Raw genomic sequence first — 144179 nt, 5'->3', positions numbered from 1 at the left:
GGCTTGTATCTCTTTTGTGAACGACATTCCCATTCATACGCATTGGAAAGTTATTTCCTATCTGTTCATAAAAAGTATCTTGTTTTCCCAGCAACTTTTATTAACCTTGGCCTTAGTAACCAAACACCTTTCCCAGCTGCCTGTTTTTTGCTACAGTTCAAGTCCCAGCAGGCTTTGTACCAGTCTGACCCTGCACTGGATATTCTCACTGTCTTGTTTGAATCAATACAGAAAACCAGTAACACCTTAAGTGCTGCTAAGCTCACAGTAATGTCATCTTCCAGGATTCAAAACTTTTTAGAGAGACAGGTCTCTCCCTTGGGCAGCAAGAACAAAAAGCAGCTATGGCACAAGGAGCTTATGTAGTCGTTTCCCTGCCAGCAGTATCACCTTGCCTTCCATTTTGCACATACACACCACTGTCACTTCCTTCTGAACATATGTGCCTTTGGAGGACCACCAGTTGAGCTCCACATTCACTTCCTCCAAGCAGTGTGGATGCTCTCCATAACAGGCTTAGCGAGTCAGCTTAATAGCTAAATTCTAACCGGTATTTCTGCTTTGTGGCTTGTGAAATGGCCACTGGAATGAGTGAGGCGCTTCCTTTAGAAAAAGAGTTTGTCAGGAAATTCAGGTTAAAAGAATTTATCTATAAGCAGCACATGAGCAGACTCACAACTGAACTATAGTTAAGTTTTGGTTATTCTAGCAACCTCATCTTGCTTTTCTTTCAAAAAAGTGTTTATGAAATGCAAGCTTAGACTTATCTCCAACAAGGAAATCCAGCTTCTGTAACTTCTAGTCAAAGTGTTCCCTTGCATGTATGGCTATCAGACTCAGAAAGATACTGTGCATAAAAACTTATGTGTCTATAAACTCTGAGCTGGTGCTAGTTCAGCTGCAAAACCACCTTCCTATCCCTCCAGCCCAAATGCAAGGGTGGGGGGTAAGGGGGTGAGTAAAGTACAGTCAGCCATCGAGTATCCAGGGCTTAACAGACTGACCCAACTTGACTTTCCATAGGAAGAGCATTCCTTTATTTCTCCAGCAAAAGCTAGTATAGGAGGAAAACATTAAGTGGGCTATGCTGAGTAGAGATCAGATGCTGCATGTAGCACATGAAAACACTGAAGATCTTTGTTATGGAGGACAAAGCAGCAGAGAGGGTATTGCCCCTGGGTCACAGGACTAAGCCAAAAATTCACTTACAGACACATTCTGGGGAGCAAGTAGCTTTAAAGAATGAAGGTCAGATTTTCAGTCACTTCTACTTCAGCCAATAAACACATCTTTACACTTCTCATTTTAAATTAGTTGTGTCACAAACACTACATTTCATTTTGTAACAGATCTTAGCCATTCCCAGGTAGAGTTGCATTTTAGCAACTAATGGCAAGAGGCATACATATTAAGCTTCAGTTAGTAATATAATTTAGGATGCCTATTTGATAAAAGTTTCAAGTGGAAAAAACAGACCAAAAAGCCAAGTCATCTATACACGCTAAAATTTAGGTGTTTATTTAAAAAGTAAACCTTTGGGCACATTGCAATTAAAAAAAAGGAAAAAATACAAAGAAGAATCTATTAGATTAAGCAGTCATAATGTAGCAATATTACAAGCTGTTTACATACCAACATTTACATTAATTTAAAGCAAGTGGCATGTCACCAACATGTAAAACATACTTCAGAAGTTAAAAAAAAAAAATCAAGTTGGCTTTTAAAGGATATAAGTCTACCACATGTGTGAACATCGGTTTGGTCATTCAGTTTAAATCCCCATCTTGTACTGAAATGTTCAGTCTTCAAATTATACGAGTGGATAGCTAGCAGCTGTTGCTATTCCACAGTGGTTCTTCCTGTCCTTGGCCATGTAGATATATCCTTTGTCACCCCACTTCTCGCCCCAGCTGAAAACAGAGGTAAAGGGCTTGTTTCCATATTCAGAAGAGACTTATTTACCCCCTGAAAGAACTGTTTGCATTGAAAACTGTTGCCTTCCACATTTGTGGAGAGAAACCAAGATAGCTGCAGCCAAACTGAAGTGCTTTCCAGTAATTAAATGCATGTTACAGAAAAGGCACCCCAAGCCTACAGAAATAAAGGGTGCAGCCATCCTCTCACTCTGTGAGGATCTTGATGTGCAACCCTGGATTATAGGTGCCTGAAGCTCAGACACTGCTCCCAGCCAACTTTAAGGGAGGACCAAAACTTCAAAGCATTTAAGGGTGGTTCCCCAGTAATGCGGAGAACATGAGACAAACTCATGTGATGTGCCCTTTGGCATTAATTTATTATTTTCCCTCAAGCATAGGAGGCAATACCATGTTTAAAACTCTAGTGTTACCCTATTTCACACAAGTGAACAGCACTCTGCTTAAAAAAAAAAAAAAAAAAAACAAACCAAAAAAACCCATTATGCTCCCACAACCTGGCTTCCCTGGTTTCCTTTCCCCTCTGCTCCACCACTAACATCTACTATCTTCATGGGCTACTCCAGTACAAAGATCCCTTGAATTAACTAAAAAAAAAAAAAAAAGCATCATCTAGTGTTCACTGCTCTGGGCCTAGTCTATTAGGCTGCCAGCAGTATGAGTTGGGTTTAACTTTTGTCATACCATACAATCGGAGAACAGTCTCCATATTTTCCATCAAAAGACTTCAATTACTCTTGTCTCCCCACCCCCCACTACAGGCGACAAACTACCTTCCTTTCTCCCTGCCCTCAAAAGCTACAAGGCAAAGAGAAATCTTACCTGTTCTTAACAATCCAGTATTTCTTCCCATCTACATCTTCCCCCTCAAAGCCATAACCCACAACCAGAACACCATGGTCCAGGTCTTCGCTGCTGCAGTCTGGCTCATAGTAGATACCTACAGAAGCAAAAGTTCATACGTGAACACGCTTATCTGCAGGAAACCATCCTCTCCTACCAGAAACTTTATGTCAAATTAAATTTTGCACAGCTTCCTGAGAGTCAGAGAAAGGAATCATAAGTGAGGTGTAACATGGCAGAAACTGAAGAACAAATACACACCTATGCAAAAGTACTAAATGTGAAGAACCTGGAGTAAAATTAAAAGGACTCCTGATTATGTTCTATATCACACAGTTTTTTGGGTTTTTTTTTGTTTTTTTTTTTTGTGTGTGTTTTTGTTTTGTGTTCATTTGTTGTGGGTTTTTTTCCACCTATTAAACTGAAGGGTAATGAATACTGAGTATTAAAAAAAAAAGAAAAAGAAGGTTATCAATCCCCACCTGACTGATAGAACTGAAACGAAGAGTGACCTGCATCAATAGCAACTGACACAGGACCCACAGCTGCCACTGCTTTCATGAGTGCTCTTTCATGTCCTTGAGGGATGTCAACAAAGCCAGTGTCATTAGCAGCATTGTACTCTGCCTTGTAGCGACAGTCTTCATCATCCTAGGCAAAGAAAACTGCAGTTATTACACAGTTTTCCACTAAACACACAGGTGAGCACAGGAACTACCAGGCATTGTCACTTTGCTGCCTTAAAAACAAGGGTCTGAAGAGGATCCAATTGCTTCAGCTGTGCTTTGAAAGGAAAAGAGCTGAGGGAGATCACAGAACCTGCTTTTGAGTTTCTTAAAGGTACAGAAAAAGCAACGGAGAGTGGGGCCCAAAAGGAAAGCTTTACTGGGATGCAAAGGACTACCACATCCTGGGACCCTGCCTTCTTTGGTGAGCAGGACAAATCTCTTTTCAGGGAGGAAAGAAGCCCAGAATGCATTAACAGGCAATGGAAGAGAGCCAAGTATTCATTAATTACAAAGCAATCCAGAAACTTCTCAGTGAGTAAGCACTTGAAATCTAGAATTTTAGCCTCGCATAGTTTGAAAAACTGTACAGAATGACTTGGAAGTTAGTATTTTGTATTATATGACTTTACATATCGCATTAATGTATTTTGTGCTTCTTCACATTATACTTTTATTTTGTGCCACAGGCATTAACCTCAGGAGAGAGGCCTAGTTTGAAAGTCAGGACATGTCAAACTGAAACAGACCTAAGTAAGCTCATCCTTCCCTTACCTCTGTAGATAAGTGCAGTACTGAAGTTGCCTCCCCCCAACTAAAAGAGCACAGAGCATACCTCAGCTGCTTACTTTGTGTACTCAACAAGTCTGGCACTTCCTATAACCAACCTAGATCTTCCAAAGAGCCAAGATTTGAAAAAAAATGAATTTACAGGGATGCAGGTGAACAGGAACCCCAAACCAAAGGCTTCTACATTGCTCACAACAAATGGCATTGCTATTGCACATTCCATCAACACAAAATAAGCTGCAAGGAAAGATACTCTATAGCCAACAGAACTTCAAGTGGTGAAAAACACAAACCATAGGCTCTCAAATGATATCACAGTAATCACTGCTGTTTTGTCCTCTTATGTCTGTTAACTTCTTATAGATTATTAGAGGTATTTTAGAAAGCTGCCCATTATCTGCATTTATGCACATTTAGTCAAGAAATAGAACTCAGAAGCACTGCTGACAACTACCATAAAAAAAAAAATCACACTAGCTGCAAGAATTAGCTGGTCTATGGGTAGCAAGTCCATAACAGCTCAGTTACGGGAAGCTGAATGGCACCCCTATAACTAAGTAGCACTGTTGACAAGGGCTGGGTCCTCATTTGCTGAGTCAAGCAAGGTGAGGCATGACATATGACAGGAGGGCAGCAGTGACATGGAGGAATAAAAATATTTGCTCAAGTTTTTCCAACTGGTCCGGTAAGATTTTGACCTCAAACACCAGTGCAGTATGCAACTTCTACTGGGCCTAGCAGTCATTCCAGTTTTCTTAAGAAAGATGCAACAGGAAGAACAGACTTACTGATCACTATTTATACGTTTTCCTTTCTAGGTATCTGTTTCCAAACACATAGGTTAGTCCACACAGAAGACATGACACCTGCAATACAAGTTCAGTACCTTTGCAGTGTATGGGTAGGATTCCTCTGAGTCAATTCCCCCATTATCCTGCACATACTGGAACGCCTGGTCCATGAGACCACCATTGCAGCCTTGATTCCCTTCAGGGCGAGAGCAGTCCACCAAATTCTGTTCACTCAACGAAACAAGTTTGCCAGTTTTTCTGAAGTGCTGCCCTTCAAGAGCTCCCGTTGTGCTGAAAGCCCAGCATGAGCCACACTGACCCTGAAGAAACAAAACCACAAGTTACAAATCCAGACGGATGAGGCAATTATAGCTCCCTTACCACCGATCTAAACAAGCAAAACACAAAAGCCACAAGACCAACTTCAGTTCCACACTCGAAGCATGTACAAGTGAAGGTACTACAGTATTTTGAGTTCTTAGGATTTCTGTACTAAATGTCTAAAAAATCCTAAAGTGGTACAGGTATTTTATCAAACTAGCACTAGGCTTTACTAAACAAATCCACAGTGTTTCTCCTCTGTGGAACTGCAGGTAGCCTTCAAGAAACTGGACAAAAATCCACTATCAGAGAATACCTGGTCTTTAACTGGAGTTACATATCCCTTCTCTCTCCAGTCTACTGATCGCGGTGCTTCCAGGAAGCTGGGCTCAAGAAACTGAGATCCTCTGTATTTCCTTTCTGACTTCTTGTGCGCATAGCCATTCATCAGCTGTCTGAACTCCTCAGTCGTCTGAAAAAAAAAATTAAAGACATGCAGTCACCATCTATTACACACCGCTGTTTAGAGCAGCATGTTTCAGGTCTCTTTACATACCATGTCACCAAACTGATTCATTCCCAACTTGTAGCTGTGTTTTCCTAATGTGTGGTCCAGATTATGAAGTTCAATCATTTTCAGATTTTTTTCCCACACCACTCTCCTCCAGCTTTCCTCTCTCTGAAGAACCAGAAAAAAGCATACTTCAAGGAGGCAGATCAAACAAACTACACTTGCAGGATAATGCGCTTTGTTAAGACTTGTATAGTCAGGAAAACGTAGGCTACTCAAATGGGAAGTATGAACACTGTTCAAGAGATGGTCTTTCTGCCGCCCTTTTAACAAAACCAAGGAGTACAGTACAGCCCAGTCGATGCAAAAGGGCAGGAAAGGGACCATGGGAGAGGGGGTGATCATCCCTTCCAAGTGCAGACCATAGCCAGCATTAAAACAAGCAGACATGACTCAGCTGGCAGGGCCCAGCCGAGTGCGCTCAGCGCTTGCTGAGCCCAGCACGTATCGCGGGCAGCTCACCTCATGGTAGTCCTTGTTGTGCCACGACTTCCACAGCTGCCAGTGCCCGTCCAGCTCGGGATCCACCCTGGGAGCGCCCCAGGCCAGCCCCAGGCACAGGCACAGCGCGGTCAGACGCAGGTTCATGCTGGCGGATCTGCCGGGAGCGGAGGAGCGGGGTCAGGCCGGCCCGTGCCCTGACAGACTCGAAACGAGCTCGTCTGCCGAGATACGGCTCGTATCCCCGCTCCTCCACAAGCCGAGCGCAAGAGAGAAAGCCAAGCCGCACACCCCTAACCCCCCGGGCGACTGAGCGCCCCCAGTCCCGCAGAGCCCTTCCCGGCGGGCCCCATGGACCGGACCGGCCCCTGCCCGTTCCCCTCCGCGGAGCGGGGCCTCCAGCCGCCAATGTAAACAAGCTCGAGTGGCGGCCAGCAGCCTCCCGGGAAAGCGGCTGGAATGGCGGCGCCTTCCCGGCGGGAGCGGCTCCGCCACACGGCAAGAACGGAGCCGAGGCCCGCCCGCCCCCGCGCTCTCCCGCCTCGCAGCCCCCGCCGTGCCGTGCTCACCTCGGTAAGAGCCCTCGGAACCTCCTCCGTCGCCCTGACCCGACGGCGTTCGGTCCCCGCGGCCCGTCTTATAGCCGCCGCCGCGGCCGTGCCCGCCTCGCCGCCGCGATTGGCCGCCGTGGTTGGCGGCCGCGCACCCCGGGCCGCGCCTCCCGCCAGCGCCCGGGCCGCGGCGGAGGGCGGGGTTCTGGCTGGGCCGCTCCGCGCCCTGGGGCTGCTAGCGCCCACTGGGGGGGCGTCGGGTTCGCCGCCCCACGGTCCAGCCCCCGCAGCGCCGGCGGCCGCAGCTCCCGAAGACGATGTGGGGCCGCCCTGGGGGCATCCCGCACCGGCGGAGCCGCTATGTTGGGCAATGTTTGTCTAAATGTTTATTGTGAGTGCAGGCAGGTTGGAGATAGTGGCAGCGCGCTAAGCCGGCTGGAATTTAACCTAGGGAGAACTTAAAGCTGGCAACTGGCAGACTAAAGGAAAACAAAATCTGGAGCAAAAAGAGGGCTCTCGCTCAGGCCATGTCGGGGCCAAGGGAGCATCTCCCACTGGGCAGGGTCATGATGCTTACACTGGGACAAGAAACATTTCCACGACGGTCTCTCTTATTCCCCTGTAATTTAATATCTGAAAACTGCTTTTTCCTGCCTTTGGACCTGAACCTGGTAAGAGTAGCAGATTTTACCACCAGTGTGGCTAGTGTCTTTATGCATAGCATCTGTAGTATCTACTGGAAAACACTGTTTGTGACACCAAGAGCTGCAGCACAGGTGAAATATTAAAAGATTTACACACAGACTTGGTCTGCACCTGACCAGGAGTAGACAGACTTTAATTTTTAACAGAGAACTTGCCTCCAGTAGTAGGATAACTTTAAGACCTAGGTGAGGTTCCCCTTAAACTCTTTAACTCCTCTTAACTCTAAAGCCAGCATCGGTAATGGCTTTAGCTTGCAAACGTGAAAGCACATATTTAGAGTAAAAAACAGGGTTTGTAGACTGTTGCACAACAGTAAAAGGGATGAAATCATATGATACGTGCTTCTCCCTTTTTTGATGTCTTAAGACACACAGTGTGTCGTTAAAACAAGCAAGACATGTTTGCTTACCCAGATTATCCCAGGGGCAGTCTTTGGCCTGAGGAAGCCCCACAGAGCCAAATACATAAAGAGAAGTCAGATGGGTTGTCTTGTCTTTTCGAAGTACCTGTGCAAATCTCCTGCCACTGAACTAGTGTACTACTTCCAGAAAAACTCTGTAAATACACACAACAATGGTGCTCCTTGGTTAGTCAATAATCGTAAGCAAGCTTTGTAAACCTCTGAGAAAATAAGGCATTTTAAAGCTAAACTACTTTAGTAAAAGCTTGCATATGAACACCTAGGACTGATCTATCAGGATAGTTGATACATGTGCAGCCTTGCCAGTTTGCGCAGGAATGTAAAACATGTAAAGGACTTCTTCAAAACAGGACTGCAGCAAAAGCACACTGGATGCATTACAAATTTTAGGAATTACTTGCTCAACATTTTAATATTTAGTTGCGTTTGTGTGTGTGTGTGTGTGTGTGTGTGTGTGGTGGTGGTGGTGTTTTTTTTTTACTGGTGGTGTTTGTGGCTGAAGTTTCTGGAAGTTCTTCTTTTGCCTTAAGTTGTTATATGGCTAGTGGCTGACCGACCATACAAACACCATCATGGAAACACCTTCTGAAAGGAAGAAGAGTGTCAAAGAGTGTGACATGCACTGCAACAATCAATACTACGTGTGTGTGTGTACATTTGAAAAACTAAGCTAGATAGCCTTGTACTTTCTGTTCAGTCGTTTATACTTCCAGTTGTCAAACAACAGTTCCAAACCCAGCCTTTTCCAAGGGAAAGAAGCCATTTCCTTATTTGTAAATGAAAATGAAAATGCATGCACTGAGTAAGCCTACACATTTGTATCCTTCCACCATGAAACTTTTCACTACCTAAACAACTCACATAGAAATACCTCATGAGAGTTAGATGAACTTCATGTAGTTTGACGATAGTCTCATAGTTGGTTTTGTTTGGTTGGTTTTGTGTTTTTTTGAGGTGGGTGGGTGTGTTTTTTTTGAGTTCTGTGGGATTCGGAAAGTTTTTACTTAGCAGCTTTTTGCTGATACTTTCTGTGCAATGGGACATCTCAGTACTATTTATGTTAGTTTTGTTTCTGTAACTGTATCTGGTATCAGCTGAGCATTGAGAGGCTACAATTAAGTTCTCAATGAATTATGGATGAGAACTTCTATATTAAAAGGGCAAGATGCTAAGCTGGCTTGACAGGAGTTAAGGTCAAAATTACAGAAGATCTTGCACCATAAATCACATCTGCTGCTCCGTAATGCACCCTGAGATGCACCAAGACAAACCAATGCTTTTCTAAATGGTCTGAGGTCCTGTCTCTTTGGGGAAGTCACCATGTAGTCAGCTAGCATGTGCTACCACTGTGTTACTTCTGCTCGTGAATAGTCTTGGTGGATGTACACACACAGAAACACCAGGTGCCATTTTTACTAAGAGGATCAGTTCACCCTACAAGTTTATTTAATTACTGTACATAGGGAAATGTTAACTGAGAATTTGTTGAAATTCTTGAAGGAGACCAGAATACTTTCACCTTCAGCACATTGACTTTTTGCTTGCACTGAGTCATGACTGTTATGTGGACATTATCAGCTTCCCAGTATTTTGGGAAGGAAGTCTAGGAGCCCAGGTGCAGAAACAAACATGTGCAAGAGAAATCAACTATGGTCAAAACCTGGTCATCACGAGAGTGCCATTTAGAAACCTGTGATAGGAGACTGGCCTAGGACTACCTCCAACTCCTGGATGAAAATTTCCTTTTCAAGAGCTGTATTATATTGACGTCACTGTGAAGACTGCCGGTTGTGCTGCAGAGACTATTAGTGACTTTGGTCAAGGTAAAAATGCCATACTGCACAGCCACGAGACACCCCTCTGTCCCAGGACTGTTCCTACTGCTCCTGTGTTCACACCATGATGTATTCACATGCCAAACTGCGAGCCCAACACGGTGGTGGCGTGCTGAAGTGAAGAGGTTTAGTGGCAGCAGTTAGCAATAATGCCTGGGCAGATACTGCTAGAAATAATTTTCCATCAAACTGTACAACCTTGTGATGACCTGCTGCAGCCACACCAGTCTTTGCTCTGTTGAAGACATCTCTGTGGGGACTAGAAACTGTGTGGGGGTCTTATGTGCAGAGAATTCCTTCAAGGTTAGCAGAGAGAAAAGGTGAAATCAAGAGCTCCTTCAGTTCCTTCCTCTGCTTAAAAGCTCAACTGAAGCCATGCCATTCAGTCCAGAAGAGATCTAGATAGCCATGCTAACCTAAGTAACCTAAAGATCAGAACTTTGAAGGAAGAAAACCCTTGTCCATTAATACCTCATTTTTGGAGGGTAACTTCCCAAATTGCTTTGGAAAAAACAGCTTTTGAGGAACTCTATATATGCAAAACTCCAACTGTTTTGCCAAAGGCATACCACTCTTCTAAGACATGGGAACAACAACTTTTAATAACTGGTCATGTTTCCATTGCAACAGCCAAAAGTTTGCCAACCACCCTGTAGCTATCTGGCCCTACAAGTTTCCAGGTGACAGAGGCCAAGCATTTCTCAATAGTCCCAAGAACTTGCATAGCAGTATGTTGCCTCTGCAGTTGGAGGAGTGAACTCAGCATTGATCTCCAGAGAAGCATCTCATCAATATGAAAATCACCTGCCGCTGCACAGCCCAGGAGATACGCAGCACAATCCTGCCCCTCCGGAACCACTCTACTTAATTGAATCCTGAATTTCTGAAACGTGTTTTGTACTTTTAAATCCTTTTTCTCCTTTGATCTCCTGGTAAAAATGCACAGAGGAAAGGGCCAACCTGTATCTGCCAGACAAAAAGACACAGAAATCAGAAAAGCAAAGCTCCTTTTTAATTGTAGTTGACTTGCAAAGCTACAGCAAGCTGGCAATGTATCAGAAACATCTGTGCAATGTAAACAGAATAAGCTATGTCAACTTTAACTGTGACAAGGGTGTGGCACAAGCAGATCAGCTGTCTCAGGGTAACCCACATGCTGTGATGCTTCCTGAAGTAAAACCAAGCAATTTGTTTGGGTGCCATTTCTCAAAACAGCAAAGGAAGGACATTTTATTTAGCCAGACATTGATTTTTGCATAACTGTGAAGACTAAATTCAGAATCTTTGTTCCTGGAATAGAAAGAGCTGAGCTGGCTTCCTTAAAAGGGCCTGGCTGTGAACATGTTTATGCTGTGTTGAAGTCCTCTGGCTTAAATCTGTTTTTTATGTTACTACACCATGGCTTAAGACTGGGCTTCTATAGCCGCATGGTCTTAGTCAAGGAGTATCTTAAAGTGTCATCTATCCTCGAATGCAAATTACTGCATTTCATAGCAGATTTTCACTGACCAACTTTTATTAAACGGTACAAAAAAAAAAGTCACATATGAATTTCTGTTCAGCCAAACATTGATCCAGTTTAGAAAAGCACATGTGTATTTCAGAGAGCACTATGCTGATTTTACATGCCAGAGTCTGATTTATGCGTCAGAAATGCCAGAGCCATTTGCATGTAGGAAAAGGAAACTTCAAAAAAAACTAGGTCAACTTTCTTTTTGTTTTGTTTTTCAGAAAAATAATCATGTTGTTCTAGTTTGCGGTAAAGATTCTCCTTACAGAAAAAAAGCACGCTAAATTTCCGACACCGGAGTGACTGTGTCAGAAAGCTACAAGGTTGTGAAAAGACAATTATAGAATGGATATCCCTATTTCATCTTAAGAAATGCTACTCACTTCAATGCTAAGTTGATTGTCAGTTTCAGAAAAGTTTTAGGAACTGCAGATATTTTTAACCTAACTTGATTTGAATGTGGCTGGTAAAAAGGCTACCAAAAATCCATGAGCCATTTCTCTTCTTCCTTGCAGCTCCATGAAAAGTAACCAGACTTGCTCCACAACCTGGCTATTCTTCACCAAGGACCTGAGGTGGCTCTGGAGTTCATGATGTCCTTCTGAAATTAACGACATTTGTAAGTACCCACTTAAGAATCTTTGTTTTGGATTCTCCCTAGTAAAATATCAGATTCAAACCGTGCTTCAGCTGGAGCACCCACACTGAAGTTAGTTGCCTTATTATTAGTTTAGAAAAGGAAGCAGCATCTGCTTCAAGGGAACACAGACAGGATTCTGTGAGTTTTCTGAAGACTTGGGAAATGGCTGGGGAGCAGTGATACAAGCTTTCTGAAACATCTCTTTGTTTTCAGCAGTCTTGTGATCTCCCAGAAACATCATTTCCTCACCCAAATGTCTGATAAGAAACTGCGTTCCAGCTTCTCTGCCCACCCACAAAGCAAAGGCAACTTCGTTTGCATCTCAATGTCTCACCTGGTCACAGGAGCTGGGGATGATGCAAGGGGTTGCTTGCTTTGCAAGAAAGACATGGGTGGGGGTCCTCCTATCACTGCTACTTCAGGGTTAGGTTTTCCCAAAAGCAATATTATTTTCCTGTGAGGTTTTCTGATGAGGTGGTGGTTTTTTTTTGTTTTTTTTTTGTTTTGTTTTTTTTTTTTGTTTTTTTTGTTTTTTTTGTTTGGTTTGGTTTGGTTTTATTTGTACGCATGGAAAAAATGAGTTGTTTTGATTTCTTTTTTTCTTTTACCTTAACTTGTATTTTTTTTTTTTTAGAGAGGCTAAGTACTGAGTCATACTTGAAGTCAGCTTTGAAGCTTTGATCATGGTCTAACTCACGTCCTTAACATTTCAAACCTCAATTTGATAGATTCCTCATTCTTTACTCAGTGTTTCCTCCTGATTTCTGGTGGATAGTAATTTCTGAGTTTTGGGAGATTTGTGATTTTAAAAGCTAACTTGGGGAAATGTGGGTGGACATGAGGAAGTATCATGTTAAATTGCTGATGCAGATGTTCATGAATATAGAATAATTTCCACATTATATTGATGTTTCTCTAAAATTTAAATGACATTGGTGGTGTTTTTCCTCATACTAAAAAGGACTTTTTTTTTTTCATTTTTTACACAAAAGTAGTTACTATTTCCTGAATCTCTTAATTTAACATTCTGTAAGCTGGAAGTTGCAAATCCTGCCTGTATTGTGACGTTCCTCTGACCAAGGCCAATTTTTTCACTGCCCATCTCTACCCCAGAGATCACTGTGAAGGTATTTTAACAGAACTAAAAAAAGGCTTTGGGGAGTATTCAATATATTATTTGATATTTGAAATCACATTTTGATTTTAAAAAACAATGACCCAACATTTCTGTTTTGAAACGGAAACTGTGACAAAGTTCAGAGAAGTACATATCTCAAAGTGCTTGAGTGCAATGTTGGTGCTTGTTCAAGCTGTTGTAAACAGTTGCAGAGCATGAAAGAAAAACCTGTTTGTCTGTCTCCTGTTGTTCTTGGAGCAGTGGTGTCTAAAGGGCAAGCTGACATGCTGGAAAGCATTTCCTATGATAAAGTTAGAGTCTGAGAGTGATATGAGGAATTATTTTTAAACCTTAAAGTCACAGGCTGGGCTTCATTAACAGATCATGTGAGGGAAGGTTAAACAAAAGCTGCTTGCAGAAGAGGAGAGAGGCAATTGAAACAATCACATACTGGTTTAAAGTTTGTTTTCCTGGAAATCAGGTAAGAGTAAAAAGAGACGAGTGCATGTGCTTTTTGGATAAGAACAGTGGTGGCTCACAACTGCTGTTATTCCTGCTTTACCAGTGAGAAGACTGAAGCAAAAAGAGGCAGTACTATGCTGTTGTGGCCACTGAAATCAAATTAATCACCTGTGGATATATCACTCTAGGCTCTTCCAAAACAGAGGCTAGTCATGGTAAATCATAATGCATCTTTATTCTTCTGCTGCTAATCAAAATAAATGCAAAGATTAGCTCATTTTGGGAATAAGAACAGATGTGGCATAAATAAGGGCAATATGCATTGCCTGGCCTGTCTCTGAGAGCCAGTTGGAGCACACTCACCCATTGAACACGAGGATGCTGGTAATTGCTGTCAGATTTACATAATGATTTCAAATGTTTTAATAACTCTTTAATCACTGTGGCAGACACACACTACAGCAGGTCTTTTGTAGGACCTTTCTGGCCACCAAGGAGCTGCTTGTTTGGAATCTTCTCACCATCAGTAGAGCAGAATTTCCTTTGATCTTTTCCTCTTTGATCACCCTCAACCCATGGAGCACCCTAATTGTGCACACTGAAGCTTCAGGACAGCACAGCAGAAGGAAAAGGGCTTCTGTGCTGGTTCCTCATGGGGCACGGACAGTGAGCGTGCACAAGGGGACAGTTGTCTGGATGTGAGAAGAAGCTGGTTCAGTCAGTGGCCAGCATCAAACAAGATATTTTAGGAAACTGTTTCACATTGCAGCAGTGTCTTGGACTCCACAACAAGGCCAGACATAGCACAGCAGCTGCAGAGCTGAGAACCAAGTGCTGCTTCTCAGACTTGTCCCATGAGCAGCTATAAGCTTATGCAAGTTCCTCTTGCACCATATAGGAACATCCACAGGGATTTTGCTAGGCCTTACCCTTAGACATCCAGAAGTGCACAGTGTGTGACTGACACAATGTTCATACAATCATTTATCATCCCTATCACCTGCATCTCTGTCTGCTTTTACAGTGGGTGATCTGCTGGTTTGTGGTCACGCAGTGCTAGCAAAGCAGGTTGGTGTGGGGTGATCGCTGTGGTGCTTACGGTAGCATGCAGCTGTGCTGGACTGTGGCCAGGCTGCATAAGATTCGGACCTGCTCAAGTTCAAGTCTCACCATTCACATGCCAGTGTCCTTTACTTGCAGATTCCTCTTTCCCTGAGCAGTATTGCTGCAAATCAGAGACTCAGGCGTCAGCCAAGTAAGCTATACCTTGCACACACTTGCAAACAACTGATTTCCTACAATAACCCATGATTTAATGCAAAAATATGACCTTTTCCCACTTCTGGAAAGTTGGTGTTGAAACCCCATTGCCCTGTGTGCCTGGGTTGGCTTCTGCCCCCTGACACCGATCCCAAATGCCTGCCATGAGCAGGAGGAGCAGACAGCTGAGCACATGCTGGAATCCACACACAGCACTGGCTCTTTCCTCTCCAACAGTTAACATTTTTTTTTTTTTTAAATGATTTTGTATTTGACTAAGCAAATACCTGTTCAAAACATAGTTTTGGCTCTTTTTGGCTTGCTTTAGTTGGCAATGGCTGGGGCAGACATGCTGGAGAGGCACAGGAGCTGCTGGCTGAAGTGTCCCCCCTCTGTTCCGTGGGAACTGGTTTGCCTGGGTGAATGCAGGTGGCTCCAGCTGCCATCTCTGCTGACAGAGGCTTTCCTGGCTGCAGGTTTCAGTGCAAATGTACACAGGTCCTCAGTCCTACCACTCAGATCTACAACTAGCTACATTCACAGCCTGGCTGCGAAAGGTTAATTCCCAAATAGTGTGATGGAGACAGACAGAAGGGAAGAAAGGGAGAAAGAAAGGAAGAAACATATGGAAGATTGAACACACTAGCAGTCTAGAGTATCAAACCTTATTTTGTGACTATTTTGACTGTATGTACAGTGGCAAATGTCAACATATTAATAAATGTTAAAATATTTTTCTAATTACTCTTCTTTTCCTATCAAGAAGAGTATTTTTAGTTTTTTTATTACCAATAATTGTTTCATGAAATAACATATCTGTAACAAATATAACATCACACAGTTTTGTGTATTGTATACAATGTTCTGCATTTAGTATACTACAATCATTTCCATTAAAATGCTCCTTAAAATACTAGATTAGAATTAGTTGGGCTGGCTAGAAAGATTTCTCATTCCACCTAGAAAGCTGGTTTCCCCTCCTCTTCTTTGCTTCTCACTGAAAGGAAAGCCAAGCAGAACTGACAAAGTCAAGCTGAGACTGGACCAAACCTCTTTCAGTGTTTGGCCACATTTAAAAACTACATAAAACACTGCTCATTGCCCAGTATTCAAGTCTTCAGTTGCCTGGTTTGTCTGAAGGAGACTGAAAACATTAAATCAACTTCTCAAGACCTATCAAAAAAAGGCTGGTAGATTCAGATTTTCTTTAAAAACTAGTTTAGAAACTTCAGACTCAGATAACTGGCTGGCTTTCCGTGCTTGCTTTTCAACAGGAATTGGTATGCACATGTTTTGAAATGATACCAGAATGGCTAGAACAACATGGATGTGTTAGCTCTGGCCAGAACATGCCCTTTTCACTCGGGCTTGGGGAGGATTTTGTGGCTGGCAGATGATCCCATACATCCCCAGCGCCGCCAAGGTTGTTTGCTCCTTCTGTGGTAACCTTGACTAGGCAGAAGTCCTCTTCCTCAGCCAGAGGCCCTTCTGCCACCAGTTGTCTGTCCCTTAACCTTTCCTCATGTGACAAGTTGTGTGCTGAGGGCTCCTCTTGCAGAGTGAAAATGAAGACAAACAAAGGACAGAGTTGCCAGAAGTGACTGGTAGTTGGCTTAAGTAGAATCCGTGAGAGTTCTCAACATTTTCCCTGGCTTTTTCTCTTCCACCCATCAGGTCAATTGGTAGTCCTTTATAGTGGTCTTTTATGCCTCAACTTCCTCAAAATAAAAAAGAGCAAAAATAAGTTCTTTCTCCCTCCTGCACCCAACCTTTATCAGCAAGACCACTCACTCTGTAAAACTCAGTTTCATTAAGTGTCAGCCTTACCTTATCGCTACTGTTTGAGAGAAGCAGAGGGCAGCAACCACCCTAGATACTGTGTTAATGCACATTGTATGTTTTTGGCTAAATCTTGATTGAAGATAAACAGAACAAAGAAAAAGGAGATAATAAAATACCTCACTGTAGTAATGTCACTACTAAATATAATGCCTTGCATTGATTGAATTATAGAATCATAGAATCACAGAATCATTGAATTACAGAATCATAGAATTTTTTGGGTTGGAATGGACCTGATCTAGTCCAACCCCCCTGCCATGGTCAGGGAAATGTTCCACTAGACCAGGTTGCTCAAAGCCCCATCCAGCCTGGTCTTGAACACTTACAGTGATGGGGCATCCACAGCTTCTCTGGGCAGCCTGTTCCAGTGCCTCACCACCCTCATGGTGAAGAATTTATTCCTAATATCTAATCTCAATCTACTGTCTTTCAGTTTAAAGCCATTACCCCTTGTCCTATCACTACATGCCATTGTAAAAAGTCCTTCTCCATCTTTCTTGTAGGTCCCCTTTAGGTACTTTATGGCTGTTATAAGGTCTCCCTGGTGTGTTCTCTTCTCCAGCCTGAACAAGCCCAACTGTCTTGACCTGTCTTCACAGGAGAGGTGCTCCAGCCCCTGATCATCTTTGTGGCCCTTCTATGGATCCTCTCCAACAGGTGAATGTCTTTTTCTGCACTGAGGACTCCAGAGCTGGATGCAGTACTCCAGGTGGACTCTCATGGAAGCAGAGCAGAGGAGGAGAGTCACTTCCCTCGACCTGCTGATCCTGCTTCTTTTGATGCAGCCCAGGATTGGGTTGGCTTTCTGGGCTGCAAGCGCACACTGACAGGTCATGTTGAGCTTCTCATCAACCAACACCCCTGAGTCCTTCTCCTCAGAGCTGCTCTCAATCCATTCTCTGCCCAGCTTGTATTTGTGCTTGGGATTGCCCTGACTCTTATGCAGGACCTTGCACTTGGCCTTGTTGAACTTGATGAGGGTTGCATAGGCCAACTTATCAAATCTGCCAAGGTCCCTCTGGATGGCACCCAGTGTGGCGACTGCACCACACAGCTTGGTGTCATTGGCACACTTGCTGAGGGTGCACCTGATCCCAGTGTCCATGTCACTGAGAAAGATGTTAAAACAGTGCTGGTGCCAATACCGACCCCTGAGGAATGCCACTCATCACTGATCTCTGCTTGGACATCAAGCCATTGACAAGTCTTTGAGTGCAACCATCCAGGCAATTCCTTATCCACAGAGTGGTTCATCAAGCAAATCCATGTCTCTCTAATATAGAGACAAGGATGTTGTGCAGTACAGTGTGAAATGCTTTGCACAAGTCCACGTAAAATGCCTTCCTCTTCCATGAACATTAACTAACAGTGCTTTGTTAATTAAGTTCTGTGAAGGATTAGGGGATCAATCGTGAAAATAATTTGGGACTTGTGTCTCTATAAAATCTCCACACAGCTTTCCTATCTATTGTCCTAGCTAAAGCCTGGATGCAGAGACAAATACCTTGTGCTGCCAAGTCGGCTTATGTGTTACTGCAAGGTTGCCTAAACTTTAGGGGCAGAAGAGGAAAGCCAATTAAGCTGATTTTTCTTTTTTTTTTTCTTTTTCTTTTTTTAAGGTAAAATGTTAACATGTTATCTGAAAAAGTCCCAGAACCATTTGTTTCATGCAAAACATTGGAAAGACTACAAGAAATCATCAACAGGATTTGTAATTCATTAGCTCAGATGGAATTCTGCATCCTGAATTCACTACAGGCCAGGAGGAGGAAACAACAGAATGGAAATATCACAGTCCAGTGAGGTCTTGGCTGTGCCATTGCTGTTCTCCTCCTCAAGCAGAGGAAGTCAGAAGGATGCTCGTTACCTCTTCTCACATTCAACAGCAAAGGTACATTCCTAGAAACCCAGCTGCAGTGTTCAGTGTTTTTTTCTTCTGATAAGACTGCAGATAGTGGGGCTGTGGCTGGCTCTTTTTGAATGCTGAGTAGGTGAGACATATCATAGGAGAACAGTTTATCCTCAAGTTCCTGGACAACCTTCTCCTCACCTTCGGTTTTGTACTTGCAATCGTGAACCTGCATCATTCACCTGCCTGTTGCCCGTTGTTTTTCCCCCAAGTTTCCATTTTGTTCCTCCCTCCCACTGGTTCTGGGAACAGCCAGGGTTACCTCATTTCTCCAACAGCTTTTTGAAGTTACAAACCCCAGTGTTTTTCTTACTAAATTGCTGAGTGCGACACAAAGCAGGATCTTCTTATGAACAGAGGGTGCAAACAGAAATTCAACACAACTAGTTTTTTCCATTTTCCTGTTTCAGAAAGACAAGAAAATAAGCAGTTTTGTGTCAACCACAGCAAAGTGCACAGTGCCTTATTCTACATCCTTACGTAGGCTGAACTCAAAGAGCATCTGTAAGAATTTTACTAGGTAGGCAATGCAGACATTCTCCCTTAGTCAGACCATTGGTACCTTTCGTGCTTTTTCCCCCTAAGAGTATGAGACCTAGGGCATCACATCATCCGTGTGTGTGTTTCCCTCCTCCTGTATCTTTTGAGCATACTGGTCATTGCAAGTGAGGTGTGAAAGGGAAGAGAAATCTCTAACCTGCCTAGAAAGCGGCAGTTTGGTAGGAGAGAGGAAAAGCAAAGCAAGCCTCCACTGGGGGAAAGCCAGGCAGACCACAGCTACCAGAAAATAGTGCTCGGCAGCTGCTGGTGCTCCCCCATCCGAGCTGGCACAGCTCCAGACTGTCTGTGGCACACCTCTCTCTTCCTCATTGGGGATGGGAAGAGTTATGAAGAAGAAAGGAGGAAAAGGAGACAAAAGAGAGATCCAGGGATAATGAGAATCTATGTTGCCCAGCTGTCTCCACAGCTAGTTCTCTCATTTACTTGCAGAAGATCCTAGTGCTGCCTCTGTGTCATTACTGAAGACAGACAGATTATAGAAATGATGAATTGTAGCTATGAAGAACCAGAGGCAACACATTTCTACCTGTGCTTATTTTGTAAAGAAACTGAAGCATCTTGAAGGAAAAGGGCAGTGCAGTTTTATTGGCTAGGAAGACCAAGCCTTGGCATGGCAAGCAGGCAGATTGCAGACAAAGGGGGAGGCAAAGGCAGGATGAGTTTTGGGTTTCCATTTGACTGGTTTTGATTATGTGAAGTCTTGGGGTAAGTGAAATCACTGTAAAGGTTGAACACCCTCTGAGTGCCAAGGGTGATTTGACAATGTAGCAGAAACCAACAATGAGAACAATGAGAATAAACATCAATAATTTTTCTAACCAAACATCTTAGAAAAGCAGTTACACTGGAAGGATTAGCACTAAAGTTCAACATATTACCTTAATAATCCATTATTTAATATGAATTTTAAAAACAGAACACTGCCACTTCTAAAACACTTGACAGGAACATCCAGCCATCCCAGTTCCTAAGATAGTGAAAAAACATGCCCTGTAATATTATCCACAAAGGTGATTTCATAAACTTCTGTGAATTCACTCACATGAATAAACTACACACACATTTAAATGTTTGCACGGTTGAGCCCTAAATACCTAACTGTCTGCTTCTGTGGGATGGCGAAATGAATTCTTTTTGCTCACGGAATAGCTGACAACACTAAGTCTTTTGTCCACTACTAATGCAGTGCCTCTGTTTTTTTTTTTCAGCACTGTAGTACTAAATTTTATGAAGACTGCAAAGTAAAAACTAATTACAGGGCACACATCCTCAGTCTTACTGAAGAATGAGTGTTTTGAACAGCATGTAATTTAAGATGGTATTTTTCAGACGACTAGATGGAGAGTAACCTGACTTTTTTTTTTTTTTCTGTGGAAACACCTAACTTGAGAAATTAGCAACTTCCTACCAGTTGTGTAAGCATATTGTATGCTATGGAGACCAAGTGGAACTAGTGAGAAGAAATTTTCTCCCTGCCCCAAAGCCGCTGTTGAGTTTGTGCAGCAGTTTTTGCAGGTGTTACTCTCTGCAATACAGAGTATAAGAATCACTAGTGTTTTTTTTCCAACCTGTACAAGTGTTACAACAATATTTAATAGTTACAAACATCCAAAGAGTCCAAAGTGAGGGCTTGAATGTGGTGAATCAATGTTGGTGGCGTTGCTGTTTGTGGACAACGCGTTTTATGCTGGAAGGATGCTCCTCACTCTGTGTTCCAAACCCTCCTGGTTTTCTTCCCTCAGAACTTATTTGCAGGGAGGAGAAGGCTCTGAGCATTATGAACTGAGCATTTTCTTTAGGTAGAATTGATGAAGCAATGCCACTCACAGAACAGGTTAGTGCTCGCTCACATTACATGGAGGTAGGCAAGGTGAGAACAGAAAATCAGAGCTGCTGTTTTACATGGACCTTGTTACAGCCTTTTTTCACTTGTCTTTGAGCCTTACTTTATGTGCTATCTTCTTCTATAGCCTCCGTAGAGTTTTCTTTTGTCAGTTGAAGGACTTGTTTTCTTCTGAGCTTCCTCAGGCTGGAATTGATGTGTTTCATTTTTTTTTATTTTTCCCTATTTGACTAAATAAGTCATCTGCTGTGCTGCAAACATCCTTGCAAACTCTTGTTTTCTTACATTTCAAGTTGTTTCCCCTGTCAGAAAAGCCCAGCTGTCTATCGACATGGAGAGAGTAACTGAAAGGACAGCATGAGGCAACAAATAGTGTGGAGGACAAGACTTCTCTATAGGGCTGCCTTCAGCATGGACCCTGAGCAGAACAGGGTAAATTCACACCCACTAGCACGAGTGGATGGAGTACTCAGAGTGCTGGAGAAAGTAAGGCATTATGCTTTCCCTTTGAAAGACGAAACAACTCCCAGACTCTTTGTTGCTGCAGGAGTACCATGTGCCTAAATACAGTCCCGTCAAGCCAGGCATTTTACAGACGTATACAGAGTGTGTTGAGTAGGGCCCTACTAACTTGGTGACTTCAAACTCCAGTGTCCACACATGACTTATTTGGCTAGCAGCTATAGCAATTAAACAAGTTCTGGCAGTAGCTTGGGTTGACATGGTCTTTTTCCCATTAAATAGGTCACAACGTACATAATTTTTTGATTTGAGCTCCTGTTTACCAGATTCTTACCCTGGCCGACATAGGCTGAAGACATCATGTTGCAAAGGGACAGTGAGATGACTGTAGGTCCTCTGATGAGAGACACGTCCCTCCTGCTCAGGCACAGAACTCCTGCAGCAATGCCCTTCGTACTTCTACAGGAGCCCCTGCACAGACAGACGGAGGTCAGTGAGAGGAGGACAAGGGGTCTGGGCACATTGTGGTCTGTGTTTTGATGGTTGTGCAATGCAATGTCCCCAGGCAGAGACTTAGGTCAATGCAGCGGTGCATTCGAGTGTCTCCCTGCACCTGACACCTCCCCTTATTTTACCACAATGCATCACATACAGGCTGTGCAGGAAAATTGGATGTAATAGATATGTGGTTATGTTGCGAAAAAACCTGACCATGTGAAATCACCACAGTTGTTTATCTTGCAGAATGGTCACATGAGAGACCCCTCACCTTCTTTTACAGGTGAATTGAACAGATTGTGCCTCCAAGGGTGACCAGGGGTGAGATGAGACCCTCTCTCTCACCTCCCAGAGACAAGTGTGCTGACAGGAGTTGAGGAAGGATTGTAAAACAACCAAACAAAGCAGGAATGTTGCAACAGTCATTTTGAAATAAACCTGCTTGTGGTGAGCAGTGACTGTGGTGATATTTATGCTATGATTCACACCGAAGTGCAGCACCTGCAGTTTTAGTCTGTGTGACTTTTAGGATAAAAGCAATGCCAAATACTATTCTAAGAATGAGAAAACAAGCACCCCCGCTCCTGGCTCTGGGACTGCATTAACTTAGAGTAGGGTTTGTGTAAGAGGTGGCTGGAGCATCTTACCTCTGCAAGGTGCAGCTTGCTTATAATTGAATCACGACCAACAGGGGTTTGCATAGTTGTACTCTTGCAGCCTTTCTTCTCTTTAATGTGGTAATGACAATTACATTGCACTCTTACCTGGTGTGTATCATGTCACATGAGACCTCTTTGAGGATGCCCTCAGAAAGTCCCTTACACCACCTCCTGCTCCTTCTTGTTGACAAGTCTGAACTTTCTTAGCTGTGTCTGTGCTAGATTGCTGGCCACAGCGCCTGCCTCTGTGTCTGTAGGCTGCAGGCACCTCCTGGCAGGCTCCTTACAGCAGTCCTTGCTGAGAGACATGCCTGTTATTCTCTCAGCGCTACTGATAAGCAAACTCTTACAGCTGGGAAAAGGCCAGAGGTGGTCACTGCTTTGTTGTTGATGGTCACTGCCTGGTTGTTGATGCTGTCAGAAGGCAGCTTGGGTATCTGCTTTTAGAAACTCATGATATTCCTGTGAGCACCTTAAAGACCTGCATGTGATAACACTGGAAAAACAGCTCTTCTCAGGGAACCAAAAAAATCAGGGTCCCATTTCTCTACAGAAACACAGCATGGAGGCTTCAGAGTATGGGACTGCACTCCCACTCCTTCATTCAGACCCCTGCTAAATATCACGTTAGTGAAAATGCCTGTCTCACTGCCTATATTACCAACAGAAAATGAGATTGGGAAGGGAAGTGTCCAAAGATTATTTCCTCTAAGAAGATCTTTGCTTCCAACAAAATTCCCAATGCACAGACTTCTCAGATCAGTCCTCAAGGGTATTCAGTGTTTTTTTTTTTCTACAAGTGCTTAAAATACTTGAAAGTGCAGTGAAAAATCTTTATACAGGTTGAGTGGATGACTCCTCTGTTTACCACTACACGTGTTCTCTTGTTGGTTTTTTCCTTGTACTCAAGTACCAGAGCTAGTTTTGAACAGCTTAAACAAAACAACCTTAAACACTTAGGGGAAAAAAAAAAAAAAAAGGAAAAAATAATAAAAACCCACCAGTTTGTTCAAATACTAAAGCCTGGAAGAACTACTTCCTGTGGGTAAACTTCTTGCTGACATTTTGCCCTTCTCACCTGATTTTTTCACTTGAAGGAGTTTTTGTTTCTTTTCATTTCCACTTCAGACAAGGTAGATGAATTTCAGTCTCCTAAGGCAAGGAAGATGTATCTCAGATCCTAGCCAGTGTATTTATTTTTTTTTTCCTGCTGAAAAGGTGAGGTTTGTACCTCTGCACTTTGGAACCAAGTGTGTGAAAGCCAGTGTTATCCACACCTGAAGGAATGACAGATTCATTGCTTGTCCTAAACTAAACTCTGTAGCACAGCCCAGTCCTTCCTACTTACTTATTTTCATGGGTTCTTACATTTGCTTTGTAAGTGAAGAGGAAAATAATTTACAAATACAGATTCCCAAAGCCCTGCTAAATTAATTACTTCTTCCACACCTGATAAACAAAAGACAAAACCTACAGGTAAATAGAACCAGAAACAGCTTTCTGTACTCCCTTTTATTACATATACAGGCTACTTAGAGACAGGTAGACTCTGGAAGTTGCACAAAGGGACATCCTCTCCCGTTCACAGGCAGTGCGACCTTCCCAATCTGCAAACCTTTACAATCATTGAGAGCCAATGCAGAAAACACCACAGGTCAAGGAGAGCCGAGAGGAAGCTGCATGATTGGTGTATCTTCAGCTGATGCTGTAACACAAGGAAAACTCTCTTCCCTACAAGCAGGATTGGGGGGCGAGAGGAGAGACACTGTAACTTCTTTACTGAGAAAACATGGACCACTTGGGGAAAACTCACCCAAATCTATGGAATGGTTTAGCTGTGATGCTGTCCAGAGTCTGGTATCCAACTGCAATACCTGGGGAACTCACTGTCCAAAAGCAATACCCTAATCCTTGGTCACAGCTGACCTGGCACTGGGGACCAAGTTATCCTCTGCTCTAGCCCTTGGGGTGGTGCCATCCTAGGAAAGCTGGTCCGGGACTGTGGCCCCTGCGCACAACCTGTGCCGTGTCTCAGGCACAGCGCAGCAGTCTCTGCTGCTTTGAGGGTGCAGAATGGATTAAATGAATGCTGATCTTCAGAAGCAGGATCATAGACCATCCTGTAAATTTGTCAGTGCTTGTTGAAATATTAGGCAAAGTGCTTCACAATTAATTTACAGAATCAGCATTGTTTGTTGGTTTGTTTTTTTAATGCTTTCCCAGGCAGAGTGATCTAGACTCAGGTCCTGAACTCAATGGTAATATTTGGTGTGCAAGAAACAGAACATTGAGCCTTGCTTTGTAACAGTGTTTTGATTTTTAATTCCATTTGCTCATTATGTTGTTTATGAAGCAGCATTTACAGCAGCTGCTGCATATCTGTAAAACCAGGTTTTTTTTATCTCTTCTGACTGAAAGGAAAACAACACATCAAAATTCCAGTAGACTAAAAATGTCTGCTGGGTATAATGCAAGAAATGAAAGGGGTCAGATGACACACAAATGGGTTTTACTCATAAATGTTTAATGGCAAGTAGTGCTGTATTTTTTCTTCATGTCCTATGTTTTACCATCCACATCTCCAGCTAGCCTCTCTCCTCCTAGCATTTGTTTAGTTATGGCATGTAACGCCCAGGTCCCACTGAGCCAGGGTGGTACGGCCCACGTCTGCATCTCTGTGACAGTGCTGTGGGACTGCAGTATGCCCTGCACAACTCTAAGGAGTTTAGCAAAAGCAATGGCCATCTGCAGGCATGCAGCTCCTGCAGCACCAAGACTTCAGCCGCTTTCAGGAACATGCCCTGTGCTGAGCCTCAGCCCAGCACTCGCAGGCAGGGCAGTGCTATGATCTGCTTGCACACCGCAGAGGGCTGAGTCAAGGATAAACTCTGTGACTTCAGCAATGCCACAGGAATCCCTTTTGCATGCTTCAGTACTAACCTTGCCTTCATCGCCAGATGCATTAGAATTAGTTGAACTCAAAGGGAAGCCGAGGAGAGAAGGAAAGGGCTACGGGTAGCATTCTTCATTCACTCACAGGAGTAAAACAAATGGCAATTGTCAGTACTTCAGGGATGGCCATTGGTGAGGAGTGCTCACTCCATCCCACAGCATTGCATTTGCAGTACTGGCCTCCCCTCCACAGAAGAGCAGCTGTAGTCATTCCTCAGGGCTGGCTTTCCTGGTTAAACACCCCCCAGGGCAGAGGCTCTGACATCTCCTGTTTGCTGGTGTTTTGGCCTTTGAGATCCTTGCTTATTCTGTAGAAGCGGGTAAACTACTATTTTAGCTTAGTGCAATCTTTTAAAAGCATCTTTTCTGCCAAGGGCCACTGACATCTGTCCAGAGTTTTATCAGAGCTTGTGAAAATGCTTTTAACTAAAACAAATAATGAAGTCAAATCTTTACAGTGTTTGATACTACTTATGGGTGTGGTTTCTCAAGTAGCTGAGGTAGATTTGAACAAGCATTACTGGTGAAAAAAGGCAGCCTGGCCCTTCCCCTCACCTGTGACTTCTCATTCCTGCTCTAAGCCACAGCAGCAAGCTCCTAAGGCTGCAGACAAAGCCTACAACACAAAGTGATAGCTTCCTGCTGGATGAGTGAGCTGAAATGTCTGAGCGAGCTGAACTGTTTGAGCATACAACCACATGGGTACCAGTGCAAGCCCAGAAGGCTGCAGTGCAAGGGTGGAGAGGGCAGGACTTCCCCTTTCAGAGGAACACAGCTTTAGATTAGCTTGTAATACTTAGGAAAATGCATCATCAAATCTTGCATTGTCAAGACCAGAGTGCTGATTTGAGACATAGCAGAACTTGGTTACCACGTCGCTTCTGTGTCCAACTGAGCAGGGGTGCAGACCAGCCACCATCAAGGTACATCATTTGTGTACCTTATGTACACAAATTCTTTGTTTATATCTCTCTCCATTGTTGCAAAATATTCTAGATTAAAGATAAAAAGAAGACAAAGCAAAGCACGGAAGTTGTTGCAGCAGCTCATCTAACCCCCATCAGCTGTCCTGGGTGCAGTTACAAACACATATGCACCACCTGCATGCACCAGCTACCCATAAATAAGAGATGTCAGCCTTGGACAGATTTGGTTAGCAGTTGCCAGCAGCCTCCTGACCAAAATACTTGGATTAAGGCTTTGAGCTGTGGCCATCAGCCAGGAGAGCACCTGCTCGTCTCTCTCTGCCCCAAACACGTAGTTACATTAGCTGCTGCACATGAAGTTTGTTTACTGTTTCCCACTAACCTCTACTGTGTTTCTTTTCCAATACAGATTAGATAAAGCTGAACACGGCACTTACGAAGCTGGCAGAATTGGACTCCCTCTCGCAATTGATGCAAATGGGCTCTGCCAGAACTGGACGTACAGGGCTCTCCAGGAACACGTGCCAGAACATGGACTGGCTTTTGAAAGTGTTTAATCTTATTTCTGAGGTGCACTCTTGTTTACTATGACTACGGATGAACCAGGACCTCTCTCTCCTATGACCCTGTTTATGTCACGGGAGGAATGCAGAGGATTTGTCACTGTCTCCTGCTGCTGTTTTAAAAAACTGTTTCTACTCCCTACAGCAAGCAGTGTAGATGTTTTGCAAAGGTGAATGCCATCAATAGACTTTCTAATCTGTCTTTTTCAACACTTACTTATTACATTCCCATTCCCTCTAATATTTAATTTACTTGGCTCCTCAGAGCTGGCAGTGACAGATAGGCTCAAGGTAGCAGAGGTTAGGAGGACCACATCTGGCTTGTCATACCTGAAGTAGTCCCTGAAGTTTGTTGCCTCAGTGGACTAAGAAAGGACTATAGCTATTCGTGATACCGCAAAGCCAGATAGCTTGTAAAACTTGTTCCTTGTGCAAGAACACCAACCTTTTTTTGACTCTAGCCTCTATTTTCAGTCCCTGGCTTTTGAACAGTGCATCATAAATCAACAGCTGTACTTAACATCCACAACCATAGGGCAAGGTCAAGAAGCCACTGATTTCACAGATGTCATTATTTTTTACATTTCTATTCTACTCTCATCACCAGTCCCCTTTCATATAATTAACAGAAATAGCCCAAGGTGCCAACACTCAGTAAAGTCTCTCTCACTTATGGCTTACACTGCAGGCCTCATCTCTTCAGAGGGGAGTCCAGGACAGTCCCTAGGCCACAACAACTACCACATCTCTTCCCATCAGGAAAAAGATGGTGCCACCTCTGGCTAATGCTGGGAAACATGAGGAGACAACGTGTCAAGAATCTGAACCTGGCTCTACCATAACACTATGGCTGTAAATAACTTTTACTGTAACATAATTCGGACAACATCCTTCATCAACAGTAGGACTGATTCAAAGGCCAAGAGGAAGGACATCCTCACAATTAAGCATGTGTCAGATGAAAACTAAGTGGCAGAGGCAGTTTAATGACCTACCACCACACCCTGCCTGATGGCAACATCAAGAAGTTGCTATTGTTGGTAGTACTAATGGAGGCCTTGTCTGAATGACAAAAATGTGCACCTGCACAGTATGTCTCCAGCTGAGATTTTTAAGTGTTGGGGAGCACCCTCAAGCATTGATAGTGACCCAGAGCCACATGTGATAATAATGTTTGTGAAGAGATGAACATATCTGCTGGTTATGCTGTTGACCAACAGTTGTCCAATGTAGAGACCCTTCTGCTGGGCAAAGACAAGAAACATTTCTACCAAGCAGAGGAGAGAGACATCAGACTCCTGCTTCGAGAGAGACAGTGCTCTTGGATGTTTCCAGTGAGCAATTTCAGGTCAATTTATTAATATTCATATTTCAGAATATAGCCCATATCTCTTACACTACAAACTTTCTAGAGTTTGCAACATTCCCTATATTAAAAAAAGACCAATTATTTTACTTGGCAGTTGCAAAAAGAGAATTAAACCATCTTGGATTTGCAACTGAAATGACTTTACTGGTCTTATAGCTGATCTTAAAGCTTCTCAAAATCATTGCTTGTGCTGTTTGCACACCTTATGTTTTGAGGCTTACCTCAGATGGATAAACATGTAGAGTTGCAGGCAGATAACAGGAGTAAAAGGATAAGCAGAGACATGCAAGCCCTTGAGTAAGACTGAGACCAGGTCTGCAGGTCAGTTCCTCCAAGCTATAAAGGAAAATCTTGATTTCAGTTTAGACAAAATGTGGCTCTAGGCCTGATGGATATTAACAATAAGGTTGCAATGGTGTAAGTGGTGCTTGTAGGTCTGACCACCAATAGAAAGAACCACAAGTTTCACATCTACTGAGCATGCGTGGATCTATTAGGCAGGTGCAAAAGCAATTGCAGTTTTGGATCATGAATTTTAAATCATTATAACTAGGCTCAAACAGATCTTTATTAGTCAAAATAGGAACCATTACAATCAACACATTTTTGTCAATGAGAAATAGGTTTGTTTATTCCTGTAGCATAAAAATCTGTGCTCTGGGATATGGAAAACTCTTGGGAAGCATTTTCTGCATCCTGCTGATTGTGGAAGTGTTTTCCCTGCAAAAAGTTGTTGAGACACTTGAAGAAGTGGTAGTCAGTTGGTGAGAGGTCAGGTGCATATGATGGATGAGGCAAAACTTTGTAGCCAAATTCATTCAACTTTGGAAGCACTGGTTGTGTGAGGTACGGTCAGGCATTGTCGTGGAGAAGAACTGGGCCTTTTCTGTTGACAGGTGCTGCCTGCAGGCATTTCAGGTTTTGGTGCATCTCATTGATTTGCTGAGTGTCCGTCTCAGATGTAATGGTTTCGCTGGGATTCAGAAAGCTATAGTGGATCAGGCCAGCAGCAGATGACCAAACAGTGATCATTATGTTTTTTTGGTACAAATTTGGCTTTGGGAAGTGCTTTGGGGTTTCTTCTCGATCCAACCGCTGAACTGGTCATCACCAGTTGTCATATAAAATGTACTTTTCATCACATGTCACAATGTGATTGAGAAATGGTTCACTGTTGCTCCTTAGAAGAAGATGACACTTCAAAACTATATATATATATATATATTTTTTTTTTTTTAATTTCAGGCAGCTCATGGGGCAAACCCTTATGGAGCTTTTTCACCTTTCCAATTTGCTTCAAATGCTGCATGACCATAGAATGGTTGACATTGAGTTCTTTGGCAACTTCTCGTGCAGTTGTAAGAGGATCAGCTTCGATGATTGCTCTCCATTGGTCATTGTCAGCTTCCACCTGCTGGCTACTACACTCTTCTTCAAGGCTCTCATCTCCTTTGCAAAACTTCTTGAACCACCACTGCGCTGTATGTTTGTTAGCAGTTCCTGGGCCAAATGTGTTGTTGATGTTGCCAGTTGTCTCCGCTGCTTTATGACCCATTTTGAACTCAAATAAGAAAATCGCTTGAATTTGCTTTTCGTCTAACATAATTTCTGTAGTCTAAAATAAATACAAAATAACAGCATGTAATAAGTCAGTAGCAAAAAAACATAAAGCAAGAAAAGCGCATTAAAATGATGTATAAGATAAGCACATTTATTTAAGAATGTGTCCAATATCAAATGGCAAATTTCAACAATGCAAAAACCCCAATTCTTTTTGCACCAAGTCTCTAAACACCTGTTAGGGAGGACAGCCATCAGTCATTTCTATTATGCTGAGGTGTACAGAAGTCATGACTCTGCTGTGGTAGTTACTGTGTAGATGCATAACAAGGATTTTTGGCTCCAGACTGATAGTGGATTAAAGAAGGTTCTTCCATCAGGTTTTGAGACTAGTTCTTCTAATGGCAGAAACAATTTGCATGTTACTTCACTTACCAGTCAAATAACAGCGGCAGTCTCTATTAGTAGCTTCAATGAATAGAAAATTGCTGCCAAAGGGTTTGTTTCTCCATCAAGGAAATTTTTTCTTTTAGAAGTTTAATTGAAACCATATCCTAGAAACAATGTGGACCAGACATGGAGATGATAAATGCTTGCTGAAAACAAATGTTTTCCAGCACTTGTATAGAAACCAGCTTCACTTCTGAGAATAAAAATGTGGAGCTGAACAAACAGGGCACGAGGCAAGAATGTCCTTACCGCTTAATGCAGTGGTGCAGTGCTTTGTACAAACACACACAAATGTCAAACCTCAGTTTGAGGTGCCCACAATGCCTCTTCCTGAGATCGCAGGTGGAATATGAATGATGCTTCAAGTCAGTCACACCATAAAGAAAAGAGTAAGACAGTCTCCCCACTGTTCTTCTTAATACATGTGTTTGCTGCTAATGCCACAAGAAATTCAGAGAGATCACCATCCACACTGCACAGCTGAGTTGTGGTGTAGTCAGGAACACGGTGTTACTGACAGTAGAGAGATGCCCTGTGACTATAACAAAAATACAGATCTATCTGGCCAGTGAGAGGAGCCACCACATCCACTGGCTTTGACCTGTGCTCTTCCTCCACAAACACCCGGCTTGCCTGGCGCTGCAGACAGCATTTCAGGTCAGGGATGCAGGACTTTGTCCTGATATGAGTGATTTAAAGCAGAAAGGTGCGTCTGGTAGGGGAGTTATGAAGCTACCACACTACTATGGAAGACTGGACTATTTAAATTACTGAATATCCTTAGTGGAGTAAAATATACAAAGCAAGCCAGAATTTCTCCTTGTGACTTACACCTTTCTTTGGTGGCTACTGCAGTTCCTGCAGAGCTTTCCTAGCCATGATAGTAAGAAATAAGATAACTGTGTAGCACGAAGTCACAGCTGGGGAAGTGGTTCATCCTGCAACACACCCTGACCTTCTACCACTCTTGGGAAGATGCTCTCCCTATTTCATTGAGTACAAACAAACATTGGTCCTTAGAGAATGAATGGCAAATGGGGAGGTCACTTGGTGGCTTTGTGCTCATTCTTTACACCCATTCTGTACATCCAAACTGACACCGGTGGATTAGGTTCCTGCTTGTAGTTTACTGAGAAGGCAGCAAAGCATTTCTCACAAAGCATTTCTCAGCCAGCTAATAGTACCTGGGACAAAAAGGTTAGAAAGTCTCCTCGGTAGAACTTTCAAGCTCTGGGCCTCGATTCACTTCCTGAAGCACACATGGAAACTGTATTAATCCATCAGCTTAAACACTCTATAAGCAGACAGGTACTGCAGGTGTGCTGCAGGCTTCCTCCAAGACCTTAGCTGGCCCTTGACTGCCAGGTCTGACAGCTGCAAGCAATACTTCCTTCTGACTGTGAGCAACCCAGGAATTTTAGCCCATCCTATCTGTTGCTGATTTGGTCACGGTGACTCACCACCTTCCATGATTTCCAGGCTCATTGCTACAACATTCTCCAGCTGTCAACACAATCCCCAGGGGTCTGCAGAAAGTTTTGATTCGAAGTGTTCTGATTGTAGAGGATGGTGGTTTAACTCCTCATATATAACCAAATCAACAAATCTAACCCTAACTAGGAAAGCCTGTAGTGGGTGGGAACACCTCCAAAGTAATCTCTTTCCTGCTTCTTCTGCCAATATGTACTTTAGGAATGACGAAATAATACACACTATACGCTCAAGAAAGTAGGACCTGGTTCTGTCCTGCAACTCATCTGGGTTTGGCTCTGGCTTTCATGTGCACTGACACATTGCCTTCAGCACAAAATTCAAGACCTTCTGTTTTCCATAGTACTAAGAGCTTTGGCTTAGCAGCGCTTGGTTGCACTCAGCACTCTGCAGATATTTTTTTTTCCACATTTGCAACCAACAGAAAGAACTGAAAAAATATGTCAATGCTACAGAGTTGTAGTGCTTTGTAAGTAAATTTAGTGATAGCAGGATTTGCTGTTGTTATCCCAATGTTCCCAGCAGATAACTCTTTTCTCTGCACACCCTTTGCTTAGCTGATTCACACTTGGCTTATAAGCAGTCCTGTGTAGGGGTGTGCGAATGAGTCTACTTAATTTCTAGGAAAAAACAGAATCTAATGATAAAAGTATGCTTATTTGTGGCCAGGCTGAAGTTGCAGATTTTACAACGCAATGGCCAGCTCAAAAAGTGAAGCCCACAGTGACTCAAAAGAGTCACACACATGTGATCTTTTAACAGCACATCAGCAGTCTAACCCCCCTGTTGCAAGGGCCCTGCCTTCTCTCCCATGTTCCTCTGAGAACAGTTTTGCAAAGCACAACTTTACTCTCCCCTCTCCATGCACCACGTGCTGATGTTTCTCCCACCCAGCCCTTACGCACTCATGCCCATGTGTAGGTGACCTCCACTTAGTGACAGCAGGACCCAGAGTTTTGGCAAGACAGGCTGGGTTTGCCGTGTCTCAGGGCAGGGCTGTGAATTTTGAGGCACATCCAACTGACTCAGCAGCCTAGTTGAATCCTGAAGAACGATCTTTAAATATGCACATTTTGGATCTGGGCCTCACCCAGGGTATTCTGGCTAGTGCAGATATGCTAAATCAATGCGGTTAATGCAAACCTGAAGTAGGTCCACTGAGATCCTCACCTGGCTTTGAGGCAGCATCATCTGCTCGCCCTACTGTTCCTGTAAAGCTTGTTATGATAAACAGCATAGCTACACAGAGGAATACCATCAGTCCTCTTCTATCGACAGCTCATTGGACTTTTGGAGACCCAAACACTTCTACCTGCAAAGTCCCAGTGGCTTGACTGTAACCAAGTACCTCGGGCATTGTTAAAACTGATTTTCTTCCTCTTTTCTACCCACTTCCTTGTTTTGCAAGTCAGACAAAGACTGAGAGGATGGGAGTGAATCTGTGGTTCTGTTTAATGCTGTGACCCACTGGACAGAATTTAACAAACAAAAAGACAAATAGAAATAAATTTTAATATTCTACACAGTGCTTTAAGGCCACCTTCAAAGAAGATGCTGCACTGCTCCATCTCTTCTGGCCTAAAGAGAGGTTTCAGCCAACAGCACGCTTTATTTATTTGGAGTTACGACTTGGGTATTACTCCTCTGTTTCATTAGCAAAGCTGGAACAGTGATGTGATTGAAATCGAGGTGACTGTTTTAAACAGTGGAATGGAATACAAAGGTTGCAATGCACTAACAGGTGACTTCTCCTTGGAGTGGGCCACACACCCAGCACAGGTTTAGGCCCCGGGGCTGGCTCCAGCACAGCCAGCTCTGGCAGCTTCACCGCTGCTCTCTCTAGAAACCTGACCATTTAGGAAATGGTGCTCTGGCTCCTTTTTAAGCCTCTTTGCACTGTCAGTCTTTTGACACTTGGGAGTTGCTAAACCCCTGTAGTTTCATAACTGTTTCTCAATCTCCTGAATAACAAGGATCCCAAAACCTGTGGCTGTCTCCAGTTTACATCCTCTTAAGGCAAGAAGAACCACATAGATCCACCTCCACCTAAGGTCACCTCTGGATGCCCTTCTTGTACCATCCTCAAAATCATTTGCACGTAGCCACTGATCTCTTGTGCCTTTCCAAACTCACCAGTCAGGTCAGAAGCAAAACTTCCACAGAGAGTAAAACCAGTAAACCCTCGTACAAAGAGCATATGAAGCACTTTCCCATCCTATGGATGCTGCTGCATGCCAGAGAGAAAAGACTTGGAAAAATGTTTTGCACCAAATTGTTTGCTTCCTCCTTATCTTCTTCAGAAAATTTCTCCAGAATTTGAGTCCAGGTGTCTGTAATGTAACATTTTTAAACTCATCATCTGTAATGCACCTTGGCCTTGAGCAACTGTGCTGCAAGCTTCAGTTTGTCTGCATTATGGATTTTGAGGACAAAATGAACGCTAGGGCTAATCTGAGTTATCCTCAAAATGATGTTTCAGAAGGTCTGCTCTGAAGCTACAAGAAGCACAATGAAGAGTGTCCTAATGGTTAGTATCCAGCTCCACTTATTTCAATGGCAGGAGCTGAGCTTAGCATGTTCCTTGCACAAACTGTACATAATTTACATTTATGGCTAAACTTCTTTGATCTTGCAAAGACTTGGCATTTCCTCAGTTTCTGGAGTGAGTCAGGCAGGATCAGTGCATTTTAAACACAGTTCTAAAAAAGTGGAATAAAGCTCTGCTCCTAGTTACCTTCACAAAACAAAACAGGAAATCAATAGAAGTGAAGCAACTGAAGTGATGCCCGCTTGTATCACTTTGCTAACCATTTTGGGGTCAAAATTGTCATTTAGGACAACCTTTTGGTTTGCTTTGTTTTTCAGTGGCATATGATTTATAGGAAAGCAATCCAAGACTATCCTATGACTGTGATTCACTTTCCTGAACCTATTGCCATGAAAACTGTAAACGATGCAATAGGCTGTGACTGCCAAAGATCTGTCATAGTATCTGCTAAGTAATTTGTATGCCCAGGGCTGCATTTTACAGTAAATGGAAGTAGAGAATTGTCAGGAACATGCTGTTGGGAGTAAAAAAGAAAAAAAAGAAGAAAAAAAAGAGGAAGAAACAAGAGAACCACCCCCCCCCCCGCCCCCCAACCCTCAAACCAAAACCAAGCCAAACCAAAACAAACACAAAAAAAGCCAAAGAAAAATACTGTTACATCAATGTTGGTTAAGTGAATCATGCATCTTGAGCACACATAAAGCATTTGAGGAGGCAGGCCCGGGAGGAGCTACCTGGTATCTCAAAATCTTGCCACTCCACCACAAGCAGCACCCTGGTGAATTAAATCCCAGGCAGACACCACTGACAGCCCTGCATGGGAAAAGCACCTCACAGGAGCCCCTGCTCTCACAGGACCTGTGATAGCAAGTCCCTCTCCACTGCAATTTGCACAAACTGAGTGAAGGGGACTCCAAGTTTGATGCCTGAGGAACAGGCCTGAAGAAACCAGCTAGAAAACCAGAAAGTTTCACCTCCATGGCTTAGAGGGTGAAGTGTGGTGGTGGCCATGAAATAACACAGGCAAATCTGGGCTCCTCGCTGAGCAACTTCAAGCAGCAGTGGGAGACACAGAACTTGCATCATCAGAGGCAGAATATCAGAGCAGAGACACGTCAGGGTAGGACCGCTCATCAACTACGCTTCTCACTAAGGACTAGACTTCTAAAAAATATTTAACAAAGGAGCCCAGCGATGCCCAGGGAAAGATTTAATAAAACAAGGGTAAAATATGCAAAGAAAGAGAGTGGGAAGAGGCAACTGGCATTTTAGAGAAAAGTCTGCTTAATTCCTTTGCAGCACACACACACAGAGGAGGCACTGAGCAGCGCTGCCTGCATGGAGTGCTGTGCAGAGACTGTGCAGCCATCTGTGAGGGACACTGGGGGTTCAAACAAGCAGCAGCACAGTCCTCGTCTGACGAGGGGAGGGGATTGTCAACGCAAAGGACCATTACCCAGCATGGACTCTAAGGCAGCGTTCTCCCCTCTGCAGCACAGCATCGTCTGGAGGATTCCCCATGGCAGTCTTGCATCTGCTGTGGAAAAAACTATGTAGAAAACTGCTTTGGCTTGCCAGTTGTGAATGAATGCAAATCTCTCTGCTGCAGGGGGGCCACCTCTGCAGTAAACAGATAAATATTCTTGCAGCATACTGAGAAATCCTCCTGAAGTGAAACAGGAGGTTCCCAGAACTTCAGAAGCCAGGCACTGCCTCTCCATGATTGCAACCATACGGAAAAGTGGAAGTTTTGGTGTTTTTCAGGTATAGAATATTAATGACAAGGATGCAACAAGCAACAGTTTATTTGTAGAAAAATTGTTTAAAATTTTACTACATTGTAAGATTAAGGAAAAAAATAGTATTAATATATGTACATACAATATATATAAACAAACACACATCGCACCATTAAAATTACATGCTTTTTTTTTTTTTAAACAGAGAAAGGGTCATATTCCCTCATATCAATTTTAAAATTATCACTGCAAGAAACCTTGCTTCCTTTTTGTTTTTATCCCCATCAAAGTTTTCAAGTACAGGAAGTAAGTAATGCAGGATCTAATAGTAGAAAACCTTTGTTATACACAAATTACAACTGACAGCTATACAATATTATTCTGCAGTATTCAACACTTTTGTTTTTTGAACTCTATAATGATATGAACTTTTACCTGAGGTGCATGGAAATAATGAAGCATGATAATTGGCAAGTTTAAGAGATTTTTCACATTATGATTTGACTGTAATTGAAGCTGATTAGGTATCACATGTCTATACCCATATTACTGGCACAAGAATGCTTTGCGTGAGTCATCACCAATGTCTTAGAAGTGCAGGAAAAATTAAAAGGCAAGCACCACTTGCAATAAGCATGCAGACAATTTAAGTGAAACAGAGGTAGCATGTTCTTGTAACTCCAGCAGGGTCATTCAAATCAGCTGCACCCTCCCTTCTGCAAAAGGCACTCGCTTTTTCAGCTATAAACTGGGTTTAAATTCAGTCAGATTGACCACAAATGGTGGGTTTCTCTCCTTACAAATATATTTAAAAAAAAATTAACCAGAGGACACAATGCAAAGAAAAAAAAAATAGGTGTAAGAAACACACATTTCAGGTAATATGTGCTACTCCTCTCCCCCTACCTTTTATAGGGAGAATCTAAATATTTTATAAAACAGCTGCAGTACGTAATCCAAAAGTTAAGACTTTCCAGTTAAAATGGCATTATTAAGCAGCACATTATGTATCAGGAATAATTTTAAAACACTAGAAGTACACCAGCCTTTTTAATAGATAAAGAACAACAATTCACAGTTAGAAGTAGAAAGTTTATGCACAAAAAGGTGGTGCTGGAGAAGGATAAAGATCCCTTGGTGTAAAACCCCATATGTGAAAACGCACAGAAACTCCTGTATGGTATCGTTTTATCGTTTCTGCAGTTTGAAAAGATGTCCATGCAAAACACCTGCTCTTACCGTGACACTACAGAGCTAATCGAGTTGTAAGATGTGCCACTGTTGCAACTGGAAGCATATGCCTCTTGACCATTAGCATCTAAATTTATTTTGAATACAGAAGATGCTTTCAGTAAAAAGTCTGCTGCATCTCTGCGACCCAATTCCCTCAGCTTAGACATTAGTATACCTACAGTGCTCTCAGGAGCATTACTCCACTCCTGCAGAAGAGCATGGACTGGGCTTGAGATAAAGTCATTTTGTGTTCCATTATTTGTGTTGTACTTTGCAACAAGATCAGGGAGGCCCAGGTTCATGGCCAGAAGGCACCAATCTTTGCCCATAGGATCAGGTGGATCCAGAAGTCGACTTAGTTTTCTTCTGGTAAGCAGATTCAGATCAGAAACATGAATATCCATCCCTAGGCTTCCCTGGGAGTAGACATCAAGACACCCAAAACACAGTATACTGCTAAAGCTCTCTTTATATCCCCCCATAGTGTTGGTCAGTGATGTCTCCTTTTGACTCTGTGCACGGAAAAAGTCTCTGGGCTGGTAGACCATCACCGGTTCATGATGTTCCCTCAGCTGCTGAGGACTAAGGTAGTATTTCCCAGTCAGAAGGCCTGGTAAGGTTGTGGCCATTAAATTATCGATAGTGCTGCATACAGAATCCAGGAGTAAGCAGCACTTGATCCTCTCTGTTTCCAGTCCTCTAACTTGAACCTCTATACCCTGACCATGGTTGACCAGCAGCACTAAAAGCTCAGTTCCACGATTCATAATCTTTGATCCATTTACCCACAGACGTATATCAGCATCTCCCTCTGTGCTTTGCTGATGAATCCACCTGCAGAGATTCACCTGAACTTTATGAAAAATTCCACAAGGAAATGGGGTAAGATGTTCCACAGGAACGATTCTAACGCCACCATAAATCATCACCTCATCCTCCTCATCTGTCCAAGACCTGTGGAGATTGTCAGTCTTTATGAGAGCAGGAATATCCACCATTGCTCCACTGCTAAGGTCCCTTGCACAAATATCCATGGCATCCAAAATTTGTATCAGTTCTTCCACATCACTATCTGTCACCAGACGCTGGATGTCGTCTATGGTGTACCGACCTCTATAGTGATGCAGGGCTTTTGGGTTCTCTACAGACAGGATTTTTCCAAGGACATTTGAACAGAGCCAGCGAGGATCCAGAAGCACAACATCTTGGACAGTTTCACTCTGCATAATGTTAATCTGTTTATAAATAAGGAAGTTACTATTTACATCTCATGAAGTACACAATGACATCCCATGTTCTCTCCTTCCTAACTTACCAACACAATCATTTAATTAACACTGCTGACAGGAGAAAAAACAAACAGTGCATTTTAATTTCTTGCAAGTATTCAGAACAAAGAGCAGATCTTGTTCTTGATTTCCACTACTAACGAAGCCATTAAAGCCCAACAGCTGTAAAGCCCAGCCATGGCCTGCAAGCTATTTAGCAAGCTATTTATGCAAAGGTGTTATTCTATGATTCCATTTCTGATGAACACACACAAATTTCTGTGTGAATACACACGAATTTCTCATATGAAGATGATAGCATACTTATCCTTTCTGGGTATCTTATATTTCTACAAGTATAGCAATAAACTAATTCTTCCTGTCTCAAAGAAATAATCTTGAATGAAATAGGAGCCACAAGATAATAAAAATAACAAAAAACTTTATTAATCAGTCCCTTCTTCTTATGATAAAACTACGAGGGAGGAGAAAAAAAAGTAACTGCAGGCACTTGCTTAAATCCCTAATTAAGCAATACTCTATGAAAGCAGTGCCTTGGTAATAAAGGTATGCAAATTCAGATAGAAACACTTACTTCTCCTATGCTATGCAACTGCTGTGCAATATGCCGTAGATCATCTTCACTTGCTAGGGGATTAAGCTGTTCCTGTACATCGTACACAAACTGCTGCAGGGACATCAGCTGGTTGGGTCCATTCATTTTTCTCCATGCAGGCAGTGTGGAGATTATTTTTTCACACAGGTGAGTCATAGCTGGGCAAGTCTTAAAAAAAAACACAGAAAACATTCATTTGTAATTCTGCTCTGCTGAGAATAATAGCACTGTTGCGTTTTTTGGTTGGTTTGTTTGAATGGAGATTACAAGGTCTAATGCGTTCATGATGTACATTCACATGTAAAGAGTTTCACATGTGACAGACCCTTACTCTTCCATCTAGCATTAACTCGCTGTAAGATCTAACTTTTCTTCATGAAGTGAATTCCAGAAACAACTTTTTCACTGAAATAAGCAGATTTTCCAAAGATCGACGTGATTAGCAAGGGAATCCTGACATGTGGAACAAATCTGGGTTTATATAATCCTGCCTTGTCAAATGTGTTGATCACCTGAAACAGTGACTGCAACACGTATCAATTGACTTAATGCATCTAGAAATTAAACTTTATTTCAGATATTATCAACATTTAATTAAAATCTGTACTCATCAATATCTGTACAGGACCAATTTACTTCAACAAGTGGGACAGCAGAGTACCAGAGAAGAGGTAAAGATGGTACTTTCATCTGTTGATTGTCTTGGACATCACTGATGTCTTCATCCTAAACTCTCAAGCCACAGCACACAATTCTTATGCAGCAAGGCCCTCTAAATTTTGAGCTGGTGACCACGGCTATGACAGTTTTGACAGAGAAGAAAAGCTTATTCAATCAGGAGACCACTTGGAATGTAAAATAGGCTGAATTTTGTATAAAACCAAAACATTTTCCTCATCCTACAGAATGAACTCACTTTTAATTCATTAAAGAAAGTCTTGCTGGTATGCCACACAAGTAAGAGGGCCTTTGGTATGAAGAAATGTAAATCTATTTCGCACAGGCTACAAAACAACCTGACTTGGGTCACCCCCAGTATGGAAGTCTTGTAGATTGATGCTGATGACATCAAACCATGCCTGTTTTACCTTTACTCTCATATACATATACCTACACACATAAATGCAACTCCAAGCATATATTTCTCAGTAAAAAACTGCAATAAAAAGTGAACAGATATTCAGTTCACAGATCTATATCGGGAATTATCTTTCTAACAGTTGAGGGAACTGTTCTACTCCGGTGTTCTTTCAACGAAAAACTTATTTGCCTGAAATTTATTCTGTTTCTCTATAATAATATATTAATAAAAAAGGATTAAAATAAAAAAAACAAAGGGTAAACACGGGAATCCAATTACTGTAAATTCAAAATACAAAACTGTACCTTTGAACTGAAATTCTCAAACTGTTTCCTTTCAAGAGAAATAATTTTGGTGGCCTGTGTAAAATACTTAAAATTTTGAAAATGCTGACTGAATCTTTGATGTCAGGAGTTTGTTTATCACCAGGTCTGTCATGCATGCTCCCAAAAAATTGATATACCACTTGCTTCTTTAGGTTTCACAATATAAGTGCTAAATTTACAGTAAATTACTACACACAATTTTCACATTTTTGCTGGCCCAAACCAGACCATTGGACATTACTTACAGAAATTATCTGGCTTCTTATTTCTTGCAAGTGATTTCGGAGAAGCTTCATGTCTTTAGACCCAGATGCTCCAGCATCTAAGACAAATAACTTGTCTGAAATCTGCAGATCATTTCCAAATCTAAAAGAGAAAAGGTAAGAAATTATTTACTTGGTCCCAAATCTGGTTTTATTTCTTCAGTCTTCAGTCTTAAATAACACAAGAGGTATTTTTCTTCAAGGAATAATGAACAAGTTTAACTACTGATTATGCTATGATGTTTTACTATGACAGACAGTACAGAATCACAGAATCACAGAATAGTTTGGGTTGGAAGGGACCTTCAAAGTTCATCTCATCCAACCCCGGTGCCATGAGCAGGGACATCTTCAACTAGATCAGGTTGCTCAGAGCTCCATCCAGCCTGGCTTTGGATGTTTCCAGGAATGGGGCACCTACCAGCTCTCTGGGCAACCTGGGCCAGTGTTTCATCACCCTTATAGTAAAAAATTTCTTCCTCATGTCTAGCCTGAATCTCCCCTCCTTTAGTTTAAAACCATCACCCCTTGTCCTGTCATAACAGGCACTACTAAAAAGTCTGTCCCCATCTTTCTCATAGGCACCTTTTAAGTACTGAAAGGCCACAACAAGGTCTCCCTGGAGCCTTTTCTTCTGCAGGCTGCACAACCACAACTCTCTCAGCCTGTCCTCATAGGAGGGAGGCAGAATCACCTCCCTTGACCTGCTGGTCACACTACTTTTGATGCAGCCCGGGATACAACTGGCCTTCTGGGCTGCAAGTGCACATTGCTGGCTCACATTCAATTTTTCATCTACTAGTGCCCCCCAAGTCCTTCTCTGCAGGGCTGCTCTCAATCCCTTCATCCCCCAGCCTGTATTGATACTGGGGGTTCCCCCAACCCAGGTACAGGACCTTGCACTTGGCCTTGTTGAACCTCATGAGGTTCCATGGGCCCACTTCTTGAGCTTGTCCAGGTCCCTCTGGACGGCACCCTGTTTCTCGGGCACGTCAACTACACCACTCAGCTTGGTGTCATCCACAAACTTGCTGAGGGTTCACTTGATCCCACTGTCTGTGTCATTGATCAAGATATTAAATAGTACTCATCCCAGTATGGAGTCCTGAGGGACACCACTTGTCACTGGTGTCCATTCAGACATTTTGCCATTGACTGCTACTCTCTGGGTGTGACGAATCAGCCAGTTCCTCAACCACTAAACATTCCACGCATCAAATCCATACCTCTCCAATTTAGAGAGAAGGATGTTGTGGGGGACCATGTCAAAGGCTTTACAGAAGTCCAGACAGACATCATCCATAGCTCTTCCTTCGTCCACTGATGTAGTTACTCCATTGTAGAAGGCCACTAGGTTGGTCAGGCAGGACTTGCCCCTGGTGAAGCCATCATGGCTGTCTCAAATCACCTCCCTGTCCTCCATGTGCCTTAGCATAGCTTCTAGGAGGATCTGTTCCATGATCTTCCCAGGCACAGAGTGGGGTGGACAGGTCAGTAGATCCCAGTGTCCTCCTTTCTACCCTTTTTAAAAATGGTTGCTATGTTTCCCTCTTTCCAGTCACCAGGGACTTCACCTGACTGCCCTGATTTCTCAAATATCATGGAGAGTGGCTTGGCAACTACATCAGCCAATTGCCTCAGGACTCTGGGACGTGTATGATCAGGTCCCATAGACTTATACGTGTTCAGGTTCCTCAGCTGGTCACAAACCTGATCTTCTCTTACACTGGGAGGGACTTTGCTCCCCCAGTCCCTGTCTTGTAGTTCATCCACTGGAGAGGTGTGGGAAGAGAGCTTGCCGGTGAAGACTGAGGCAAAAATACTACCAAGTACCTCAGCCTTCTCACCGTCTGTTTTTACCAGTTTTCTAGTCTTGCTCATCTCAGGGGGTTACGTTTCCTTTGACCTTTTCTGGTTGACACACCTGTAGGAGCCCTTCTTGTTATTCTTGTTCAGCTCCAGCTGCACCTTGGCCTTCCCGACCCCATCTCTGCACAACCGGGCAGTGTCTCTATGTTCTTCCCAGGACATCTGTCCCTGCTTCCACCGCCTGTGCATTTCCTTCTTGCTCTTTAGTTTGACCAGCAGGTCTCCACTCAGCCACGTTGGCCTCTTGCCCTCCTTACCCCATTCCTTACACCTGGGGATCGAGAGCTCTTGTGCTGGATGGAAAACATCTTTTTAGATCTGCCAGATCTGCTCCTTTGTCCCTTTCCTAGGGGGTCGTACTGACTAACTCCTTGAAGAGATGGAAGTTTGTTTTCTTAAAATTCAGGGTCTTGACTTTACTCTTTGCCTGTCCCATATCCCTCAGTGTAGCTGCTCTCAAATTTAGCTTGCTTAAGGCAGCTTGCTAACTGTAATATTTGTAATTTTTTGCAATTCTTCCATAATATAAGCTTGCTGAACATACTCAGTGTATCACAATATCATAAAACTTAAGCCACATAAAAACCTTTTACTTGTTTCTATGTCTTTTAGCACTTCCTCTTTCCAACTGACATGTTTAAACACTACGTATAAATAAACTCCCCACTCACCTGTTCCTGATTTCTTTCAACAAGGACATGTCTTTGTCATACCAAAACTCTCCAACAGGGCGAGGAAGATTCACTATGTCAGCATGTGTGGCGACCAAAACGACACGCAGGGGACTTTTCAGCTTTCCACCAAATGCTAGAAGAGAAACAAGAGCACTCCATCACTAAGAGACAAGCCTGCGGAGATGGCTGCCTTACCGAGCCAGGAAAGCAGCAGTGCATTTTACATTCTTCATACCAATTCCTTTTGCAGTGCATTTACCAATTCTAAGCATAGCCATACTGTGCTTATACACCTGGTGGTTTGGCTGTTATCTGCCTATAGCCTTATCTATATCATGTCCAATTTGAACAGCTAAATTCTTTGATTATTATCAGATATGTCGATATTCTATCACTTCATTGTTTTAACAAAAAATTAATCAAGAACACTAATGATATATCTATTAACTACAAACTATAATAGTGTGAGAAAAAACAGTTGCAAATAACAGCATCTTAAAAGGGTTTCTCATTATCTTTGGATGGTCCTTAATACTACAGGTGCAAAGCAGAGGATTATAAGGGGAACACAAAATGTCTACAACATTCATATGTTGGTATGAATGCTATTTTGCAGTACTTACACAAACAATGACCTCTCACTTAGGTGAGAGTTAAGTAGGAAAGCCTGGCAGACACCATGAAAAAGAATGAGAAAAAAAGATACAAATGGCATGAATGAGGTGACAGGACGGAACACACACTTTTCAATCTTTTCTCAAACTGATCTTCCAGAAAAGAGGAGACATTGTCAGACTGTTTTTTAAGAAGACAGTACATATAATCTTGCTGCTTTTGCCTGACGAAACGTCACATGGGAGAAATATGCTTACGTCACTGAAGTTATCAACAATTAAGAGCTAAAGAATCTTGATTCATTCATAAAATGCCACATCTTCCCAAATCTCTGCATAGCACTTCAAGGTCAATATTTCAAGGTAGTAAGATTTTTTTTTTTTGGCAGCTGAAGGACTTAAAACAAAATGACTGGAAATGCCAAAAGTTTAAGTTTTCTGCTAAATAAGTTACTACGTATTACTTGAGATATTTGTAATAATACAAAACTGAGCTGAGCAGTATATACACTAATTTAAGCAAATCATTTAAATAATGCTGATAATTAGATCAGCAAGAACAATTAACTCAAATTCTAACTTGGTCAAATCAAGAACTAAGTTTCCTTGCTTGACTTATGAAAGCCATGAAATGCTTTCAGCAATTGCAAATCAGCCTGATTTTCAGCCTTGATACTTTAATGCAAATTTCTGTGCTTTTACTTCCAGAAGAAATTTCATGTTGGTTAGATCGAAATGCTCAGATTGTTAACCTTGTGATTTGACCTAAAATGGAAAATGTAAGACATGCAGATGCCTTAAGTGCAAACTGAAGGCCTTGGCTCATCATTATCTGGCTGAGATAAGGCATATAGAATCGAGCAGACAAAAAGAGAGGGAAAATACTCCATGCACTATGTAAGTATTTGATATACTCGTCTGGTGAGTCCCTAGCAGCATTATAAATGTCCATGAATGCTGAGTTAGATCCACTGGCTGGAATAACATTTCGGTTGACAGCACCAAGATGTGTCAGAGCGTGGTTCACCCATGAAAGGGCCACTGTCTGCAGACCAAGGCTCAGCTACAAACACGAACAAGTTACATGGTATCTACACCTAGATCTACACACCTTTTAATGAAAAAAAAGGTATGTAAATTGTTTGCCTGCCAGTAACTTTCAGTTAGAAAGCTTGAATATAAAACAAGCAAACTTACTTAAAACCTGTGCAAAATCTGAGAATATACAAAGTGAAATTTACTATTTTTTTTGTGCACCTTGATGCACCAAAGGTTAATATGTCTGAAGTTCAAATACAGCTCTGGTTACACATACTGAAGTGGCATGCACTGAGAGGTAATGTCACTGCACAAAATCATTCTGTCCTGTTCTTACTGACAAGACTAATTTGTGCTGGCAAACTGTTAATTGGGGTTAGACATAAGCACAATTTAAGCAGTGTGTCTAAACCTGTTTTTAAATGCATCCAACCCTCTGAAACACTTTTCCACACAGCTTATCTGACAAAAACCCTTCATCTGCCATTTACAGATGTAAATCCCAGTGCCACAAGAGGATGCACTGTACATCATGACCATTTCCAGTTGGACTAAGTGGTGTGTACAGCTCTTCAGACTTGTTCCACAGATAAAATTCCCTTTCTCTAAGAAACCCTGTGTAGTTTGTTTGAATGCATGAGGATGAAGACACATAACAGCACTCAACACAGGGGCTGTACAAAGTTGAGAGAGAAACACAAGAACATTAATAGGCAGAAGAACATACCTATTGGATCCTCAGCTGGCACTAATGATTTCAGGAAACTAAGCCAAAAGGTCACTTGGTTTAACTGGATTTCATAAGGCTCCTCAAGACTAAAAAGTACTATGTGAATTGCAGTGGGATCATTTGCAGCAAAATAATCATAACAGCAGAAATATACAGGATTCCCAGAGAATTCCCAGATGCTGAAATCACCAACTCCTGAAAAACAGACAAACAGATGAAGAGATCACACTTTGTCAGTAAGCACAAAGCATCTTTCCACCACGGAAAGACAAACAAAGAAGTTAATTTGATTTAAACTTCACAAAAATAACCTTTATGCATAGGAGAAAACAAGACTGAAAATGCAATCATGAATAAAGAGAAGTTGGGTCCTCAGAATCTGTTGTTCCTCTCTCACATTCACTTCTCTAGGACATCCAGGTGGATGCCACAAGGAAGCACCTGTGTGTCAAATGCGTGCAGTTTTACACATTAAATTGCCCTTTGCCTTGCACAAGAGCAACAGATCTTCTAATTTCCTTGAAAAACAACAATAACGTCCCCCATTCTTTTCCTGCTTACCCGTAAGACCTCAACATTTTTATTAATTTTTCTCCTTAACTTGCCACCACTGGTATTAAAAACAGCTGAAGGGTGTTCTCAAAGAAGCCACTTTGCTTTACAGAATTGTAGCATTCACATCACATTGTTAAATCAGGACTGAAGAATCAGCACATTAATGATCCCAACAGCACCATGCTGCTTTTTGCCATCTCCTTTAGCTTCAGGTAAGAAGAGTATGAGTGTGTTGCACTGTATGGCACTTCCCAGCCTCACCATCTGATTAGGCCAAGTCTGATGCACTTGTACTACCTCTATTTAAATGAATGCTGATTAAGATGCACCTCAGACTTCTAGAAGAAAAGAAGCCAGAAACCTCAAATCTGCTCTTATGAGTACAGCTATTTAGAGTACACCCATATGCACACTTTCCTTCTATATCAAGACAGGACAGAAAAAGAAAAGAAACCTCTTCTGACAGTCTGTTGCACAACTCTGTTTCACTGCAGAATCCGACTTGGTTTCAAATTACACTAAAAGAGGAAATAAGCCTGGGGAAACAAGCAGCTTTAGCTACATGCCAAACTCTTCAGCATCTAGGACAAATGGTTGTCACTGCATGTGCTAGTGTGCATATACTGTATTCATAAACAGGTTTTTCTCTATAAAGTAAAATCTTGATTAATCCTAACTTAGCCTCAAAATTGCAGCGAAGGCATGCACAACATTTTCAGTATTAAGAAGGGACCCCACTGGGAGAGACCTTAAAATCTGTGTAACTATTAGGATGCCTGGTCGTGTATATACACCATTTTATGTGGTCTTCATAGTCAAACACCACATATGTACTTGTGACACTTCTCCTGACTGACCCTTCTCACTGCTAACTTGTTTCAAATGCAAAGCAGTTAGCTTCCTTACAAAAAGAAAAAACTAAGTCAGAAGTTCCACTCATGATGTTTGGTGAGCTCCAGGACTCACCAAACATGCTCCAGCCATGTCATGGGGTGAGAATGGTAGGTCCTTCATACAGCTGGGAACCACTTATATGGTGCAGACACTTGGGTATAGGAGACTAGATCAAATCTGATAAGATTCCCATACAACATACGGTATAGGTGAAGGAGCCTTCATGCTAGCAGCCAGTCTGCCAACTCACTCCTATTATACCAAATCCCTCTTTCCTCCTGTCCCACTTATTCATCACAAGAGCATTTATATGTGATATTGTAAGGATCTGACACATGTGATTCCTATGTGTATTACAGGTACAGAACCTCATGCAGATTTACTTTCTGCTCAAACAAACCAAACCCCACCCGTGCTGGATTCTCAACCACAGTCACTACTATATTAAGTCAGATTTTAAAAAAATTATTTTTAGAAACAAGCAACATGGCGTTAACTGTCCCGCAGCATTAAGGCATGCAGTCCCAGGGCTCTGCTTACCGTGCAAGTAGGCATTTTGAATGTCAATGGCCTTGGTGGACTGGTCATCAGCAGAGAAGTGAGAGTGATGAGCAGGTGAAACGAAAGCTTCTAACACCCCTTTGGTCAGGCCTGGCTCAAACATCATACTACGGCTTCTCACGCTGACATTCTCACAACCAGGATAAAGATTCGTAATGCTCACTGAAACTGGGTCAGGGAAAGGAAAATGAGATTACAAACCATATGAAAATCACAACCCGGTCACTTCAAAATAAGTATGCAAGGCGTAAAAGCTGATTAAGAAAACCAAGTTGCTCTTCAAAGAAAGGAGATGACTACCAAGCTGTGAACATACACAACTACATCCTTATTCTGAATGATGAAAACGAAAATTAATTAGAGTGACCCCATCTAGCACTTCTTGCCTTTTAGCAGATATATCTCGGGGTCGGAAGCAGAGAAGATAAATGCATTATTTGGGAATGAAAGCTTTCATTAGTTAAAGTTCTTCAATGTGGCAAAGATATACTGCTTTTTTAGCTAAGAGCTGTGTTTTTATAGCATGGTTATTTTTATTGGCATGGAAATACTACATTTTCATAAAATTGATTCTTGTATGTAAGGATAAAAATATCACTGTGTAACAACTGTTTCTCGTGAGGTGGGGGAGAAGAGCAGGCCCATAATCAAAATTATTTTTCTAATAAGCAATCTGTTTAGTTCATGTGTGATTCAGATTCCCTAGAAGAGAAATGAAAGGGTTTTTAATGCACTTGCACCATCTAGTGGAGAAAGCAAACACTTCTTTCCTCCACTAGAAGCTGAAGTCCAATATTTGGGTTCTAATACAGAAAGAAACTACCTGTCAGCTGTAAAACTATCATGTTTGATCTTCTAGTGCAACATTTAAATTTTTAGGCTCTTGTAAATAAATACATGGTAACTTGACACACTTGTTTTTACAGAATTTAAACAATCCTCAGCACATAATCAAGTTTGGACCAAAGTGTACTGGTTTAATGTTTATCTGATTATGTCATTCAACTCACAACAGTATTTACATGTTATATGCTGATTTTCATCCAAAAAGAACAGATACTGAAACAAAAAAAACCCCCAAAAATTCAAACATTAAAACAATGCCATACTGGCTTTGTTTGCATAGAACTGCACAAGTTTCTGGCTTTATATCTAGGTAAGCTGCATGCTTCAAAATCACCATGATTTCTATAATTATTTGCCAATATGACTGGCAGTCCTGTCTGATTTTATGATGGTATGAACACATAACACCTATCCTCTGGTTATAGTACCAACCAATATATATTAAAAAAACCCCAAACCTGTCTTTAGTCAAAACTTTCTTGCACCTGCCTCCAGGAAGTGCCTTGAGTGACTTATCTCCCCTTGTGTGGCACAGTAATGTAAGATAAATAAATCAATGGCTCATGTAGTAAATTTCTTTATTCTTTTGTCACAGATGTGAGCCCCTTGTTCTAGGTGAAGAGCAACTGCAAAAACAATCCCTGTGCCAGGTATCTCTTGTCAAGTCACTCCCCAAGTATCTTGTACCTTTGTAAGGTGACTAGAGAGAAAGTAGACATTAATTCTACTACTAGACATGTTCTGACATTACTAAAAAACGAAGGACATCTAAACCTGCAAGTACTATCCAAATGTTTCTAAATAACAAGGTAATCCTGACCCCACCTAAAACTTAAGTAGTAAGGCTACTTCTGAACATCAGTTTAAAGTTGAGCTTCTGAAAGTGATGAGTTAGCTTGTGTGACAAAACAATCCCCAAAATCGTGATAGTAGAATCTGACAACGACAGTGGCATTTCTAGCCTAGGACTTCTTGTGAAAAATAAACAACACTGTTCAGAAGTCCTGTCCTCCACTGTCCAAGTTCACTTATGCAGCATATGAGTAAACAAAACCTTAACTACTCCTACACCCTTCCACACCCATGTTTTTCTTCGCTCTTATTTTAGGTACGAGCCTGCACACAGAGAAGTCAATACCCTCTCTGCTTTGCTTCAGTTTCTTACAAACTAAGCCTGTTCTGCCTTTTGTAGTGTACCCAACAGCTCTTCCTTAGGAGCTACACAGATTAAGAGGAAAATGTTTTCTCATTCAAATGTTACATCTTTGAAGACATACCTGAAGGTTTGGAAGACAAAGGAGATGGGGGAAATCTGGTTGAGTTTGTTGAGGAAAGTCTAGGCCTACGTCTTCGGAAAAAGCTTCGTATCAAGCCACACTTGAGAGACTCCACAAGGGTTGTCTTCCCAGCACCAGAGTATCCGAACAGCTTCAGTTTGATCCGAGGCTGTGGATTCTGCGTGTGCCGCAGCTGCTGGATGAAAAGCCCCCGGTGCGTATCCTAAAATTCAAAGCGAAGAAGAAATTAACATGTGGCAGGGAACTTCTGCCTCACAGCACACTCAAAACCTAAGGTTTAGGTAACTCTTTCTTGCCAGGTTGGTGTTCATCTGGATTAGTTCCTTCATCTGCCTCATCATTCAAGTTATCAGCTACTGGCAGAAGGGAATGGACAGGCAGACAAGGCACAGCTGACAGCTTGCTCTCTAGAGCCACCTTGAGTCTCATGGAAGTCACATGTGACTTCAGGCTCAATATCAGCGAATGGGATCATTTTGACCTCGGATGGAGAGAGCAAAGGTGGAAAAGCTAGCCTTTTTCAGTAGCAATTCTCCTTACCTGTCAGTCACAGCAGCATAAGCAATATCCAGAATTCTATATAATATACATGCAGCATTTAAGAATTTTGCAGTGATGGCTACCACCTGAGCAATCTGAAAAGTCAATGTGCATTTCCCTCCTTCATGTTAACTTTTCTGTAATTCTTGTATTTAGGAGAATTGTACTCTTCCCATTCCCTCCACCAAGTTCTCTTTATTTCCACTTCAGTTCTTTGCAAGATAAATACTGCTTTTCCCAAATCACTCTTGCCTCTCCTTTCCCCATACAATTACTCTTTTTTACCTTAAAATACTTCTCGCGTACTATCCACTTTCCATTTTTCTACCCCTCTACTACAAGTGTACACCCTCCAGGCTGGTTTCCCTCTTTACTCTCAGGCCTAAATAGATCTGCCTCCCTACTTATTTTTCCTCTCACATTTCGCCCTGTGTGCATTCACTGTCTCTTCCACAGCTGCAGTCTCACCCTCCTACACGGGCTTTCCTCAAACCCAATCACATCTCCTACAGAAAAGCTTTCCACTTTGGGCTCCCACATTACCCCTCTGTATCTTGTCTTGTGGTATCTGAAGGATACTCCTTCTCTTCCAGCCAGAAACAGAATTGAAAATGAACAAATAAAATCTGTCTTTACTCTTTGCCCAATAAGAGGCAATCAGACATGGATGCTCTTATTTCCCACACAAGCTGAGTTTGGAAGATCAGCTCAACAAAGGGATGCAGTGCTGGACAGAAAACTATCAAGTGTCTCTCACCACAGAAAGACCTGTTTTAAGGAAACATGAAGATAGCAGAAAGGTGGAAGGGCAAAGGCATCATCCTTCATTCCCTCATTTGGAGATGAGAGAGTAGATGTGTTCTACATTTGTATTGAGTTTAAACTGTAGGATGAGTCATTGAACGAGCACCTACAGCTCCCCCAAATTATAAGCATGCAGCAATTAAGCTGAGAAATTTGACACAAATAGTAGCTCATATAATTCAGTTCCTTCCTCACTAACAGGCATTTATTAAATAAGTTAGTCACAATGTAAATACTGCACACCCTCATAGCTCATACTGAATCCTTTCCAAGAGTCACTATGACAGGACATTCTTCATGTGTGTCCTGTAAGGGACAAAACCCTCCACAGATACTGAAAATAAAACAAGCGTCAGGTACGTTCTCTACTAGATGATATTGACTATTTTGAGGAGTACTACAATATTTGCAATGGTTCGATGTAGTTTATTAATTCCAAGTCATCAGATTCTCAGTTGCAAACTATACTCTGATGAAGTATATAACTGTCATACAGTTTCCCCACATATATAGGCAGGTCTTCAATAATTAAGTAGACTCTGCTATCAAGAAGACAGCTACATCTACTGACGTCTCTTTCAGAAGAGATTTATCTGATCTCCTCCCTTTTGTTCTAGGTCAACTCATATTAATTCCGTATTTATATAATGACTAAAACACAAATTTATCCACCTGCGTGCAGGAACAGGCAACGGTTTGGTATAGGGATATAATTGTGCAAACAGAACCTGTTACAACAAACATTTATAAAAGATACCATTGCAAAGGAAATCAGAACTCTGGCACTTTCTGACATCTTCACCAATACATTTCACAATCTTACAATTATAGATTTACTGAATGACTAAAGGACATGATTCTACTTTACCTTGGAAACGTCTGGTACACACCATATTCTATTGCAGCTCCTAAGTGGTCATTTATTTCAGTTTTCCACAGACCCATTAGCATAGTTAAAACAAGACTGTTTTATCTGCTTGCTACCTGGATTCTCCAGGCAAGTGGTTCCTGAACCTTCGTGGCAGGAGTGATGCTGCCTATCCAGAATAATCAATGCATATCAGATGTGTCAGATTTTCTGCCTTACAACAAGGCCAGATCAGCTTTGTGTTCTGGTTGTAAGGGGATTTGGAGATACTGAAATAGCAGAATTAGAAAAAGACACTGGAAACTTAGGTAACTATGCCACGTGGTATTACAGTTTCCAGAAGAGGCGCAAATCCCTCTTACTTCATAACCCCAGTCTAAATAAAATGGTGATGGTGAGGAAATAAGTCCTCTTGTGGGATACACTAATTCTTAATAGTTTACTTTCCAGTTTCTCCTAAATACTTTGCTAGGCATTGTCAGAGACAGGATAAAATAAATCAATGGTGCAGCCAGGATTAGCCATTTTTCCTAATATGTACATAATAGTTTTAACTGAGGGCATTATTTCATCCTAAAAATGAAGAGGAGGGGACAGGGATGGGGAAAGACATCATTCCAGCATTCCACTACTTTTGCTACAGCTATTTAGAATGGCTTTGATGAATATCTTATTGTACGATTTTCCATGGTCAAACTTTTCTTGGCACCTTAAAAACACAAACACCTCAGTTAAAATTAATGTATTCCCAACCTTTTTAAGTCTTGCAAGCAGACTGGCTACATGTTCATGCTGCTCTGCTCTGGCGAGATCTTCTGCTGTTTTCCCATCCTGTTAAAACACAAATTTTTAGCAGCAGTTTGTTCCTTTTGCCCACAATAAAGAAAATCATGTGCAACACAGCTCGGCTGCTCAAGGCAGTAACAGAATTGCCGTCAGATGCAAGTAATTTCTAGCTATTACATGCTGAACAGATCTAGAAGTTTAAACAGTTCACAAAAAGGGGACACATCAGCATATTCACTCACATGAATAGCAGGTAACTGTTGTTTATTAATGGATAAAGAATGACAGTGGCGTGTGAGCCACTGGAGGTTTCCAGAAAGCAAGAACATTGTAAGGGATGTGGTTTAAATTGCATCAGCAAATATAAAAGAAGCAAAGCTGCCTTCAGCATTCTGGTCTTGCCATTCAATTACCTATGTTTCACAGGTCAGCAGTTTACTATTAAACAGTCTGAAAGAAAAATTGCTCACTACTTTCACTCCTACAACATTAATGCTATTGTTTTATATTTTGGTAACAGGCAACTAATTTATGAACACTTTGCTTCTTTTGCTCCCTCAGTAAGAGCTTTCTCTTATTAAGAAGTAGCACTGGAAAACTAATATATTTTTCTTGAGTTTCTATCTTTGATTTTACTAGTTTTTAATGTGAAACCTGCATTGTCTTAAGTAGTCCCTGAGGTTTCTGTAATTATTATCCCTACATATGAAATAAATATCTTTGACAATGGAGTGTCCACCTACAGAAGCCAAGAAGCACTAGAAGTATTCCAGCAGTTCTCCTGATGGCAGGCTAGCTGCCCAGCCAGGAGACCACTCTTCTCATACAGAAGGAACTTCGGATTAACTGGGATTGGGAGGTTAGGGCCAGCACACGTACTTTGTCTTTGGTCCTCACCTGAGCAATATTGCAGCTACATGCCTCCATGTGGCCATGTATCCCACTGAACAGGTCCCTGACTTCCTTGAATCTGTTTCTTCACTATGGACTTGCCTCACTATCACTATACCCTTGGCTGATCATGGTCAGCGAGCCCAATTCCTGACTTTGACTTAACCTCAGACCTGCTTAATTCTTATGGAGTTGTCTGGTGACCCAAACTCTTGGCTGAAGCTGGTGGCCATCACTGGATCTGCCCTGCTTGCCTTGCTTGGGTACTGTGGGACCAGGCCCTTGTTGGTGAGGACAATGTCACTGCTTGTCTTCTTGTCTGCTCCCCGGTCCGAGCTCACCTTCCCTGATGGAGCAAAACCACAGCAAGGGTGTTGCCTGACAAGCATCATTGTTGAAGTCCATGGTCGTCAGACCACACAGTAAACATGACAGGCAGAAAGGCCTGTGAGTAGGTGAAGGATACGCCAGAGCATTAGCAACAAGCACCAAGTACAGCAGAAAGAACTCTAGGTCAATCTACCCCCAAAAAAACATTTTAAAATGTTGACAATTGACACATGCTAGCATTTCAGCTCACATGTCTGTTGAAAATTAGGCTGGAAGATCAATTTATTGATTGAGAGAACAAGTAGAAAAAGCATTTGCTTCCACGAAAAAGATATTAACAGAACAAAGTTCCCTTTTTTGTCCAAAACTGTGAAGAAGATGAGGCTTTTTAATTCTCTGGATGTCCACTGCAGAACTGTAGAGCACAAGTAATATAATTTGTATACACAAGCAATATAGAAAATGGGTTTCAGTAAGTTATTTTCCTATTCAAGCCTTCTTGAAAAGTACAGGGTATCTATACACTGGAATGGCAATGTGTAAGCATAGCTGGTATTTGAAAAGGGCTTGGTTATAGGATCCATGAAAGCCTATTTCACACTTGGTGGTAATATTTTGTTGCAATTGCTGACTGGATCCTTTGTTGCAAATCAGACAGCTGTGCCTGCAAGAGCTGGTCATGAGTTTAAGTGGCCATTTGCAAGCATTCAACATTTCTAAGCAATCTGACAATTTTGAACTTGGTACAATTTTAGAAACTTCTGTGAGGAGAAGCCAAGAATGTGATGCCAGGTAGCATGTGAGCACAACATAATTTTTAGGGAATATTCAAACACTGGAAATGATTGTATATGCCCAGAACACAAGGCTTGCTAAGGTCACTTCATAACATTCGTCCAATCAAATTAAAAATGCAACTAGTCATAAAATGTGCTTTAGCCTGGGCAGGAGGCAGGGAAATCATACTGCAGCCCAGTTACTGAACAGTGCTGAAAAAGTTAGCTCCCAAGAAATTGCATTCAGAGAGAAGAAAAAGGTAATTAATTAACTCTACTGCAGTGGCTCAGAAAGAGCTGTTAATAAGACTTCTCAGAACAGCTTAAAATGGACCTAGCAAACTAATGCAAAACTGAAATGCTTTTAAAATCACCACATACACTTCCTCTCTTCCTCCTTTTCCCTTTTCTCTGCCACAACACAACCAGAGTAATGGATAGTTATGTATATTCAGTTTGCCAGATTTAGTATCAGCATAATTTACTTCAGTATCTCCTTCAAACTCATCTAAACTAAAGGGAGAAAAAGTACTTTTATCTTGGAAGGACAGTGTCCACGGAGGTAATTATACCAACAAAGCCATCATAGTGTAAATGAAGAGACACAGCTCCACAACTGTCCCATCACCTATTTGTTCTATCTTATCTCTAGAGTACGTAGTACTGAAAATATGGATACACAATGGGACATAGAGGAAAAAAAAAAAGGAAAAAAAAAAAAGAAAAAAGGGACTAAAGACTAAACCAGGTGACAAACAAAAATCTCTAAAACTCCCCACAAAGTCCACTGCATGCGTATTTCCTTATTACCAACAGGGGACACAGCAATCTGCAATCCAGTAGTTATCAAAAAGTCATTTTTAGATGCTAAGCTTGTTCAGGCCTCCTGTTGCATGAGATTCACAGTGGAAAAAACCACAGTGCTAAATGTACAGAAAAACAACAAAAATGTTCATATTTTCTATCAAATGGGTAAAGAAAATGAAACAGAAGTTTTCTCCTACTTCCCTCCATTTCAGCCACCTCAGGGATACCTTGTAAGGAAGAGCTTTGAAAAACTTGGACTCAACTAAAATCTAATAAGAACATAATTTCAATAGAGAAATAGTTACTTCTGAGCAAAATGCATCTGTTGTGGTGATAGCAATGTAAACTGATTCAATGCGTCTTAAAATAAAACACAGGTAATGGTGTGTATGATGCCTATAATGTATGTATGAGGTGTGCATAACAAAAACCACTTCATTCCTGCTGTGGATATGCCAGCTGGGAGAAGGACATTTCTCACCTTAGTGAGAAGGAAAAATACCTTCAGTGGTGCTAACTGGAGGCAGTGGTGCTGACTGATCTGTCATAAATTATTTGTTTTACAAGGGCAGTTGCATGCTAGTTCACTCATCCATGCACCCACAGATCTCCCACAATGAAAACAAAGATTTAATTCCCTGAAAGCAAGAAAAATATTTAAGATATATATGATACATTTGTATGGTAACTTTATGTGATGTGAAATGATGTACATCTTAATGACAGTGGTGCACTGCGTCTACAGAAAGCACAGCGCTACCAGTAGTTCTTGGGTGAAGAAATTCTTAATTGTAGGTTAAGTGGTAGCTGTACTGTGCTTTAATCAGTTTCAAATGCAGTTGTAAGAAGGAACAAGTGGACAACAGGGAACGTTTTTCATGCTATGGACATACAACAGCCTAACATTTTTTTTTTCTTAAATTTCAAAATGTAATTATATTAAACAATTCTCCTTTTTTCCTTCTCCTCTTAGAGATGAATTAGTTTCCTACTATCATACATCAAAGAAGCAAGAAGCGTAACAGTGTCTCTCAATACTTACACAGGTTAAAGCTTCTACATTGGCACCAGTAAGACACAGGAACCGGACAACATCAAGAATGCCATTGTTTGCTGCCAGATGTAAAGGTGTTCTTCCATACTAGCATGGGGAAAAAAGTGTCATCACGTTAGCCAAAGAACTTCACTCCAAATTTCATGACTAATAATCAAACTTATTGTACAACTACATATAAGCAAAGGTCTTGCAAAAGCTGTAAGAAAAAATACTTTTGATTACAGCTTAAGCACAAGTGCTTAAACCTCATTTAAAAACAAAGGCTAGATCAACTACTTAAAAAACGGGAAAATATTTTATAGGAAAAGCCCCAACAACTGCGGAGGAATCCTTTAAAGTTTTTTGGCTATATTTGAGAATGTCTTTCTAGTTACCAATACATTTAATTGCATTTTGCTTAATTAAATATGAACCAGTTAAGCAACACTAAGTCCTTAACCTTTAAAGCTCTGGATTCTATTTCAATCTAAGTATTGCTGAAGATTATGCATCTGCAGTCTCCTCCCTTCCACCAAAGGAATGAAAGGGACGAATGCAGTAAGTCAGCCTGAAAGAATCTGTGCTTTCAGTGACACAGGGAAAGTGCTGTAAGTATTGCTTCCCAATTTTTGCTTTTCCCCCTGAGTATTTCCACTGACAACAGGTCCTCATGGCATCCACTTCTTGTCTTCCATGATCAGAGCTACTGTTGTAAATAGCACTACTATGTATTCTCTGTTGACAACTTCCCTTACTCTTACTTCACATATTTTCATGCTTTCAGTACCGCTCCCCCCATTTCAATCCTACGTTCAGAAGCAAACTCTCAAAATTATTTAATGAAAGAGTATTTGAAAGCAAAGCTAACTTTCAGACAGCTGGAAACTGAAAAGATGTCCCAGCACCTCAAAACTCTACACCTCAATGTAAATAGAATTCTGTTGTGTATCAGGGATAGTGCGGCCAGCAGGATCAGGGCAGTGATCGTCCCCCAGGAAAGACACTGAGGTGCTGGAGAGAGTTCAGAGAGAAGCAATGAAGCTGGTGAAGTGTCTGGAGCACAAGTTTGATGAGGAGCGGCTGAGGGAGCTGGGGCTGTTTAGCCTGGAGAAAAGGAGGCTGAGGGGAGACCTTATCACTGTCTGCAACTACCTGACAGGAGGTTGTAGCATGGAGGGTGTTGGTCTCTTCTCCCAAGTAGCAAGTGATAGGACAAGAGGAAATGGCCTCAAGTTGCGCCAGGGGAGGTTTATGTTGGATATGAGGAAAAATTTGTTCATGGAAAGGGTTGTCAGGCATTGGAACAGGCTGCCCAGGGAAGTGGTGGAGTCATCATCCCAGGAGGTATTTAAAAGGTGTGCAGATGTGGCACTTAGGGACATGGTTTAGTGGTGGACTTGGCAGTGTTAGGTTTACACTTGGACTTCATGATCATGAGGGTCTTTTCCAACCTAAATGATTCTGTGATTCTATGATTCTAAATAAATGTGTATAATCTTCTACTGCAGTCTGTGGAAGAAATAAATGGTGCCTCCAATTTGTATTATGTATATGTGGGACAACGCCAGATGTGAGTACCAAGGATAAGCTGTTGTGTTAAAGCACTTCCATTACGGGGCTGAAGAGGACCACCAGAAATAGAGATTCTTTATTTTATTAGACCCTTTCAGATAAAGAACATTCTAAAAATCACTTTAGTATAAATGACTCCTAAAAAAATAATGGGACACAGACTTTAACCACAGCTTCTGTGGCCACAGCACTCTCCATTATGAAGAGAGATGCTAACCCAAACTTGTGCTGCTTTAACTCACCTTCCTCAAAATGCATTCTTATCTGTGGATCTGGATTTAATTGCCTAGTCAATGAGGTTTAGGGTCAGAGGAAGGACTGGGGAGCTCATTATTGCAAGTTTTTTCACTTGGCACTTGATGATTTTAATTATTAAAATCAAAACTGATTGCACTGGACAACCCTCAAGACAAAAAGCCTCACAACTTTTTTCAGGTGGATACTACAGGGAAGGTCAGTGCTTTGGTAATTAATCAAAGTGTTAGTTTGAAATGTTATTGCCAGTATATGTACTTTTCCAGAAAAACAAAGAAGCTAGAACATCTGAATGAAACACGCTGCAGATAGCAACCTAAATACTCCTATGAATAAAGTCTAAAGTTTGTAGTATATAAAAATTAAGTAGGGCAGAGGAAGACCCTCAGCGCTAAATATCAACCCTAAGACCCACTGCCTCTCAGCAGAACCTGAAGGCTGAACTTAACCTGTTCAAACTGACCAAAGCAAAGTTTCCTGAAACAGCTTACTTTTCTCTTAAAGGCCTCTAGGAGGTAAGCCAGAATGTTAAACCTGTAAAGTGTCACGTTTGATTATCTCATACACTGCAGCACTAGCACAACAGAAGAAGCAAACATGTCACCAGTATGTCAAAGTTTACAGACCGGCTATTACACATTCTCTGTGGAAAAGCACTTACAACAATTTTGGACAGTTCACATTTTTAGCAGTAACCCAATGATATGTACTGGAATCAACATTTCTAGGGTTACAACGTTTACCAAGTGTTTCTGCAATTGTCACGTGTCTGTGAAATGATGATCAATGAGAAGGCTCCCAAAAAGCATCTTACTCAGATTGCTGACTTCAACTTTTGAAAATAATTTTATGTTTAACATTTTCATTCTGAGGATTCCTGTACCCTGCCAGTGACACTTTGTTTATTAGATAAATTAAAGCTATTCTACTTTGAGGTAAATGATTGATTGGGATTTATTTTAATAAGTCAACTCAATGAAGATAAACATAAACCAGCCAATATGACACTTATTTTTATAACAGAGAATAAAATCTGCAGTTGAGTTAAATCCCTTGTAAAATGACAGTGCAGATCTTTCCACATAATTTGGAAGAATTCAAAGCAGATTTTTCACAAAATGTACCAGTCTTCATTTCTGTATATAAATCACTGTTACTAAATCACATCAAACCAAGGCCAGCAGCAATGCATTTCACCTGTTGTTCAGTGCTTTGATGTAATCTGCACAAAGCAAATCTATACAGCTAGGGAAGAACGTTGGCATATATGTCAACATTAGATTTGAGTGGTAAAATTCACTTGGGCTCTTTCTTCATGTATCTTTAACCACCTATCCACTGAAACAGGTAAATTTGTGAGGTGAGTCATTTAATACTTCGCCTTTGGCCACTTCAAGAGGTAAAAAAAGGAAACACATTTTTCATACCGGAGAACTGGAAAAGGTCATCTGATCAACAGGTGAGCTATTAAACAAAGTAGTTCAGTACCCGTATTCCATTTACCTTATTAGTGACGTCCAAATTACAACTTGCTTCACAGAGTGCCATCACAATAGGAACATTCCCATCTTTGCAGGCCACGTGCAAGGGGGTGTTGCCATGTCTGTCTTGGAAATCTACAAAACATCCTTGACTGATGAGAGTTTTAACTACTTCTATTTGACATCTTCGCACAGCAAGGTGGAGGGCTATATGACCATCCTGAAATCACAAGATAACTTGTGAGATACAAAAATGCTAAACATCAAAGTGTGTTGCAGAGTCACAATCATCTCATGTAAACGGGTGCATCTCCTTGCCTCAAGAATCACAATGTTTTCTATCTTTATTTTGAGGGTGGGGACAGGGAGATGCATAGTATTTGTCAGAACAAATCAGCTATGGGATGAAAGCAAATTTCTGTTAAGCCACTGGGCTTTGCAGTGGAATGGATGAAATGTAAATACACATTCTCTACTGATGACTTCCCTAGGAGGTGGGAGAGTGAACAGCTCTAACAACCAGCTGCATAGTGTAAACTTCTCTAGCGTTTATTGACAGAAGTCAGTGATGCAAAAGTCATGCAATCTGTTCAGTGATCAGTAACTTCAGAGACTGAGCTTTCTTTCTTTGTGGAACAATTTAAAGAGACAATGTGACTGGAAAAAAACAATTTAACTCTTTTAGAAGTGAAAGTATTTTTCTGAATTTGCTTTAATAACTATTTATCAGCAATAAAGGTGGCTAAAAGGACAAGCATACCAGAAGTCCAGGCAATAAAACAGAAATAGGTGGAAATAGGTGTGATTTATCCAACCCATAAGAATCAAAGGCAAACAGCAAATTTATCCTTTTTCTTTGAAGTTAATAGTTTGCTGCCAATTACAGAACCCAATGTTCCTGACATTTTCATACAGTGTTACTCATAAGGTGATAATTGATAAGGTGGTAATGAATCAGCAAAAACCCAAATGTGGAAGAATAATTCGGGGGCAACTTTAGAGACTTACTGGTGTCATAAATAGCCTCTGTGTGAACTGCTCGGAAAACCCACATCATGGAAACAATGCTGGCTTGCAGCATTCAAATGAAGCAATTCAGAGATACGGCTCTGAAGCAATCCAGAGATACCTATGATCTCTGGATGTAATTTGTGATCAAAACCAACTCAAACTAACCTTGTCTGTTGCATCAAGGTCAGCCCCGTGTTCCGCCAAGCATTCGACAATATCGTGGTAACCCCTAGCAGATGCTGTCAGGAGCGGAGTCTCCCCTTCCTTGTTTTTAATGTTCACATTGCAACCTGCTTCACAGAGTGCTTTGGCAACAGAGTAGTAGCCATGCCAAGCAGCACAGTGCAGTGGGGTTTCTTCTTCCTATCAAATGGAAAATAAAAAAAAAAAAACACAACAGACCTGAACCAAACGCCAGGAGGAAGAATTCCCCAGCTTAACTTAGAAAGACAGAAAGATGACTTGAAAGAAGAGAAGACAGTCTACGAGGTAAGCCCTTTAAAAAGATGTTGTGATTTCTAATACTGACATTCTCAAAGCAAGGATAACTCAAGCCAATACAGCAAGCACTAAATTTGCAGCATTACCTGGATCCTGAGAGTCAGTATTTCTCACCATAAAACTAACTACCAACAAACACCTTGGATGTCAGCAACCTTAGTTTAAATGCCTCCATGCTCTTGAAGCTAACTACCTTGGTTCTCTGACCTGAAAACTGATCCTTATTCACATGCATCTTCTACATACTGTGTGCTGAGGGACTAATCCAGTATTTAAAACAGATCGCTCACCAAGGAGATGCATATCCCACTAGACTTGCAGTTTAAGGCAGATCACTCTGACTACCATGTTCAAAAGACACATCCTAATGAGTCAGGAGTATAGGCAGTGACCTGGGTACTTAGAAACCCAAGTTCTTTAAATGCATAACACAACAAGCCTTTGAAATGGCAACCATTTTGAGTTTAGTTATCACTGGAGTTCTAATTTGCTTTTTGCTTGAACCCAGGAGGCTTCAAAATATTCACCTTCAATCTCCTTGCACTTTGTAACAGTTATGTGGAACATCATTAAGGAAGTCAAATGTTTTACAAAAACATGCCATTGAAAGTAGCCCACTGAAAAGCAGAGAAGATTAAAACCCACCAAAAAAGTAATTCTGTCAGAGTCTGAGAAATGGGATACCTTTCTGTACCTGGCAAATATACACCAGGAGACAATCCATGCTAATATTATAATATCAGAGCACTTGGCCTGTATTCAAGATTTCTGTGAAAACTGAGGAAAAAGAAATAGCCAAATAGCACATCCTATGGTCCCTCAGCCTGCTGCTGCTCGAACAACATAAAGATAGTCCTAAAGGATGCAGCACTTGGGAAGGCTTGTGGAACCCACACACACAGTTCAATTTGGGTCAAATGGATTTTTTTTTTCTGTTAAGCCTTTTCTTTCCTGTTTTCTTACAAGAGTTCAGAGCTCTAAAGAAGCCCTCTTGAGCCCTCCTCTCATTTCCAAAAATGAGTGCTTAACACTTCAGAAAAATCCTGTGATGACTAAACCCAAGATGACGTCAAGGCAAAAACTAATAAAAACCTTTAGCTGAACTCATAGAGCATATACCACCACCCATACCTTTGTGATGTTGAGTTTCTTCATCTTAAAGCTTTCATTTTCAAGAAAACCTGTGTTTTATAACAGTAGTTGGTTCATGGCACACTTTTTTTGCATAGTCTTCATCTATTAAGAGGTATCGAAACCTCCATAATTCTGCTACTTTTTTCAAATGCAAACATGCCAGAGGCTGCAAGGCAACACGAAGAGTTTTGACCACTCATACTAAAGCCTTAGGTATTGAAGAAAAAGAGAGTGCCCATGACTCACCTTGTCTTGAAAGTTTGGATTGGATCCAATGCTACAGAGAAACTGAACCACATCCACATGCCCATACCGAGCTGCGACGTGGAGAGCGGTCTCCCCAGACTGCAATTACAGAAGAATATGCTGGTGTAATTCGGTATGTCCCCCCAAGATACATGCCACTGTGTACAGCATGAATGCCTGTGTGCTGCAAGGGGTCTCCTCCCTCCCCACAACCTGGCAGCACAGCTGCGGTCAGCAGAGATCTCCCACGTACCAACCATAGCTGAACGTGACAGACAAACCACCACCTGACAAGCTATGTCTTCAAAGACCTTCCTTTTTCAGAACTTGTGTTCCTACTTAGTTTGTTCCAGGTCACAGACACAACGGGATTCCTGAGCAATACGAGGAGGCAGCGGCGTGTGCAGCCACTGTTGGAACAGATGTCCTATTTCTATTTACACTATTTCCATATACCCTCCAGCACCCTGTGCACACAAATGTAAGTAGCTGGCCTAACACCTTGGTATATCCTGACATATTTTGGTGATTACATGTTATTATTTGCAACCTTTTGTTGAAATTATGTGAAAAAGAAATGGTATTTTTATTAAGAGAGTAACCTCTTTCCTAGCAGCCCTATCGTGAGTCGAACACTACTTCTGCTCATGCGCATCGCCTTGCACTAGTTCCCTCAATAAAGCAAACTGTATTTCACAAGTATAACTGCCTCTGTACTGGAACTTTGGCTAGGATAAAAACATCACTACAGTATGAGATTTTAACAGCAACTAGTTTCTAGGGCAGATGTTGCTCAAGTAACACTGATAGAGACAAGGTAAGTGCTCATCAGCTATAAATTGTTAGGCTTCATTATACTCAATAACAGTCAAATTTACTTGTCAGGCAAAAGTGATTTTCAATCAAGAAGAATGAAAAAACAGAATCACGATTTTACCCTGAGTTCCAATGAGAAATCTCATCTTCAAGTGAAAATTAATTTAGATTTGTACTTCCCCACCTACCCACAATGTACTCACCACATTTAATATGCACGCGCGGTTAACATTTGTCAGGAAAATAATCAGTACACCCAGCTACTTTAAAGCTGTGTTATCACAGCACTATATGTCAGCTTATACAACCACACTAAATCCAGTCACAAAATTGGAATTATGGCACGGCTGAAAACCATTTAAATTGAAAGACCTCTATCTTTGCTGAGATGAAGTTATAAAAAAGGTTCTCTGTATGAAAAATTAAAATATTTTTTTCTTACCTTATCCTTAACATCCAAAGGACATTTATTGTCACTGAGAAATTTCAGTGTTTCTACATGACCATGTCGAGAAGCCCAATAGATTGCATTAGATCCAGCCTGTCAAAAATACGGGATTACAGATGTTATTGATCAATACAGAATCCTAATTCTAGATTTTCAGCTGAGGTATCACTTAGATGTACACAGATATATTGAACACCTACTCAAGCATATATGTACGTATTTACCTTTTTTAAAAAAAACCCTTAAAATTGGTTCTACAATCCCACATACCAACAACGACAACAAAAACCTCTCTACGCAAAGATGATTAACAAAATCACTAACTGTCTGCAAGGATAATCCTCTTCCCCTTGGTAAGGGAGTTTTTTGGAAAGAACAGTCCTGAGATAAAAACCTTTCTGCTGCTTACTTTACCATCTGTTAGACACAGAAGCAGAAAGTACTTCCAAGTTTGCTCTAAATGAACCCCAGATTGTTAGAACACATTTGGAAAAAAAACTTATTGCAAAGCACACCCTCCATCACATATGAGTTCTAGTTGTAACATTCTGATTCTATGATTCCCCATCATTAAAATGTACATTTAGCATTCCATATTAAAGAAAGTTCTCTACTGTGTTTTAGGGCAATCACTAATTCAAACTAATTGAGGCAATTTTCTAAGCATGAATTACATTTTAAGATTAGTATCATTCAAATTACTTCAGCTAATAAAGTGATCAAAATCTGCACTGGTAATAAATGACATTATTAATTAATTGCTTTTATCTTTTCGCTGTGGAAGACAGAAAATGGGCTCTACAGCCCAGATTTTTTCATTTCCAATAAAACTTGGTCTGAACTGTTCCTCCTCTGCTAACTGTACTGAAAAAATTATTCAGAATGGTGATAAAGCAGAACACTGACCTTATCTTGAACATCAATACGGGAACCACGCTTTAAAAGCAGCTGAAGCATCTGAATGTTTCCACAGCCAGCAGCAATCAGCAGGGGAGGTGTACCATGCTAACAATGAAATACAAGCAAGAATGATACATTTAATTTTTGAAGGATTAAGAAAAGAGAGTGGAATAGAAGACAGGCATTGATGCCAGAGGGATTTACTCTGGAGTTCCAGTTTCTAATTAAGCCTTCAGGGAATATGATATAGAGATTCATTTGTCCCTTTGTCCAAAGAAATTTATTGCACAGCAATCATCCATATTTTTGAGGTGAATTCACATTTAATGAATGATACACCACACACTAAAGGCATGCTTTTAAAATTAGGACTATTAACGTTAAGCTCTCATTAGCCCAGTTTGGCAAGGATGTTCCCCTTTGCAATTTCTTTAATTTTTAAATTTTAAGCCAGGTTACATAGAGTGTTTGTCGCAACACCTCAAAGACACAAGCCACCACCATCACATGGGGAAGTTAAACAGAACTGCACCATTACAACAAAAACTACAGGGATTTCTTGGAAGGTTCAAGATTCACCACAGTAAAATAAGAGATGCTTTACTTTCATAATGCTCTTCAATAATATTTCCCAAAGTACAGGGTATTTAAAAAAAAATGGACCCAATTTCATGATGGCAACATGTTACAATTATACAAAAATCTACAGACAGTTTAATGAGTTACCAGGTTTTAGTTACCTTTTTATAAAAGCTCTGTGTTCCCTCCACATGCTGTAAGGACAACACTGAGACAATAGCTGAATTTGTATATAGTGATTTCAAATTGGGTCCATCTTTTTGAAACATCCTATACTTTATAATGAAAGTCAATATAACTATACAAAAGAGTGAAAAATTAGAGCAGAGATTATTTATCCAAGGTTAAACAGCAGAACCAGCAATAGAACTTCAGTCTTTTGGTCTCAGTTCCATTACTGCAGCAGCAGTGCACTGAAATGCTCTAGTAGGCAAGTCATTTCATTATGAAAATGAACTACACCATCTAACTTTATGTTTACATAACCAGCTTCTGCAATATGGGACTTTTGTTTCTAACAGTGCTTTGCAAAGTCAGTTTTGGCAGTCTGTTTATTCCTACTTATTCTGCCATCTTCATCTGCCACAAGAAAAAAACAACTGCAAACAAAAGCAAAGGCTGATAAACCACAGCTCTTGACAATAAATTTGATTAATAGTTTTTCAAAGGCCTAGGCAAAAAAAGAAGACACAAAAGCCCCACAACATGTTGGACTCCATTTTCAGGTAGTTTGAGAAGCCTGAACACAGAACACATTAAAACTTCTCCTAAAGAAAGGCAGAATTATTTTGCATCCACTTGTCTTTTCATTTCAGGTGTTACATTTCTATTTTACAACCACATTGCTCTTTTCAACAGGGTGATAGCTAGTCCCCCACGCACCTCAACACAGACCCACACTACCTTGTTGGGTTGATTGACATCGTAATTTGTCAGAGATCCCAGAAGGTGCTGTAACCCAGGAACATTGTCATCATTGATGGCATGAATAATAGCTTTCATCACAAAAGAATCTTCTTCATCCTTGTAATTAAAGGAGAAAGAAGAAAAATTGTTATCTTCAAAGAAAAAATCCTTATCTCAACAGCTGCCAAGACATCTAAAAAAAAATTTAAAGTAAAATTTTCAGTCTTTTAGAGTGCTTCGGCTGCAACTTGTAATCCTTCATGAAGCACACGGTTAACACATATGCATATTATTTTAAAACCCACACCAAAGACCCCTGCACTTTTTCTAGCACAATATACTTCCCTCTTCTTACACACGAACCCATTACACACTGAGGGTGCAAACAGGTTTCTTTTATTAGATGTATTTTCTTTTTCCTCCTAGGACTTTCAATAGATGCGATATTTGCATGAAATGAAACTAATTCCATACATATATGTGAACATCAAAAAAAACCAAATTGGAGTATCAAGTTTCACACCATCCAGGAATAGGACACAGTAGATGTAATTTGGACCAAACTTTCTTCTATTCGAATGGACCAGTTAAAATCTAGAACATAAGTAATGAGCCTAGATGCCTTTGCAGGTGTAACTTTATTTTTCTCTCATGCACTAAAATGTGAAAGAACTGAAATTCAGTGAGCTAAATATTTGGATCATTCCCACCTCCTCTCTCTCAAGGTTTCAGATTTTTTAGAACATTAACATCAGTACAATCCTTGCTGGTGCAACACTGGTGTGAAATGCTGATCCAGTGTTAAAAGGCATACTTTGTAGCTGGGATTTGGGAAGCAGGAAAAGGAGGGAGAAACCAAGAGAACAAAGAGCATAGGAGCAAAACAGCAAGAGGAGGGTAAGTGGAAACAAGAGTGCAGAGTTGCACAGGATGGACTGAGGGCATACCTGCCCTCAGTAATATGGATAATATGGATAAAAAGGGCTTTACAGAATTTTTGAAGTTTGAGCCTATTACTGTACAGAAAAGATGATGCTACTCGGCTCTAAACATATTAACATACCTACTTTGCTGATCACAGGGAATTTGTGAAGCGTATATTAAAACCTGGAGAATAAGCTAAATAAGAATGCTTTTGGATTTACAAGCACTTGTAATTACAAAGCATACAGCAATTGCTCTTGATTACTTAAATCTAGTAGACACATATAATACCACAAACTGAATACTGGCCAACTTTAAAATTTCTTCCTTAAACAACTGCTTGTTGTGATACTACTGTCTAGCATTCATCAGATCTAACAGGATCTCATTGATTTTGATTATTCTGTTAAAAAATGCATTATTATTTTACACTACAGAGAGCCATGAGAATTTCAGAAGCAACTTTTTCACATTATAATAGCTACAGTACAAAAAATCCTCCTGAATCACACTTCAAAACCAAGATAGACAGCTTTCTGGAACGAGCTATCAGCTTCACCATGGTAATTAATAAATTACATTTCAAGGTTCGTGTCATGCAGAAGATCAGGCTATGGATAACTGATCCCTGGTGCCTTACAAAATTAATGATGCACATTTTCCATAGCCCAATATTTCTGTTAGAATCATTTCAGAAAATGTTACGTTTCAGATGTAGTAAAGCATTCTAAGCATGTAAATACACACTTACCAGAGTATCATCACTCCTAGCGACGCTCATGTTACTTCTGGACAAGAAAGATCTTGATAATCTTTGGCACAAGGATATCAAGCGTACTGATTGCTTTATAAAAATAAAAAGAAAAAAGCTATATGTAAAGAAAAAATAAATCAAACCAGAATACTTGTGACAAGATGCTGTTGCAGCGATTTTAAAGGAATACTGTCATATTAGCAAAACAAATTGGTGTTTGTCTTCAATACTCTCCATCTCTTTTTTATATTGTATTTGAACCTTCAATCTCTTTTAACATTTATAATCCAAATAGGCTATTCATACGTACTAAGCAAAGCTACATAACATTTTTGGATTGCTACTATTTCACCAAGCTGTTCAAATACAAAGCAAAACAGATTTGTATTATATGCTGTTGTTTGCATTGAAAACATTTAAACATACATAATTTAAAGTATGTACACACAGAAAACCTGAACTGAGTGTACATTAGCTGACAGCATTCCTTTAAATAACATGTTACAAAACAGTTTAAGAAATTCCTAGACTCATCATTTCATTCTAGGACAGCAGACTAGTACTTAAATTTTGTTAATATCATAGATGTTCACCTAATGAACACTAACCTGCAGCAAAGAAATTGTACTGCATAGCTGTGTATTTTGTGCCTTGGTCCACAGCTTAGCAAAATCATCCTACTTCTTGGCAATGAATAAAACTTTTCTAGTAGTAGTGACTTTTGTTGTCCCGCGTTTCAGCTCATGATAAACAGATTCCTCATACCGCAGTACTGCCCTTGCTAAGCTTCAGTGTGAATTCCCCAACATGCACACTGAAGGAGGAGGGATAACCATCTTGATGGCTCCTTGCACAGACCAAAGCTTTCAGCTAATACCTTGCCCCAGTTCTGGAAAGATTAAGTGATCCCAACCTTCTAAACAGTTCGGTAGTCTCGGACCAGAAATCCTTTGCAAAAGAGACTACTGTTTCCTTCCTACTCTGTGGAGTGTTGGCATTAACTACTGGAAGAGTTAATTCTGCGAGGCCTGCTTAAAGGATGTTTGATTTACTGGCATTCCTGTACATGTACCTACACTCAGAAATGCCTTTTCTCTGAAACATTGCCAGGACAGATGATGACAGCATACAGCTAGATGCATAAAACAAACAATCTACGCACAAGCATTTGTATGCAGATCACTAACGAAGAAGTCTCCAGTACTGCCATACTCAAGCACCTAATTTATTCCAAATGACAGAGGCACTGATGTTTCCATGGAGCAGGTAATGCTACTGAATTTGTATGCCACCAGTGTTTTGTAGAAGTATTGAATGACTTACTTTCCATTTTCGTCGTGCTGCAAACTTTTTGAATTTCTCCATATTCACTGCAGATGCTTTTCTGCTAAGTGCTTGCTGGGTGTCTTTAGGCTATGTGCAAAAAAAAATAAAGCTGTTGTGAAATATCCCACAATTACTACCAGAACCTTCATAAAGCATCTTCCTGTATGCCTGTCCTTCAGTGATGACTTCCAGTTACATTATAATAGTATAATAGTACTCTAATCATACTGTAATAATAAAGTAATTTTAAGCATGATTTTAACATTTACAGCCTAGTGGGCCATACAGGTAGAATTTACTGAGAAAATGCCCTAAAGGAAATCAGACCTTAGACTATTTCATGCAACACTAAAATATTTTTTTTCATTTTAAACAAAAAAGCCAACAGAACATTCAGCTTTGTCCTTCAGCTCCCTGTGGTGGAGGCATTGGAGAAGTCCTGTCTTCTAGGAGTATTTCCTGGCTGATTTAAAATGCAGCCAAACAGGCTCATTTCAGGCTCAGTGTAATCAGCTGGATTGCTTCTGGAATCACAGAAATTTGCAAACCCCTGCCCGTGCAGCAGGCCGTAAGGCTGCACCCTTTGAACTTTCACATAGGCTAATACTAAGCATCAGTCACCAGTGGCTTATAGCAAAATTTACATTATCTGACCCCACACATGAAGAAATGCTGGTAAAAGTAGTGATGGGAAGGAGGAAAAGAGGATATGACCAGTGGGGTAGGGGGGAGAATGCCCCCAAAGTTAAGATATAAAGGAACATAACACTGTACAAAACAACATGGCTTGTTGCAGGAGCAAAGACCTTGGTCCCTGGGAGACAAACTTGGACAATGATTGCTTCAATAGTTTAAAAAGATCATTTCAACATGTTAAGCATTTTTCAACAGTTTAAGATGACCCCATCAAAAGGTCAGCAAAGCACATCGGGTATCAATACTTCTTCCAGCCAAATTTGTACTTTGGCCTATTGGTGTAGAAATGTCTGACCTGGGATGCTAAAACTGTGAACTGGAGCAGCTGTGGCATGGATAAATATTCTGCTAACTGGTTCTCTGGGAAGTGGAATGGGATCAAATACCCACTGTGCATCCCCAAGACCCAGGGAATCAAGGCCACTGAAGAGGTTTACTATTCACCATCAGAATACGATCTGGAATTGCTCCCTCTCAACCTAGTAGCACCACAACAGCTCAATCCAAACCAAACACGGTGGGACACTGAAAGAAGAAGCAGACCACCACCCCGCATCAACTGATTTCTTCGGTCTAAAGAGGAAGGATGGGATGGAGATGACCCTTTTTTCTAACCTAAATAAGAAGATTAAAAATGTGATAGAAATTTGGTCTGGGTTCAAAGAATGGATCTTCATCAGTCCAATGCTCCCTGGAGATTAGCTTCTCTGCCTGAGCATGGTTTTAGTCTCAATATTGGGCTACTTCGTTATTGCTGACTCATACAGAGGATATGTTAATAAAGTCCACATTCTGCATGTGTTAGTTTTCATACAGACAGCTTTCCAAAACAGTAAGTTAGATTAAACAAATATGCTAGTTTTCCTTGTTAAGGAACTTGAAAAGTGAAAGCTAAGTATGAAATGAAGAATGATTAAAAACAAGACAGAGAATGAATTACATGCTAACCTTGATCCAAGGATGCAGCAAACTGTCTTGAATAGTCATTCTCTTCCTTTAATAGAATAAAAGAACTATTTCAGATAGTAAAAAATACATACTGCTATATGTTTCTGAAACTAACATTTCAAAATATCACGTATTTTGAAATACGAGAGACATAGGCTGCAACAATGCATACACAAGCGAAACAACTCACTTTGGATCCTTTACTAGAAGTCTTCGTATAAAATCTTTAGCTAGGGCACTAGTATTACTGAAGAACTCTTCTTCGAATTCATAATTCACAGCAGACACATTTGCTAATGTTTCCTGTTTGGTTTCTCCAAGAAATGGTGATGCACCACTTAGACTGCAAAACAGAATATTCCTCTCATTACATGTTGTAAAACTGCTGTTTCAACCCTCCCTGATCAAGTAACAGCAGAAAGTGAACATTTTTCTTTTGTGCTTTAAGACTGCAAACATACTTTCACGAAGATGTGATCTAGCAGGGCAAAAAGCTTTGCTGTAATTTCAGAGAATATTGATTAAGATAAAGCCACTGTGGAAAATCACCTACAGCTTTGAAGACAGCTTCCCATGCTATCTAAATTCTCATTCTCATTCTGTCAATAATTATACTACTGTTTTTATGATCATTCAACCTGAATCATGATATGCAATCAAAATGGTTTGACTTGTACGGGCACCACCAAAAACCCAGAAGATAGAATCAGTATTAAAAAAAACAGCATTTGTAAGAATCACCCATAGATTTTGGTACTTACAGAATGTAAGTTATTACACCAATGCTCCTGGAGTGAAGAGGGGAAACAAAAAAAAGGGGGGCATGAGAGAAATGGAAGAGAAACAGAGGGAGAGAGAGGAGAGAAAAAAAAAAAGGTTAGAACATAAGAATAATTATGAGGTATTTATTTCAAGTAAGATCCAATAACTTACCACATATCTGCTTCAAGACCAAGAGGCTCATAATTTACTATTTCAGGAGCTAAAGGAGAAAGCAGGAAGGTCAGTACCTAGTCAAAGAACAGACCTATGTCATTCTGAGCCTATATATGTCAGAGATAATAAGCTAAGATGCTGATAAACAAAAACACCTTAATGTAAGTCTTAACTTGGAACGGAATGCTACAAATCGCATACTTAAATTTCAAAATGTTGTGAATTACACACAAACTACATAATCTCTAACTCAGCCAAACCAAGCTCAGCCACATACACTGTTTCACAGACTGAGAAAGAATAATTTGAAGAAACAACAGTTTTCTCACCAACAAACTCTGGCGTTCCAAAGATATTTTTGAATTCATTTCCGAAGTCAATTTTGTGTGCTAAACCAAAGTCAATAATCTTGATTCGAGGCTTTGGTACATTCCTGTCCAACAACATTATGTTTTCAGGCTTTGACAAGGAGGAAGGGAGAGAGAAAAAGAGATTATACACAGATATGAAATGTCTGACACATACCAGCATTCTTTAACACTGAACACTCCTCTTTACCTTCTTAAGCTGCTTGAATTGTGTCTTCAGCATAGAAGTCTTGTCTTTTCCTATTATGAGCTAACATGCACTAAAAATTAACTATAGTAAATTAGGATTTCATTTTCTTCCTTTGCTCCCTACATTTCAATTGCGTACTTCTATTGTTCTGCATACTTTAATTCTTGCCAGATACTTCAATTCACATATTTTTGGTACTCAGCATACTTTGTTTTATTATAAGAACACTAGCAAAAATTTACATTTCATATTGTAGGAAATGTATTTCTTACTAGATTCATAATTATTTTCCCTTGCTGACTGTCATACAATGACCAAATATATTACTGTAGGTAATGAGGATAAGACTGGAAAATGTATGCTTACACTGAAAACCATTCCCTTCCCCACCTCATCCCCAGGACAAAACACCTCTTTCAGAACTGCATCGCATTATAATAATTATGCTTCCTTTCCTATTATAGATATAGCTGCTAACTTAAGCAGACTTCAGGGCATGTTCAGCTGCCTGCCCCTGAAAAAAAGATCTTACAGAGGAAAACATTTTGCAATCGAAACATTAAAAAGCAATAACTGAGTTTAGATACAAAAGCTCTCTTTTCATTACCAAAAGGACACAATGAACAGTTTTTCTAAAAACAAACAAAAACGTTCCAAAAGCAAAAAAAGAATAAGACATTATCTGCTCTGTCTCCTCTACAAGAGACTTTGTACTTGTCTCTGTACAGTTTAAATTTAGTACCTATAAATAATGTTAATGTGAACATAAAATATGTACAACAGAAAAAAAACCCAAAACAAACAACAGGTTGAAAAAAGGCACCCTCTTCAGAACATTTCATCCAGGTCCCACTCGCGTTCCATAAAATCATAATCATAATTTTTATTTCAAGACTGCTTGGTTTAATTTCATCAGAAGTTGCCATTTTCCGCAAAGAATCTTACATTAAATGCAGATGGGATCTATTTACAGTTCAGTAATTTCTTCGCAATGGCTGAGCTCTTTCCTGTCTACACAAGCTAGCAAAACAGAGCTATGGCCAAGATCTGCATGGTGGCAGATTTGTGGCTGATGTTACAAAGGACTTTAATGGATGTTGCTTACAGTTGTCGAAGTTTTTATCTGCTCAACACACCTTAAGATCAAAATGGGCAATTTGCAGAGAGTGGAGATACTGAACACCATTAAGTATCTGTTTGAGAAATTCTGTGGCTTCCTCCTCCGTGAGAGATTCCTTCTCAGCCAAGAAGTCGAAGAGCTCTCCACCTGCAACACTTGGAAAGCAGAAGCAGAGTTATTGATGAGCTCGCTTTAACCAACAGGTTCCTTTAGCATGTATGTTATATTTGTACTCTAACATTACAACCCATTTGCTACTAGGAAAAGCCACCAGTGTACTTCAGACTATTTCCAGCATGTGTTTTAGTTGCACAGGCAGAAAGAAGAGAGGAAAGAAATGAGGAAGGTACATAAGCACAACTAGACTTTTGTATTTGAGGCAGAGAAATTGAAGACGACCCTTTTCTCAGCTCAGTCAGCAGTCTGGCAGGAGTGATGATAATTGTCAACAGAAAAAGAGATACTGAAGTGAACAGGCAACAAACTACAGCTATTCTTGAAACACAACCAATCATCTCCTCTCAGTTTAAGGACATATATTGAGATGGCTGTCCACTGCAGCGAACTGTTTTTCCTGTTTATAAAAGCAGCATTATTACCTAGAAATGTCTTAGAGACCACGGAGGTGGTCATATTATCCCCCATATTTTGCATTGCATTTATATAAAAAAAAAATCTGGAATTACACCCTAATTTATGTTGCCTTTCCACATGGAAAATACTATTTAAAGTTCTGATTATGAAAACTAAGGGGATTGACATATAACAATACCTAAACAGTCTGGGTAAATTTCTGGAAATACATTTGACTTCTTTATCATGTCTACTTTTCAAGACACCTGATCTGCATTATTGTAATGCAAATTGCATAAAAAGTGTATTTTAATGAGTCCTTGGAGCTTTCACTGAGCTGCCTAGATGATAATGAGGGTATTGTTTTGGGTATTATTTATGTTGTAATATTTTCTGCTTGAAAGCAACTATTGAAACAAAGTGCCATTAGATATAAGAATTATAGAATGGATGGAAGACGTCATTTTTGTTGTTGTTGCAGAGACACTAAAATGAAATTCCTAAAGATTAAATGCAGTTCATTATTTTATAGAGGCTGGGCAGAAACATTTTACAAATTTATACACGTGCATATTCTGATGGAAAAACTAGCAAAGGGTTTTCAAGCTAAGGTCTGTACCCCTGCAGCACTTTGGAATGAAGGACAGAAACGTGGATGGTGATGCAATGGTGGCATTTCTCTTCATTTCCAGCTACGGGGCTAAAGGCCTTTCCCATGACATAGAACTTGTTTTCATGTGTTTCCACGTGGATGTTTGCTGCCGTTGCTGGGAGGCTGTTAACCAGTGTGCAGCCTCGCCAGCAGAGCAGACAGGCTCACCCCAGCTCCCTTCCCAGCCCTGGCAGCAAAACCCAGCAAAACCCAGCACCTTTACCCACTCCACATGGTTTGGCCCTGGGACAGCTGGCACAGTTTGGTGAGCCAGTGGGCCAGACCCTTGGCTGAGGAAGAGGCTGGAAGACCACACCAAACACACAGTTTTCCTGTCTGCTTTTCAAGCAGATCACTCACGCTGTGAAACAGTGAAAGAAAGCACCTGCTGATGCAGAAAGCGTTCATCAGCCATCACACGTGTAACAGAGGCGCTCAGAGCCTGCACTTTTCGCAGTGCCAGCTTGCAACGCTGCTGCCCACTCTGCAGTCTGAAACAGACCGAGGCAGCATCACACAGGTACAGGTATGTTTTATGGTGGCTACAGCTTAGTCTTAGTCTTGTTGGCATCCTAAAGATACACAGCCTCTGTGAAAGTCACTTGTCATCTATGAACTCCAGAATTGATTATACACGTTTCTTTTAGATTCAAAAGAAAGATTTAGTTGCCAAAATTTACTTATTTTTGAGATATCTAACAAAGAAATGTATCTATATTTGTGTAAAACAGAAACAGCCTCTTCATCTTTAGCAGCTTCTTATCTGCAATCATTCCATTTTGTGCAATTTCATACCCTGAAAGCTTAGACCGCATGAAATTACAAGTTTGAGGTACATGTGTTTTTATGCAACTCAAAGATGTCACATTTGTGAATAGTTAATTGCATGAGATTGTATACAGCTCTTCTCCAGCACTGCTGAGTAATATCCTCTTGTCTTTGCCACAGGTTAGTTGTAGTGAGATTTCTTTTATATCATAGGCCTTATAATAGCATGAAATAAAATGCTACTTGCATTTCATACATAATATACTTAAGCCTACTAGTATTCAAGAAGGGAGTGGACAATGCCCTTAGACATTTGGTGTGAACTGTGTAGTTGTCATATGATGATCCTTGTGAGTCCCTTCCAACTCAGGACATTCTATGATATACACCTAGTATTGCAAATCTTGAAACTGAGGTCCAGAGAAGCTAATGGGTTAAAAAAAAAGTCCATAATTTTCTTACAATTGGAAGTTAATTAGCAAACATGGTAGATTTTTTCCAAAGCAGTGTGTGCTTAAGTACTGTCGCCCTAAGTGACTTGGCAGCCCTTGCTTAAGGAGTAGGTGAGCGAGCAGGGACTGGGATGTATTAATAACACACTCCAAGCTTTGTTCCAGAAGCAGCTGTACCTCTGGTCTATGGGATTTTAGTGTGCCCCTTTACATTAGAGACCTCACCCCTAACAGCCTAGGGTGAGATCCTGTAGGGGTTCACCTCAAGACTGGGGCATTGCGGTTTCTCCTGTTGGTACCAGGTCAGCTGCAGGGGTAAGCTCAGAACCCTGTGTTCTGCCTCTGGGCACTGCCATGGCTGGCAAGCACTAGCCTGGCTTCCTGGAAAGGTCCCTCTGCTTCAGGTGGCCTCCAGTGCCCTTCCAAAATGAGAAGGGCTGTGACCCACGTCCCCACGGGAGCTCAGTAATGCAGGCCATGTTTCTTAGCCTCCTCTTCATGCTCGTCAGAAGGCTGTGTACCTTACTGCTGACTCTGGCAGGTCTCGTATTAAGCTGTACCACAACGGGTACAGAGAAAATCATAGTATCACTGCAAGGCAACTACTTCAAGCAAGTAATAGAGGGCAAGCTAATGAAGTCTTCACGAATCTCCTAAAATGCTGTTTGGTTTTCAATGCTAGCCCTGTGCCTCAGCCAGGATAACACAGTCCCACAGTAAACACCGCACATTTTACTGTCCCATAGTACTGTTCAGAGGTGGCGTCAGAAGCCAAGCCAAAAGGCCCATTCCACCAATGAACCTGTGCATATCCCCTCTCACACACTGAGAGCAGACGGGGCAGAGAACTCCATACATCAGCTTCTACAGCTCATCTTTTTGAACACCACCTGCTCCCAAGAAGTACATCGGTTCTATCTCCATTACAATGTCCCAGCCTTGTTTTTAAGTTAGTTTTGGGGTTGCTGGTGCACAAACCCTGTTGCAATCTGGCAGAAACCAGATCATCGTGTGTGTTTCCAGAGCTGTGCAAAATCAACCCCAGTCTGCCTTTTGGGTCTGCAGAGGGGCCCGGGCGGCCAGTGTCTAACAGGCTGGATACAGATTGTCTCCTGAAGGGAGGAAGAGCAAGAGGTTCACCAAGTACTGCTGTTTCTTCTGTAGAGCACTTCTGGGTATCCGTAGCTAGTATCCTCTGGAAGCAGAGAGATTCTTTCCATTCAGCTTCCTGGCTGTGAAGCTGGTATGAAAAGAGTATGAGGACTCACTGATGTTTTGGCTGTTGGCAAGGAGACCAAAGACTTTTTCAACTTTCCAACTGCAGGTGTGCATAGAACCTGGGAGGGAGAATAGTAGGACAGCACCCAGACTGACACCCAGGTTGGCCAATGAGCTATTCCCTACCATTACAGTCATGCTCAGTATACAGCCGGAGATGGCTTTTCCAATTTTTTCTCTTTTTTTTCCAGGACCAGCTGTTTGGCATGATTGTGTTCGACTGCAAAGTGCAGTCCGGGTCTCTGCTCTTTCAGGATCAGCTGCACAGGACTGATGCTCATGATTGCTGCTCAGGAGTGGATTGGGTATCAGTTTTCCAGGTTGGCGACTGATTACATGGTATATCCCTCACTTCGTATATTCTTCTGCTGTTATTATTGTCGTTGTTTACATCTTCCTTCGCTGTTCTGTTAAACTGGTTTTACCCCGACCCACGAGTTTCACATTGTTTTTCCCAATTCTTTCCCCCATACCATCAGAGAAGGGAGGAGTGACAAAGTGGCTGTGTGGTTCTAGTTGTTGGCTGGGGCTAAACCATGATACACAGCTAAATTCCTTTACAGCTGCAAAGCCTCTATGTTTGACTTCACGTACCGTTTTCCTTTAAAGCACTAATTATTTAATGTTCCTGTATAAAACCTTTCTGTTTACCTTTAAACTAAGTCAAAATTTTGCAGTCATAATAGGTTGTACAAATATTTTGCTCAATAAAATAATAATTTGTGACTGATGGAGGTCACATATTAACCCTAAAGGACATATTATTTTATTGACTATAGTATAACACAGAAAATCATAAGGGCTAAGTAAATACATTTTCAGTGTCATGACATGACTACATTTTATATTGCTTTCAAATAGCAGAGCGCATGTTTTTAGAAATATTTTGTATAAACATTTTCACTAACAGCAAAGCTGGTATGTGTTGCCTCCTTGATATTTCTAGGCTGAGGTGCTAGCTTTCCCAAAGTGACCCCAAAGTGATTCAGGTCTACTGCATTCTTCCTTATAAAAAGCAGTAGTGATAAAACCATTTCCCAGCCTTCCCAAAGGCAGGCTGACAGATGCATCTGCAACCCACATATCTCCCTCTGGGAAAGAAAACACATCACACCTGTGGAAAAAGGATTTTTGCATTGTGCTTTTGCAAGCTGCCAGGCTTTCTTAACTATGCTTAACCGTGAAATGGAACTGATCACCAGATCTCACAGGAAGTCATTATGGGAACCTACACAGGGAACTTAGAGCCAATTAACCTTCAAAGTCAGTGTGGTCACATTGTAATGACTCAGTCACACGCCATGTTGATCACACTGCTCATATTGTAACAGATTAATCTAAATTATCATTAATGATTATCTAAGGATTTCTGATTATGTTAAAAAAACACAAACTCCAAAACCTAAGCCCAAACACCTTGTTTGAAGAATCTTAACCTAGTAAGTTGAAGCTTACAAGGTATAATTTACCTTGCTTAGATTTCCAAAAAACATAAACTAGTAAAGTCAAAGAAGAATTGCAGAACCAATTTATTCAATTTCATAAAGCAGATTCAATTTGATAAATTATCTGAATTCTTCTCTAATACAAACATTTCTTCTGTCAACTTGCAAAAGAAGTATTTTCCCTAAGGTTTCTGAGGTCAAATGTCTCTTGTGTGATTCCTCGCATTATTTCAAAACAGAAGTTGTTCAGCCAAAGACTAGAGTGAAACATTGCTACTTCTGTTTTATTTAAGGTTAAGGGGTTTTACATCCACTTCATTTCACAGCCTTTATGAATTGTGCAGTTTTGAACTCAAAAGGTGGCACAGCATCTACAACTTAGCACTGCAGATCTTGCTTACCTGCTGTTACATCTCAGTAAGCACCAAAGATTCAATCCTCCTTTCAAAATTCAATACAAGGTCACTCGAGAACAACTTTCTTATGACTTACAGGTAAAATTAACAAAACCCTCAGAGCTATTTTTATCAAAAGACAACTAAAACTTGAAGAAACTGTGCAGATTTCAAGCTTCTCTGAAAACCAGGCTATTATATATGTAAAGAATTAAATTAACTCCCCAACAAGACAGGAGTTTGAAGAGTTCACCATTGATAATGCTCTTATCTACTTTTCGATGAGCAACTCATGACATCCTTGGAATTTTTGTACAAGGGTCTATCATCCTCTCCTTGCTTTGTTCTGTTTTGCTTATTATTATGAAGGTACCAATAAGGTGGCAACTCTCTCTGAGACAGTGGGATGCACAGGACTGTTTTAAAGGATGTACACAGAAACTAACTTTTAAAAGACCATAAAACCTAGTATTTAATGCATGATCACTTGTATGTGAATGTCTTTCCTGTTCTTCTGAGCTAAGACTTTCAAAGCTTTCTTCTCCTTTTTAAAAAATTTTTTAAAAACAGGTATTAATCACTCAGAACTATGCTACAAGAGCTCATGGTCTTCAATTAAGCTTTCTAATGCAGAAATGAAGGTATATTTTTTGCAGAGAAAATTACGAAAAGTTAATTCCAGCCATAGCTTCCCACTGAAAAGAGTCAGCTATTGCTAACAAGCTATTTTAAAAGGCAAGACCATCTGCATTACTTTCGAGCATTCCAGGGGACTACTATATAATTTAGGATAAGGGTATTTATTCTCTGCAGCTGTGTTGAGAAACCATAACCAAGGCTTTACAAAGTACCATACACTGAGTATATTTTGTAGGTCTGCAGTCTCAACTAAGACGTAATAAAGTAGAAGGAAAAACAAAACAGAAGAGACAGAGATTATGTATCCAATGCCAGCAAAGCGGGAAACAAGTAGGTGCAAAACATGCCTGAGGAAAGAAAATAATTATCACTGCGCGACAGAGGCGTCTGTTTTCTAGTCTGTGAAGTCTGATAAAATGATGGCTTCAGCAGAGTTCACTGGGAATAGCTCAGCATTACTAACATCTAAAACAGACTTTGCCGCAGCTGGAAAAAAAGCACTATAAAATTCTGACTAATTATTTGCGTGATAGGAGGAAAAGAACCAAACTATTAGATTTTTAAGTTAGATGAGGAAGAGGCAGTGTCTTCCAGTTCATACGTAATATGCACAGCATTCTTTGCAAGATGAAGAAAGAGTCCAGAGAGTGGGAATTTCAAAGGTTATTTCCAAACCACGGAGACACTTGCCACTAAGAAAGACCTAGAAATATGAAAATATGCCTGATTTCTCTAAATATACCAAAAGCCTGTAATAAAGTAAGGCTCTTCAAGGATACGTCATGCTTGTGTGTGACTGCTGAATATTTTAAGGAAGCATTTTATTTTTAAAGTTTCAGAAATTAAAGGGCTTGTAATTTTTGTTTTTTTGGTAGGTCAGTTTCCTGACACAAAGTAGTTGAGAAAAACCTCCAAACACCTATGTGGATAAAGCTTTTAATAAGCAGCTTTGATTTGCATTCAGTGTTGTGAGGACCTTGCCACTGCATTAATTAGCTAACTACCCACATATTACCGCATACAAATCACCACCTTGAATACATTGCTGGCTGACATAGCATTTGCTGCAGGGGAATTAACTGAAGGCTTCTGCAGTCTGTGGTTCACCTCTGAGAAACAGCTGATTGCTAACGCAAAAAAAAGCTTAGGAAGCTGCATGCAGTACTGCAAACCTCTTGCTGAACCAAGAGAGAAAAATCAATAGTGAACAGGCAACAGACGCCGTTGCCCTGAGACTCAGAATGGCAAAATCTGGCAGGCAGAGGGGCAGCTGCAGTGGCTGGACACCTGTGGGCTGCAGCTTCTGTTAAGAAGAGAAACCAGAGATACTTTTCCTCACCACTGCTTGTGTTAATACACTTGCTTACTAATACAAAATCAGTGCTTCTTCTGGGTTTTTGTTTTGTTATGAATTTCTCATACATAGCTGGAATGTTGATTTTTAGTTTTCTAAATGCTGGAAAAATTAAGTTACACAAACCCCTGTCTGTATGGGGTGTACTGCCTCATCTTGCAGTCATAAAGGAATGCAAGTCCCAGGAAAAGTGCTATGTTCTAAACAGAAAGTAAAATGGTCACTTGGGATGGATTCTGAGGACAGCAAAACAGGTTATTTTATGAGCTTTCAGCTTTCTTTTTGTTTGTTTGAAATTCTTCTGTAAGAAAAAAAGAATGTCAAGGGAGTAGCTCCCTAGGCAAAATGTGAATATCAGAACATCAGAAAAAAGGGATTACATATTTAAGTGTCTAAGCATGTGATTAAAACCCCCATCTTTTGCCTCTACGATAGCTTTACATAATATCACAGTGATTTTGAGAATTATGAGACTTTACCGCAATTAGTTTATTCAGTTTACAAAGGGATTGCTAACATGTCATCTCTTCATCTTCTGCCCTCTAACTAAATAAATGCATTATCTTTGTGATAGCCCAAACAGTGCTGTTTTGACTTGTAAGATTTGCAGAGCAGTTTGGAAAAGTGAAAAAAAAAAACCCAAAACTCCAACTGAAATGACATGGGCAAAACAATTAGCTACACTGGAACACAAGTCGTTTGCTGAGCTTATAATAAAAACACTAAAACACACTGTCAGAAGGATTATCTGCTTCCATTTGATGAACGTTAGTGGGTACACACAGACACACAGAGCAATCTTGCTGCCAAAAGGGCTCCTATACCATGTCCAAGGGGAAAAACGAGTCCATTTCTCCTACCGCTGTCCAGCTTTCAAGTCCAGACACCAGCATGACTTAGTGTGCACCAATTACAGAGCAGAAAGCAAGCACTGCAGAAGCAGCAATACACTGACAGTAAGGTCACAAACAGCAGGATGTGAGAGCTAGTACCAAATGGGGAGAGAAAGCAGCATCACAGTAATTTTGCTGTGTATTCACGACACGTTTAAACAGTTCTGAACAAAAACCAGGAGTAGCAGATACTCTGACAGGAATTTAATGAAGCTTTACTTCATAAAGGATGATAATTTAGCTTTTTTAAAAAAATATTAGCTTAAGTTATCCAAAGCTGACAAACTAATTTAAGTGTATACTTCTAGAACTAAAAAAACTCAACTCATACTACAACAAATATTAGAGCAAACCATCACATGCTGGACTAAGGAGTGTAAAAATATGTTGTAATGTAACAAAGCAGTGTCGTGCATGTATAAACCATAGAAAAGATGAAACTCCAAAAGCTACTTCCCAGTTTTCTTTTCACTCCATACTGTAAATCTACATGTTACTGAAAGCATGCAACACTAAAGTAACCTTATAAGGTAAGTGGAAATATCACTTATGAAAGCTAGCATACAGGAAGACATAAACTACATAAGAAAAATCACAAAAACAGGCAAGGAAATGACAAAAGTGTTGCCCAGCATTCTGGTACCAAATCATCTGTTTGCACAAAATATTCATTCTAAAGCACATAGCACATATAACTGATACAGAGCAAGTATGGCAACATACGGTGCCAGGCATGCAAGCTATGTAAAGACATGCACGTCCCACCAGCAGATGCTGCCAAACTATAATGGGTGAGTAATGCTTAAACTGTAAACTTGCAAACTTTGAGGAACTTGTAGTCAGATTCGAAACAATGCAGAAGTATTTTCTTCCGACATTATTTACCTCAATCCATTAGCATTAACCTTGGATGAAAAATGTGAACTAAAACAAGGATATGAAAGTTATTTACAGTTCAACAGGACAGAACTGGGAAAATTCTGTTCTCTGTTACGTGGGTTAAGAAAAGAGAAAAAGCATTCAGTGATGCTACTTTACTTTACACCAACATATAAGACAGAAAAATTCACTGAACTCCACTTAGAATCTCTGTTTCCCTCTGTTCTTGTTTTAAAACCAGTTTATCTAGCTCCAGGCTATTCTTCTGGACCAATAACATCAACAGTGTTTAAAGTAACAAGGAGGAAAAAATTCCTAAATAAGCTGGATTTTTTTTTTTAACCTTTGTAGCGCATTTACAGTGAAAAATATGTGTAGAAATCAGGAAGTTACAACTCTGACTTAAAGAATTCTCAGGCTATTATCTATCTCCTTTTGGGGTGGTTAAACAACAGACATTGAATCACTCTCAGAGAAACCGTCTATGTTTTAAAAAACAAACATACATTCTGTTACTCCTTCTCAGGTCTCTAGAGCTACTTACAGTTCCAGAATAAGAATGACATCAGTTTTGTTCTCATAAACATCATGCAGGGTGATCACATTAGGATGTCGAATCTCTTTCAGTATGCCAACTTCGCGCTCGATATCTTCCCGGCTCACTCCACGCCGGCTTGATTTCGTTCTCCGTTTCTTGATGAATTTTGCTGCAAATTGTTGACCGGTGCTTTTCTCACGGCATTTTTTCACTACTGCAAACTGCCCACTGAAAAGAAGAAAAAAAAGAAAGGAGGGAAAGAATGAAGATGAGTGTTCAGTTCAAGGAAGTTTAGAGTTAAGAGCAGCCTCTATTTACTACGCTGGGGGAAAACAGCTGTACCTCTGAATTATCAACTTGGCTAAAGTACATCACTGCTTTTTAGGCAACCTAGAATAATACCTTAAGAGAAATATAGCGGAGGCAGAAAAGGTAAGTTAAGAAACCGCTTTTACATCACACAAACGTACATACATACAGCTTTCAGCATATCCATAAGTAAAAGATAACACCTGTGTAGACCAGTGGATTTTGGACAAATATGTGCTCAGGGATTTCTCCTTCTGTATGAATGCTGAAGGTTTTTTTTTTGTTGTTGTTCTGCAGGATAGACAGACCTTAATTTCTTCCAATCTACATGATCTATCAATATTGACGTTATTCTATCCTCAAGTTTGTTTTTTTTAGAAGTTTTAAAACAACATTGGGTTTCAAGACACTGCTTTGGTTTTTAAAGCACTAACTAAATACAGTAATAAAAAGAATTACAGTTATTGTATCATCTTGCTAAGCAGAATGAGTTTGAAGGTGAAAAAAATACAGAGGCACTGAGGAAGAAAATCCTGTGACTGTGTTATAAACCAGAAGAAAGTCCAGGAAGCTGCTGACTCCAGTGCGTTATCATTGACGTATAAGGCTGTGGCTACCAGACGTACACACCGACTCAGATCAGAAATCTCCAGGAAACTAATGCTGAGTTGAAGAAACAATTTGTATATACTGCAGAGTTTTCCTTTTAAGTTTTTCACATCTCTTGAGGAGGATTCTCTAGCAATTCTGTTCTTGTTTTATTTCACTGTATGAAGAATTCGCAGAAATAGAGAATGATACCAATGCAAAAATTTTCTGATCTTAGCCTATTCTGTTAACTGCATAAGTGGTGTCCTCTGAACTAGACACAGAATAGCGGTCAAATCAAAGCTAAGCCTAATAGGCTTGACTATCTACACAGCAATTTAACATGTAGGCACATGTAATTCTACCCAGTACCTGGAAGAGGGGCTAACCTGTACTACTGGTTAATTAATTACAACTGACGGAGAGATCAATAGGAAGATGCATCACCCACAAAAAGGGCATCACATAATGACAAAGTGCCAAGTGGGAATCACTCAAAGCTACACATCTCATGCATGAACTCAACGCACAATACTACTTTATTACTCGAGAATGAACATGTGCCAAATACACCAACAAAGTAATTAAGTAATTAAGGAATGCATGACAGACAGAAAATAGAAGATGATAACTGATCAGCAACAATGTTATGCAACAAACAAAGATAATAAAATGCTGTAAGGGAAAACCACACTCATGATTTTTGAATTTAGAGGGATGATCAGCTAGGAATACTTTACGCTGTTGGGTTACCGCTGCCACAATTACTATGCTGACCCCACACAGAAACCTGAGTGGCAAATTGTGTTGAACAGGGACATGCAGTTGGGCAGGGCTAAAAGACTGTCACCTTCAGAAGACAGGGCAGAGATGGATCCTCTCCTAAGGACTCCTAGAAAGGGACTCTAGAATAGCCACCATGAGCTGAGACACCTCTGAATGAAGCCACAGGCAGCAAGAGAAGTAAACTTAGAGAAGCAGCCACCAGTCTTTTAAGTTTTGAGGTTTGATTTCAATGTCATGATCGCCATTTAAGTTTCATTCTTCATTATTTCATGAAATTGCATTAAGAACTTGTGTCATGACTTGATATTGCATGAAAAAAAACCCTTGCCTTAAATTCCCACCCACCACTCGCTACTCTGCACAAAGCTGTCAAGGTCACCAGACAGGGCTCAACATGTTATTATTACTAACTGCAGTGGAGAGAGCAGTGCTGTAGGCTGGACCACATCCTACTCCCCATCAGACATAGGCTGGAAGACCTTCTTCAGTTGCCTAGACTTGGTCACCTACTGCTATCTCAGATGCTCTTCAATACCAAAGACATTCATATGGGACTGGCACATAAGGCACAAGACATCTGGAAGATCTGTGTTATCCTAAACTGGCAGCAGAGGGCTAGACAAGGTACATCAGCCCCTCTGCCTGGTTCAGTTCAACTCTACGACATGATCTCCAAGGCCTGAACAGTTCTGCATGGTGGGACAGCCAGCCAGAGCGAAGCATGCACCCAGGCATTCGCACTGCTGCAGAGAGGTGCAAACAGCGTCTTCTGGCCCTTGCCTGACAGAGGCGGAAAGGAGTGATGTTCTCACTCTCTTCCCCACAACACGCCCATGTCCACAGAGATATTCAGCTTTTTTTAAAGAGCAATCGGCTTTTCCAAAAGTTCACGGTCCCAGGGAAACTGCAAAGTCAGGCAGCACACAGACTCTGTGGCATTGCCACAACTCTGAACAGCTATGCAAGTTCACGCACCAGAAGGAAGTACAAAGCCATTGCTTGCCTTTTGGTCACCTGCCTGGCTTCCAGACTGGGAGCCTAAACTGCCTGATAGGGTAAGAAAAATATTTCTGCTTATAATTCATCCATGGGCCTGTTTGGTATGTGGCTAACCACTTTCTTATTGATGCTCACCTTGTAAGTTTGGCAAAAGCTACTGCTTCACTTAAAAACAACACAAAATGCACAATGCAAACCAAAACAAACTGCAACAAAACCCAGAAGACCAAAAAACAACAAAAACCAAAAGACTAAAATCAGCTCTGGAGAGGCTGGGACTGTAAAGTAACTCTGAAGCATGGTGACATACGATACATTTTGATATCCAAGAGGTTTCAATTATAAAAGTTTGCTAGGATTAGGAGTTTCACTGAGAATTGTTGACTTTTGGTAAACTCTGATATTTGAACTTCTCATCTTTAGCCCATAATAGATATTTTCCCTTAGCACTTCTCTGAATTTGAGTCACATTTCTAAATGGAAAACATTCTGCACTTTTAAACATGCACTGGCTGTGGACCTATAAGCTAAAGAAAGATGATTTTTCCACAGTATTATCTGTATTTGAATCACACTATTCCTCAAAGCCACTTGCTACTTCCAATGTCTTGAAGGCTAAGGCTGTTTAATCTGATTTTGCCAATGGGTCAACTATGACATTACAGCACTAGGCTGACTGAAACAAAGGGAACCAGGTAAGACAAGTAGATCTCCTCTCTCCTCCTCTTTCTGAGCTATGTAGCTTAATTTTTTCAGTCTTCTCCTTTTTTCTCCAACTACAACCACCTGTTTGAAAGACGACCTTATCTATCACACCTCAATATGGAAGTGTTATTAGAAGACATTGTTTAAAACCACCTGACTTCATAGATTGGTCCCATCCATGGCTTATTACAATCTCAGGCTCCAGAAATCTTTGACATTGGTCAAGACTGCAAGAAAGTTATCAACTAACAGGTATCTAGAGTATGTGTCAGTTATACACCAAACAACCTTCTTATTGTTGCTGTTGCAGTACTCAGTGCATAACCCCACAATTAGCTGTTTGTTATTAAATGCGGTACAGGCAGATCACACCTAAGCTGCAATCAAAGGGGCTATTCTGTGCCTCAGATCCCTAAGCCACACCATCTTACAACTCTGTTAAACTCCTGTTCTAAAAGCAGTGGAGAGGTGTAAATAAAAGGGTATTTACCAGGCTTTAACCCATAGAACTGCAGTAAAGAGCTCTTGGAGGTCAGCTCTGTATGGGCTAACACATTGATATCCAGTAATATTCTCCCACAGATCCTACAGTTTCAGATCCCAAACTCATTCATGCAGCATCCTCAAAGCCAGAAAAGCCCCTTAGGTTTTTAAGTTCTCTTATTTTTGTAGGTTTGATTTAAAGTGAGTGGGGTCAAAATAATTATTGCCATTTTAGAAGACACTGAAAAAAAAAGGTAAATCATAAACTCAGACTTAATAAAGTATCTGACATTAGTTTTTTTCCACATGGCAGAATCATATTAAACAGCAGGATGACAGCTTGATGTGAGAACAAATACTTCTGCTAATAATAGTAATTCATTTTGTGATCTTGTAATTCTTACTCAACTAGCAGATAATTACTATCCTAAATACATGCTTTTTGGGACAATTGACATGATATCACATCCAGTGATTTTTCAGACTTGCTTCAGAAAAAATGCTTATCCCATTACCTAATCATTACATTTCTCTATCTTTTTTTTAAATCATAAGATGACACATGCTGCTTTTTACAATACATGGATATATATGTATATGTAAAAATTATGCAGAGAGGTGATGGAATCACCAATGAAGCTCCTATACTCCACTTTTTATCAGTCCTGGCTTAGGATCCCAAAACTCACTGGCAGAGACTGACATTTTAGAACCAAAGGGCAAAACACAAAAAGTCCTTTCATTTTCTTCCAGAAGGATGATCACAGTGATTAGGGGTGGCAGATACCCTGTATTCCTCTCAGCTCCCAGTGCTCTGCACCAGCTAGCTCCTTCTGTTTGAAATGAAACTCTTACCCAAAGAACCCTCCAAAAGCTGCACACACACATGCTCAAGTGGGGCAGATGCACTCCCCTGCCCCAAAAGCAACAGGGACTTCTAGGCCAATGGACCACTGTGGTCATGCATGTACCCCTTGGTCAACAGACAGGGCCCTGGATCAATTAAATGCCTTGGCTGAGAGAAGTTTCTGGACCACCACCATAAATTACCGCTGCTCAGATTGAACTAGGGTATAAATGGAGCACACCAGAGGCCACCATTGAGTTGGTCTTCCTCACAGCAGTGGGTCTGCAGTCAAGACTCTTCTCCTTAGACTGGCCATCTAAGGCATGTTGCCTGAGGACTAAGACACCTTGCCTTATTGGTAAGCAATTACCTGGGTACCTTTGTGTGATGGACACGGTGTGCACCTTGTTACATCTTAAAGAGCTGGTTTTGCAACTTCTGCCAGGGAGGGAGAGATAAGTGCTGTGGAGGCAGGATGGTATCTTTTCCTTGAGGCCTACTTACTATTTACAAAACAAAGGCACCAATCTTTGAGATAAAGACATTAAGGGTATCTCTTCCTTGAGGCCTACCTCATTAATTGGGTTTGCATAAAAGCAGGGTCATGGAGCGATCACTGACCTGGTGGCAGTGGAAACCACAAATCACCAGTTACCCTTAGAGGACCAATCAACTCACTTCTGGGATCAATGACCAATTTCTGGAACAATCTCCTTAAGTAGCGTGAGGAGTGAGCAGAGGGAGGAAATGAGCTGCCCTCTCCTACCAAATGAACTAAAGTTTAAAAAAAACTTCTCACTTGGGACACGAGGTGTGCGGCATTGTGTGAAGTTTCATTGCATCAGCCACCTTGAGAAGTGCAGAGATCGTTGCTGGATCGACTGACCTTTGGAGTGGTGAAATCTTACCTCTCTTTTCTGATAGCTTAATCTATCTCTCTCTCTTTCTAACTTTATTTTGGGAACATAAGGGTAATATTGTTGTGAGTTTTGTTGTTGATGTCTTGTTAAGTTTTATGATATAGTTACAAACTTTAGCCAAGCCACTATTCACTGTAATTCTGCCGAGTTTTAAGTAAATTCATGATTTAATTGAAATTCTCAAGTAATTGTCATTACTCTCGGTTCCAGCACCAAGTATTTAAAAGTTAACTCTGCCCTCACTCCACTGAGTGGGACAGTATACCTTGAGAGTCCCCACTTTGTAGGAGTGGGAAGATGTGACTTGGAATCGTCACTCTAGAGTTTTCAGATCTGATGACTTGAGTTTGAATCGGCTGTGTAGCAACCAAACTCAAAACCAGCATCCGAACCTGCATTTTACAATGTTGTCAGAGTGCTGAATAGTTTTTGATAAACCCAACAGTTCTGGTTAGAATGAAGCCTGTTTGGAGCTTATTGCCTGTTTAAACTGACTTTCGGGGTCCCTCTATGTCATTTAAATTGGAATAGTTGGCTGAATGTAAAAAATTAAGAAATTATGGAGTCAAAGCTGTAATCCTTCCTTCCCTGTATACAACGGGTGAAAGAAAGATGGTCTGATCCAAGTGTGGTCACAACTACTTGTGCTGTCCTTTGTGTTTGTTTAGAACAGGCACGGGACCTGTATTAATACCATGAGCAACTGGAACAGGGTAATTCTAACAGACAAGCAGACATAGACCAGGTAAAGGTAGAAATGCAAAGAGGGAGAGGGCAGACATGTTGGAACAAAGGACTGAGATCGTGCTGGTGCATACAAAATCCATCTGTGCATGTGCACATGGTCGTAAGGGCAGGGACATAATTTAATATAGTTCCCCACGGGCGTGTAAAGTAATGGGATGATGCAGGTGGCACAGACAGGGGTAGCAGGATCCAGCAGCCCAGCTGCGAGCTCCACGCTGGGTGGCAATCCCCGTCCTGGGTACCTGAACCCTTGCATGGCTGGTCAGACTGGACCAGCAGCCCGGAGCCAGGTAACCTGTGGTGTGAAGCTTTAGGGGTACCCCAAGTGCTGCTGCACGGATGGCGCCCCCTGCTCCTGGGGAACACAGAGGAAGCATGTTTTCCATTATTCCCCTAAGGGAGGTAGGCAAACCCCAGTCTGCCTTTACCTGGGAAGGGTCACAATACACTTTCAACCAGCTCGCACAATGGTACAGACACTTTCCCCCTATTGCCCACAACACGCTAGTTCCACTCCTTAACACTATGAAAACAACCTGGGGCGTTCACATATATCAATATATGGACGACGTCTTGGTGGGCAGAGACAATAAAGAACAGGTTGGGCAGGTAGCTGAGATTATCTGGAACCTATTGACAAAAAATGAATTAGATATTCCATCTTGCGAATGCCAAGGTCCTGGGCAGGAAGCTAAATTCCTAAGGGCTTGGAGGATAGTGGGATCTATTGCAGCACCAAATGATGCCCTATCTGCTGTTGAGAAGGAGCAGACAACACATAGCAAAGCAGAGTTGCAACACCTATTGGGCACATTGGGGTACTGGAGAAAACACACACACAGAAAAGGATCAGCCTCCACTAAAAATACATGTGGGACAACCTGTTATGGCAAAGCCGCCCTCTGTCAGCTTTGTGCCTGACAAAACCCAGAGGCTTATATGCCTAGGAAGCTCTGGACCGGAGTGGGAAAACTCACCACATTAGTGTCCAGTAGATAATCTAAGACTTCTGACCTAAAGGCCTGTTTCAAAGCCCAAGGCAAGTTTTGTGTTTTGTAACAGAATAATAGAGAAATGGATCACCCTTCAACACTCCTCCTAGCAGTGGTGACAGCAGCAAACACAGACATGCTGAAGTACGACAAAAGCCCTGATACTGCAGCGAAGGCTGGAAATATTAATTGCCAAATCCAGAGATGACATGGTTTTCTGAAGAAGTCATAGGTAGCTATTGTAACTGTCCAGATAAAGAAACTCTCAGACAACCACTGAAACAAGTTTAAGGTCATTAATGTGCACAGTGATGGTAATGAACTGGGTTCTGACATAATGGAACTTACAGATACAGAACTAACCTTGTACAGCCATAAATAGAATTGTGTAAAATTATACTACCTCTGTTTTTGTCAGTACTGCTCTGACTCAAATATCTTCTCTTCTGAAAGTGACAACCTATCAAACTGGACAAGGAATCTTTGCCTTCAAATGTATCCATGCTGAGGAGCTATTTAATGTGTTGCAAGAGATAATGCAGAATAATAAATGTGGTAGAAGAACCAGTAGTAGCCAGATGCAATTACATGATTATGCAACGTCTTGGACATGTCAATAGAAAAGAGATGCATCCACATCTCAACTGTATCAATGCCACTGCAGGACCAAATTAACAAGATGAAGACAGAAGCAAAGGTTTCAGAAGCAATTGTTACCACACTGGGGACAAACTAGTTGGGGAAAGTTTTTATGTGTTTCTTTTTTTCTTGTCTAGAGGGCCAACCAGCCTTCTACAACCACAGCATGATGCTTCCCATAGGCATTGGTGATTGTTGTTATAATTCTATTGTTGATTAACTATTGATTGATATTGTATTATTGATGACTGATAGTATGTGTAATAGCTGGAAGATAAGTGAGAAATGATGATTTGCAGTGGGCAGTAAGACTCACTGAAACTGTGCTCCCTTCTAACTTTGAAGGCAAGACATGACTACATCACCACTCCAGAGATATCAGCTCAATAGTGTCTGTGGTCATGAGGTGGATGTGTAGCAGAAGCACTGCCCCCCTCCTCTATTGTCACCCCCTGCTCCTGCCATGCCCTGAAAGCAACAGGAACTTCTAGGCTGATGGATCACAGGTCAATGGACAGAGCCATGGACCACCGAAATGCCTGGGTTGAGAGAAGTTTCTGGACCACTACCGTAAATTACCACAGCTCAGATTGAACTAGGCCACCAGATTGAATGGAGCCCACCAGAGGCCCCCATTCAGTTGGTCTTCCTCAAAGCAGTGGGTCTGCAGTCAAAGATTCTCCTCCTTAGACTGGCCACCTAAGGAACATCCCTTGAGGACTGAAGCACCTTGATGAACTCATAAGTGATCTTCTGGGCACCCTTGAGAGACCTCACTTTGTAAGAGTGAAAAGATGCACATTTGGAATAATCACTCCAGGGTTTTGGGAATCTGATTCCTAAAGTTTGAATCACTGCGTAATAACCGAACTCCTAAGTGGTATCTGAACCTGTCTTTTACCATGTGTTGGAGTGCTAAATAATTCTGGATAAACCCTGTTTCTAGCTAGTTCTCTGCTAAACAGTTCTGGTTAGAATAAAATCTGTTGAGAATTTATCACCTGTCTAAATTGACTTTTGGGGTGCCTCTCTAACATCAAGTAACCTGCAGAGACCAATTTTCTAGTATTTATTGCCACAACAGAGCAAGAACAGGGAAATTCTCCATGCCATCTTTCGAGGACTATATTCAAAAGAAAGTTTAATGGGAGCAGGGATAGGAACAGGGAAAACAGCATGCCGACATCAGAGTAATAAGATGTCTTGGTATGTCTCTGACACTTAGGCACTTTTTTTTTCTGTTTTAAAAAATTCTCAACTCTGAAAATTTATTAAGGTACACAACTGCTTTTACTATTTTTGTTTGACTGCTTTCCTTTTTAAAATTACACTAATCCAAGAGGGGAAAAAAAAGAAAAAAAGAAAAAAACACACAACAAAACCTTACATAGTACTATTAGATTAGCCAGTGAAACAAACTGCAATTGAGCCACAGAGCCATTTGTCTCCCCTCCAAAAAGCAGACTGTGGACACCTCTGTCTTTCCATAAGAGATCTGCAGTGGGGAAGGCCAACTGAGCAGGTGATTTCCACCCCCAGCACTATCTCATGTGCAGTTAGCTCCATCAGTCACCATCATCACCCACATACCGCTGCCTGTCATCAAGGGGTATCTGAGCCTCTTCTGCTAATAAAGTTAACCCTCACAAAATCTCCTGGTGAAGCAGCAGTACCTAAGTGACTTCTCCACAAACTGTGAAGGGTTATAGCTACCTTAAATTCTTCTTCACCTTCCAAATCACGCGGAACTTCATTTGCCGTTCAGTTGCAATGCCAAATTGGAGGCAACCTCTTTCCCCTCCTTCCTCTCTCCCTGTTTATAGTCTTGCAAAAGACAGTAATTTCATGAGGCACTTGAGATCTTCTCTTGCATGTATAATGCTTACAGTACCACAGCTGGGAGTCACTACCACACACCATTACACTTACATTGAGGAGATAAGCTATTACCAGCATTAGCAGGGTGGGGTAAGCCATGGTTAATAGAGCACTCCATGCAGATGTGACTGGGCAGCACTAGTGTTTCATGTGTACCATGCTCAAAATATAAACCATTCCATGGAAGAGCAGCTGTAGCGCTAGCTACCAGCATTACACCTGCAAAGAAAAATCTCCATCTATCTTGACAGATAAAGAAACTGGGATACTCCAAGAAAAGGTATCTTGCCAGGCAGATTTTTTTCTAAGCATGCTTGCACATCTTTTCCCTGCACAGGGCACATTTCCCCAAAACATATTTTTAATTTTGCAGTTAACCTAAGAGCACAGGCCAACGGGGAATGAAAGCAGGACTGACTGATAAGCTCACACTACATTTATTTAGGTTCTAAAAGTCAGAAATACTTGTATAGTGCTCACAAATTTTGTGTTCCTTCCCTGGCCCTGCAACATTTAGTTCTCCAGGACAGATGCTGAGAGAATGCCAGAAGTATTGTGTAGCTGCAAGCCCTCCAAGTACTGGAGAGCTTTGAAAATAAATGGGAAGCAACATGAAGAAGATGAGAACATTGCAGGACAGCTGTAGCTGAAGGACACACAGATCCTAGATAGATTATTAGGCTATTTATTTTTAAACAGCTCTGGCAAAACAGTTTTCAATGCAAGTAACAAGTTTACACTTCAAGTGGTGACAGAGACACACATCTCCCAGTTGACAGTGGAGCTGTCTCCTTTGCGGTGATGGTGGAGAAACGCATTTTCATTGTCCGCAGAGAGTCTAAGCGGCAGCACTCAAAGTATGTGACCACTCTGTGACATGAAGGAACAGCAGAAAGAAGAAAGAGCTGCAAGCACCTGAAGCCAACATGTTTCAGCTGCACATTAATAATTGTTTTAGGAAAGGGCACACTGGCCATAGCACAATTGAAGTAGTAACTTTGGGAGACACACAGAAAAAGCAGTAATAAAGAAAAGAGGCAAAGAGGAGTTAAATGAGATACAGCTTTTAAGTAGGAGAACAAGCCAGCTGAAATCTGATGGTGCATCAGAGTTCACTGTTAGGAGCAGCCTTTTTCAACAACTACTAATACACAAAAACAAACACAAGGACTTAATTCAACTTGACCATGAATAGTACAGAGCTAAAAGTACAAAACAAGAAGAGTAACACACATTATGCAATTGTGTAGTACATTTCCAACATGTACAGAGTTTAAATCAAGTTGGAATTTATACCCATCAGTAAAATGTATGCTGATACACCTTCCTTAGAAGTATTTTGGAAAAGCAGCAAAGCCAAAAAGAGCAAGGACTGCAAGGAATGGGGAGCAGAAGGGAATATCAGACAGATTTATAAAGCAAAGACAAATAAATGTACTGACAACCGCTATTTCCTAACTCGTGGGTTCTTTGTTATGCATGGATGTGTTTATACACTTATGAACTCTGTGTCTCTTAAACTCTCTTTCCTAGTTTGTGACTTAGACCATCTTTTGGTATCAAATTACCAAGTTTCAGAATTGTCCTGATCCCAATATAGTGACTCAATGTATGTGATAAAAGAGTTTGATTATCTTTAAGAATAAATACATCAAATACTTATTTTAACAAAACATCCAAGGTATAAAAAGCCTTCTTTCCTTATGTAGTATTTAAAAAAGAAAAACCCTTCCAGAATAATTTGGATTATTACTCCATGAAATACTTCCCGTGAGAAAAAATACTGCATTATCACATATCATGTTTCGTCTGTATAAATGAACCAAAACCTCTGCTGTACTACCTATTCAAATACAGTTTGAACAATATAACTGTAAAATTATTAATGAAATATATATAAACACTCTGATAGTATCTATAACAAATGGTATCACAAGATGAAGCAGTCAGAATCTGTGGTTTCAAACACTTTAAGAAGTAGGTGGGCTAAGTTAACTTTTTAAACATATGCACAGATTTAAGTACCTACCATAACTTTGTATAACTGAAATCAGGTTGCAGGATGGGCCAGAAAGTGAAGAATCACAGAAGTAGGGAATTTGTCCAATCTGCTCTTTTCTCCCCATAAGCTCATGCCTCATATTTTTGTTTCTTGGTTATTTTAAAAGCAACTCGCTCTGCATTTCAGCTATGTATTTATGTCCTGCAGAAATGCTCTCATGCTGTCAACCTCAGCACATTATGCTGATGAAACTGGAGGTCTCTGTTGCTCTGCTGCTTTCTGCCATTTCATTAGGTTGCTAACAGACTTCTCTAGATGTTTACTAAGCTTACAGAAAAGTGACTTTTCAGTCCCAGAGGAGCCACTAGTCCTCAGGGAGGACGTAACAGCATGATTAAGAACTTTATCTATGACAGAGCACAAGAAAGATACCACATTGTTTACTGTTTATGCTTACATGCTTCGAATCACATGTGAAAAAAAAAACAGAGGAATAATTACATGGCATGATGGAAAGGTGGATTAGAAAGGTGGAAACAGAGAAGACTACTTCTTTGCCTGTGTACAGGTATGCATGTGTATCCAGTACTGAATGGAAGATTACGCTACAAGGTGTCTTCGTGATTCCAGTTGATTATAGTATTACATCACTTATTATAGTATTACATCACTTTCTGGGCCATACATTTAGAAAGGCAAGCGGCCACTTGACAGACCACTGCACAGACCTGATATTATCCATGTACAGATTCGGTCAAGATCGCATCTCACTGAACACAGCTGCCCAGAACAGTAATTACTGTTAAGCATGAGCAGATTAATCAGATGGCTCTGGCTGGCTCAAAGGGGATGAAGAAAACACAGCCAGATTTGGAATGTTTGTAGCATCCTATGCCCACATGTTGAAAGACCCAGCACACCAGCAGACCTTCCCATCGCCCTTCCCAAACACCCTCACCTAAAGGAAAGGGGCTGACCTGCTTGGGATTTTCCTATTCTACTCACAGAACAATTACAAAGTTTTTCCAACATAGTTAATGCCAAGCAAGTTAAACTGCTGGAGCATACACGCCTGCACTCACCTGCGCATACATTTGCTGGGCTGAAAAGCACTTATTAACTAGTACAGTTCATCATGCAGAGATGAAGTGGGTCCTACATGTCGACGATCTGCCTATAAACTTAAACTGCTAATGACTGAAGAACTGTTCACATTTAGAAACAACAAGTTTAGAAAAAAACATAATCTTGTGATCATTAGGCTTAATTTTGTCAAGTTGAACAAAGGACTAGTTAAAAAAAAAAAAAAAAAAACCAAACCAACAGCTCTTTCTTTCCGGTTTACTTGCAATACAGGTAAATGCTTTCACCCACTCTCTGTCAGTAATAAATATGTCAGTATCTCTCTATACATAACAAGAGCATTGTAAAAAAAGGATACAAAAATAAAATGCTACTGCATGGTATTTTGCTCATAATTTGTTTTATATACAGTATACCATGGAGTGAGTAGATAGATATTTGACATATCTTTGTAAGCAATAATTTAGTTTCTGTCCTTGAAATGGGTTTAAGTAGAAACAGCACCCTGAAAAAGAAATCAAGAGGCAAAAAGCCTGCAACATTCTCATCTGCACCCTCTCTTATCCGAGGAGAGCGCCTTTACATTTTTTCCCTTTAAGGAACGCTTTGTTTCAAGTCAGGGCTCTCAACAGAACAGGATTTCAGCGTGCAAAATGTGTTCTGACTGGGTAATACCAGGTTTGCCCCATGAAGCTGCAAATAAATCTGCTATGCGCGATTCCCGAGTGCTAGCATATGACCTCGAGCGGGGAGGAGAGTGGAAGGAATTACAAAAAGCAAAGTCAGAGAAGCTTTATTGTGTGATTTAATGTGAAAACTGTTATGAAAACACTTGGGGAAAAAAAAACAAACAACAAAACCAACAAACAGCATAGGTTCTGTTTGAAACAGAATTTTCCTCAATATTTAGTTAGATTTAACTGAACTCTGGTTTACTTCACCACTTTAAAGGGAAGTTTAGATAAGTACTTGAGTCATGATGCATCACACATTACTGTATAGGAAAAAGTAAATGTTGTTCAAGAACATTTTAATTACCCAAAATAAAGGCAAATATATTAAATTATAACCAAGCATTAAAACAGAAACATGTATGACAAACAAATCACACTAAGAACATCACCTTCGGTGACTTTATCTGAACTGAACAAGAATTTGTCTCTGTTTGAAGATACCATTGGTGTTAGTTCAAAATAATGAGGAAGAAGAATATGGGAATTACAGCAAAGAATTGAAAGCTCTGTAAAAACCAAACAGGAGTCTCTTGTATATACAATACTTCAACAAATATTTATTATCTAAACTCAACTGCCACACAAAGCATATAATTGTGAGGCACTGTCAAAGCTTATCACAGCATTTCATCATTGTTTAAAAACATTAAATAAAAAAGTACACACAGGACTTGACATAATAGTTAACATCCATAAACTCAAATTGGCAGATAACTCAGTGGTGTAATAGAGCTTTCGGTAAGTACTTCAAAAGCTTCCTGCTCAGAAGAAAATGCTCTGTAAGAAAGACACATCTTAAAGCCTCTGCACAGTCCTTAAGCTTAACCTCTGAAGCTGCCTAAGTTGTGTGTTTCTATATCCTACACTAAAAATGATAAGCTGAATTTAAGACTATTGATTTTTCATCTTTTTTAAGGGAAAAAAAAATATTGTGACTCAATTTCCCTCAGTTTAGGTAATTGTAAAATTAATTTCTGTTTTCCCAGGCTGTCTTCAATTTCTTAAATTAAATTACTTAATTAACTAAATTGAAATAACCCTTATAATTTTCTTTTTCATAGCAAATAAAAGATGGATTTACACAACTCAAATGAAAAATAACTGAAAAAACCCCACACATTAAATCACTATTTTATGATAGAGATATTATGCAGAACAATCTCATACAAAACATGTGTAAATGTGTCAACTTAATACTGATGGCTACATTGGAAGATTTAAGCACTCACACGGAAGTCTTCAAACTTTTTCTCTGGGTACTATTTATCTTTTCAGTACCTGTACAACCATTCTGGGAAACATTTGAAGACTCCTGGAAATAGCTCCCATTTGTTAAATGTAATACTGTGTCTGCTTTCCGGTCAAGACCTTTGAATAAAATGTTTCATGGCTTTAAACATAGAGCTGCTACCGCCTAATGAATTTACTCCACAGAATAACAGCAGAAGCAACAAAACTGACAAGTCGAATATTTAAGAGAGTTCGGAGCATGGCAACTCCTACTACTCATCCTCTTTTCCTTTCTTTCACCCCAACCATGAATTGATTTCCTGGTTACAACACATCTGATTAACGAGGCTTGCTGTCACCGGGTGGCTCGCTGTGGCAACGCTGTGCAATGTGCACCACTCGTTTGGCTGTGTCGCTCCAAGTCTTTCTTGGCCAAAGTTTCGCAATGCACACGAAACGCTGCTTGTTTGCCTTTCGCCTTTTTTTAAATACTGATTATTTTTTTTTTTTTAATCAGTTGCATGGATTCATAGGCTTTTTATCTCTATTCTTCACCACCTTTAGTACTCTTCATCCCATTCGCTGTGCGCTTTTAATGTATTTGAAAGGTGTTCTTCTCATTCTCTCTCACTATTTTCACAACTCTCAGCACACTGTATTTATTTTCCTCACTGAGCACCCTCAAATCCAGATTTTTAAGATCTCCACCTTAGTCTCCAGCCTCAGCAGTCTCCAGTCCACCTCTCCTGTACTTCACTAGATCCAGCCATTTAAGCCACGGTGCCCGTAACCTGGGAAAACTACAAATTCCTCCTCACTCCTTCCAACTCTGTTCACTTCTTTATTGCTTTTCCCTGTCCTTACATATTCACTTGACTCCAGTGGGATGGCCAGGTACTCAGGCCTCTTCCTGAGGCACAATTAAAGAAATTAATCAGCGCTCCTCACAAAGTCTCCCCTAGGAGAGACACCCTTCTCCAAACACCCTCTTGCTGCATAATACTGAGCCCTGAACACAACACTTCGTTTCTTTCCAACTTGCCTAGCTTACCTTTGCAATAAAATGGCAAAGCACAATGAAGAAACATACCTGGGAAAAGAAAAAAAAACAACCCTGACCATTATGTTTCCTTTCTGGATGAAACAGAAAGCTGCACTCCACACATGGCATTCACACTTTCCAAGTACCTTTAACATTCAGTAGAGCTTACTTATTACATATGGAGAAACAACTAGTCAGAAACTACTAAGTTTTCAACTACAGATGTATGAAACAGGTGCACTCATAGTATGTTCAAGTCAAAACACTGTCTCAAATTCTTTACTATAATCTAAATAAAGGAATAAGGAGTAAAATGTAAGTTATATATTTAAAGTAGCTACATACCTCATTAAAAAATACAAATCTGCTTTCAAAGCTATTTACTAGTTTATTTGGATAGCTGAATAACACTTGCAACAATCGTTTTAAGGAATACAAAATAAAAACATATATGCAAAAAAATCTAAATTTAACTTAACAGCTAAGTGGCAGATGGTACATCATGTGGTTACCCATCAATCTGCAGCATTGGCAAAAGGATTAATTTACAAATCCTGCTACATAACCAGCATCAATATAGAAAGTATCTGCCTTCCCGCCCACCCTTGTATTCTTCCCTCCTCCCCATCTCACATGCACAAAAAAAAATTCTGTTCCTTAGGGAATGGTATTTCAGTAGGAAATTCTTGGACATTTACCCATCCATTTGCTTTTGGGCTCAGGACAGTCCATTTTTAAGTATTGCCCCATTTGAAGTACAAACCATCTGAAGTTCCTGTATTTGACAAGATGTTTCACTTCCAGGAATTCTGTTATGCATGAAGTTTCACATCTCTTTCCCAGTTTCAATCCACTACTCTTCCAAAGATGTAACATAATTTCTACTGGTTTTCTTCAGGTATTTTACTTCCTTTCTTTCTCACTCCAAATCATTCTAGGTATTGGTATCAACAGTCTCACCATAACTGAACTACACAGAATAATTATCTGAAAACACAGCAAATTAATTTTTATTTTGGTTACTGCATATAGCTCTAACTTACAGCACCTAGATATTTTTTAGAAGTTACTCCAAAGACAGAAAGGGCTGGAGACAAATTTGAGTGCACAGTACAGATTCAATAGCTGGATGGATAAAATGGTGACAAGCTTTTCTTTTTTTAACCATTTCTACACAAACCTCCATGACACTCTAACATAACACAAAACTCTCCAACCCCCTTCCTTCCAGGGGAAATAAAACCTGTGAACTAGCAACTCAATCTATGCATTTTTGTGTGGAAACATGGAAATATGCCGAACAGATTGCTGCTCTTTGTTATTTTGGTATTGGTTTTGTTCAAAATGGAAATATTTTGGTTTAGGATTTTGTGCTACAACAACAATCACAGTGTACTTGCCGAAGCAATGGATGAAAACTGCTGGTGCCAAAACCAGCTGCTTTGTTCCCTTCATTAAAAACAGTGTTTTCTCCCCTTGGTAGGATTTGAAAGTGCTGTTGTACAGCACTAGAGACTCCAAATTTGGAGCATGACTGCTGAATAATTACACAGGCTCAGGTTAAGTGTGCATTTTATTTGCATGAGTGCTCCTCGTGGAACAAGAATGAGGATTCCAGTCAGAATTACAGACAGAATTTGAGAAGAAGGAAAAACGTCAAGTCTTTGGAGGTCTGATTGGCTAACTTTTACAGAACCTAAAAATGAGAAATAACAAAAGATGCCTGAAAATTAAAAAGCTTGTATCAAATTAATAAGAGAATCAGGTGCATCATCATTTTATTCATCTGTGGGCTCTCTTAGATCGTCTAAAAGTATTTCACATTCTTAATGGCATCCAATTCCTCTCAAAAAGCATCTTTTTCTTTGCACGATTTCTAACATGTTTTCTGCCTACAAGCACTTAATTTGACCCATCACGAAAAAGCCAGCAATATGCATTTAGTTAAGAAAAGAGCATTAAAAGCTTCATTTTCAGTGTTAGTGCTGCTATGCTGAGCGTAAACATTTTTTCTACACTTATAGGCAGTTGAGTTAATCTTCTTTTGAAACAGAGAAATGGATTAAGTGATTTCTAGATATGTCATCATGTTATAGCTTTATACCTCATATAAACCAGCTCATTTTTAAAAATGCATGTTTTTCCAAATGCTTTAAATCTGTATTTTACTCAACGTAGGTAGAAAAATTACTGTGCCTTAAGGAAGATTAGGCAAGATGTAGGGATCCAGATTTAAGGTCATCTGAACTAAACAATCTCTGGAGACAGCAGTACTCTGTAACGGCCAGAACTTACCTCAAACCCATGATCTGGGGCTCTTTTGTGCTTCTAATATTAATACAACTTATGGGCTAAGGTTCCTTGAGTTGTCAAGTGGTGCCTTACTTTCACTCCAAGTTGGACTTGGGATGAAATACTTATCTACTGCACAGCTCCTAAGCTTAAATTTGCTAGAGAAAGCACCTTGCTTGTGCACAGCAGGACTGAGGCCATGCTGCACGGCAATGTCAGTGCAGGCAGCTGCCTGTTCCAAGCAGTAGCTATCTCTCAGTGATCTTCTCCAGGTGTGGAACACCTCCTCTACTTCAGCCACGCATCTGCAAGTGGATGTTGCACACAGAAACCCGCTCCTGTAAGCTCTGACCCAATAACAGCTCCATTTCTTACTTCAGCAGTCAGTATTTTGAAGCAGTCCAAAGTCCACATGCCTACTTTGATGATCTTCCTGAAAGCTATGAAAACCATTACATTGAAGGAAAAGTCAGAGACTGTTTTAAGATATGCAGTGCATATACTCAAATTAATACAAGCAGTATGCTCAATTAATATCGACAACAAGAATACAACGCGCGGGGGGGGGGGGGGGGGGCGGGGAGGGGAAGGAAAAAAGAAGAGTTGCAACTCCATATCAGCATTACTAAAAAGATTTGTTTCTTAAAATTCAGCTGCTGTGCCAAAATGGAGAGCTTTTTTCTAAGTTTGTTTTTAACTAACAGGATGCCAGGAGATTTGCTATTCAAAGCAGTTGTGTATTTATAATCACTAACATTGCACTGGAAAAGTTTCACTTTCTATAATAATTCAGCCAGTCTACAAAAGACTCACATGCATCAGTTCCATCTTTCAGTGACACAGCTCTTTCTATGCAGATGAATAGCTAGACATCAGAATAAAACTGCAGTTGCACAGACATCAGCATAACAGTCACGGCAAGCTGCACTTGAAATCCTTCCTTCAGCTACAACGGCTGAGACCAAAGCAGTGAGCAAACTGCAGGAAACATTTTAGAAATTATGGTCTTAATCAAGAGGCATTTCTGCAGACTTTTGCACTGCAGAACTGAAACAGTCACACATAACCTGGCCTTGCCCCTCTCCACCCTCTTGCTTTATGTATTATAGATATGCAATGCTACACCAGAAATAAAACAAGTCGTATCACCTGGGGCACCTGGTTAAGGGATGAAGCATGTCTAAACACAGCTCCAAAATAAAGCAACTATTTTTGAATTCACAAATGACTTTGTAAACAAAGCTTTAACAAGAGTACTCTTCCAGAAACCTGGTATTGTCCAGTTCAAGCTGGCAAAAGAGACAGTAGCACCCTGACAGAGAGAAGTATCCAAGTCCAGCCCTCAGCTGTGCTCTGCTCTGGAGAGTTACAAACAAGCAAGTAGGGCATTTGTGCTTCTTCCCCACTGCTACCACCAGCAGTGGGCTCCCCAGATTCAGTTCCCCATCTCACCTCGACTTGGGGCCTCCCTGCATCCCAGCTGAACACGGGCAGGGCCCTGGGAAAAAGCAGAACCAGTCGCCCAGTGGCATTTCAGTATTTCCAATGAACCTTCTCTGCATAGCACTTCACCCTCCATCCTTCAAGAGGTATTTTCTGCCATGACTTCCTCAAAAATACCACAAGAAATTCACTTCCCAAAAGTGCTAACTCTAATAGATTTCACAAGCTTAGGGAGGAGTGCTCTTGACATGCTGGAGGGGTACGAAGAGCTTTTGATTAATTTTGAACTCTGTATCAAAGCTCTCCTTGGAAAGTTCTGGTCAGATGTTTCTGTATTACATGGTATTCTAATACAACAAGTTGCCCTCAAGAGACAGCCTGCCTTATGGAAGATATATTTGTTCTAGTTACTACAAATTTTTGCACATGGAAAAAATGACAGACAATCCTGAAATATTTCAGTTCACAAGCCACAGCTTACTTTGATCTTCGATTTTCTAGATACAGACTTTTCAAGTAAAGACTTCAAATATTACACAACACTAATTCCTGAATTTTTCTTGTATTTATTGCCATCTTGACGAAGGTGTAATTCCCCAACGAAACAGACAGAAATGATTCACGCTCTGGTATTGAAAGCAGAGCTGAAACTGATTTTTGCAAAGCCAGTTCACAGAGGCATTTTATTTTGGCCTCAAGAACGCATTCCATTTATGCATTTACTTCCTTTTTTCTGTCATAGAGCAGCATTCATCTGCATAAGTTGCATCTACTTGAAATGTTACATGGAATAAGGTTTCTTTAGCACTGACTGGTTTCTTGTAGCAGGGACTGCTATTGTTTCTTTCACAGAAGCATGAATCTGTAAAAAGCCTTATGTTTGATGACCACGCACCTCGACAGCTCTGTGCACGTACCCCCATGCCATGGAGCTGAACGCAGCCTGCCCTTCCTGCCGCCAGCTCCTCAGCTGAATACAAATTGTCTCAGGAAGGCCAGCACAATGCACTCTCCCCCAGAGTCATGCTTCATTTTGTTCTTTTTCATGTTAAAGTGTCAGACAAAGAAAAATCGCTCTGATGGGGGGCTTCTCTCAGCTCTTTACAAGGGGAAAAAGTGTCAATGCGGAACTACAAGAGAGCAAGAGATCAGCATGGTGGTGCATTTGCTACAGCTGACCTTGCAGAATAGTTTGATGAAGAACAACAAATTTTAATTGTCCTTTTTTGTTGTGGGGAAAGAGGTCTTTTAAGATGGCCTTGTTGTACTTGGCAAGAAAACCTGTGCTGCCGGAGGCAGAGTCTGGTGAGCAGCATTTTCTTGTTTAACCTCCCGTAAAGGTCTCATGCCCAGACAGAGAACGCAGCAGTGGCTGCCCTATAGGTCAGCACTTGAGTGCAGATCTGTGAACCTGGGGGACGGCCCGGTGTTTCGTAGGATGGCTCCCTCCCTATTCATGCCATCTCAGCAACCTGCCTCAGGAAAACGTCGTGTTTCTGCTTCTCAGTTGCTCAGGGTGCAAAACTCTCCCTTTCAAATCAGAGACCTGCTATCCTTCTACCCCACAGTGTTCCCAAAACTGCTTTGGCTGCTCAGTCAATTCCACCAAGTGCCAAAACCCTGGATGCCAGAAAATGCTGCCCTTTTTTGGTGTGGATGGAGAGCTGCGGGAGCCAGTGTCACCCCTGGGGGTCCTGCAGCAGGCCCCTCCACCAGCAGCAAGGAGGTGGCACAGAGATGGGGTTGGTACTGGCCCCTAATTGCTCCCTCCTGCTGGGGTGACCACAGAGAACACTGGGGAATGCAGTGTGTGTCTCACGGGCAGCTCTCCACTGGCATGGCTGCTCTGGTGAGACTGTGGCCCCTGGCCCCGGGGCAGCATGCACCTCCCACAACAGGGACAACCACTCTATTGTTGGAAAGTAAAATGTGGGAAAGCAAGATGTGCGGTTCCAGCCACCTGGATGATAAAGGAAGATCAATACTAACATGACCATCTGGATGGTCAAAGACATAATACTAACATAATAATATATAAGGGCCTTGGAGAGATTACTTTGAAGTATGTTTCTTGTAATTGTAAAAAGTTATAGCCCAGACTCGTGAGAATGGTATCTTGGGCCAGATAACCGCCCCCAAGTGCATGGGATGTGTGAATGTCCTTGGGCCTGATCTGTGAATGAGTAGAAAAACAAGTGAGACAAACATCACATGAGTTTAGTGTGTTCTTAATGACAATTAGTGGAAGAGCACCTTTTTGTAAACATCTTAGTCCAGGCCCGTACCTGTAAATCCTATAAATTGTCAATGGTGAATAAAGAAGGTAGGCTAGGCCTAGGTCAGCTCTCGGCTTGGCCAGGCTCTGCGCTCCTTCATGAACAAGATCTCTGCCTCTGCGTGAATTTCTGTCTGCATCCTGGTATGCGTGGTTCCTAATTGCCGCACTCTATCGCTATGTAGTTCAAGGGTATGGGGCCAAAACCCAAACGACATTTGCCCAAAGAGATCAAGCCCAGGTCCCCAGAAAGTCTTGGTATCTTCTACTGCCCTCAGCTGTCTCATGCTTGGGGGCGAAACGCCTCACATGTCAAGGCAAGAGTGATGGTGTGCAAACAGCATTCTGGATGGACTGTCACTGCTTTGTTATGGAAACCTGTATAGTACATCCACTGTGCCAAGATACGAGCAAACATATGTGGCACACTCCTCAACAGTCACAAAAAAATTAACAAAAGCCAGCCATGGTGTTGGTAGCCTATCCAGAAAATGTGGTGGCACCTGAGTTTGCATTGGCAGAGAAACAGTTTTACGTCAAGTCCACCTTCCCGCACAGGTCAGGTGTTTCTCTCATACTCTCAGCAAGAGCTGGTTTGGTGCCACAGCTTCCTCACAGCTGAACACGAACAATGTGCCAGAAGCAACACGAGTTTTAGGGAAATAAAAAGAAAGTCAAAACTAAGAAGGATTGCCAGAAGTAGAAAAGCACTAGCTCGCCAAATAAAGACAGCTCTCTTTCTTTTTCCTAGAGTGACACTGGTGAAATTTTTCTTGCAATTAAGGAGTTTGCACAGGTGTTACTCCAAGAGTAATTGTAAGGCTTTCTAGCTGGCAGGAATGAAGTTGAAGTGACAGCATGTTGGTGGTGACAGAAACCGAGAGCAGAGCTCAGCTGCCATAGCACGCAGCAACTACTGTGGGGTTGGCAGTCAAAAATCAACTTGTAGGCTTGACATGGAAGTCTTGTCAAATGAACATGGAATCCCCAAACACCTTCCCATCTGGAACTGTACAATCACAGCCAAAGACTCAGAAAAGCTTCCAAATTGCTTTTCATGACCTTGGCAACAACAACAGACACACCAGTGAACCTCACCTCTTTTATAACACCTCCAAGGCTTAAATTCACTGTCATTCTCACTAGGTTCAACCTAAGATATTTATTGCTCTTTTTGAAAGCTTTCTCAAAGCACAGAAATAAAAAACCCTTCAGCATCAGAGGAAGTTTATCTTGAGCTTTGTCTCAAAGAATATTTGAGTAAACAAGGTGAAATCCTGATAGGTGTGTGAGTTTCAGGCTTACACTGGTAGTGAACAGGAAGAGCACAGGCATTGCTGCAAGCGTCCAGACACAACTTTTGCCACGGATGCAGACACAAACTGTCTTCACAGCAAGTACAAACCCCTCTCAACAAAAGGTTCCTCAAAAATCCATGTCCTTTTGGAAGATGCAACGCAGCAGCAGTTTTACAGGAAGCTGAAAATTTACCACGCAGCTGTAAACAACCCTGCACACAAACATTTCACAGTGGAGCTGAAAGAAGACGCTGAGAAAGTGACGATAAGATTAAACCAGATGACAAGAACGGCTTGAAGCTGCACCCACGTGAAAGATGTGATCTTTGCTCAGCAGGCTATAGGTGCTACCGCTAGCAATAGCTGTGCTTCTGCATAGATTTCTCATGACCACAAGAACAAAGGGTAATGGAATTACAGTGAGCACAAGGGACACAGCCCTCTTCTGAAGATGTTACAGAAAACCCACAACCACGTGGAAACAAGACCACTACCAAGAAATAGTCACTCTTTTTCTAGCCTCACATGATTTTTTGTGCTATAATGCTGTAACTCTTTTCCTTGTCTGCCACATGACCAGCAGAAGAAATAACCTTCAGTCAGCACCACCAAGGCAACACAAAACAGGCCAACACTGGAACTCCAAAGATGAAAGCAGGGCAAGTAGTAGCTGTTTTGACTTCTAAAGCTCTGCTCCAAAGTTAGAGTTTATGTAGGCCACACATTAAACAAACATCTTCAGTAAACCAGGAGAGGACATAAAATTAGTTTAAAAAGCAGTACTATGAAGAACAACAACAGGAAACTAGTCTATGCAATTTATCATCATCTTCCCATCATAGTATTTTTCCATAATTCAGTTTAACTAATCTTCACAGTAACATCATACACTTTACATGTCTGTTGGGCTGGACTGCTAGCACTGCGACAATTCTGCAGCATACAGGACTGCAGAAGGGGTCTCCAACATGTTCCTCCTCTGTCTCATGGTGAAACTGGTGCAAAAATGTTTTTGTACACCTTATCTATCCACCTGCACGCCCAACTACTTGTTCCTGTTGTCACACCTCTTCTTCAACTGATCTTATGAAAAATCACAATTTACTTCTAACCATTAATGCCCAATGATCTGGTTTAAAAGACAGTTTTCAAGAAAAGTGTTCACACAAGTCATGGAGGAAAGTGCTACCACAAGTTCTAGGATGAAGTAACAGTGAGCTGAAATTTGTCAAGCCAACATTGCCCTGTATCCTGCAACTAGACTTGGAAAGACAGTACTTCAAAAGAGGCAGAAGAGATTAAAAGCGGCAGAAGAGACCTTGGAAAAGTAGGCAGACGAGAACATACATATATCCAATATTGTCTTCAACTTATTTTATACTATTAAAAAAAACAACAAACCAACAAGAAAAGGTTGCTTACAAATACTTATGGAGTTCTCATTTTCTTCTCAGTTTTCATTCATGATAGCAAAACCTCTAACACAAGTCTTCTGCTTGGCCAGTCATATCCTAATCATTAACACTAGACAGAGAAGTCAGAGGAAATATTTTGGAGGTGGCATATGAGCTCCCCTGAAGCCAAAGGTGAGGTTTTTTGTCATGCGATATGATGTGACTAAGGAGAGATTTACTAAGAGTTACATGGGGTTCAGTCAGAAGCTCCAGTACTATTCCATAGTGCTCAGTTTCTTCCAACTACAGAAAATTAATTACTGTCAGATTAAGAAATAAAACTGAAATAAGTTATAGCTAGTTCATTACATTTGGGATACTATTTTGGAAACATCAAATTTTATTTTTATGTAGGGCATTTAAAGATATGGATTACCTAAAACTAAATATAAGCTTACTGTTTTGAATTAATACAGACCAAAAAAACCCCAAAGAGGTCTGAAAATCTTCCCTGCAGATGACTTCCTCCATGAATTATGAGGCTGAGAGGACAGAATTGAAAACACTGAACTTTGCTAGACTAACTTTCCAGCAGTAGCACCAAACTACATATGTTAAGAAGTGCAGTTAATATCAAACATTTTCAGCAGCTTTCACTGCTGGCAAACTATATCCAAATTCCACAGAAAACAAAAGGGTCACATTGCTATGGCTGTGGAGGCTACTTCAAGTGAGGAGAATGGTCAAAACCTACATTTGTCCCTATAACCTAAAACCCAGCAGAAATGCATAATATAACAAATATCTAGTTGTTAGCTACGCAGTTTTCTTGTCCCAGAAAAGTATTGTTGTGCAGCTTGGGGTCTTGGGAATTTCAGCAGGAAGTTTTGTATGGACAACAGTGAGATTGTATGCAGGACCAACTTTGATGTCTTCAAAGAAAGAGATTAATTCAATAGTTGCTTCATTATAATCAGATAATTAGGCCACATTACAGACCCATCTGTGAAAGTTCTTCAACCACATTCAGAGTAACCTCCTCTAACATAAAACGCAAAAGACTGCACATCTTAAACACCTAAAAAAGAGCTTGAAAGCTATGCAGCTATTGAAAATAGCAAGAGACAGTAAACTGACCTTCAATGGCCTCTCAAAAGTACCTGAAGATAAAAAAATGTTAAGACAATTATGCTAATTCTTTTCTCAACATCTTCTTAGCCTATTTTAAAAAGTTACCACACGATTTTCAGAATAAAAAATCTAAATGGCTACAGAGCAATGAAACTTTCTATCGCAGTTACATATGCATAAGCAAGATAAATACTAAAAGTTAGCAATGTTAACTAAGATGGATGCAAGAATTCACTGTAAGATGTCTTCTGATACTAATGATCCCAGCATCACTGTTGGTTCAACAGCTTTTTAAGCCAAAGTAATAGTATTCCAGTAACATTCTGCTAAAACGGCCATGACTGCATTAAAAAAAACACCAGAAAAACCAATTTATGAGAGTTCACCATGTATCAAGGTGAGCCTGGAACCACACAAGACAACTTTCTGAGGCAGATGGTACAGTCAGGATGCTGGACAAAGGCTAAGAGCAGATCACAAATTGAGACACTTGTAGACTGAAACTGAAGACGTTGCCATCCTTTTATGACTATGAATATTCTGAAAAATCCAAACTTCTGCATGTTTAAGTGAATAAGCACAGCATGGTAGATTTTGAGACTTGGAGATAAAATCCAGGAAAAAAAAATCCAACAGGCAGCAGGAAGCAAGACACAAGCTGGCAAAGTGTGAAGGACAAAAAAACCAAATGCAAACCAAGATAACAGCCAAGACATAGGCCAGAATGCAGTGATATGTTGTTTCTAATAGCATACAGAAACAACTGAACCTTGATACAATGAGGAAGAAAGAGAATGGAGAAGAAAGGGTAGAAAACAATTGATCCAAACAAAACTACACATATAAACAAGCTGTCAAATATACTTAACAACCTGGTCTAAGCTTTCCAAAGATTAACTAGCCTCTCTTTGTGCAGCCTTGAAACACGGGGAAGTGATTGAAAAGGTGAGGGGAGCAGCAGCACCCAACACTTACAGCTCTGCTTCGGTTTTGTCAGAGCAAGCGCCCTGTTCCACACTGCACAAGCACACAGCCATCACATACACCTACTCTAAAACCAGAGTAAACCTGCTCTCCAGCATAAGGCTACCTGGTGCATGTGAAAAATGTGCATTATCTGCTACCTCCATGCAGGTACCTGCCACCCAAACACATGCATGCACATTTTATACCACCAGAGTGATATTAAATACCATATTCATAAAGCTCATCCCTTTACCTAAAGAATGGATTCAATTCTCAGTTCAAGAAGCGCCACATTATCTTATTTCTTCCAGTGTTTCAACTGTAGCTGAGAAACTGTTTCTGTGCGGTAACTCTTTTGTCAGCAGAGTTTGTCATTCTTGAGAATGCACAAAAAGCACATAAACGTTATTAAAGATAACATCACTTAGTAGATATAAGAAAGCTGCATTTGAATGGGACAGCTTCAAAGGCTTTTAAAAATTCATAATCCCCCAAAATGAGAAAGAGAATCGGGTGAGGGAACGGAACTTTATTATTAAGCCATTTTATGCAGCTGACTAAACACAAGACCTCTTGAAACATGCCAATTATAATACAATCTATGTGTGGGGTAAAAATGGAAGAAAAAACAAGTACAGGAACCCAAAGACCATACATCCTGTATGTCCCCACAAACAGGCACACCAAGTCTTTTTCCTCTTCCCCTCCACCCTTGTTTTTAAGAACAAAATGAGTAAGATCCCACACAAATATATTCTCATTTACCTTTAACTCTCATTACCTCCAAAAGACCTACCTAGTACAGGAGGGCTTAAGGTTGTATAGTCAAGGATCTTGGGCTGTAAAACCTTACAGTATAAATTACAGGCCCATAAAATTGCATAAAAAGAATATTAATTTGAAACGCATCCTTCACAACATATGGCATACAGTTCATGTGTGACATCTGAAGGATCAGTCACCTTCCCTCCCACCCTCAATATAAATATTTAAAGTAGTTACAAAAAAAGACAGAAAAAATGGGATTACTAATACTGGAACACAAACAAACAACAACAACAAAAAAAATCAATGTAGTTTGCTTTCTAATTTTTAACTGAAAATGACAGTCAGAAGAGCTCCCCCACCTCAGCTTTCTTTCTCGAGGCATAAAGCATGAAAGATACTATGAAACGCTGGAACAGACAAGCTCTGAATTCAGCAGGAGATGCACAATGATAGAGAAGTCTGCTACAGGCGCACAATTGGTCCTCCCTGAGAAGGTAAAAATGAATAGCTCACAATTAACTTATTTAGCTATGGAATCCAACAGCAGCTAGGAAACACTGATGTTCTTCCTTGCACCATACTCTGCGTACTATTAACTTCAATAATCCTTAAAAAATTCACACTTGATGCTGAAGTTCTTTCTTATTAGCAAGTGAATTTTACTGTCACTACGCTATTCCATAGGCTAGAAAAACTCCTGCATCTCCACTTAATTTGGGACTTGTTTTAGTACCGGTAGACACATGCAAGGAATTCAGAACTTACTTCCATCTGCCTCACAAAGGAGTCAGAGAAAACATCTCTTGACTCGACTCTCATTTATGTTGCCATTATGCTCAGCTTGAACGAGAAGCATGTTAAGAGTTTTCACAGTGCAGACCCACATTCATCACTGTGACCAACAGCAGCAGGAAACACAGGTTTCAACAGATGAAGGATTTGCTCTGAGGCAGCCTATGGCTTCGGGGTTTTTTTAGAGATGGCCCTGATAGCTAGAGAGAAAGTGCCACCAGTACTGAAAAGATGGCTGAAGGTTTCAGCGACGTGCAGGTAAGGAAGGCAGCACATGGACAGGAGCCAGTTGCGCTCCCTCTCTTCCCACCACTTCTGCTTGTTGCTGTGCTTTTTAGTTTTCCAGGACAAAGGACTTAACAGATATCACTGCATCTCCTCTTCACTTCGTCTTACGGTCTCTTTTTATTTAACTGTTTCCAAATCATCAGAGCATTTCGAATTTCTGCTGTGCCTGCACGTAAGCCTTTTAAGGAACAACATGCAGGAATGCACAACCAGGTATTTTTCATTTGGAGAAAATACGGATTCATGATTCAACCAGGCACAGATTCAAGAGTTGCTGCCTTCTTTCTTAAGTGCCATGCAGCATGAAGCATAAGGGTTTTCAAGAAGAAAAGGTGGCACTAACAATGGGATTTCAGACAATGGAAGAAAGAGAAAGGAGAGATCTTGCAGCTAGCTGCTAAATCCTCCTCAGAGAGTGCCAGCACACCGCCTTTCCTTCCATCAATGTGGTCGTCTTCTCTCAAAGGAGCACATGAATTTAAACAAGTTATGATCACAGGGTTAGCAGACAATATATGTGATTTCTCCATGATCATACTCTGCTAAGCAATTAGGTCAAATTGTGCTCTTGAAAATTAGTTATAGTGCAGCTGAAGGTCAAGGAATGAAAGCTTGCAGGGGAGGAGATGAGGCAGAAAAGAAGTAGAACGATTTATTTTAATTCTCAAGCATGTACAAAGCCCTTGCCAGAACGAGGAGTTGCACCGTTGCTAGAACTTTTATAGTGTATGAAAGAAGCATTCTTGGCTCTGAAAAACTAGCATCAGTGTACAAATAGAAAAAATGTTGTTCCAAGTTACAAACTGCAAATAGGAAAAAAAAAGGAACTACTGTACATCAATGTGCTCACCAGTACTGTCTTGTTCACTCTGAATTACACTTTTATCAATGGATTGATGTGGCTTAATAGTCTGGAAAATAAGCAGATTTTTGTTGCTGTTAAGCAGAACAGAGAGATATTACATACTTTTACAGAGTTCTGTAATTCTGGTTTTTTTTTAAAACACTTTCTCTTGCATGAGCAGGAATTCTGATGTCAGGTTTTTTTCTCCTATTCAGATCTTGGTTTTGGAATGCAAATTTGAATGAATAAAGTACTCTGGGCCTATGCTGGCAGCTGATGTTCAGAAGAGAAGGCACACTGAAAAAGCTGGAAGCTTTACTGAAGGTTTCATGATCCATTCTAGCCTATGGAATAGCGTAGTGACAGTAAAATTCACTTGCTAATAAGAAAGAACTTCAGCATCAAGTGTGAATTTTTTAAGGATTATTGAAGTTAATAGTACACAGAGTATGGTACAAGGAAGAACATCAGTGTTTCCTAGCTGCTGTTGGATTTCCTCCTGAAAACCCACAAATTACTGTAGACACAAAACAAAGACATACTAACAATTTTACAGATTGCTATAAGAAGCTGACCGAACTATTTAAGTCTGAAAGTAGCCGAAGAACTAAATTCTCTTTCCTGCATTTTATAGTGCTTTGAACAGTTAGAATAGTTGGGTGAGAGGCAAACACCAGACAGGCACAGACAAAACCTTCCCTGCTTCCTGTGTGTATATAAACAATTCAGCTCTGTCTTCAGTTTCATATTATCTATCCAGCATTCACTTGTACAGTCCGGGTAACACCAGACATGCGTGCTTGTCACTGTGCCAGTAGACGAGACAAGAAATGCAAGTTATCAACATCACTGAAACTTTATACAAGAGGCTGAGCGATGGCCAGACACTATTTTTTTTTTCCTGCTCTCTGATGCAGTTATTGCCTAGGCAGGAACAGCAATTACAACGTTATTGGGGGAGGGAAGGGAAAGCTGTTGGCTCTTCCTTTGTAAGCAAAAGCATAACATCTAAGTGCTATGACTTGGTCTCTTTAAGAGCTGTAAAACTCCTCACTTCTTGAGAGAGAAAAAATTTTTCATAAGTTCTTGTTGAAAACTCCTTTTACCATATGATTACTTTTCAGTGAGATGGCCTAAGTATACAGGTATTATACATACAGTTTGAACACTTAAATTTATACACAGTCTTCTCCATGGTATGTTCAATCTCCCTTTTTTTTTTTAATTTGTATTTTCAATACAAAACTAAACCATACTGCAAAGCTCAAGAGCTCTTCGCTTCCTAGCACGTAGGCGACAGCAGTGCTCAACCACACTGTCACATTCTCACTGTCTCTCCATAGGTCACAAAACACACAAGTGTAGTGTCAGATTGACCAAACCTTGGTATTCTGTGGATCCCCTGCCAGGAACACTTCCAAGTAACTGAGCTTTGACCTGTGCATTGATAACACTGTAACAAAAGGGGAAAGGTAGTAACCTGCTCTAGAGGACTTTGGAGCTGGTCCTTTGTCAATACACCTATGTGGTGTCAGTTATACTGTGACAAACATAAGATGTACACAACCAGTATGAAAGTTAACTCAGTCTATACACACACATATCATCCCTGTAAAACGTGGAGATGGTAAACACAATAACAACAAAAAAGTGAAAATGTGAAAAGGTCCCATGCTCCAAGTCCCTCAACACAAGCACTTAAGTGATTATGAAACTACAGAATACGAAGAACTAGGTATTATCCTATTTACTCAAGCAATTACCCAAGAAAATGCTTCACACAGAAGTCTACTCATAGATAGGGTGGTCTGAAATACCAATGTGAAGTCTGTGCTGAGATGTAGTGGTATTTATTTTATAAGCTGGGGGAATATGTATGGCTGTGAAACTTCCAAGGCAGCTGGATGCCAGCCATTTCCTATTAATGATGCTTGGGCTGGAGCTTGCTGAAAACCATTTGGTCTGTACACATCTACATCTGCTAAAGCCTTTTCAGAAAACATTTTATAATATGAATAGCAGAGTGCTCACACTTGTGAACAGTTCAAGTAATAGCTACATCTATGATGGAAAAGAAAAAGCCAGAAAGAAGGTGGGATAATGCAGAGAAATGCAGATTTTCAAGGCAAGTGCTACCCTTACTGCCATTTATGGTACTAAAAAGCAGCTTGCACGCACAGGTACTTAATGATCAATGCCTAAGTACATACCCATATAAATAAAGAACATAATATACCATGCCAGTACTTAATGTCAGAGTTCGAGTCTTAATGCTTCTGTTGTTCTTTAGTACTTCATTTTCCCCTTCATTTGGGCTTTTCACGAGATTCGTGAACCAGCTCAGCAATTAACATTAAATCACAAGCCAGTCTTGCTAAATGTTAAAAGATGTATGTGATGTACATCTGACTCAGAACTGAACATAAAAGCTCCGTTACCACTTGCTCAAAATTCTTAAACCAGGAGTCTGGGCTGAATATTAAAATAAAAGAACAGAACAAACATTCAGTTTTGGTAATGCCAGTGACCGGTTTTGCTACTGTTTCATAAATAGAATGTTTTGAGCTTTCTGCTTCTCTTCTGCAGCACACTCAAAGAGGGTGTTTGTTCTTCAGCTTGTGGGGGAAGAGTCCGGTGATAATGCTTATCAGATCTCAGTTATGCCATTCACTCTTTCATCATAATGAGCAACTTCTCTTTATTTCACCTTTTCAGAACCTCCCTGTTTTATAGCATATGACCTATGATCTTAATAAGCAATAACAGTGTACCTCTAGGCAGCATTTCTATGCAGATTGCCACTCTGGAAAATAACTACATTGAATGGCCACAAATAAAAATACACAAATAAATGTATGACATTCACAGCACAGCTGCACCTGTTAGACACATTAAATGATGCTAATGGAAGAAAATGTTGCTTTTTCAGTATATTAGAGAAAACATTGAATGTGGTAATGGAGTATTCATCAAACACTTGCTAGAAAAAGGGTAGAATCTAACCACTGAAAAGCAGAAGCAGAGCCCCACACTAGTCGTGATTCAGCTTTCCCAAGAAACGATACAGTTAAAGATGTGGAATGGATTTCACCACACTTCATTACTTCCCATCAGGTATGAACAATCACTGTGAAGTCCACAAGCATCTCACTAACCTTCCAGTACCGGAGCACATGGAGAAACATACAACCTTAAGCTCGTACTCCATAGAAGACAGCAAAGTCACTTTTTGTGTGAGGAAATTTCCGGGGTTTTGTCCTCCAATTATTAATTTGATGCTAGCTAAATACATGAGAAATTCACCAAGCAATACAATCTATAAACACATGATTTAAGCCAGGAAGATTGAGCCAGTGATGAAAATACTGCTTTTCCTTGACCAGAGACAGCATTTTAAGAAGACGCAGCATTACAAACAAAGCACGGTTTGTATGATACACATAAATCTCATACCAAGCGCCTTAGCAACTGTCCATATACTTTGTGGTTTTATGAGCTGCTACTCACAGCCAAATAATTGTCCACTTCCCCAGCTCTTCAGCCTTTATTCACAACTACTCACTCTTGCAGACAAGCTTGGGCACTTAGGAATTTAGAGCACTTTAAAAAAAATTATCCCAGGGTGCACCCTATGACCTCCCCGCAAAGGACGGCTTGTCTGGCTACCCCATGGCTGCGGCTGCGGGAAAACATACTCAGACTGTGCAGTCACCAGTCTTGTTGTCCAGGGTTGATGGACAGTCAGGTTTTGCATCCCAGTTCAGAGCAGCTCTTCCACATGGTCCCAGCCAGCCACCCCTGCCCAGCACCAAGCACACGGGCTAGCGCCTTGGGCCAGCACCCAGCACAACCGGACCAGCTGTGTAAGATATAATTCGGAATGGTTCGTCCTCCAGTTAATGTTAAAACTGGCAACAAAAGAAGGAAAAGCAATCCTTCTTTTAGGCAGGAATGTGAAGTAAATAGTATCCGAAGGCCCTTTCAAATAAAAAGCAATGAGAAAAGATGAGACATAAGGAACTAAGCCATTCCCTGATGTGCTTTCCTTCTCCAAGGAATCAACAGTAGTTCTGCGCAGATGGCCGTGCTCATGGAGATCAGGAAATAATGCAAGACAGATAATATACCAAACAAGTCCTAACTACCATACGAAAGTGTTTGAAATACATGGTAGCAGGACCCGCCCCTCCCCAAACCAATCAATCAAAAAACACCAACACACACAAACAAAAAAAGGTAAAGAAAGCAGAATGTGACAAGGTGAAATATCCATCCCTGGGATTACATCTACATCATCTTCATTAAATGTAACAGGAGACAAGTGTCCCAACGAAGGAATCAGAGTCAGCAAGAAGAAAGATATCAAAAGAAAGCTAAAATGTATTGCTATCCAAGACTCGCATGTAAAAACTCCCATGAAAAACAGTCTCCTTAGGAAATCATAAATAACCAGTTTTGCTGAAAGCGCTGAGTTCTTAGCCACAACTTTGTTAGACTCAAGTAAAACACTCACTAATATTATTTTCCTCTGTGGATAAAGAGGAAAAAAGCCCACACCTCAAACTCTGTTAAACTTGGCAGAACAATTTAGGTGTAAACCATGCCAGAATAGAATACAATATTATCAACATAAAAGTTAGCTCCACCTAGTTATGCCTACATAACTAAGCAAAGTAAGGGCAGTACCAAATAACACATGACACACAAAGTACATAAGATTCTAAGTTTTAAGCACTGGCTTTCTTAGTCTCATTTAGAGATACAGGATTACGAAGGACCATCTCAGCAATGAAGCCAAATCCTCTTAAGCTGTAGAAAACAAGACTAAAAATTTCAGAAAACAGAGAAGTAAGACATAGAGAGACCGCTTCTATGTAATCACAAGACAGTTAAAAGTCAAAGCCTCCAGAAAATGAACGTCTTTTCTGTGTCCTGTAAGAATAACAATTTCAAACGACCACAGCCTCAACAGACTGTGTGACCTGGGGAAAACGTCCCTCCACTAGCAGTTCCCATGGCACATGAGCAGGTACTCAGCAAACACTTCTACAGGCACATCTACCCAGTACCTCAACAACTACTTACTGATACTTGAGAGAACACCAAGAAAAGACACAAGAGCCTAGAGGCCTGTCTACATACCAGACAGAAAGCAAGGCTCAAGTGACTCGTGAAAACTTAGAAACACAGCATAATTGCTCACAAATAAAGTGGAAATAAAATATTTCCAGTACGCCAGTTTGGTTACAGGCTAACTTAGCACCCTATTTCAGCAAGAAGCACATAGACAGAACGCTGCTGCCTAAAGTAATCTTCTTCCTTTCCGAAGGCTCACTCCTCTGCATAGTTTAACAGAAAATTCAATTTAACTATACACTTCAATCATGTTGTACCCACAATTATAATTTGCAATGACTGTGACTTATCCAAACTTCGGATATGTCCTCTTATGTTTGTGACCACCCCAGTAAGAGATATTTTTCTTTATGTTAACATACAGGGAAGACCATCTAAGCTTCCTAACAAACAAATGGACTCGCACCTGCAGGTGCGAGGTGCTGTGGAGGACTTGCTCCAGTAAAGAGTGGTCCACCACTGCACTGCAAGGGCCCTGCTGCTGGTGGTCAACACATGCACGTGGTCCGGGCAGCCCTGCAATGATGTTTCCTCCTGAGCAATATTGCCTCTTGAAGCAGAAACTCTGTCACATCTGCTTGTGTAATTGAGAAGGAATAAGGGGAAGGAAATAAAGCATCAAAACCAAGAGTATAACATTGCAGGCCATCATGTGAATTACTCAGTGTTTTAAAGCAATCTTAAACGATGTGAACTATTCTGGATTTGGGTGAAACGCATCTGTAACAAGACACTGTTCCCAACATCCATGAGTGCCACAACCAAATAGCTCACCAAACACACTAAAAATATATTACCTTTAGTACAAAATGACAACATCCTCAAGGACTAGAGTATGCCTGAAAACTCTGAGAGAGCTAAAATGGATCAAAGGTATTTACAATGAGTGTATCCTTACTGGCTTCCTCCTTCCCCAGGACAGTAGCATGCAATCCTTTCCTTTAATTTTACAACTCAGTCTTGATACAATTTAGGTTCCCTGTTCACATTGGCTTCATTTCAAAGGCAAGTCCCTAAGTTCACTCTTCTGGAGGCAAGAAACCTTTCTATTTCCAGCCTGCAGATGTATCTGTGAACGTAAGTGTTAAGTCTCCTCTCTTAAAAAGCTTCTTCCCACAGCTTCACCACCTTGGCATCTCTTCTTCACTTTAAACAGTTCAAATCTCTTTGAATTGGAGGGATGAGCACTGTGAGTATCGTGTAAAGGAAGACATAGCAACATACTGCAGAAGATAATAGGAAGATGCCTGCCCCTGTAATTCGTCTCTGATATTAGCCTGCTCCATAACAGGAATGCTGCCCAACAACTGACCAAAACATGTGCAGGTTCCACTTGTGCTGTGCCACCCCCTAAGTGATGAGATCTCAGAGTTTAACGACACTACCCGTGCTAGACTCCTTCGCGCAGCCCCTTGTGCCCTGTTCTACTAAATTTCACACCATTTATGTCACTCCAAAATTCATTGCATAATGAAGACATGCAATGAAATAGTTTAGGCTTGAAAATCTTTAGGCTTTGTCCACACTTCTTTCAGCTTCTGCCTAGCTCAGCCACGAAATAGGGATGGCTAAATAGGATCTACTGCACTGTGCAGTAATTTGATGAACGCTTTTCAGGTGTGCTGGATAATCCTCCTTTGTGTCACCTATCTTCCTGCAGTGGGGTAAAAATACAGTTTGAGAAACAACAGTCTTATTTGAGACAGAGCTCCTGGGCAAGCCACTACCATCCAGGAAACAGAAACCACCAAGCCACTTCTTTAACTGGCACATTCTCTTCGGAACATAAATTTGTACCAACAAGTCGCACAGGTTCGACAATCAAGCCAGTTAAAAACATGACGCCCGGCTCTAAAGCCCAGCTGTGGTTCTCACAGGAAATACGCAATTTCCTCCAAAAACTGATACGCCGTTGAATGCCTGTGATCAACTGGAACGACAATTCATCAAGGTTATTCTAGAACAACTGCACCATCCATCGTTCTCCCAATTTCCACCTTAACTTCCTTGTTGTCAGTTTATGGTCTTCGGCCTTTGTAGTAATGTGACTCTTTATCTGTGTCCCTCCTATATATTTGACTTGAGGCCGATTTATGGAGGCAATCACAACTGCACACAGGCTGAGATTTCACATTACTTTCAGCTGATCTCAGTGTGCACTGCTGCCATAAATTAGATATAAGGTGTATTTTTTTCCCTTTGACAGCACCGCTGCATCAGAAAACAAAAACAACCAACAACACCATATACAGAAACAGCAGGGGAAAGTCTTACTGCTCCTTTCAGCCAACAGCGTGGACTGAGCTTGGTACACAGCTCTCATAAAAACGCAGCCTTGGCCTCCCTTTTCCTAAGCTAAAGGGGCCAATTTCTGTCCAGTATGCACAGCTCCAGCAGAGCAAGTGACGTATTTTAACATCTGTAAAGGGAGATAATGGGAAGGAAAAAAAAAAACCCAATTAAAAAAAAAGAAAACAACAAAAAAACCCCTACGCAAAAACAAACAAACAAACAAAACAAAAAAATCTACAAACAAAGAGGACAAAGAAGCAAAGCATGGAAAGATGGAATTAAAGTTTCAGCACACCCCTAACATAGCAGCTCCAGTACTGAGCATGCCTTACTGAGCCTGGCTGGAAAGGAAATCAAAGACGAGCATTTTTATCTGCTTCCTGATGAGTTTAGATTTACAAAGATCCGTGCATTTAAACTAAAGGCACAGAATAATCAGCAAGCTCTAGTTTTAATTACACATCGTTTTAAAAGACCTACAAAGCAGGCATTATTCTCCCCCAGAGTGAGAAATAAACTACACAGGACCAAGCAGTTATACCCAAAAAACATCTGCACCCCTTGTGCTTTACATGCGGCGCACCTCTCAGCACATTTTATAAGGCAGTAATTGTCACCAGTGGCACTGTGTGGTGACAGCCTCTTGCAGCCTGCGCAATCAGCAGCTTGCAGGTTATTATGCGTTTCAAAAAGGAGGCATTTTGAGGCACGGCTGGGAGGTAAAGTGACTTGAGAGACAGAAGAATAATTCCTCCCACCATGCTTTTCAGTTAAGAGACCTTTTTCAGTACCCACGCAACTGCCAGGGCCAGGACTTGCAGAACAAGCAGGGAATAACCAACTTCTCTGAGAGCGGACACAACTGAAACAACATTTACATTGCTAACAAACAGCACAGAAAGGGTCCTTTGCTATATCTGAATTTCATTACTTTCAACTCTGGGGGGAAAAAAGAAAAAAAAAAAAAGCACACAAACCCACCAACCAACAAAGCTTCCTGCTCAAACAGTGACTTTGTGGCCAGCATTTTCAGGGTTCCTTCCCAGGTCCTTGTCCCTGAAAAATCTCAACTTACTGTAATTAATTATCATGTCCTAATGGCATTTGCATACATGCAGTTATAGAAACAGTGAGTTCCGTACTTGCAGTATTTATTGTTCTGCTGGTACAAATAACGCAGGAAATGCTACCGCAGAGGTTTGCACCTTCTGCATCTTCAGTACTTAACCATTTTACCTCTATATGAAAAAGGTTAACACATGCCTTTTAATGGAGCAATGGAGATGAGGCAAGGGAAATTGGCAACAAAAGGCAACAAAAACTGGAAATTTCAATGTATCACAGTTAAAAATTTGATACCTTACATGCAATACTTTTAGCCCTACCAGACCATCTTTCACATTGTTCCTTCCTCCCCCATACGACTTTCTAATCTGATAATTCATAGTAAAAAGTGTTACATTAAAACATTAATAAAGACTGTTGGCAGGGGTTTTAAATGTGGCCATTTTGAAAGGAAGTATCACCTCAAAAGAATTTCACATCCTATAGATCTCACCACAGAGCTTGACAACACTCACACAAATTTTATTACATTGGCTAGCCAGCAAGATTACTTTACATTGTCAAGCCTGCAAAGTGCCACAAAGGTAAAATTCTAGTTGCCATCCAAGTATTTTTTTTTCAGGGTTTTTATCTTCCTCCCAATACAGAAGCGCAATGTAGTTATAGCTGCAAATGTGTGGACGGATGATGGACAGCCTTTGCAGTTCTAACAAGCAGCATTTCTGAAAACTGATACGTGAATAACGTGTGCACATATATATATATATCTCATATATACATATATATGTATGTGCTGCCTACGTACTCCCTGCTTACTACAGAAATCAGTTTCCAGTGTCTGGGGTGGAAAAACAAAAGTCTCATTTCAGTAAACACTCAAAGGTAAAAGAACATTTTTCAGATTGTAAATACACATTGGCACAACTCCTTCTTCTTTCTTATCAGTATCTTCAGCATGTTTCCCTATGCATTTTTCTCTCACAACTGATAAAGCGATTAGATATCTTAGATAGCACGGTTAACTTACTGCTTTTTACTGTTAGCGTCTCTGCTTAGTGAGCTACCAAACAGAAAAAGACCAGTTTCAAAAATTTACAAGATTCATCACAGCTTTTATTCAACCAGTTGCAAGTGTTTCCCTGTTGAGTCAAACAGGTCCAAATCAGCTTGAAGTTTAAAATTGTTAGATACCTCTTCCTACTTTTTGAATCAGCAGGAATCTAAAAATCGCAAACCACAGGGCAATGCAAATACCATTCTTCAATTATAAAACTTTACTTCAACAATCCGCACATATTGTAGAAAGCCCATAAAAGTTTAAAGAAATAAACAAAACAACAAATGGGGTTAGGGAGCTGTTTGTAAGAACAGGAACTAAATCCCTTCAGTTCATACAAACAGACACAGTATGTATCTATATCATAGCTTTGTTTGGGTATCTCTCCCCATAATCATTTAAGCAATGCTGCATTTCTCACAGTACTGTGGCAACTCTCAAGTAAGGCCAGTCACAGAAGGGTGAAAAAATATTTTGATCAGTTTGATCTGTTTCCAAGGTCTTTACTTGCTTGCTCACCGTGGTGAGGTTTTTAATACTAATGAACTTGAATTCCCGTCTTTTGGGCGGACTGAAGTAAACGCACTGCAGCAGGGTATTTAAAATGCACAGTCACACCACCTGCAACTGCAGGCAGAATGAAAATGAACAAAATAGCTTTAATAGATTTGTTGCTCTTTCATGATGATCTCTACCACCCCTTGAAATTTCATGGTTAGGTGATTCCTTAACACATCTGCACGTAGCCTGCATCTGAACAATGCAAGTAATGCACACCACTTGAAAAACGTAAGGTAGAAAAAAACATGTATGCAGTGCAAAGTGCATGATGATCAAGAGCAGAATCTTCTTGTATGTTCTGTGTTGAAAACAACATTTGATCCACAAGTATTACAAGACTGTTTTGGTACAAAAGCTTAAGATAAACCAACCTGATCAGCCATGAATGTGTCAGAAGATATCACATACAGGCAAGACAAATAAGGGTGATCCTGTCAGTATTCACAATCTCAAGTTCCTTTTTTCTTGTTCTCCCCAAGCGTAAATCAAAACAAACCAAAGAATGGAATGAAACATTTTGGTAAAAACATGAGGACTATTTGTTACATTTTGTGCAAAAGCACTGTGAAACACCAGAAAAAGAAGAAGTGCATTTTTTTTCAGCCCAGGCACACCGTTATCCCTTCTCCTTATTTCCAACGAGTCTAGGTTTTATGTTAAGCAATATTTAAACCACCTTTATCGGTTTTAAACAAAACTTTCATTTACACAACCCAAAGTTGTCTTTCTGCAATAAACCTTTCTTAGACCACTTTCTTATTCAAATGATTTGTTATTCCTGTTACTGACAGATTATAAGGTAATAAAGAGCGCTAAATCATTTACAAGGGAAAATAGTGAAGATTATTAAGATTTCTGAGTATTTGCATCTTTACTGAGTCTTCTCAAAAGGCAGGTTGGCCTAGGAACTTCAGGATTTATTCACACACACCGCTCTGTCAATAAAAAATAATCTGTTCATTTATTTAGCTTGTTTGCTGCACAGCTGCAGCTAAGTAAGAGGAAATAGAAGCATTATTCCTTAAGAAGGGGAAAAATAATTTGACTTTGCAAAATGAAACCTTTCATCATTACTTACCTAAAGTATTAAATCACAGTTCAGGTTCCCAAATAAACACCAAAAAATTTAAAGTCAAAGGTGTTTTAAATATTCACTGCTTTCTGAGTTTGAGCCTCAGGGTTGATATTTGCAACTACATTTATATGCAAACACAACGGTGAGAAACCTACCTAAGGGGTAAAAGAGGAATGGAAAGTGATGGGATTTACAAGAGAGTATTTCATCAACCCTGGAGATTTAAGTTTAAAAAGATGTTAAAACCACCACTGAACTAAAACATACAACAACTATCCAGAGATTTGCTTACACTTATGCTTTTATGGCAACAATTGGCAGTGGCATAATCCTGTTTTCTCAAAGTGATGCTGAAGTGAAAGCTTTGGCCCTTTTAAATAACTGCATTCCATTTTTAAAGCAAAAGCCCTGATAAACATTTCACAATGTTTGACCATCCAGTTTTCTCTACTCTTTTTTTTTTTTTTTCAAGCAAAAAACAAGAGTAGAGATCAACGCTTTTAAATTCTTAAAATGTTATAGGTTTAAATTGCATGCCAAGTTTACACAGCATTAGGATGAATAAAAACAAACTCTGCACTGTAATACTTTGTCTGTAACTGATCACATTAATATATCTGGTTTTTACTGAACTCCACTACTTAATATTCTGGCAATTTGATTTTTTTTTTCCTTTGGTGTTTTTTACTATATAACATTATTCAGTGTTTGCACTTCCCTGTACTGTAAAAATGAAACACTTGGTCTTCACTACAGTGTTCTGAAGCTAACATGTGACTTCCAAAGCTCGTTTGTTCGGAAAAATCCCCATATATTTAAATATTTCTTATGTAATTGGTCTAGGGGCAATTGTTCTATTTCACAAATATGTACTGGGGACCTAACACTGTGTTGATCCTTTAAAATAAATACAAGAGAGGTTATATAAACCTTAACACTTTCTAAATTACCATACTAACATCATCTTCTCCCTGAAGAACCTTAAAAAAAAAAACCACAACAGGTGACTTCTAGATCTGTATTTTTTTCTATAAAGTAAATCACATATCATTGTCCATAAGCACAAGTATAGTTCTCTGTTGAAGAATCCAGAAACCTACAACTGAATTTCAGAACACTTTACATGTTGTTGCCTAAAAGAATGGAAATCAAATCCAACAATTTTATGCGTCCAAACAAAATATTTAGACCACACAACCTAAACTTAAGAGTTTAGCATGATAACATGTCTTTCTTACAAGACATTCAATAAGTTAACATAACTTCATTGTCCAACACAGCCTGTCATTCCAGATGTATGAGAAAGCCAACCCAGAACACCAAGTGAAAATGATACATCCATCAGGTACCTGTAAGAGTCATGGCAACAAGCTTGTACATAAATGGTGCAAAGTTTATTTTAAACACAGTCCAATAAACTTTCTAATAATGTGTTGGTTTTGTTTTTAATAAGAAACAGTGTTGTATTTTTAAGTCCCTGTCTATGACAGTAACATGTTTACAATGCTTTCTGCTACAGGACCCTTCAACAGAAAGGGACACCCAAGTAGACATGAGATGATTTGCTCCACATACACTGCGCAGTGGTAATTAAACACTGATCCTAAGCTTTGAAATCGCTGAGATGAACACTAGAAAAAGATTCTGCCATACCGGTGTGCTCAAATGCCATCAATTCCCCTGTAAAGAGGGAGCAGGAAGATAAAAGGACTCGCACATAACACAATTCAGTGTTAAACTAACAGGTTTAAAACACGGAAAGCACTAAAAAAACAAGCTTGAGGTCGGAAGAGATCACCACACAGCACTCAAGAACCAAGGTTCAAGCAGGCAGCACTTCATCTGCAGCGCCTGAAACACATCCCCGAGCCGACTGCAGCTCCGACAGCGATCTTGGCCACTGGCGAAACACAGAGTTTCTCCCACTTCTTTAATCGTGATACCAAAGCAAAACCGACACGTAACACATAACGGAGCCCCTCGCCACCAACACAAAGCAAAGTTCTGTCCTACAAACGCACCACGTTCTCAGTTACCCGCAGCAGCCGGCGTTCCCATCCGCCGCGGCCCGGAGCAGCAGGTACCGCCGCACCACACCCGGACCGGCACCACGCCGAGAAGGTACCAGTTCGGAACCGCCCAAATCCACAACCCCCTCAGACCCGTATTAAAAGCGCAAACACGCCGTAGCTTAAAGCCCAACTCCCTTTCCCGTCTTCGGGCCCCTCGGAGGGGTGGAAAGGCAACGCGGGGGCATCTCCAGCGGCGGCGGCTCCTCCCGCCCAAACCCGCCGCCGGCCCGCACCCACCTGCCGAGGTCCTCGCCCGTCTCGTAGTGCTCCTCCAGGTTCTCCTGCCTGAACACCGTCATGGTTGCCGCCTCGCCGCCGCCGGCTTCAGTCCCTGCTCGGCGCCCTCATCACCAGCGCCTCGGAGCCGCCCCGCGCTCGGCTGCGCGCCCTGCGGAGGAGCGCGGAGATGAACGCCGGTGCCGCGGTCGGGCGGCGTCCCCCCTGCTGCCGCGGCCGCCCCTCGCCCTTCCCCCCGCGGAGGAAGCGGCACCGCGGGCCGGAGGGCGCCTCCCTGCCCCCGCCCGGGCGGCGGGAGAAGAAAGCGGCGCCCCCCGCCCCTTCCCCGGCAGCCGCACCGCCGCCCAGTCGCCGTCACGGCCGCCACCGCCCAGCCGCCCGCCCGCCGCATTCCTCCGTGGCTCCGTTGCCCGGTGAACCGGGACGGGCCGCCGGGGCTGCGGCAAGAGCCCCCGGGCATCCCCGCACCTGACCCCGAGCGAGGGCAGGATGCCGAGGCGGGGATTCCTCCCCCGCCCCGTGGGGCCGCTCCCCCCGCCCGCTCCCTCGTCCCTCACCCGCTGCTGCCGCCGCGGCGCCGCGGACACTCCGCGACCTGTGAGGCGGCGACAGCGCCGCGGCCGCTCCCGGCCGGCGCGCAGCCACTGCGCGACGCCGCCGCGCGGGGCTCCGCCGCCCGGCCAATGGGGAGCCGCCCGCCACCCCCCGCCCTCCGCCGCGGCCCGCCCGGCCCTGCCCCGGCCCTGCCCCGCCGCCGGCCGCCGCCGCCAGGTGCGCCCCGCCCCGCCCGGCAGCGGGCCTGGGGCGTGTCCCAGCGCCGCCATTGTGCGCGCTCCCGCCGGCCGCGACCGCCCGCTGCCCGCGCCTTCCCCCCGGCCCGCGGCAGGGTGAAGCGGGGCTGCGGCAGACCGGGGACAGGCGGCCCCTGCTCGCCTGACCCCGCCGCTGGCGCCCTGCTCTGCCAAAAAGCGGCCTCTGCGGGACAGAGCGGGGCGGCGGCGCCCCGCACCGGCACCCGCCGCAGGCCCCGCGTCCGCTGCGGCAGGACCTGCCCTGGGCCCCGTGGGCAGCGGCGGGTGCCTGGGGCCGCTGCAGCCGTGCGGACGTGCTGCCCCGGGCGCAGCGGGGGCTCCCGGCCCCACGGGAGCGTGTCCGCCGCGGGAAGCCCCGGGCACCGGCCGTGCTTGCAGGCGCTTCTCGAAGTAAGCGATGAAATAGAGTTTGCAGGTATTCTCTTTGCACCAGCGAACAATAATGATCATTTATTTAAAAATACAAAGTATATTAAATTCTTAATTAATGTGTTATCTCATCTAGCTGTTCCTGCTTGGGCGGGGGGATTGGACTAGATGATCTTTCAAGGTCCTTTCCAATCCCTGACGTTCTGTGATTCTTTTTCTGCAGAGTGTTGCACTTTTTATTTGGTTTAACGCTTCCTGTTTCCACATGTGCTGCTGCTCAGGTTCTGCTTTCCCAGTAAGCAATGTTTTCGGTAGTATTGGTCCCATGCCAAGTTGAAGCTTCAGCCACTGCTTACGTTTTGGAAACAAGTTTTTTCCTAGTTCCTCTACTTTCCACCTATCCGTGTTGTTTAGGTTCGAGTGAGTACATGATAACAGAACAGCTTTTAAATTCTGATGTCTCTCAGAAAGAGAATTGCTCATCAAAGGTGAAAAGAAGTTCAACGCAGTTGTATGATTTTACACTTACTTGATTTAGCACTTGGGGGAGCCTGGTCTTCTTTGGGTACAGGGCAAGAAGTACAGAAGCCCTGAAATTTTCAGAGTGAGTCATGGTGTCACCTTGGGCAAGTGTCAGAAAATTTTGTACCTCCACTGATGTCATCTGTATAATGGGGAGAATTTGAATGGATGGCTGGATGTGAGGTTATATAAAGCCATCTTCAAAGAGGGCAGCATGGTGGTGTCTCCTCAGACCGAGTTACAGTCAGAACTATGTGTCTGTCAGTACCTGATTTATAGCCGGACCTGCAGGGGTATGATGCTGTGCCTTGTCTTCAGCCCATCTTCTACGTATTTATCTCAGGTTTTCAAAGTCATGGCTCACACACTTCTAGGTTGTTGGATTTTCAACATATCTCAAGGTTTTTAACAAATGCTGGATACAGGTTCAAAAGTTCATTTTGGTTCCTTTGCTGGAAATGAGGACAATTGCTGGAGCCAGCCCATGAAATTTGAAACACTCTAACCTTGCTTGACCTTCAGATGTTTTTCACTTCTTTGTTTTGGTATTTTTATGATGGTCCTGAGCTCATACAAGAGAAACATCTGTTGTATGTGTTTTGCACTGCGTTTCTCAAACATGCAGTTCAGAATTACTCTTTATGACCCAGCCCTGCTTTAGCTGAAGCAATTTAAATCTCATTATTGATTCAAGTAAGAGCAGGCGCACATTGGAATCATTACAGCATAACTGAGATAATTACCGAGATGCATAGGGTCAACAGAAAATTGCATTACTTAAAATATTTCTGTTTTCCCTTTCATTTGCTGACTGTATCAAAAGGGAGAAGTCTTGCTCCTGCCACCTGTCTATCTAGGTCTGGGATGCCAGAATTTTGTTGCTCAGGCCCCTCACTGGACCTGGGAGTTGCGTTTGAATGCCCTTGTGTGCAGCAGCAACACATGTCACTATGTTGTGGGCATGAGGAGGAGTCACGCTCCGCTCAAGACAGCTGCAGTGTGCCATGGCACACATCAGTGCAAAAGAAGACATTTGCCAGCTGAAGCACTGTTCCTGTTCATTCAGAGAAATATTCAACCGGTTGTGTTTGATGCAGTCCACTTTGAAAGGGCTTGCCTCCTCCCGGTGGCACTCATCTTGCAGTCTGGGAACATTTACTCCAGGTGAAAACCCAGCCCCATTGCTATGCTTTCAAATTGCTCATTAACTTCCATGTCAATGGTGTTGGATCACACATGTAGTGAATGGGAAAAATAATTTTAAATTCCTGTCGGTTGTGATTCAGCAATTGTAGTTGTAGTTTATGTTTACAGGTTTGATAGCACATTGAATGAAATCCAACTCAAATAAACTCAGTAGCAAAATCTCCATGATTTCGTGGTTCTGTGATTTCAAGCTGGTTTTTGTTTATTGTAACATAACACAAAATAAAGTGAGAGTAACCCATTACTTATACTGTTGTAAATCAGGAGTTATACTGATGTCAGTAAGATTATTTCAGTGTGAAACAGGATCTGAAGAAAGATTAATAACAACAAATGTGTTTTCAAAAGAGTGATTGCTGCCTGGCAGCTTACGATGTCAAGTGGTTCATGTATATTTTGCTATGTAGAAAAACAAGCATTCTGTTTCTCAATAAATATTACAAAGTTGCAGAAAACATCTGTATTCCTAAGCAGTGTTAAGTGAAAGGAAAGCTACATTATTTCTGCAGCTCAAGTGATTTATAGCACTCTTCAGCCACTTTGCTACTGAATATACACAGCCATTTCTACATAAAGTTAATAGACAAGGAGGCATATTAAGTGTAATGTATCAGGATAAATCTTTTCAAGATCACTGTCTAGTTTGTTTCTGTCATGCAGGTAAGGTATCTCTCCTGGTAATGCAAGATACAAATTATGGCAAAGAACATGAATTACCTTATGCTGGCTATTATTTCTTCTGTGGATAGTTTTCTCTTTAAGAGAGCATATTTTTTTTTTAATATGACTCTTAAAGCAATTTCATGGGTTGTGTGTGATGTTGTCTGTGCTGATTCATAGGTTTTTCATAGCTAGTTTAATTTCTCACAAGGCTAATTTGCCTTGTGCTCCTGAAAGCTGCTCTTCTATATCTATCAGAGACAACAAGGGATGACACCAGGATGGGAGTGTAACCATTAGTGTCACAGAGCCACTCAGTTTTGGTAAACACAAAGCATTTTTCCTATAGAAGGAGCTCCAGATTTGCCAGTGACTTCCGTGATTAGGGAATGTATCCCTCAGAAAATAGACTGAATCCATTGATTTCTTTCACAAAGGCCTGAAGCTGCTGACAAAGAAAGGAGGCAGGATCTGTAGGTTCACAAGACAATACTTTAAGCACTGTCACTAGACTAACTGGTGCAGAGTAAATTTTGCAGGCTGGAAAAATTGTTCCTTAGCATTTAAATCAATAAAAACCCCCACTATTCTTTTAAAAATTGTTAAAGTTCATTTAATTGCTGTGTTAGGAAGCCACATAGAAGTCAAATTTATGGAAAATTACCAGCATTGCTCTTCTGAAAGCACCACAGAAAGACTAGTGCCTCTTACATTCTCTAGGTATTTATGTCAGTTCCTCATGAAACAAAACCAAAAAAAAACACACACACAGAACCTCCCCCCAGAAAAAACCCCACAGACAAAACCAACAAAAACCAAAACGTGTTTAATCTCCCAAGAGAGGTACAGCTAATCTAGAATCTGCCAGTTCATGTGTTTATTCATCAGGGCCCATATTACGTACATCCCCCCATGAATCCTCTATTTGGCAAGGCTATTGAGTGCCTGACTTGGACCAGTGAACAGCAGATTCTCTGAATGATGTGGAGGCTTAAACACGTATGTTTCAGCATCTCCCTGAATCAAAGCCCAAAGCCAGAGTCATGTGCACAGCACTTCTGGAGTCTGGGTTATGAAGCCATATGCCTTTCCTTCTGTGACAATGCCCTCGCAAGGCAGCTCTACTCCACTGGAGAGGTCAAGCAGTCAATGGAAAAAGGAGACTCAATGCACAGGATCTACAGTGGATCAGTCTTTCCCTGCAGCGGAATTAAGATTATGAAAGCCTCTGACAAATGGTGTAAGGATAACCACTAACCACAATCAGAATTAAATATCAATTACATCTCTTTGACTTAGATTTCCTGTAACTATTTGCTCATGTAGATTTGGTCTTTGTGTTATTGTGTACTTATTTAGTAGAAGACAAACTGCAAATGATTACATTTTTAGCAGAACTGTTTCTCTCTGTCAAAACATTTTGACAAAGATTTTGTTAACGTGTAATTTCAGTAAGGTAAATGTGTAATTTTTTACATTTAGTTGAAATATTACTTCTAATAATATAAAATATCTTTATGTTTCATATAACAATGTATAATCCAGGAGACAAAATATATATTCTAAAGTAGCATGAGAAAGTCCTTTGGATTTTTGATTTTGAATTCTGGGCTCAAAGAGTTTGGCTTTCTGTGAAAACAAACCCAATCAAATATGTAATATCATGTTTGTTTAATTTGCTTCAGTCAGACCAAAGAATACTCCGAAGCTACATTTGAAAGAAGAAATGAAGAAAGCACTTGCTGGAAGTCCTTGGTAATTTTCAAACTACTTCAAAAATTTTCCAGGGAAACTGAAAGCCTTATTTGTACAGTATATTGTGCTATAAACTTTGAACTTGACTGAGTTCTCAGTATTGTGATATGCATGATTAATAATAACAATTTATAACATTTACTATCATAAAACAACAGGCTTTGCATCATGTTCTTGCACAATATGCACTAGAATTCCCATTGCTCAGCTTTGAAATGTAAAAGTTCAGCAGACCTATCAGTAATATATGATACTATGAAAACGTATTTACTCAGATTAGTAAGCTTCCAGAGGTAATTTATGACAGGATGAGGTAGCACTTGCTGTCCTGTCTTTATGTCTATTTCTTCTTTTTTCTTTTCCTAGGAGATGCTCTACAACCTGAATCATAAGGCAAACAAAAAAATCAAAGTGGATATATAAAAGGAAAAAAGTTGATAAGAGTAATTAAATTTATATAACGACTTTGGTTAAACACTCCCCAAAAGCTTTGCAAACATCAGTTGCTTTAATTATCGTTTGCTACACCTCAGTGGCACTGAGGGTTGTTAAGTAATTATGCTTGTAGATGCGGAACAGGCACTCACTGCACTGCCAGGATGAGAACCAGCTTTAGAGAAAACCACGCGTAGGGCAGAGGAGGCTGGTGGGACAGTGCCTGTGGCAGCATCTTTTGGTGCTGTAATCAGCCAAACCTCTCACACGGCTTCCCTGCCGATGTCAGCTGTTAGAAGGGAAACGTTCTTGCTGACACTTGGCCTTGGCTCGCTGCCTGGCAAAGCCACTTGTGGGTTCAAATTCCTTTGGCATGGTACAGTAATATGGCAGTCATAGCTTTATCCTTAGAAATACATGCTGAGTAGTATTTAGTGTAATCATTTTTCAGATAAGGCATTGGAAGTGCAGGCTAGATACAGCATTTAACCCCAAAGCCATTAACTATGGAAGGAATTTTTCTTTTTAGCTAAATGTGACTGAACTGTACATGCAGAATGTCTGTGGGATCAGTCTGACTTGCACAGTATCCTAACACTTAACTCCTTGTTCCAGTTAGTCCCTAAGACTTGCCCGTGAGCCAAGACACCTATGTGATGATCTTCCCTTTGAGGGTGTCTCAGTAGTTATGGCACGCCAGATACAGTGGTGTGGAGTCCACATTAAATATCTCATTACTACAGTGAGCATTGTAGCATCTTCTGTTCTGAAAGAACATTTACCAAGGGAATCTCAAAATCTGTACAGTGTGCTGACCCAAAACTCTGTCTTCATACTGGTGCTTGCATGTGCCTATCATAGTTTTTGTAGGAGAATAGTTCATAGTGCAAGTCTTGACTTGTGCTAAACCAGAACAGATACAGCAGGAGATATTTAAAGGTGAAAGTGTAGGAGATTTCTTTTGTTGGATTAGTACATGATATCGGTTCCTCAAAATACTGGGGAACCAAGAGCAGCAGTCTGAAAATAATGAGATGGGATGAACTTATCAGCTGCCTGGCACCCTGACCAGATACAGGGGGAGTGTTAAGAGAGTAGCACTCTCTAGCTGTTGTTGAAATGCCTATGTGTAAAATCATTAGCATATTAAAAAAAAAAAAAAAGTCTGTTTGACTGTTCTGCAACATTTTCTCAGTGTATTTGGGCATTTCCCAAACCAAAACATCCCTAAGCATGAACCTCTAAGTATGTCTGCATGGAGTTGTCATCGGGGTGTTTGCAAGATAGAGTAATCATGTTTGGCATGTTTCATGCACATACATTCCATCTGCCTATCTTGCCTACACGTACAGCAAGCAATGAAACATTTGTGCTGTAATTTCTGCAGAGAAATTTGAGGTTTGTACTCACTTTCCTTTGCATATGATTCCTTTTCCCAGGTACTGCCCACAACACACAGATCCTGCAGAGTGCTTCTGTGTGCATGCCATGCAGATAGGTAGGAGCATAACTAAGCTTTTGCAAACTGGTGGATTCATCAAGCTAAAGGTTATGGAAAAAAGTACAAGAGGCTTCTGTTGTGTAAGTGACACTTAATCTTGGCTGGCTGATTAAGAGATACTGTATATTGTTCAAGTACTGTAATCCGGTCGCTTGAAGTTCCCTGTGGTATATAGAAAAAACTGTCCTGATGAAATGCCAGTTTCTGAGGTTGATCTCTAACTTCAGCAGGTGTGAAGAGCAATGGTTGTGATGCTCAGCCGTTGCCTACTGAATTTTGGTTCCCTGGCCCTCCCTTTATTTCCCCTAGTTTCTTTGTTAGCTTAAGGTAACAAAACCTAAGTAAGTTCCGCCTTGCTATGGATGGCTACAATAGCCTGCTGAGGATAAGGGAGTTGTGACAGTTGCCCTGGCAGCACATCTTTGTTGGGAGTAAACATGGTGGAGGAAGGGCTCTGGGACAAAATAGTAATTTCCAAAGCAAGGCAGGATGCAACTGTGATGGGGACAGCAAACAGCAAGCACTTCACAAGTAGTATAATGCAGAGTATGTTAAAAGGGGTGTAGAATCCATTTCCCCAGCTGAATTAATCCCTCCCAGTATGCCTTAAATTAATTTCATATTGTATCCCTTCAATTGCTTTATTATTTTATAACAGATAAATCTGAACAAGTTACTTAATGAGTTCAGCTACGAGGATGGATAAATTATTTGTTCTGTGTTTTGGTGATTATTGTACTACTGTGTGATTTTCAAATGAAAAGCAGGCTGCTGTATGCCTGTGTGCTCAACTGTCCCAGTAGGATTTTACATCCTGAGTCAAGGACCTTCCTTCTCCAAACACTCTCGAGGCTCATCAGCCACAAACAGAACAGGTGTGACAAGTGGTGCTACTGCTGTCATTGCCAAAAAACGATGTATTTTTTCTTAGTGATTGCCACGGTCAGCCATTAGGATGGAAAATTCTTGCAGGAACCCATAGCTGAGATTTGGCAAAGCAGATCTGGAGGTCCAGGTGCGAGACACAGCATTGTGTACTCTGAATCTAGTGGAGCAGACAACTGCTCATATAGGTGCAGGCTGGAGAATTGGTAATTACTCTGCCGAGTCAGCACCCAAGCATGCAGCACGCTGCAGAACAAAGGGTGAAATTCTTAATTAAATGCTTAAGTAAAGGGACTGCTTTTCAAATCCAGAGTCTTCTGACTTTAAGACAGAGTAGCTGCGTTTGTCCATTAAAATACAGAACGTTATTTTTGTATTCTCCGCATAAAAGTAGCATAATGATTAATTTATACTCACATTACAAAAAAGATACAGTATTTATATGCATATTGCTTAAACAGATACTACTGTATCCATAAAGAATTAGTAAATGGGCAGTAAGCATTCAAAACATCGTGTTCCTGAATTAACAAAGGCATGCATTAACAATGACGTGTCTTGTACCTGAAACCGTATTTAGTAGCTAATTTAACTGACAGGCAAGGAGAAAGAGTTTGTCATGCAGCTCTTTTTTTCTTTAGACTTTCAGCTATCATGCTGTTGGAAAGACCTAATGCATAATACTGTGCAAACCACTTTTTTCCCTCCAGTACATTGTGTTTAGCCAAGTAGAAACTTCTATTTTTATTAGAAAAAACAATTTTTATTCTGCAAAAGAATACCAATATTTAGAAAACAAAAATATTATACAAGCTGGCTAAGGAGAGAAAGATCTAGTCAGGATGTGGGAAAGAACAACAAAGACTTACCAAGAAATTCAGATTAGAAACTAGAAATCACTATTGAAAACCTGGTGAATGTTGCTCAAGGGGAGAGGCAGCTCTGAATCTCAGCAAGGGGGGTGGGTGGGTTGGTGGCTCAACCGTGTGACAGGGACCTCTGACTCTGGAGCAAAAGCAGGGCTGAAGAAAAAGGACTGGAACTGAAGGAGGAGGAAGCTCATGTACCTTCAGTGCTCTTGCTAGGTCTGCAGCTGCATTGCTTTTTCTAAGTGGTGAGAACGTGGAGAAACAATAGAGAACACTAGCCTCTATTTCAAATAAAGAGAAAAATCTTCAGTAATGTTAGACGTCATAAAGTTATCCAGCTAATTCTACACTAGCTAATTCTTCAGCTAGTGTAAATCAATAGAATAAATTGGCCCGGTCCTCTAAAGCAATGGGACCGGGATAACTAAAACAAGGTGAGTGTTTAACATGAATTATCTGTTGCTTTGATTTTGGGGATGTAGTGTTAAAAAAGCATGTGTGAATTTAACCTTGTAGAAATATCCACATAACTAAATGCAGGGCTAGATACTCAGCGGGAGAGTGGTAACTGTACGTTATTTCAGAATAATTACACGGAGGCCAGGATTTTTTGGGTTGTTTGTATGTTTTGGTTTTGTTTGGTTGTTTGTTTTGTTGTTTTTTTGTGTGTGTATGTGTTGGTACGAGCCTGTTAAACTGCATTACTCTGTGTTCTTCAGACCATGGTGCGTGTTCTGCGAGCTCAGCTTGGGCTGTCGATCTGCTATAGAGGTGTTCTCTTTGAAGTGGTTGTGGTGCAAGGGTGAGGTGGCACACTGAGTTATTGCAATAGCATTTTACTTCAGGAAATCAGGGTTCATCCTTCAAACTGGACATGGCCTTGGCAATGCCAGGCTAGCATGGGTGCTTGCTCCCACCCCTCCCAGCAGCTTGCCGTGCAGTGTTGTGTCGCTGGCACTGGCATCCGCACGTGTGCGGGAGAGGTGCGGGGCTGCGGGTGCACGAGAGCTCACGGGACTCGTCGGAGGGGACCAGGACTGGGCTGGAGACAGTTCAGACAGCACCTCCCGTACTTCCTCAGCACGCTGAGAATTCACTCTCCTTCCCAATGCCTGTCAAAACAATAACGATTACATCCTCCATCCCAAAACATGCAGATGAATAGAGGCTGGGGGTGGGGAGGGTTTGCTGATTATTGACGGTAATGAAGGAGAGTGGGTGGTGATTGCACATTGCAGAAACCTAGAAGAAAGGCAGTATGATATAATTTCACCCTGGGAATCTATTGCTATGGCAACAAAGAACAGATTTTTTTTTTTTTTAATAGTGTTCAATACAAAAGTATTACAAAAGCAGAAATATGATTTTTAACAAACGTTTTATCCTTTTTGCTTGTATTTTATTCATTTGTGTTATTACTGAAATGTTTGTAAGCATGAAAAATAAGTGTTTGCGGCCCACAGACATTTCTCCTAAATGAAATAAAGTCTTGTTGTGTTAGCTTTGTTGGCTTGGTGTGAAGTCACAGCAAAAATCCTTGTGGTGTGTTCAGTCTACAGACCACACTTGAATTCCGTTTACAGATATTAAACTGTTCTCCAGATTTAACAAGGTGTAACTGAGGTCAGAATTCAGTCTGCACCATTTTCTATTCCATGTAAACAAAGAATTAGTGAAAATAATTACTTTTACTTAAAGCCACTGAAGTAGGTTTTGATGGCCATTACAAGACACTCTGCCTGTAGCGTTTCACTTTGGGAACTGCAGTGGCTTGGGCTGGTGAATCGGTGATCGAGGAAGCAATCTTCTACATTTTCTGTGTGAGAAAGGTTTAAGCTCTGCAGTAACATTAAATGAAGGAGCAGTGCTACTCAACCCTCTGCAGGAAGAAGTAAGGGCTTTTGTCAGAAGGCCAAAAAAGCAATCCAGGAGCCAGATGAATGCTGTGTGGCTCCATGCCAGCGTCGCCTGCCAAACCCCTGGGATCACCAGTTTGAGTCTGCAGGAGGCAAGCTGCTGGTACAAGGAATAGTGACCAGTTCTCAGTTTCTTTCTGTCTTCGGGTTTTACTAGCTTGATTAGCCAAGGATTAGCTCGTACCCGAGATCTGCTCCTCTGTTTACCCTCAAGACATCCTTATTTTGTTCTTTTAGGGTTCATGCCACCCCGTTTTCCTAACACTTGCACTATGGTAATCACATTTGCTGTTTCTCTGCTCAGACATGATGTTCATTTCAATTACACACTCATGTTTACACTACTTTAGCTCTACAGCAGGCACAATTACATTTTTTTTCCACTATATTGATCATGTATTTTACAATATCTGCAGGTTTTTTGTATGATATTAGAATTAATTTTTTCACACCTTGTTTCTGACATATTATACTTGCCAAAGAGATTTCTGCTGCGGTGAGATACCCTGAGCTGCATGCACAAAACCTCTGGGAACATCAATAACATCGATAGCCAAATTACAAATTTAGTGAAGACAGGCAGCATGACTACAGCAAGAGGCATTGAATCAAACAAAGCAATTTCTCTCTGTATGACTAGTTTGCTCAGAACACAAACCAACCAAACTCAAAATTAAAACAAGAAACAGAGAAGAAATGAAAGAGAATCAGGGACTCATTTTGACAGAAGACAAGGTAAACACAGAGAGGGGAACCTAAGGGCGTTTCCCTCCGGTGTGCAGACAGGAGGAGACAAGGATGCTGTTCTATTTAAAATTCTGTTTAGAAGCACCTACCAGGCTGGAAGGTGCTGAAAAACTCTTGTCCCATACTTTGACTATATTTAGCATATATGTATAGGAAAGTAGGTGGCCAGGCATTGTTCACCTTTGGACTATTTTGGGAAGCTGGTTGGAGACCTCTGTTGCAATGTGGTTGGCATTGACCTTAGTTCTGCAGCATCCAGTTCCTCATCTTTGCTGTCAAACAAGGCTGCAAACAAACCTTAGCATGTGTTGGGTGTTCTGAGATGAGAAGAGAGGGGAAGGAGGGAAGTCAGCTTCAGAAGTCTTACTGAGATGTGGCACTCTGGCTGGCAGATCCATCTGTAAAGAGCAGTGGTGCTGAGAAATTTTCTGAGACCAGTCTTTGCTTTTCTCCTCAAGTGTCTTGCCTATAAATTATCAATTTGCAGTCAAAGGACTCTGTCCAGGAGACAAGCTTCCACCACATAATTTCTGCTTACAGAAACCACAACACTTATATCTGGATGGAGAGTGACTGAATTATATTTTTGTGGCACCGAAGTAGTGAAAATCAGTCTCAGAGCTCTTGCTGCATAAAGAACAGGGGCAATCTTGTGCTTCTTTTTGGCCTGGTGTCTATCTTCCATATTTCTTTGCTCTTCTTGTTTACACAACACCACTACCAGTTTTCCTGTTCACAAGCCCTCTGGCCCCTCTGAAGTGATCTGTAGCCTTGGCATTGCTGCCAGCGGCAGTGGAGTGGCAGCTTCTTCTGTCGCTTTGTGTTGGTAATGGAGCTTAAAATGAACACGGCTTTTCTGTGTATTTGGACAGTAACTTCATACTGGTTTTTGTAGAATGGTTTTTCCTCTTTTTTTTTTTTTTTTTTTTTTTTAATGCTAATGACCAGAAGCTAAATTCAACTGCTCTATTACCTACCTACCCTAAGCAATAATTTTATGGCAGGCATAAATCTACCCTCTGTATTCTTCAAAGGCTGATAGTTATTGGAGAGAACTCTGTGAATACTGTGGAGTACTTTTAGTTTCCTGTTAGTTAAGCCTAACTTACAATGATGTTTTTTTGAAACAAGCTGTGTTTATTATGAACTGATTTTTGTTCCATATCAAATGGTTGGAATTTATGCAGCAGAGACTTCCCACCTTGTATATACCAGAAAGGAAAAGCAGCAATTTCACCTCCTGTTAAACAATACAGACTTACTCTGTCTTGTATCTGTGTAGGCTGCAATAAAGGTGCAGGATTTTTCTATGGAAAAGCCTTATTGAATTGAACAGGGAAGAAGTCAGCAAGATTTCAGATAAATTTAGGAGCTAATAGGTTTTCATGGAGAATTACCTACCTGTTGTAATGATCTCTGGGTTGTTCTAAGCATTCTATAGAAAGCTTGTCATTCTCTATTAAAATCCATAGGAATTTCCCATAAATGCTAGTTTTTGAGCTACTGGGGCACTAGAAGTAGGCCCTAAGGGTTAGAAAGCACCATCCATATCTTAGACTACTAAAAGTTATCATTTAGTCTGCCTTACATAGCTCACATTCCTCTGGGACCACAAGGCAATCCAAAACCTGAATTCCATTATGGTGGTGCACTTGCCCAGCACTGCTGCTGTAATGGGTGGGATTCATTGCAGCTTTACCCTGGTAGAAAGAAGAAAAAAAATGAGATCCTTACTCTTATTTAAAACTCCAAATCAGCAATATATTCCACACTATATGACACAGCTACACTACTGCAGCATTGGGTGCTGTTTAGGGATCAGCAAATGGACATATTATTAGATTGGTGGGTTTTAATACATACTGCAGGGTAAGTGCTGGAATTGTCTCTGCCTGTGGGCTGCAGAAGGAAATCCTACTGTACATTCAGGGATTGTGCTCCTATGAATGACACTGAGTCTACCCCACTAAGGTATCATAGCAACCTCCATGAATCACGATCTTTGCTCCTCTGTGACTTGTTTATATAAAATACGCTGCCAGCATGGGGCCTGCCATTCCACTCCTCACTGCAGTGAAGAGAAGGACTGCAGAAACAGTCCCACCAGCTCCAGCGAAAGTTACTGGGGAAGGATCCTCTCCTTTTGTACTGAGTCCTTTGTGTTGGGGACTACTTTGTGCCAGGTGCCTGTACAGGCATTAGCACCCACTGAGTTTTCTGACATCTATGCAGTTTTAATAATAAAAAGGCTTAGTTTTTCAATAGCACAGAAAACGAAGAAATATCACTTAAAACAATCCTTCCCAAGTGTGCTTTTCTAATAAAGAATTTAAGGAGTTACTGTGCTTGCACAGAGTAATGCTGCGTGGCTGGCCTTCCTCTTTGTGCTCACCAGGTCACACTGCATGCACCACTGAAAAGGAGGTGGCTCAGGAGAACACAAATTCCTTCAGTGCCTGACAATAAGTGATTTACTTTGCTTATGCTCACTGCATCTTCTCAGGTTGGAGAAGGTGCCTTTACATCTACACACTTCTCACCAGGCTCCACTTCCTCCCTCCTTCATTACCATTTGCAGCAGGATTAAGGAAGAGAGACTTGAGTCCAAACCAGACCCACCAAGCAAGCAAAGGGCTGAGATTCATGTAATGAGGCTTTTTTGCCCTCTGCTTTGACAAGTAAACACAAAGAAGGTGGTGCTGGCATTTGCTCTTGTGCAGGAACACAGAAAGACAATGACGTGTAGAAGAATAACTGCAGTGCAAGTCTTTGGGCTTATAACTTTTGGTCAAGCTATTTTTTCCATTTGGCCCTGAAACTTCTGTGCAAGAGAAAATGCTTTCATTAACAGTTTTTCTGTGAAAAGATGATCTACTATAGTGTCAAATATTGCATAGAGAAGAGAACAAGGAGAGAAAGAGTGCATCATCATTATGACCAAGCAGAACAGGACTTGCTAGCTGTACATTCCTACTTATTTCATTTTCTCTATTGTCATTGGTATTAGTTCATGCATTTTTTCAAAACTGAAAATAACCAGTTCTTAAAGCCACTGCAGTTAGATGGTATTGGCCTGAGAATGAAGAACATACATTATACTCATGAAGATCTGTATAGACCAATAAAAACATGCTGACTTCTCTAAAATAAAAGAGGGGCTGAGTGACTATCTTGAGTATTGCATCAAGTATCTTATAAGGTTTCATAAGCCAGTAGAGCATTTTAAAATGTAAGTTACTGGTTCTGATCTATGGCAACACAAATCCTACTGCAAAGACAAAGCTAACTTAAAAGCTCATAACCTTACCAAGCGAAAATTCCTGTAAATATAGAAGAACCTCAGAGATACTTGTGCATCTTTCTCTGGATGAAGAGTATTTTGTGGTTGCTGGGAACTTGAACATTCGTAGTCTTGAATCAAAATACAGCCTTTTGACAAGAACCTACATTTGATACTGCAGACATTAGTGCTAAATCACAAGAGTTCAGAAATGAACTGTAAAGATGAAGATCACACAGTATCATTCTAGGTGGAAAAAAGAAAAAAGGCCACAACTACAGAACCCAGAGACAAATATATATGTTCTTGTCAGTGCTACAAGAAAGATTGCCCTATGCATTCCTGTGCACAGATAGGTGGTGGCTCCACATATGCATGCATTAACCTCAGTTTAAGGATTTCAGGCCAGCTGACCTATAGGAAGTTAAACTTCAGTCCTGGCATTATATAGTGTGCAAGCCACCTCCACACTTCACACTTTCATTTGTGGTGTTAACAGAGAGGCCAAAGATGTGAGTAATGCAGTGATTGTGTCTGAGTGTTTTGCTTCCAGGGAAATACCAACATACTTCACTGCTGAGCACTCTGGTGTGGTCACAGCTCTGTTTTTTCAGCAGTTCTTTCCCCCTCACCTCAATGCGAGACTGCTAAAAGAAACATTTTGCTCACGCAATTTTACCCACATGGGGTCTGTTATATCTACTGCATCAGTTGTATTTATTAAATATTGTAGATAGCTGTGGCAGGTAAACTGTAGTTCCTTACAGTCTGAACTACCTTTCTTATTTCTCAACAAGGTAGGGACATCCTGAGGAACTGGTAGAAGTGGCAGAAGTCTTCCAGGGAGTTACATGTGTTCTTCCTGACTTGGCTGGCATTTCTTCACTCTGGAATTACAGGTGCAGTATCTAGAGGAGCCTAATACAGTATGTCTCTTTCATGTTATCCTTTCTTCTTTTATTTCTATAGTGTATTTGGTCTTACCTCTCTCTTACCCCATTTGACTCTCTTCATCTTGCTCGGTTTCCCATACCCTCCAATTTTCAGTTGCTAGAGGCTCTTTCTGTCTCAGCTGAGGCTCAGTGAGCTGCCTGGTGCCTCCTGCAGTCCAGGGCAGAGCTGCAGCCTGGTACAGCCCCGTGCTTCCTTCCTCCAGCCTTAGACCATCAGTTACAAACTGCCCTTGGTCTGTCAAGGAACCTGATGCTTTGGCTGTGATCCTCTTCCTCTTTTCAGTGACACCAGACATTAGAAAAAAGACTGAGGGCATCTGTCCAGATTTTCTGTGAAAAAACTCATATAAAGCATGTTGTGTCCTTTCCTATTTTAATCCTGCTGTTCCAGTCATTATTTCCAGAAGATAATGATGAATTCCTGATCTCTGATTTCATCTGTTAACAGGGCTCATTAGAGTGACCTGGCAGTGCTCAGCAGTACTATATACCTGACCTTTTTTTCTCCTGATATTTAACAGTCACTCTGAAGGTATAATGTGTTTACAGCTCTGGAAAACCTATTTGCCTCATATGAAGCTGGTGTCCTTGACCACAGATTGAGGGCACACTGTAGCAGCTGGTTCCTTATGAATCTAACGGGAAACACAGGAGCAACACCACTGACAGATAAATGGAAAGCAGATGAACAGGTGCTTATACTGGTGATATTCACAAGGTGGGACCATGGAAAAAATTTTGTCTCATAAACAAAGTATATGGTATCCAGGAAGCTGGTAACAAAAACAAATCCACCAAATAAGGCAGATTTCCATAGTGGTTATACATGTTTTGACAGCAAAATTGTTTTTGGGGAATTCCTTGCCTCAGATATAGTTGTAAAGGACACAAAGATCAATCTCAGTTCAGCATTCATGAATTAATCAGAACATCAAACCTCATGTTTTCATGTGAGCGTTCATATAAGAATGAAGTTGGCCTCTCCAGCATAAGAAGAGAACAGAACAACAGCCAACACGATGTTCTTGACATAGAAGGTTACTTCTGGTGTTTCTACAACACCATCCAGTTTGCAGAACATAAAAGAGAGAGCACCTTCCTGTATAGATTCTGGATAAAAGAATACAATAACAGAAGTAGTACCCATGGTTGCCAGGGTTCAACTCTGACATCACCCTCCTCAGCAGAGCCTCCTACGTAGGTCTTAAAAAGCCCCAGTAGACCTTCTGTAAGGAAAAAAGAATGGTAATGTCCTCTCCTGTTCTTTCTAATTCAGACATTTGCCCTTCTTGATTGTTGTGAGCAGTTGCTAGGGGCTAGCAACTAGGGGCTAGCTAGCAGTGTAGCTAAAGGCTGCAGTAACAGAAATAATTCATGTATTTTTGACACTTATGAAAAGAGCTGACAAGCCTTGCCTCATGAAAACAAGTATCTGCTTTCATTCATTAGGTAGGCTGAGGAAGTGGAAAGGACAGAGCTGGAAAGGTCTTTCTTTTCCAGGATGAGACTGTGGTTGTTGTCTGTTTCTAGACCTGGAGGCTGTGACGGC

General features: G+C 41.0%; 2 protein-coding genes across 2 annotated transcripts; both read right to left on the bottom strand.

Moving 5' to 3' along the window:
* Positions 1 to 1495: 1495 nt before the first annotated feature.
* On the bottom strand, positions 1496 to 6922 carry CTSL (cathepsin L). Its single transcript, XM_082075749.1, has 8 exons — positions 6766 to 6922; positions 6218 to 6353; positions 5741 to 5863; positions 5501 to 5656; positions 4959 to 5183; positions 3260 to 3428; positions 2757 to 2874; positions 1496 to 1910 (listed from the first exon to the last, which is right to left on the bottom strand). The coding sequence occupies exons 2-8, from the start codon at positions 6341 to 6343 to the stop codon at positions 1811 to 1813; spliced, it is 1017 nt and encodes a 338-aa protein (XP_081931875.1). The 5' UTR covers positions 6344 to 6353; positions 6766 to 6922; the 3' UTR covers positions 1496 to 1810.
* Positions 6923 to 36117: 29195 nt separating this feature from the next.
* Positions 36118 to 127396, bottom strand: DAPK1 (death associated protein kinase 1). The gene is made up of 26 exons (XM_082075288.1): positions 127278 to 127396; positions 126721 to 126871; positions 83757 to 83978; positions 73901 to 74039; positions 72536 to 72665; positions 72204 to 72252; positions 72032 to 72058; positions 71461 to 71613; positions 71271 to 71316; positions 69624 to 69713; positions 68298 to 68390; positions 66620 to 66739; positions 65144 to 65242; positions 64232 to 64330; positions 62974 to 63072; positions 61258 to 61455; positions 60104 to 60301; positions 56780 to 56878; positions 52901 to 52978; positions 49915 to 50137; positions 47771 to 47959; positions 45779 to 45976; positions 43397 to 43532; positions 40839 to 40959; positions 39166 to 39354; positions 36118 to 38537 (listed from the first exon to the last, which is right to left on the bottom strand). The coding sequence occupies exons 2-26, from the start codon at positions 126780 to 126782 to the stop codon at positions 37305 to 37307; spliced, it is 4290 nt and encodes a 1429-aa protein (XP_081931414.1). The 5' UTR covers positions 126783 to 126871; positions 127278 to 127396; the 3' UTR covers positions 36118 to 37304.
* Between the last annotated feature and the right edge of the window lie 16783 nt (positions 127397 to 144179).

Source organism: Streptopelia decaocto, assembly GCF_964273445.1.
Source record: "Streptopelia decaocto genome assembly, chromosome: Z".
NCBI classification, from domain to species: domain Eukaryota; kingdom Metazoa; phylum Chordata; class Aves; order Columbiformes; family Columbidae; genus Streptopelia; species Streptopelia decaocto.
Note: the sequence above shows the minus strand (reverse complement) of the source record. Positions and strands in the feature narration are given on the sequence as shown.

What these genes read in the sequence shown, in the direction of transcription:
- CTSL (XM_082075749.1), bottom strand. Translation starts at nt 6,343, where the DNA reads ATGAACCTGCGTCTGACCGCGCTGTGCCTGTGCCTGGGGCTGGCCTGG. An exon ending in ACAACAAGGACTACCATGAG is followed by an intron (nt 5,864 to 6,217) that starts GTGAGCTGCCCG and finishes CTGGTTCTTCAG; the next exon opens with AGAGAGGAAAGCTGGAGGAG. An exon ending in TGAATCAGTTTGGTGACATG is followed by an intron (nt 5,657 to 5,740) that starts GTATGTAAAGAG and finishes TTTTTTTTTCAG; the next exon opens with ACGACTGAGGAGTTCAGACA.
- DAPK1 (XM_082075288.1), bottom strand. Translation starts at nt 126,782, where the DNA reads ATGACGGTGTTCAGGCAGGAGAACCTGGAGGAGCACTACGAGACGGGC. An exon ending in CTAGGAGTGATGATACTCTG is followed by an intron (nt 66,740 to 68,297) that starts GTAAGTGTGTAT and finishes TTTAATTACAAG; the next exon opens with GATGAAGAAGATTCTTTTGT. An exon ending in TTTGTCTTCCAAACCTTCAG is followed by an intron (nt 47,960 to 49,914) that starts GTATGTCTTCAA and finishes TCCCTGACCCAG; the next exon opens with TTTCAGTGAGCATTACGAAT.